At 35.0% G+C, this 144,179-nt stretch overlaps 8 protein-coding genes across 9 annotated transcripts; 5 read left to right on the top strand and 3 right to left on the bottom strand.

Annotated features, from left to right (window-relative positions):
- Positions 1 to 53,851: 53,851 nt before the first annotated feature.
- LOC141686319 (uncharacterized) lies at positions 53,852 to 54,313 on the top strand. Its single transcript, XM_074491360.1, has one exon. The coding sequence runs from the start codon at positions 53,852 to 53,854 to the stop codon at positions 54,311 to 54,313; it is 462 nt and encodes a 153-aa protein (XP_074347461.1).
- A 15,094-nt stretch (positions 54,314 to 69,407) lies between these two features.
- Positions 69,408 to 72,903, top strand: LOC141687063 (U2 small nuclear ribonucleoprotein B''). 2 transcript variants are annotated; one of them, XM_074492207.1, is made up of 5 exons: positions 69,408 to 69,589; positions 70,040 to 70,212; positions 71,035 to 71,128; positions 71,994 to 72,067; positions 72,378 to 72,903. In XM_074492207.1, the coding sequence occupies exons 1-5, from the start codon at positions 69,517 to 69,519 to the stop codon at positions 72,654 to 72,656; spliced, it is 693 nt and encodes a 230-aa protein (XP_074348308.1). In that variant the 5' UTR covers positions 69,408 to 69,516; the 3' UTR covers positions 72,657 to 72,903. The 2 variants fall into 2 exon arrangements, with proteins under 2 accessions (XP_074348308.1, XP_074348309.1); XM_074492208.1 differs by having other exon boundaries at positions 69,436 to 69,589; positions 70,075 to 70,212.
- Positions 72,904 to 76,773: 3,870 nt separating this feature from the next.
- LOC141683485 (WRKY transcription factor WRKY24-like) lies at positions 76,774 to 80,277 on the top strand. The gene is made up of 5 exons (XM_074488223.1): positions 76,774 to 77,270; positions 77,907 to 78,104; positions 78,225 to 78,841; positions 78,936 to 79,097; positions 79,640 to 80,277. Exons 1-5 carry the CDS (start codon positions 76,959 to 76,961, stop codon positions 80,085 to 80,087), a joined length of 1,737 nt encoding a protein of 578 aa, XP_074344324.1. The 5' UTR covers positions 76,774 to 76,958; the 3' UTR covers positions 80,088 to 80,277.
- A 969-nt stretch (positions 80,278 to 81,246) lies between these two features.
- Positions 81,247 to 88,317, top strand: LOC141683714 (protein ABC transporter 1, mitochondrial-like). The gene is made up of 8 exons (XM_074488466.1): positions 81,247 to 81,878; positions 82,468 to 82,693; positions 83,083 to 83,235; positions 83,388 to 83,546; positions 84,100 to 84,259; positions 85,015 to 85,124; positions 86,939 to 87,055; positions 87,468 to 88,317. Exons 1-8 carry the CDS (start codon positions 81,349 to 81,351, stop codon positions 87,861 to 87,863), a joined length of 1,851 nt encoding a protein of 616 aa, XP_074344567.1. The 5' UTR covers positions 81,247 to 81,348; the 3' UTR covers positions 87,864 to 88,317.
- Positions 88,318 to 88,399: 82 nt separating this feature from the next.
- Positions 88,400 to 90,182, bottom strand: LOC141683716 (uncharacterized). Its single transcript, XM_074488467.1, has 2 exons — positions 89,084 to 90,182; positions 88,400 to 88,997 (listed from the first exon to the last, which is right to left on the bottom strand). The coding sequence occupies exons 1-2, from the start codon at positions 89,931 to 89,933 to the stop codon at positions 88,903 to 88,905; spliced, it is 945 nt and encodes a 314-aa protein (XP_074344568.1). The 5' UTR covers positions 89,934 to 90,182; the 3' UTR covers positions 88,400 to 88,902.
- A 7,214-nt stretch (positions 90,183 to 97,396) lies between these two features.
- LOC141686318 (uncharacterized) lies at positions 97,397 to 99,482 on the bottom strand. Its single transcript, XM_074491359.1, has 3 exons — positions 98,687 to 99,482; positions 98,344 to 98,585; positions 97,397 to 98,248 (listed from the first exon to the last, which is right to left on the bottom strand). Exons 1-3 carry the CDS (start codon positions 99,480 to 99,482, stop codon positions 97,397 to 97,399), a joined length of 1,890 nt encoding a protein of 629 aa, XP_074347460.1.
- A 5,183-nt stretch (positions 99,483 to 104,665) lies between these two features.
- LOC141685492 (pentatricopeptide repeat-containing protein At3g57430, chloroplastic-like) lies at positions 104,666 to 107,463 on the top strand. Its single transcript, XM_074490587.1, has 2 exons — positions 104,666 to 105,120; positions 105,350 to 107,463. The coding sequence occupies exon 2, from the start codon at positions 105,366 to 105,368 to the stop codon at positions 106,983 to 106,985; it is 1,620 nt and encodes a 539-aa protein (XP_074346688.1). The 5' UTR covers positions 104,666 to 105,120; positions 105,350 to 105,365; the 3' UTR covers positions 106,986 to 107,463.
- Positions 107,464 to 107,546: 83 nt separating this feature from the next.
- LOC141685491 (meiosis-specific protein ASY3-like) lies at positions 107,547 to 114,407 on the bottom strand. The gene is made up of 10 exons (XM_074490586.1): positions 114,266 to 114,407; positions 111,938 to 113,442; positions 111,686 to 111,827; positions 110,674 to 110,808; positions 110,494 to 110,551; positions 110,257 to 110,406; positions 110,125 to 110,183; positions 108,946 to 109,080; positions 108,148 to 108,239; positions 107,547 to 107,874 (listed from the first exon to the last, which is right to left on the bottom strand). Exons 2-10 carry the CDS (start codon positions 113,414 to 113,416, stop codon positions 107,803 to 107,805), a joined length of 2,322 nt encoding a protein of 773 aa, XP_074346687.1. The 5' UTR covers positions 113,417 to 113,442; positions 114,266 to 114,407; the 3' UTR covers positions 107,547 to 107,802.
- Between the last annotated feature and the right edge of the window lie 29,772 nt (positions 114,408 to 144,179).

Below are 144,179 nucleotides of genomic sequence, written 5' to 3'. Positions count from 1 at the left end.
TGTTACTATAGCCAGTATTTTATAACAATCATCATCTTATTATCATTCGTAATATTCTGAAGGGTTTCGAGCACAAAAATGCAACGGAAATAGTAATTAAAAACGTGAAAAAACAGAATTTTTGAAACCCACCGTAGGATCCATGTGAAAAATAGATATTTAATCCGTAGATCAGATTGTTTACCTTCAGAAGCTTTACAAATTGGTTGACTAATGGAGATCCAAAGATTGTTCAATCACCACGCATCCCGATCTCGCGATCTACGCTTTATCGGTATCCACACGAATGTTTGAACTCAATGATTGGATGTGTACCAGCCCAAACTCGTTTCTTCCTGCTCTCTCCATCTTCTCTCTTGGTGCGCTAGGATTTTAGTAAAAGCCTTGCTTGCAAAATCAGCCACACAAGAGATATTATATAGAGAGTAGAAAAATGAATTATAACTCTTAATTAATTAGGAGTTATTATTAATTTGAAATTCCTATTTATATTATAATTAAATCTCACTTAATTATTTAACAAATAAATTTCATAATTAATATTAGTAAATTCGAATATCAATATTTATCTAATTAATTAAGTCATACTTAATTAATATTATAAATAATTCGAATTAATTTAATATAATTTAAATCCAATTTAAATTAAATAATCTTTCAAGCATTCTTAGTGTGTGACCCTATAGGTTATTATTATGTTGGCAACGAATTTTAAATCTAATTTAAAATCGTAAACAATGAGTGGCATCTAGTAATACATCATTGCTACCCAAATAATAATAATTGAATCAGTGATCGATTAAACCTTTTGTGAATAATGTACAATGTAATCCTTTAACCAAATATTATAGATTAAACTAGAGGCATGTAATGTGTCATCCTCATCATAGTTTAATCCAAGTTTCCTCGATCAATGAGTAGATTATCATATCAAATCAACATTTGAGCGTGGCCACGCATTTCATAGTCTAGCTCACATAAGAGGCCAATAATATCACTCCTAAAATAGGAGGGTTAAATCCCATCTAGATCATTCATATTTCTCATACGATTCATAATATACCCAATGTCCACTTTTATCATTACCTCGTCAAGGATAACTTTTAATGGAATCAATGTATATTAGTTCTCGTATAGAAATATAATGACTTTAGGTCTAAGGACCATTACATTATTATCACTGTGAGAATTACTTATGACACAACAGACATGTAGAATCTCACATTGGGTCTGTCCAGTACCATGTACATATACATATGCCTGTGTTTTTTACTTTAGTATCATCAATGAGATGTGATCATCAGTCAACAAACACACCAGTCTTAATGCATTATTATTGTCCCTTAATAATACTACTCAACTAGTGACCTTTAGGAATATTAATACTATTCTCAAAATCTCATTTCTAAGTCACGTACTTAGAGATATAAAATTGCATATCATATTCCAAGGAAATTTATTAATCTAACTATTATATCGCTGTAAATTAAGAATTAATAAATTATAAAGGGAATAATCAATAGAACATAAACATTAATAATCCTAATGTCTTAAACTAGAACATCATAGTGTTGTCTCTAGGGCATAAACACTAACAATCTCCCACTTGCACTAGAGCCAATCACCCATGTATCTAATACTCATGGAACTGGTATGACCATCGTGCTTCTACTGCGACAAATCCTTAGTCAGTGGGTCTGCAACATTATCATTACTATGCACTTTACGTTTATATCTCCTTAATCATTAATCTCATTAATAAAGCGATATTGCCTAAGGACATGCCTAAACAGTCTCCATGGTTGTTTCAAAAAATATCAATATATTCGGCTTCCATAAAATCATCAATGTTCTTGTTGTGAACTATTCAAGCTAACATCAATTATATTTAGACAAAACACAAAACAGACATAAACTTGTAATCATCCTTGTCTGTCCAAAAATTAGGTTCAGAAACTAGTATCAGTGTAACCCTTTACAACCAGTTCCCTATCTTCTCCATACACCAAAAATAAATCTTTAGTCCTCTTTAAGTACTTAAGAATATTCTTGATAGCTATCAAGTGACCCTCACCTGAATTAGACTGGTATCTAATCGTCATGCTCAAAGCATACGAAACATCAGGATAAATACATATCATTGTACACATTATAGATCCAATTGCTAACGCATCTGGAACTTTCTCAAACGGCCCTTATCATCTAATAATTTAGGGGGCAATTATCTTTTGAGATCACTATCCCATGAGACATCGAAATATATCATTTCTTTTTCTCATGCATCATAAAATGATGTAATACTTTATCAATGTATGTACTCCGACTAGGTCAATTAATCTTTTCAATCTATCTCTATAGATCTTGATCCCTAATATATAGGTAGCATCGCCTAAGTCTTTCACCGAGAAACTATTTCTCAACCAAGTTTTAACAGCCTGTAGAGAAGGTATGACATTCCTTATTTGTTATATGTCATCTACATATAATACTAGGAATGTCACATGGCTCCCACTAACCTTATTGCAAACACATGGTTCATCTTCATTTTGAATAAATCCAAACTCTTTGACCGTTTCATCAAAATGAATATTCATTCTCATTGAGGCTTGATTCAATCTATAAATAGATATAAGCAACTTATAAACTATCTTAGCAAACTTTGGATCGAAAAACCCTCAGGTTGTATCATATATACATCATCTTCAAAGCTCCCATATAAGAAAGCAGTTTTGACATCCATTTGCCAAATCTCATAGTCAAAGTAAACAACTATTGCTAACAAAATCCTGATGGACTTGACCATAGTAACTGATGAAAAAGTCTCATCATAGTCTATACAATGAATTTGTTTGAAACTTTTTGCCACTAGTCGCGTCTTATAAGTATGTACTTTACCATCCATGTCAGTTTTCTTCTTGGAAACCCACTTGCACCCTATAGGTTTTACCCCTTCGAGTGGATCAACTAAAGTCAGTACTTTATTTTGATACATGGATTCCATCTCAGATTTCATGGCCTCTAGCCATCTCTTGGAGTCTGAACTGTTTATAGCATCTTGGTAGGTGAGAGGCTTATCATTATCCGTAAGCATCACATCACCATCTTGAGTCAAAAGAAATTCATAACTTCTCTCGGGCTCATGGTGAATCCTACTAGATCTATGAATAACCTATGTTTCTTGGACATGATTACTTTCAACATTTTGATGTACATCCTGATCTTATTCCAACTCTGGTTCAATGTTATCATGTGGTTCTCGATCTTCATCAAGATATATTATCCTCCCACTGATTTTCTTAGAAAGTAGTTCTCCCTCAAGAAATACAGCGGCCCAAGCAATAAACACTTTCTTCCCGGAAGGATTATAAAAACTATACCCTAGTCTCACTTGGGTATCCCACAAAATAGTATCTATCTAATTTTGGTCCAAGCTTGTTAGAGGCTAAACGTTTTACAAACGCTTCACGTCCCCAAATTTTCATAAATGTTATTCCTAGTGGACTAACAATGAGATTTACAGAAGGGGGGTTGAATGTAAATCTCAAAACTTTTTCAAGTTTTGAGCAGTTTATGAAAGTTGTGTGTTCAAGAAGAACAAGTGTGTGAATTGCTTTAAGCTAATACAGACAGATATATATTCAAGCACAAATGTAAAGAACACAACAGACCTTAAAAACTTTTCTGGTGGATTTGTTGTTCCACCAGAGATGGTATATTAGAAAATCTGTGATTAAACAATGTTGATCACAGCTGCATCCTAGTACAAACTAGATGAATTTTCTCTCAATATTTTTCTAAACAGCTCTGGAAAATCTCTTATCTAATTACTAGCTTCTACTTGGTTTATATATTACCAAGTGTACAAGTGAAGAACAATATAAAATACAGTAATAAAATAAGATCTTCACTTGCTTCTTTTCCTGTTCACTCCAGTACTTTGTTGACTATTGCATCTTTGTACTAGAGAAGAACGGCTGCTTTTTCTGTTGTTCCTGAAATTCGGCTACCACATCTCAGTTGTCTCTATCAACCCATGTGCCTCTGTTTGTAGGTACAACTACCCCTTATCAACGGCTAATCATCAGAACATCCGTTGAAGCTTTCATCCGTTGATGCACTCATCCGTTGAAGGATGTTATCCGTTGAAGCTTTCATCCGTTGATGCACTCATCCGTTGAAGGATTTTATCCGTTGATGACTTTATCCGTTGAAGCTTTAGAGACATCCGTTGAAGCTTAGCTTCTCATCCGTTGAAGGTCTTTAAGTCATCCGTTGATACCACTTCACTTATACAAAATTACAAGGCATGAAGTATTTACAATTGGCCTTCCTATCTGCATATCATCTAGTAGTCAACATGACTCATAGTTTCTCTCAACTTCCAAGAATTACATTTCAAATACAGAGACTGAAATATGCTACAACACTAGACTTATTTCTAAGTAAAGCTACACCATCAACGGATAGCCAAAGTGGTCTTATCCGTTGAGGCTACAGACACTAAATTTCTACTTAAGTATTTTGTTAAACATATCATCAAACTAATGCACATACATTCCTAACAATCTCCCCCTATTTATGTCTATAAGAATTGTAGGCATAAATTCAGGGTTAACTTGATGATAACAAAACACTTAACAGATATATGAATTGAAACTAAGTAGAAATTTAAAAATGCTGCAAAAGTGTATGTACTAGGAGGTAATTGAAGATTTACAGTGTTTCCAAGGACACTCCTTTAGTCTGAGCAAATCATCTTTTTCTTCTTTGTTCCCTGGTTTTCTTTCCTAGCCTTTTGTCATTTTCCTCAATTTGGAGTTGGAGTTGTCTGAAGAATTCAGCTTCATCTTCAACACTGACATCCAACTTAGATTGCATTTCTTTGAGAGTTTCATTGCTGGCAATCTTGAGTTGGTCTTCAAGTCTGAAAAATCTTCTGACTCCTTTATCATCTCTAAATTCCATCAACCAATGAGGTGATTTGTGAATTTTCATTTCCCTTTCTTGAATGAGTAAAGTCCTGGGTAAAGCATTGGGTTCCCTCCAAGTTTTCCTTATATTGGCTATCTTGTTGAGAATTTCAGTCTTGGCAGTTCTGGTAAAGCCAGAATCCTTTTGTATAGCTGAATAGACTCTAATCAAGGTAGAGTAGCCTTCATCCAGAATCCTGTGGAGAGGCCATGTTCTTTCCCCAGCTCCTTTATATCTGAACACTAATCTCTCTGGTAGCTGTCTGTAGGCAGCTATTCCCCTTACATCCTCCAGCTCATCCAGATAGAGTTCAATGTCTGAAATTTCTTTTATGTCACTGATGTGAACATAATCATCTTTAGAAATGGGTGACTTAGGCTTAGGTTTTTGTTTTTGAGTGAATTTCTTAGAGGTTATGGGAGGTGTAGATTTTGGTTTTCTTTTCTGTTTCTTTGGTAGTGGAAGAGTGGTTAGAAAGGTAGGCAATTTGATAGTGTCCCAATCAATAGGTTCCTCTTTTGGAATGATTGGTTCACCATGGATGTTTATTGTGGGATCAGCAACAAGGGGTTCAGGTATGGAAGGTAGTGGTTTAGATATAGATTTGGTTACTTCAGTGTTATCTCCACTCCTTCTATGTGCCTTGGCCTTTCTTCTGTTTCCCTTCTGCCATTCCTCTCTTTCTTCCACACTCTCACCAAATATACTCCCTAAAACCTCATCTAGGTTTGTAGTCTTGTCTTCACCCCTGACCTCAATCCCTTTTTCTTTTTCAACTAGACTTGACTTTAGCTGTTGTTCAAGCTTTGCTTGTGCTCTTTTGTCAGCCTTTAATTGCTTGTCTTCTTCCTTCTTGGCTATTGAGAATTTGGGATGTCCTTGCATCACACATATGCTCTTTCCCTCTCTAATGATAATAGCTCTATTTCTCCTTACAGCCTCATCCATGGTCTTTTTGAGATAAGCAATACTTCTGCCTAAAATCTTGTTCTCATCAGCTTTTGGAGGAGGAAAGTCCACTTCTTTTAAAGGATTCTTTGTTGAGTCCTTATTGGATCTTTCATTGGGCTTGAGAATTATAGCTTGTAGTTCTTTGGAAGAAGCTTCTCCATCCTTATGACTCCCTACTGGCATGAGCTCCATGTTGATTGGTTCAATTTTTGTGCTGTATTTCACAGATGTTGATTTGTCTTGTGTAGAACCAAACAACAGTTGCAACCTTTCATCAATTCTCCTCCTTTGCTCTTTCACTTGAATTTCAGCTGCTGCTAGCTGAATCAAATCAATTCCATCAGGCTTGCCCTTGATTTGAATGATTGGAGAAGTAGTGATGGCAGGAACTAGCACTTTAGATATGTTGACTTTTGTAGATGGCTCTCCTTCCCCTTCCCTTTTACTCTCCCCCTTTTTGTTATCATCAAGGAGAGGGGTCAAGCCTTGTGCTTTTGCCAGCTGCATTAGGAGACTGGTTTGAGATTGTTGATTGTGAAGAATGGTGGCCACAGAATCTTCAATAACTTGAACTCTGTCTTCTAACTTGGCCAACCGTTTTTCAGTAACAGATTCTTTCTTCAATCTCAAGACCAAGTCCTGCAATGTACCATAGGGCATGACTGAATCCAATTTTTCTGAAGTATAGGTTTTCAAGTCAGCAATATCCTTCCTGAGATCATCCATACTCAGATTCTGCTTCACTTGCTGCAGCTTCATGAGATGCAGTGAGTCCAGGTGAGCTTGAAGGATAGCCTTGATACTTGCATGTGAAGTATTCTGAATGGCCTGTTGAATAGTGTTGATTTGTTTGACTAAAGAGACATTGAATTCCCCTGATCTATACTCCTTAGTCAAGGCCCATTCAGGTAGATTTGGAATTGAACTAGGGCCTTCATCTCCCCCTAAGTTCATGCTTCCATGAAAAGAAATAGAGTCATCATCATCAGAATTTGCTCCAAATTCCTCAGATGGCTCACCAGCTGTAGAAGGCATTTTGTTAATGGCAGCTTTATCCCTTTGAAGAGATTCTGTTGTGTGCACTAGATGTAGTGACCTTTCTGCCTTCTCATTGCCCTGAGCAGCCAACAGTTGATAGGCTGTCACAGGATGAGTAAAAGTGTCAGCATCCAAGGAAATGTTATCAATTACAGCTTTGTAATGTTGCTGAAATTGTCTTTCCTTTTCAGCATCATTCACAATCATTGACTCATTAGCAATGGCTGTTTCCACCCTTGTATCTACTGTACCTGCTTTTCTCTCTTTTTCTCTATGTTCTTGCATCAGGGGCTCCCCCTGACTCACACATCTCACTCCCTCACCTTCACCTACTAAGGTGGTACTCCACTCACTTACTTTTGCCATGCTGGAAGAAATAGCATGCATTTTTGAGCTCTCAATCTCTCCTTTTGCCTGGGAGCAACCCAGCCTCTCACTCAAATTGTCACTCCCTTCCCTCAATCCTAAGAGTGATTGCACAGTATTCATGTCTTCTACACTTGGGATTAATTCAGTTATTTGTGTAGAGACTGTCAACGGATGTGGAATATCCGTTGAAGGTGAAACTGATGTTATCAACGGATAACTGCTGTTAAGCTTATCCGTTGAAGAACAACCACTTGTCAACGGATGAGTGATATCCGTTGAAGAAGGAAAAGAAGTTGAAATTGAAAGTGATATAACTGTTGAATCTGTGTAGATTGATTTGAGATGTGGTGACACAGATCCTTCAATTATATCTGAAAGAATTTGCGGGTGATCCAACAAATCATCTAAGAGATGATGATCACCTGTATTTGAGTGGGGCTTCTCCCTGAGTTGTAAAGAGGGAGAATCAGGAATTGATGGGAATAACATATCCACATCCAGAGATGGTGATGAAGTATTTGGTGATTGATGTGTGATTATTGTGAGAGAATGGGGCTGTGACTCCACATTTATTGGAGTCACATCAAACTGAGTTTGAGAAGGCATAGATACAGATGGATGTATCTGTGCAGTGTGTGCACCCTGTGTTGAAGATTGGGTTCTGGCCTTCTTTCTTCTAATAAAGGCTTTTGTTGGTGAGTGTTTGGCTTTAGTGTCCCTCCCTCTTTTGTTCTGTGTTCCTGGTTTGGAACTATTTTCAATAGTAACATCCTTTTGGGAGGATGCTACTAGGGATGTGCTAGATACCTTTTCAACCACCACAGCTTTTTGAGAAACTGTGGCTTGGCTAGCTTGGGAAGCACTCAACTTTCCTTCCTTATCCTGGGGGTTTCTTTGATGTTCACCCCTCCCCTCACCACTCACACCCTGTTCACTCACCTCAGGGTTAATAGTTGGTGTTACAACTGTTGTCTTTTGAGAAACAACAGAGGTGGATTTCTTTGTCTTGGGTTTTGAAAGTTTAGTTTTGGTGACCTTGGTAGAAATCTGTTGGGGCATTACAGATTTCATGGCCACACTAGAAGATAAAGAAATAGAGAGGTTGGAAGAAGTAGGAGTTGTAGAAGCAATTACCTCACCTACCTGAGGTGCATTCATGATTGGTAAATATACCAATGGCACACTGCTGTTAAGATCCATTCTCTTCAAGTCTGCAAGAACTCTTTTCTCTTGTGCCCAGCACTTGAGTTTATTGTTCTCATTGATTATGACTAAACCTTCAGCAACATGGTTAGCCAATAACATAAAGAATCTAGCATAATAGATGTTATTAGGTCTATTAGCTTTGTTACCCAATCTAGTACCTAATTCTAGCATCACGTAGTTGCTAAAGTTAAAATACCTATCAGAAACAAGCATATAGAGCATATTAACCAGAGATGAAGTTATGGCATCAAAATTACTAATTTTCCCAGAGAAAACCTTTATAAAGGCATCCCCAAGGAAACTCCATTCTTTCCTAAGGCCTTTTCTTCTAATACTCCCTAAATTAGCAGAGTTAAGAGAATAACCTATGGAATCTAACATGCTGGATACATCACTATCAGTGTGTGGTGTCATGGCATTGTTCTCAGGCAATTTAAAACATGCTTGTAAATCATCACAGTTAATACAGTGAGTTTTACCTTTGAGAGTGAAGGAGATAGTCATATTCATGGAGTTGAACTCAGCAGTTGTCCAAATCTCCTCAACTACTTCACAGAAAATTGTTGGGGCTTCCAGCATTGCATAGCTAAGTTTACAGTTTTTGATGAAGTCCATCATTTTGTGATAGTCTGAGTGGGCTTCATTCTTTTCTACCAAAGCTATGAAATTGTTCTTTTCATAGATGAACCCAGATTGAGACATAATCTTCACGACTGGTGCCATTGTTGTGAGTAGAAATTGCAGAGAATAACTTGAAGTTTTTGCAGAGAGAAAATGGTAAATGCTTGAAATTTTAAGAAAGCGTAAAGTAAAAATGAACAATCAGAAGGACTTATATGCTTTCTCAAATTAATAAACAAAAATATAAAATAAAGATTTATCAATAAATATGCGTTAGTGAATTTCAGCCGTTTAAGAATAAACTGTAAGTATTCTAAAAACTACCTTTAAAACCAATACATACAGATGTATGTATGAGTATCAACGGTTAAGAGAATAGAATCAACGGCTGTTAAACACCTGAATCGATTGATGTGACATTTCAACGGATAAGGCAAATTGTCATCCGTTGAAAGGTACTTCAGTTTTATCCGTTGACGGATAAAAATTCCAGAAATGTATTTGTCTTTCAACGGATAATGACTATCCGTTGATAGAGCAATTTTGACTTTCAACGGATAGGGAACATCCGTTGATGGAATAAACTATGTTAAAAGTCAAATTTGTTCTTAGCAACTAATATATTTCAGGCTTCAATTCAAATTGCAATAAAGACATGAATTTTAAGAGTAATTAAGCATACCTAGCTCACTTACCAATCTTGTGAATGTTGATTCATCAAGTGGCTTGGTAAATATGTCAGCAATTTGTTGTTCACTTGGAACAAAATGTAGTTCCACTGTACCATTCATGACATGCTCCCTAATGAAGTGGTACTTGATATCAATGTGCTTGGTCCTTGAGTGCTGCACAGGATTCTCTGTTATGGCTATGGCACTTGTGTTGTCACAAAAGATAGGAATTCTATCAACATGAAGTCCATAGTCAAGGAGTTGGTTCCTCATCCATAACACTTGAGAACAGCAACTTCCAGCAGCAATGTATTCAGCCTCAGCTGTAGAAGTAGAGACTGAATTTTGCTTTTTGCTAAACCATGATACAAGCTTGTTTCCCAGGAATTGGCAGGAGCCTGTTGTACTTTTCCTATCTATTTTGCAACCTGCATAGTCTGCATCTGAATAGCCAATTAGATCAAAGCCAGATTCTCTAGGATACCAAATACCTAAATTTGGTGTACCCTTGAGATATCTGAAAATTCTTTTGATAGCAATTAAGTGAGACTCCCTAGGATCAGCTTGGAATCTAGCACATAGACATGTAGCAAACATTATATCTGGTCTGCTAGCAGTTAAATATAAAAGTGAACCAACCATGCCTCTATAACTTGTAATATCCACAGACCTTTCAGTCTTATTTAATTCAAGTTTGGTGGCAGTGGCCATGGGAGTTTTTGCAGATGAACATTCCATTAAGTCAAACTTCTTTAAAAGATCATAAATATATTTAGTTTGACTAATGAAAATTCCATCACTAACTTGTTTAACTTGTAAACCAAGAAAATAGGTTAGTTCTCCCATTAGGCTCATTTCATAATTACTTTGCATTAGCTTAGCAAACTTTTTGCAAAGTTTATCATCTATAGAGCCAAATATTATGTCATCTACATAAATTTGAACAAGTATACTAGAGCCATTAACATCCCTAAAGAAGAGAGTTTTATCAACAGTACCTCTAGTGAAGTGATTCTCTAAAAGAAATTTTGATAAGGTTTCATACCAGGCTCTAGGTGCTTGCTTCAGTCCATAGAGTGCTTTCAACAGATAATACACATAGTCTGGAAAATTTGGATTTTCAAATCCTGGAGGTTGACTTACATAGACTTCTTCCTCTAATTTCCCATTTAGAAATGCACTCTTGACATCCATTTGATAGACTTTGAAATTGGCATGGGCTGCATGGGCTAGAAATATTCTGATGGCTTCAAGTCTTGCAACAGGAGCATATGTTTCATCAAAATCTATTCCCTCTTGCTGAGAATAGCCTTTAGCAACCAGTCTGGCTTTATTCCTTATGATAATGCCATTTTCATCCATCTTGTTTCTGAATACCCACTTTATGTCAATAGGACTCTTGTTCTTTGGTTTGGGTACCAGCTTCCATACTTGGTTTCTCTCAAATTGGTTCAGCTCTTCCTGCATAGCTAATATCCAATCTGGATCCAATAGAGCTTCTTCCACTTTCTTAGGTTCCTCCTGAGACAGAAAACTACTATACAGACATTCATCTTGAGTGGCTTTTCTTGTTTGCACTTTAGATGATGCATCACCAATGATCAGTTCAAAGGGATGATTCTTGGTCCATTTCCTTTGTGGTGGAAGATGTGCTCTAGATGAGGTGGCCTCGGTATTGTCATGATGTGAGACAGAGTGTTGACTAGTTGAAACTCCCCCTGAGTTGTTGGTCCTTTGCAGGGAACTTGGAGTTCTATCAACTGATGATGTAAATCGATTATCCGTTGATGAACTATGATCAACGGATGCTTCATTTTGTACTTCAACGGATGATGCACTATGTCTTTCAACGGATACTGCATTGCCTCTATCAACGGATGCAGTATTTTGTGCATTATCCAAGGGCATGTTTTGAATCCCTTTTGAAGTGTCATCTCCATCAGTCTCCTCTTCACTATCATCACAATATATCTCAATGTTGTCAAATTTGAGTCTCTCATTATGTCCCTCATCTGTTAGTCCATCAATCTTTTTATCATCAAACACAACATGCACAGATTCCATAACAATGTTGGTTCTTAGATTGTAGACCCTATAAGATTTTCCAGCTGAGTAACCAACAAATATCCCTTCATCAGCCTTTGCATCAAACTTCCCTTTATGGTCAGATTGATTCCTCAGTATAAAGCATTTACATCCAAAGACATGAAGAAAGTTTAGAGTTGGTTTTCTTCTCTTGAACAACTGATAAGGAGTCATGCCTTTAGCTTGATTGATCAAAGAAATATTCTGAGTGAAGCAGGCACAATTAACAGCTTCAGCCCAGAAATATGTTGGTAACTTTGATTCTTCAAGCATTGTTCTGGCAGCTTCAATTAAGGATCTGTTCTTTCTTTCAACAACCCCATTTTGCTGAGGTGTTCTTGGAGCTGAGAACTCATGCATGATTCCATTTTCTTCACAGAACAGCCTTAATGTCAAATTCTTGAATTCAGTTCCATTGTCACTCCTGATATTTCTAACCTTCAAGTCAGGATGATTGTTGACTTGCCTGATGTGATTGATAATGATTTCACTTGCTTCATCCTTTGATCCAAGAAAATAGACCCATGAGAACTTTGAGAAATCATCTACAATCACTAAGCAATATCTTTTTCTTGCAATAGACAATACATTGACTGGTCCAAACAAATCCATATGTAGCAGCTGTAATGGTTCATCAATTGTTGTTTCAAGCTTCTTTTTGAATGATGCTTTCCTTTGTTTGCCTTTCTGACAAGCATCACACAAACCATCCCTTGAGAATTCAACTAGAGGAATTCCTCTAACTAAGTCCTTTTTGACTAGATCATTCATTGTCTTGAAATTCAAGTGAGATAGCTTCTTGTGCCATAGCCAACTTTCAACTGTGCTTGCTTTGCTGAAGAGACAAGTAATGGATTCTGCATCTGTAGAGTTGAAGTCAGCTATGTACACATTTCCTTTTCTAACTCCAGTTAGAACCACTTTGTTGTCTTTCTTACTAGTGACAACACAGGCTTCAGAATTGAAGGAAACTGTATTTCCTCTATCACATAGTTGACTGATGCTCAGTAAATTGTGCTTGAGACCATCAACTAATGCAACTTCATTAATGATGACATTCCTTGTTGAAATCAAGCCATATCCCATAGTAAACCCTTTGCTGTCATCTCCAAAGGTTATGCTAGGGCCAGCTCTCTCCTTGAACTCTGTGAGCAGGGAGAAATCTCCTGTCATGTGTCTTGAACAACCACTGTCCAAGTACCATAGATTTCTTCCATTCCCCTGCACACCATAAAATCAATCAATTTGATTTTGGTACCCAAGTTTCCTTGGGTCCATTCTTGTTAGCCTTTCTCCTAGACTTCATTCCTCCTGCATCTTTAGACTTAGGTAAGTTTGAGTCAACCTTGGTCTTAGATGTAGTTGGTTGAGGTGTAGGGTTAGTCAAAGAATCATTTAGCACATTTGTAAAATTATTAGGCATTGATTGTGCAAACATGTTATTCCATATGGGCATATTGTATGGCATTTGAGGCATACTAAATGCAGCAAGATAAGGATTGTTAAAATATGGCATGTTTACAAAATGTGCATAAGGATTTTGTTGAGACATAACAGGCATAGCATGCAGAGGTGATGCAGACATATTAGGCATAGAAGAGGGTACAGTTATGGGAGACTTCTTAATGGATTTACAACTAGCAGATAGATGATTAACACTACTACAATGCACACAGCTTTTTCTAGGAGCATACCTATCAGGTGTGTAATTGTTGTGTTTATTAACTCCCACCTTCCCATTTCTGTTGGATTTTCTTTTAGATTCCTTTTTATCCTCAACCATCTTGAGCCTATTATTTAACTGTTCTAAGGTCATGTGCCCTACATTCACCTTACTGACATCTTTGGATGTGCTTGCTTCTTCTTTGACAAAGTTCTTTGAAGTTGAACCAAACTTTTTGTTGAGTTTCTTTAGATTCTCTCTTTTAGAAACATCTGCCTGTTTTGATTGAGGAACCTTCAACGGATGCTCCTTTTCTTCCTTCAACGGATAACTTTCATCATCCGTTGATTCCACATCCATTGACAGCCCATCAATTAATTCCAGTTTCTTTTTATTTTTATCCCAGGCAGTTTCACAGAATGATTCAATTCCTTGGACCTTAGCAATTTGAGCACTTACATCCCTAGATGTCTTCCAGGCTTTAATCACCTCTTGCTCTTTCTCTAATTGATTGGAAAGTATTTCTACTTTCTTAACAGATTCAGCTAGTTCATTTTCAACAGATATACAATGCAACTTTGTTTTCTCTAGGTCAATCATCTTATCTTCTAACAAAGCATTTCTATTACTTAAAAACAGATTGTTCTCTCTAATCCTACTATTTTCTTTAGCAAGAGATTTAAGAGACACACGCAAATGATATAATTCGGTAGACATGTCATTAAAAGCATCATTGCACTCTTCTTTAGTAAGCTGTGTTAAGTCAGTAGTGATTACCTGATTGCTTGATGAACTAACTTCATTTTCTTCAGAATCAGCCATGAGAGCAAGGTTGACATACTCCACATCTTCATCCTCTTCATCTCCATTAGCTGCCCAGTCCCTTTCTTGAGTAATGAAAGCCCTCTCCTTTTGCTTGAGTAGATCAAAATATTTCTTTTTGTAATCTACTTGTTCAAATTTCTTCTTTTCAGAAGTTGGCTTTCTGCACTCACCTGCAAAGTGTCCACTTATACCACAATTGAAACACTTGAACTTGGATTTGTCCACAGTGTTTTTGTGAGGTTTAGTGGCTCTAGTGTTTTTCTTGAATTTCATCTTTGCAAATCTTCTGGACAGAAATGCAAGATGCTCATCAATACCATCTGAGTCATCTTGGCTGGAGTTGTCTTCATTTTCAGCAACTTGCTCTTTCCCCTTGCTTGATTCCTGATTTCTTATACCATCTTTGGAGTTTGATGTAGATCTCGCAGTTTCTTGTCTGCATTTCCTCTCATCTTCAGCTACCAATGCAACTGAACTTCCTTTCTTTCTCCCCTTCTCCAATACCTCATCCTGTTCCAGCTCTAGTTCATAAGTCTTCAAGATTCCATACAATCTTTCAAGAGTGAAGTCCTTATAATCTTGAGAGTTTCTTAAGGAGACAGTCATGGGTTTCCATTCCTTTGGCAAGGATCTTAAAAATTTAAGATTTGAATCCTTCACCTGGTACACTCTTCCATACAGCTTCAGTCCATTCAACAGCTTTTGGAACCTATTGAATGTTTCATTTAAAGATTCATTTTCTTCAAAATGAAAGTATTCATACTGTTGAATGAGAAGCTGCATTTTGTTTTCTTTCACTTGTTCTGTACCTTCACACAGTAGTTGAACTGTGTCCCAAACCTCTTTGGCAGTTGTGCAATTTATCACATTATCAAACATATCCATGTTAAGACCATTAAACAAAATGTTCATAGCCTTCTTATCCTTGTGGACTTCTTCTGTGTCTTCCATTGTCCATTATGCTCTAGGTTTTGGAATGGATTGACCAACAGCAACTGTGGCTGTAGCAACTGTTGCTACTTTGTGGGGAATGTGAGGACCATTCTCAATGCAGTTTACATAACCTTCATCTTGGGAGAGTAGATGAAGGTGCATTTTCACCTTCCAATGGTGATAACTGTCTTTGTCAAGAACTGGGATCTTTACTCCAATATCCTTCTTACTCATCTTTGTTAGATTCCAAGATCTTTAAACTCTTTGTATGTCAAGAGCCTGCTCTGATACCAATTGTTATTCCTAGTGGACTAACAATGAGATTTACAGAAGGGGGGTTGAATGTAAATCTCAAAACTTTTTCAAGTTTTGAGCAGTTTATGAAAGTTGTGTGTTCAAGAAGAACAAGTGTGTGAATTGCTTTAAGCTAATACAGACAGATATATATTCAAGCACAAATGTAAAGAACACAACAGACCTTAAAAACTTTTCTGGTGGATTTGTTGTTCCACCAGAGATGGTATATTAGAAAATCTGTGATTAAACAATGTTGATCACAGCTGCATCCTAGTACAAACTAGATGAATTTTCTCTCAATATTTTTCTAAACAGCTCTGGAAAATCTCTTATCTAATTACTAGCTTCTACTTGGTTTATATATTACCAAGTGTACAAGTGAAGAACAATATAAAATACAGTAATAAAATAAGATCTTCACTTGCTTCTTTTCCTGTTCACTCCAGTACTTTGTTGACTATTGCATCTTTGTACTAGAGAAGAACGGCTGCTTTTTCTGTTGTTCCTGAAATTCGGCTACCACATCTCAGTTGTCTCTATCAACCCATGTGCCTCTGTTTGTAGGTACAACTACCCCTTATCAACGGCTAATCATCAGAACATCCGTTGAAGCTTTCATCCGTTGATGCACTCATCCGTTGAAGGATGTTATCCGTTGAAGCTTTCATCCGTTGATGCACTCATCCGTTGAAGGATGTTATCCGTTGATGACTTTATCCGTTGAAGCTTTAGAGACATCCGTTGAAGCTTAGCTTCTCATCCGTTGAAGGTCTTTAAGTCATCCGTTGATACCACTTCACTTATACAAAATTACAAGGCATGAAGTATTTACAATTGGCCTTCCTATCTGCATATCATCTAGTAGTCAACATGACTCATAGTTTCTCTCAACTTCCAAGAATTACATTTCAAATACAGAGACTGAAATATGCTACAACACTAGACTTATTTCTAAGTAAAGCTACACCATCAACGGATAGCCAAAGTGGTCTTATCCGTTGAGGCTACAGACACTAAATTTCTACTTAAGTATTTTGTTAAACATATCATCAAACTAATGCACATACATTCCTAACAATAAATGATATGCTTTGACATTTATCACTCTATATCTCATACGGAGTATTTTGAACTGCTTTAGTCGGAACTTGGTTAAGTGTATATGCAGCCGTTTCTAGATCATAACCCTAGAAACTGAATGGAAGATCCGCTTGACTCATCATCGATCGCACTATGTCCAACAAGGTACGATTTCTCCTCTCAGAATCTCTATTCCATTGAGGTGTTCCAGAAGGAGTAAGTTATGATACACTATCACACTCCTTCAAGAAACTCTTGAAATTGAGGTTTAAGTATACTCCTCCATGATATGATCGTAAAACTTTTATACTTTTCCCTTGTTTGTTTTTCTACTTCGTCCTTATATTCTTTGAACATTTCAAAAGAATCGGATTTGTTCTTCATAAGAACCACATATCCATATCTACTGAAATCATCAGTAAATGTTATGAAGTAGTATAAGCCACCCCTTGCCATTATACGCATTCGAGCACATACATCATTATGTATAAGTCATAATCGTTCAGTGGCCCTTTCACCTGATTAGGTAAAAAAAGCTTTAGTCAATTTGCCAATGAGACAAAGTTCACATCTTCCGTATGATTCAAAATCTAACTTATCCAAGTATCCATCTATATGTAACTCAGAAATGAGTTTCTCATTAATATGGCTTAACGACAATAGTAGAGGTAATGTTTGATTTGAGTCATCTTAGAACATATAAATTGTTAACTAATTGTGCAACATTATAGGCCTTATCATTAAAATAGAATAAATAACTATTGTTTATTTAATTAAAATGAAAACCTTTCTTGTCCTGACAAGAAATTGATTTAATGTATCCCCTAAAGGCAGGCACGTAATAACAATTTATCAAGTTCTCAATCTCGCCTATATGGGCAAAATTAGGTATCGAGTTCCTTAAACTAGAGCAACAACTTTTGCTCCAATTCTAACCCGATACCTGAAGCTTGACCATTTATAGTCTTCTTCTTTAGATCTTCCAAACAAGCTCAATAATTTAACTTTCAATCATCCAGTTATTTCCACATAAATGACAATCATCTCCTTTAGCAACACCACTATCAGGCTGCAAAAGCCCTTTGGGATTGGACTTTGGTTTGATACCGAATAAGATCAAATCTTCACCTTTCCTGTCCACTTTTCTTTCCCATTTGCATTCCATGTGTACATCATCAATATGGACGTAATTCATGCCTTTACCGTGTTATTTTCAGCAGTTCTAAACATGCTTAACAACTCATTGAGTGTTCTGTCTATCTCATTCCTTTTGTTCTTAACAAACTAGGAATAAAAGTTGTTCAAAGATTGTTTGATCAAATAAATCTGAGTCTCTAGACTATTCTTAAAACACAAAATATTAAGGTACATATACCTATCATCTTTAGAACATGTGGTCCAACCGGATATCATTCTCCCATTAATGCAAAGTATGGTGCCTTATTATTGTCAAATCTTTCTGAAGAGCCTATCCTTCAAACATCCTTTGAAGGTGCTCAATCATATCATAAGCATCATTATGCTCTTGTGGCTTCTAAAGCTCGAACTCATAATTACAAGCATGAGACATGAAACATCAGTTGCATAATCAATTTACTTCTGGTAAGCACTTTGTTCAGCACATGTTTCATTCTCAGCTAGAAGAAATAAGGGAGGGGTTTGAGTGACATCCTTGAACCTGAGGACAATCCTCAAGTTCCCGTGTTAATTGAGGAAATTATTTCATGTCAGCTTGTCCTTCTCAGGGACTATTACATAGAGAAGTTATTTATGTTATTTGTCATTTGATATCTACAATATTAAAGTGCATAAAATGACTTAGTCTACAGATGAACATTGAATTATGTTCAAATGATTATTCATATATATATACATAATATATATATCTCCAACTATTTTTATCAAATCAATAGCCCTAACTATTAATTTGGAAAGAATATCTTCTATATCCTTTCTGGTGAGCTAAGATCCATATTTCACCATGCGTTAGGTCAGCTTTGGCTTTTCTCCTAAAACATGATTATTTAGGTCGACAACATTTGTCAATTATATCAACTATATAACTCTTGGATAGCTTGGTGGAACAATATTTGTTCATATTTATCTAATAAATCTCGTCAAACTCTATGCCTCTAAGTTCACAATCCTATTGTGGTAACTTAGTTAAGTCAAACCCAATAGTCAAAAAGTATCAATATACTTCAACACATCTCCCATGATAGATGTGAGTACTTCGCTTTGACCCACTCTTGGTCGATCTAGGGGTTAACGTATTGGACTCACTGGAAGACATCTGATCAACTTAATATTTACTTTGGGGTTTTGTTAATTTTAAAACGATCATGATCCCATCATAAAGAGATTCCCAATTTTTCCTTGAATAAAATACTTCAAATCAATATTCGTCAATGGTTTGATTTCCAGGTAGTGAGAGAGTCACAACGGTCTCGCTTAAAACCCACAACCTTACAAGTTCAATGAACTCGCTTTTGACAAAATCGCCCCATGTCAGAAACAAAAAAAATTTGTATTTGAAAAACCAAAACCATTAACCTAAGGTCATAAGCCATAACCATCCACCATGCTCAATTAACACAAAATAACATGTTAAAACACATAATCTGATCTTAACATATCATACCCATCATGATGTAATCATAAAACCAAATATTGAAAAAATCAGAAAATTCGAAATTAAATCTGATAACATTAAATCGCAGATTACAGGGCCTAAACGATGTCAAACGCCTTACAGATCAGTCGATAATAGCTTTAGCTATCTGTTACGTTCAGACGCTCGATTCCATATGAAATAGCGTATTTGTTCGCCAAAATCGGACACCAGACACAGATTTCAGCAAATCCGTTGCATCCGATTCAGAATCGTATCAAATACGATTCTTATAATAAGAACAAACACAAAACATGTATATATCAGTATATATACATATTATATAATCATCATATGATTATTCAACTCTCATGAATATCATATATTCAAAACATATATATACATACGCATATATAAACATAACAACGTGTAAAACATAAAAAATCGCATACATAATAGTCATTGAATATTGTATACATGTTATCATCATAAAACCAGTAAAAACATAAACGATTTAAACATTTTTCGCAAGTAGCTCTGATGCCATTGAAGGGTTTCGAGCACATAAACGCAATGGAAACAGTAATTAAAAACGTGAAAAAGCATAATTTTCGAAACTCACCGCAGGATCCATGCGAAAAATAGATATTTAATCCGTAGATCAGATTATTTACCTTAAGAAGCTTTACAAATTGGTTGACTAATGGAGATCTAAAGCTTGTTCAATCACCACGCATCCCGCTCTCGCGATCTACGCTCTATCGGTATCTACACGAATGCTTGAACTCAAGGATTGGATGTGTAGTAGCACAAACTCGTTTCTTCTTGCTCTCTCCATCTTCTCTCTTGGTGGCTAGGGTTTTAGTAAAAGTCTTGCTTGCAAAATCAGCCACACAAGAGATATTATATAGAAAGTAGAAAAATGAATTATAACTCTTAACTAATTAGGAGTTATTATTAATTCGAAATTCCTATTTGTATTATAATTAACTCTCACTTAATTATTTAACAAATAAATTTTATAATTAATATTAGTAAATTCGAATATCAATATTTATCTAATTAATTAAGTCATACTTAATTAATATTATAAATAATTCAAATTATTTTAATATAATTTAAATCTAATTTAAATTAAATAATCTTTCAAGCATTCTTAGTGTGTGACCCTATAGGTTATTATTACGTTGGCAACGAATTTTAAATCTAATTTAAAATCGTAAACAATGAGTGGCATCTAGTAATACATCATTGCTACCCAAATAATAATAATTGAATCGGTGATCTTAAACCTTTTATGAATAATGTACAATGTAATATAATCCCTTTAACCAAATATTATAGATTAAACTAGAGGCATGTAATGTGTCATCCTTATCATAGTTTAATCCAAGTTTCCTTGATCAATGAGTAGACTATCATATCAAATCAACATTTGAGCGTGGTCACACATTTCATAGTCTAGCTCACACAAGAGGCCAATAATATCAATCCTAAAATAGGAGTGTTAAATCTCATCTAGATCATTCATATTTCTCATACGATTCATAATATACCCAATGTCCACTTTTATCATTACCCGATCAAGGATAACTTTTAATGGAATCAATGTATATTAATTCTCGTATAAAAATATAATGACTTCAGGTCTAAGGACCGTTACATCATTATCACAGTGAGAATTACTTAAGACACAACAGACATGTAGAATCTCACATTAGGTCTGTCCAGCACCATGTACATATACATTTGCTTGTGTTTTTGACTTTAGTATCACTATACCTATGATCAATGAGATGTGATCATCAGTCAACAAACACACGAGTCATAATGCATTATTATTGTCCCTTAATAATAATACTCGACTATGGACCTTTAGAAATATTGATATTATTCTCATAATCTCATTTCTAAGTCACGTACTTAGAGATATAGAATTGCATATCATATTTCAAGGACATTTATTAATCTAATATTTATATCGCAGTAAATTAAGAATTAATAAATTATAAAGAGAATAATTGATCGAACATAAACATTAATAATCCTAATGTCTTAAACTAAAACATCATAGTGTTGTCTCTAGGGCACAAACACTAACATATTCTGCTAAAATTTCTAAAACATCTTCCATTTAAATTTTTGAAATCAACTTACCATAATAATATTCTCCTAAAACTTTTACTTTCTCTTTAAATATTCTCCTAAAATTTCTACAACATCTTTCATTAAGATTTTTTAAAATCAACTTATCATCATAATATTCTCCTACCATCATTATATTTTTCTAAAACTACTGCATTCTCTTTAAATTAACATATTATCTTAATATTCTCCTAATTTGTTTTAATAACATTTCTCCTCTTTCTTCTAAAATCAACTTATTATATTATATATTCCTAAAAAAATAATTTTTAACCTATGAAATATTATAAAAACAAGTATCCATATATATTTATCATCATTCGTAATATTCTCATATGGTTTCTACAACATCTTCCTAAGATTTCTAAAATCAACTTACCACCATAATATTATCCTAAAATTTATAATTTTTCTTTAAATCAACTTAACATCTTGATATTCTACTAAATTTATTTATTTTTAATATCATTTCTCCTCTTTCTACTAAAATTAACTTAATATATTATATATTTTTTTATATTTTCCTTCTAATTTTTAGCCAATGAAATATATAAAGACAAATATATATAACTTTGTTTTTTCTATATTTTTTAAAATCAATATATTATACTTATATAAAGAAGAAAACGAGGGCGGTGTGGTGGCACCTCTCGTATCATTTCAATCTGTTTTTGCAATTTTCTCAAATTTTTATATTATTAAATAAAAAAATATTGCATTAATTATTGACTAATAAATAATATAATTCTATGATATCATATTTGTGAATAATAAGAGAGCGACTCGTCAGAGTAAACATGTTTCGAACGACTTTTTAAACTTTTTGATTTACTATATTTATTAATTGTTCATAATTTCGGAATAACCAAGATCTGATAAGAAATGCAAAAATAAAAAAAAATGAAATATTATCTTTAGAAGGTCACTGCTAAACACGACTTAATAAACTAGTACTTATATAAATGAGAAGACAGTGACATTTTTTTGTGACGCCTCTCGAATCGTCTCATTCTATTTTTCTATTTTTCTCAATTTTTTGAGTTGATAAATATCAAAAGTTAAAATTACTTTATATTCTCCTAAATATATCATCATCATTCGTAATATTCTCATCGCGTTTCTACAACATCTTTCATTATAATTTTTTAAATCAACTTACCATCATAATATTCTCCAAAAATTTTATGTCTCTTTAAATAAATTCACCATCTTGATATTTTCCTAAATTTCTTTTTTAATGTCGTTTCTTTTATTTCTCCTAAAATTAACTTACTATATTATATTATCCTAAAAAAATTTGGATTTTTAGCCTATGAAATATTACAAACACAAGTATCTAAAAATATTTATCATCATTCGTAATATTCTCCTAATGTTTCTACAACATCTTCCATTAAGATTTTTGAAATCAACTTACCATCGTATTGTAATATTCTTCTATAACTTCTAGTTTCTCTTAAAATCAACTTAACATTTTAATATTATCATAAATATATTTTTTAATATCATTTCTCCTCTTTATCCTAAAATCAACTTAGTATATGATATTTTCCTAAATTTTTCTTTCAGTTTTTAGTCAATGAAATACTACAAATACAACTATGTATAAATATTTTTTCTTAAATACTTTTTTAAATCATTAAATCATTATACTATGTTGATGTAAAAGAGAAGACAGTGGTGGTGAGGTGGCGCCTCTCATACCATTTCAATTTATTTTTATAATTTTCTCAAAAATTTTATATTATTAAATAGAAAAAATATTAGATTGATTATTGAGTAATAAATAATATAATTTTACGATATTAGATTTGTGAATAATGAGAGATCGACTCATTGAAATAAAATGTTTAATGGCAACTGCTTTTTAAACTTTTTGATTTATTATATATATTTATTATCCATAATTTCATAATAACCAAGATCGTATAAGAAATTCATTTAAAAATGGAACATTATTTTAAAAGATCGCTGCAAGACGCGGCTTAGTAAACTACTATAAATATAAATTAAAATCACAATGACTTGGTTAATAACTTTTATTTATAAATAAAGCACTCTTTTAAGTGTTACTTTGATTTCATCATTTTTAGTGTCACCAATTTTTTATTTCACCCTTTTTTTAATTCCACTATAACTCTAAATGTTCAAAATAAGCATTTAAATATATAACTTAACAAATTCTTTATTCTTTGATCAGGAGACGGATTTCCTAGAATTCTAATTATGGAAATCATGTTTATACTAGAAATTTAGCTTATAAATATGGATCTATGTTTAAAAACGTTTTTAAATTGATATGGATAGAAAATATATTATGGAGACACATTAAATGTCGCATTAATTACGCTTAAAAATCTTGTCCAAAGTCCAATATAAATCAGGTTGCTCGAGGCCTGTTACAGACTAAAGACGACCCAAGTTGTCAAGGCCCCCCAGCCAAGGTCGTCAAGGTCCACGAACACAAGTTATTCACGGACTAGGCCTAATACAACTGAAAGAACAGAGAAATGGCGTCCAACATGGACACGAACTCATACAAGGAAGGATCTAAAATCCCTTGCCTTACAAGAGTCCTAATTACCATCTAAGTTGGAGACTTGTCCACCAAGTCTCCCAACACAAGTCTAACCCTAGACACATCTCTATATAAAGGGCTCTACCCCTCAACCTAGCACTACGTTTTTGCCTTGATTCTCTACAATACAGAGATTTGTAAGCATCTTGCGAGGACAGCCAGTCCACAACCGCAAGCGCAGACGTTGAAACTTGAAACTCACAAACCCTAGCATTAAATACTAACAAACCCTAATTTTTATTCCACGATATTTGGCATCGTCTGTGGGAAAACAACAACAACCATGGTACTTACATGGAGTATAAACAACAGTGGAACTGACGATCCTGTCCCATCATTAAAAATCTCATCAATAGTGGAGATACATGTTATTCCCAAATAATATACCAAGTAGAATTATAGAAGGGGGTTTGAATGTAATTATTGGTTTCTTTTCAATCTTTAAAAGTTCTTGCAAATATAAATATAACTGTGTATGAATATGTTAAGTGCGGATAAGAAATATTCAAGTATTCAAACACAAAGTAAATAAACAAGGATGTTTAAAAACTTTATGGTGGATTGTTGTTTCCATCAGAGATATATATAAATGTAGGTCATCTCTGTGATGCAAAAAGCACACAAGTGCTTACAAGAGTTTTTAAAAACTTAAACTTGAGAGTACTAAGGATATAGCTTACAAATGCTCTCTTGTTCTTTCTTGTTTTAATCGTGATTATTTCCTCTATATTAACTCTTGCTACTTTTGGCTTATATCACCAAGTTACATGTGAATAAAACAAAACAGAAGTCTATCATCTAGGCTTAATCACATGATTCTTCATTTCTCTGTCCAATGTAATCCAAATAGATATGGCATCTTTGAGCGTATCTGTTTTGCATGAAAATGGAAATGCTTCTTGATCTTCATAATCATGATTACATGTTGCCACATTCCTTTTATATACAATCAACCCATGTGACTGCCAAGTCACTACCAACTCCTATTTGAATTTGTTATCCGTCGAGACTCTGTTGGATCATCCGTCGAGACTCTATTGAATCATCCGTTGAATGAGACTTGGGTCATCCGTCGAAGCCTTGTAGAAACATCCGTTGAAAGTATTTTCATAGCAGTTGACTCAATTTCACTTATGCAAAATTACAAAGCATCTAATATATACAATTAGCCAACCTATTTTACATATCATTCTTGTAGTCAACATGACTTAGAATATCCTACAACTTCTGATCCTTCAAGACATTACAGTATACAGGAATGTGCCACAAAAACTTATTTAATCATAAGCTACTCTTTCAACGGATGACAAGTAAGATTATCCGTTGAAAGCTACAATTACACTTAATTAAAACTACTAAGGTGTTTTGGTAAAATATTATCAAGCCTACAACATATTCCTAACAATACCCCCGCACTCAACCTATGCCACCACCCAATGAGGAACCCATATAGGGGCATCTAAGACCCAACCTCAAGGTGCAACAATAAACCCTCAACCCGTTGGGTATGAGTACTAAACGATCGTGACCCTAGGGAATTCTATGGACCCTACATCCGTGGCTTGGCTCCCATCCCTGAGAATCGGGAATTCTATGGACCCTACTCTGATAGAGACTCTGACTCGTCGGATGATGAAGTTGCTCCAAGGAGTAGACGTGTTGGTAAGGAGCCAATGGCTAGTGGTTATCAATAGCCCAGGAGCACTCAGGGGATGATTCCCCAAGTTGTACAAGAGAGGATCAGGGCTCATGAAGCTGAGATCCAAAAGCTGAAGCGTGATCTGGAGATGCACCAGACGCCAAGGCCCCATCAGATAGCAAGATAAAGGGGATTTCCTCCTATTATGGACCTGGAAGGTTCAACACCAAGGCAGGGGGCTCCAACCCCAAATGTTGATCCAAGTCACTTGATGCCCCTAGGAGATCCTGATAATCTAAACCCACCATTCACCGAAGAGATAATAGATGCCCACATCTCAAAGAAGTTCAAGATGCCCACCATCAAAGTATATGATGGTAATGGCGACCCTGCAAATCATGTCAGGACGTTATCCAATGCCCTATTACTATACCCCGTGAACGACACTATAAAGTGTCGGGGCTTCCCCAAAAATCTATCTAGCATGGCCCAGAGGCGGTACAGCCGTCTACCCTCCAACTCGATTCGATCTTTCAAAGATTTGAGCCAAGTTTTCATCATGAAATTCGTTATTGGAAGAGTACACGAGAAGAGTTCGGCTTCTCTCATGATTTTATTCCAAGGAGTAAAGAAGTCCCTTGGAGACTCCCTGAACCGATTCACGAATAAGGCCCTGAAGGTCCCGGATCTCGACGATAAGGTAGCTTCGATATCACTATAACAAGGGACTAGAGATGAGTTCTTCAAGATGTCCTTGGCTAAGCGCCCTCGTGAGAGCATGTTGCACTCCAGGATAGAGCCGGAAAGTATATCAAGGTAGAGGAAAGTATAAAGAAGATAGTGGTGAATAATGAGCCCACGGGTAACAAGAAGCGAAAAACGGGCCAGGAGTATGATGCCAAGGACAAATATCCTCGAACTATCAAAAACTCTAACTCCACTTCCAAGAAGAATCAACCACCAAGGTTCACGGAATATGCAAGGTCGAACGCTCCAAGGAGCCAAATCCTTATGGAAATTGAGAAGGACAAAGAGTTCAAATGACCGAAGCCACTAAGTGGAGACCCCGAAAAAAAAGACAAAGGCCGATATTGTAGGTTTCGTAAAGATGTTGGTCATGATACTGATGATTGTAGGCAACTCAAGGATGATATTGAGTATTTGATCCGAAGAGGAAAATTCGGACGCTTTACTAAGGGTGAAGAGGCTGGAGGCCAAAAAAGAGATAATGATCAAATAGATCACGACCGAAGGGGTAACGACAGGGATCATTGTGATGCCCTCAAACTCGAGGTCAAGAATGAGGACTCAGGACATATTTATAACAACTAAAGTATAATAATATTAATATAATAAACTCCGAACAACTACAAGGATCTACACATGATAAAGTATGAGACAAGATTACAACTACCAACTAAGATAAATATTATAATTTTTTTTTTCAAAATATTCAAAACACAATTCCGACCTGGAATTGTCAGATAACCCGAATGTATCTGATCACTACTATTACATTCCTCAAAATTCAATTGACGATTCCTCATACCAATTTCTACCTGATCTGGTACATGGAATCTAACGGTATGGGAAGGACCACTAGGGACGCTCTTACGAGCAGTGCGTATAAGCCTGGACATCTTCTTGCTTAACTGCCAATGCCAGATCAAAACAAACAATATCAGCTAAAAGGCTTAGCAAGTAACTAATATAAATAGTTCTAGTTATCGAAAGAATATGTGGCAGTAACTTATTGAAGTTAGAAAGGATCTTCGAGATAAGGGTTTAAGAAATCAAGGTTAAATTCCTGGACAACTTAACTTTAGGAACAAGTAACCGGATTCTTGAGTAGGTTCTAAAAAACTTTGGAAAGCTTCAATTAACATGTTTTCAGTTTCAAATCAAAATGCATTATAGAAATAGTGCTTAGAGCATAATTAAACCTTTTACTTTCTCTTTTATCAAACTTAGAACCCTCGATTGGAATATCCATCTTTTAAACATAATACGGGTGATCAGCCCGTACTGGCCTTCATCCAATGATAGGGTACCTATGGCATTATTTCAGCCTATAATGTTGGACTAGCCCCGCTAGCCTCTTACGCGACCAGACTAGCCCCGCTAGCCTCTTATCCAATCTTTAGGAATTCATTGAAAACCTTTATATTAGAAAATCATAGTACTTTTAGAACTTATCTCTATTTAAAAATATTACCAGCCTTTGAAATCATTTGTACTCTTTCAAGTCGAAAATCATTTTTAGTTTCATTTCAAAAATCTAGGTGGAATAGACAAAAGTATACGAAAGAAAGCATAAGTTGGGGAACGATCAAGGTTAAGCATAAATATTATCAATATTACCAAGCAAGGCTATTTCAAGGAAGGAACGTCAATAAAATGTAAGTACTATGAATGTGGGGATCTAGGTTAACAAGGTATTAATTAGGAAAACAATCCATCAGGAAGTATAAAGAAAGAGGGTACTTTAGGGAACACGATATCAATATAAAACAGGGTCAACGTATTTGAAAAGAAATGAACTAATATCAGATTTTATCAACAAGATCCAATAAAAGTATTACTACGGCCATTCTCCTTATCAATTCATAGCATAAACATTATGATGCGATCATTTCACAAGAAAAAGGCAGAGTTACTTGCCTCAAGAGCTTTCCTTTTTCACACAGGTTGAGTTACTGCCACCCAGAACTTCCTTCCCTTTCCTAGTTTGAACGGCTTCTCTTTCCAAATCTATAATCAAATAGATCCTAATTAGGAATTTTGCCAACAATCGATGTTTTCTAAACGTCTAACTCCTACCCCATTCGTATTACTTAAACCAACTCATACTTTCATATATATAGCTCTAACCGCATTGAACACATAACACAAAGTCACATACTTTGATATATGCCACATATTCCTATTATGCTCATTCTGACTCATTCGATCAACTCAAACAATTACTTACATGCTCGTTTATAGGTATCATACATTACCCTTATCACTCAACTCTTAATCACGAGATAATCAACACACAATAATCGTAGCACATGTAACTAATCGCTATAATTGTAACGAAAATTTGACATGATCCATTTGTAATTCTACTAACCATTTTATCCAAATTCAACAAATCAGTTTCTAACAATCCTCGCCTAATTTACAATCAATCACCAATTAGACATCACACACAAACATTTCATTATTCTTTGATCAAGCATACACCCCTTTTATCATATCATTTATAATCCAATTTCCTTGAATCAAAACCAAGTTTTTAGGGAAATAACTATATAAATCTTAAAATTATCTAAATTCAATTATGCATCGAATATCAAGCAAATAACCAATTAATCACATCATTATAACTCCTATATATATAATTTGAATCCAGTTAATCCCAAAAACCGAATAAAAAACCGAATGGTTCGGTTTCGAAAATCAAAACTTTCAAATTCGAGACATGCATAATGGTTTAACACACAAAATCACATAATCGATTCATTTTACATCAATTTTACCAAATTCGATTCTGAAAGCTAATGTAACACCCCAAAATCCGGGGTCGGGGATCCGGGTTGTCACGAGTTCCATTTCCCTTAATAACACTTAATCTTAATAAACAACCAACTACTGCGTACTGTGACCCCACAATATACACACACACACACACCACAAGTTATAGTCTCAGAGATGAATACCAAAAATAACACAAGTCATTTTATTCCACAATTATAAGTCATTACACCTCAAAAGGGTTTCTGAATAAATTTATATATTCTTTGCCATTATTACAATTCATAAATATGCATAAGTTTGGTACATCAACAGTTTAAAATCTAACCTATTGGTAGATCCTACCTCAGCTACAGCGGCATCAACGCCTACAGGAAACTGCAGAACGTTTCCTATCCGCTTGCGAATTGGGAGCTTGGTCATGTTCATCTTGTCTATCTGTTGTTGTGTGATGAAAGAAGAAAGCAAGGGTGAGCAACAAGCCCACCGAAATAATATGTATAATAATTAACAATATATGAGCATTCTCATAGTACTCATGAAAGTCTTGGTCAAGAAGAAATGAACTAAGTTGATATCTTAACACGACCAAGTCACAAAATATTCAGTATATATGTATATATACTTTTCAAAATCTTGGAAGTCCTCTTCCATGCATAATATACACAGAGTTCCAGTTTATAACTGTATAAAAAATATCGTTGCAAGGTAATCTCATATATCTAACCTTGTCTCAACATTTTTCTGGAAATATTTGTCATGCATAAGATAATCATTTATTAGATATAAGTTGAAAAGATGATGTTACAAGATACTCCAATATACTTATATCTTTTCCGAATACTACTTGAACTATCACCATTCAAGTTATAATCAGTTTCAAATGTTCATCACATAGATGAGACTACACGATAAGACTTGAATAAATTCAATCTTTGAAATATCATTCAAAAGAAATGAAGTTACAAAATACTTCATTAAGTCCCGATATATATATACACCTATATATATCTCATTCTTTCCTTGAAAACCTCTGTTATGAAATGTATAAACAGAGTTATAATACCCAATGAATTTGGAAATAAGAGAATTTTGGCATAAACCCGATATCTTGTTGATCAGGCAAAGATACCAATAAGTAACATTTTCTACTGTAGATGGATGAATTCCTCTCCGGTCATCACCCTGGCCGCATTAGGACCTCGCGCTAGACCGTTACCCGGCCACTCACGCGTGGATGGACTGTCACCCAGCCTCTTACACCTTCACAGACCGTACCCCGGCCTGTCGCTTATGCCGATTCAATTATATGGACTTACTTCCCGAACATTGGGCAAATAATCAAAGTGTTTTCTCAAAACAGCAACCTCGTTACGAATATAAAATACACCACAGAGCCGGATCCCTTAGATTTTTAAGCGAGTATTCAAGTCCCCTTCGAAAGAAAGATCTTAAATTTGAAAACGAGTTTTGGGATCCGCTCTAACTTTTAAAATCATTTTGAAGACTCGAAAACATTTTAAAGAATGTTTAGAGTAATGATGATTTAATAAAGTAAATCAGTCCCGATATATTAGAAAATATCTTAATATTATTATTTAAATAATATTCCCATAAAGGATAAAATTTATAAAAATAATTGAAGTAGAAGTTTTAAAACTCATACTTGAAATGAATAATAAATAACAAAAGATATACTTATACGAAAGTACGATCTTTATTTGAATAATCGAAAATAAGTTTGATTATTATTCAAAACTATTGAATATACCTTATTCGATTAATAGTTATAGAAAATTATATATATATATATTATACTCGGGAACATCGACTCCCGGTTTAGAAAAATGTCACCTTTGGGTCCCCTATACTAAGGGTATACGCAACTACTGCTTATCTCTAGCATAGGTATTATGCAGCTTATAAGCATTTGAATCAACAATGAGATATCAAGATTACGAAACAGGCATGCATATATATCATATCAACGTGCTCCAATATATCGCAAGATTTGCTAATAATAATCATGCACTTATCACAAGATAATGCATATACATATATACATCACAACAACAGTATAACGGGTAGAAAACTTGTCTGAGTGTTCCGGGATAGACTTAAGCTTATAGTGGGTCCGGTAACCTATGAACAACAACATAATCCGGAATTAGACCATGGTCGCTTAAGAAACTAGTCAAAACTCACTCATTCCCTAACGGTTGCTTATACGCTTAACAATTTGTGTTAATCGCTTGCGTACCCTCGGCTCCACCAATTTTAATAAATTAACTGTGTTAGATATATTTGATAATGTCATGTCTAATATGATTTACGTTTAGTTTTCAGATCTTACTTGAACAGGACAAATCAGTACTTAACTGAAATCAGCACTTATACTGAAGTCAGAACTTAAGTTATCAGTACTTAAGGTTCAGGGGATATTTATCAGGAGATGATATCAGGACTTAAAGGAAACTTTCAGATAAGGAAGGCGGCTGATTGAAAGGAAAGAAGATCAAGACAAACGTAAGAAGAAATATGCATGAAGAAGGAATTATATGAAGAATGGAATACTTGGAAGAAAAGATAACTGATTGATATATTTTAGGAAGCAGAATTATATTCCATATCAATTAGCGATTATCTTGTAATTGTGTAGTATATAAACACAGACATAGGGTTTACACTATATATGTTATCATTATCGAGAATATTATTTATTGTAACCCTAGCAGCTCTCGTGATATTTATTCATCACTGAGAGAGGACAGTTCCATATTGTAACAGGGTTTATTATATTGAATAAAGTCGGTTTTCTGTTACTTGAGTTCTTTAATTCGATTTGATTGTGATAAACCCTGTATTCAACCCCCTTCTACAGTGTGTGTGACCTAAGAAGTGGTATCAGAGCAGATCTGTTAACACACAAACAGTTTAAGATCCAAAAACAATCATGTCTGAAGCGGAAACTCCAACCAAGCCCACCAAAACTGAAAAACCTCCAAAGACTCAAATCCATAGTCGATATGAGACCACTAGAGTTTCCATACTGAAACCATCTGAATATCCCATATGGAAGGTGAGGATGACTATGTTTCTGGAAGCTACTGATCCAGAATATCTTGACATAATCCATGAAGGACCTCACAAGCCAACCAAACTCGCAGTTGTAGTTGCAGGTGAAGCAGCAAAGTCTGTACCAAAGGAGAAAAGTGATTACACTGCTGAAGATATCGCATCAATTGCTAAGGATGCTAAGGTACGTCACTTGCTGCATCTGCATCTGCATCTGCATCTGTAGAGTTGAAGTCATTGATAATGTAATGTCAAACAGGGTAATTAACTGCAAGACTGCAAAAGAGATATGGGATGCCTTGGAGACAAGGTGCCAGGGAACTGATTCGATTAAGAAGAACAGGAAGACAATACTCACTCAAGAGTATGAACACTTTGACTCAAAGCCTAATGAGTCATTGGCTGATCTATATGACAGATTTGTCAAACTCTTGAATGATTTGTCACTGGTTGATAAGGAGTACGATCTTGAAGATTCAAACCTTAAATTCCTGTTAGCTCTTCCTGAAAGTTGGGATTTAAAGGCAACAATTATAAGAGATAACTATAATCTTGAAGAAACAATTCTTGATGAAATTTATGGGATGCTCAAGACTCATGAACTTGAGATGGAACAAAGAAGCAAGAGGAAAGGAGGAAAGTCAAGGACAGTTGCTCTTAAGGCTGAAGAAGAATCCCCCAAGGCACCTACCTCAAGGAAAGGCAAGGGAAAAGCGCTCATCACAAAGTCTGATACTGAGTCATCAAATTCTGATAGTGATGATGACTCAGAAACTGAAAGCTTGCCTGAGATGGATGTTGATGAAGAGATGATGAAGCTGTGTGCCCTTATGGTGAAAGGAATCACAAGGATTGCATATAGAAAGTTCAGGAAGGGAAAGAAGTTTTCCAGGAAAGGTGCAAGTTTTGATAAGAACAATTTAAGAAAATTTGAAGGCAAAGGAGGGAAGTCTGACAGAGGAGATTACACAAATGTCAAATGCTACAACTGTGGTGAGAAAGGCCACATATCTCCTGATTGTAAGAAAGTGAAGAGTGTCAAATGCAAGGCTCTTGTCACACAGAAGAAAAGCTGGACAGACACTTCAGATTCTGAAAGTGAAGAGAACTATGCCTTGATGGCAAATGCTGATATGGCAAATATTGATAGCAGTTCTGAAGCTGCTGAGTTAAAGGTTCCTCAAACTACTTATGCCTTTCATACTGATGATATTAATGAGTTGAGAAGATATCTTAAAACCATGTTCATTGGTTATAGAGATCAAACTTTAACATGTGAAAGATTAACTTCTCAAAATCTTGCTTGTAAAAAGAGGAATGATTATTTAGAAAAAGAGTTAGTCATGTTCCATCAAACTCAGAAAGATAGAGATGATGCTTTCTATGTTAGGGATGAAGTACTTACAATGAATGAATCTCTAAAAACTAAGTTAGAAAAGGAAAGAGAGATTATCAGGACTTGGACTAACTCTGGCAGAACAACTCAGAATTTGTTAAGTAGTGGAAACTGGAAAGAGGGCTTAGGTTATGGAGATGATAAGATTGATAAAAGAACTGTAGAAATTAAGCCTATAGTTGTTAAACAAAAGCCAAAGTTAAAACATGTTAAGTTTGTAGCTGTAAAGTCTGATACTGAGAAATTAGAAGTTAAAGAGGAATTAAGTTCTGACAAACTAAAACAGGAAAAGACAACTGAAGTTAACGTAGGCTTAATGACAAAGAAGCAGCTTAAGCATAAGCTAAAAGATGTTAAGAATGTAAACAAGGTAAAGTCACCTAGGAAAAATAGGAATGGAAAGGAAGGTGTGAATAAAAACAATGATTATAAGTCTGTTCCTAATGCTCCAAGAAAAATATGTCATAACTGTGGAAGTTCTAACCATCTGGCTTCTTTTTGCAGGAAGAATAAGAACATAAACTCCTTACCTTCAAAGTCAGGAGTTAAGAGTCAGTCTGTTAGATATAGGCCACAAAATCCTTGTTTTCATTGTGGTAGTTTATGGCATTCCATTTATACTTGTAAGGAATATCATAGTTTGTACTATGATTATTATCAAATAAAACCTTCTTTAAAGAAAGTTAGCATTGTTCCTTCTAGTGTAAGTTCTGATACAAAGTCTGATAGTGTAAATGCTGATAAGAAAAATGTTAACATAAACTCTGATGCTAAATCCGCTGTAAATATTAACAAACTTAATAAGGCCAAAGGATCCAAGCAAGTCTGGGTCCTTAAAACTAATCATTAATGGTCTTTTTGATTGCAGGGCAACTGGAAAAACATCCTAGTTCTAGACAGTGGATGCTCAGGACATATGACTGGAAATAAAGCCCTGCTATCAGACTTTGTGGAGAAAGCTAGCCCAAGTGTTTCTTATGGAGATGGCAACATTGAAAAAATACTGGGATATGGCAATATCAATCTTGGGAATGTCATCATTAAAGAAGTAACTCTGGTCTCAGGACTTAAACACAATCTGCTGAGTGTTAGTCAAATCTGTGACAGAGGTTATCATGTGGATTTCTTTGAAGAACACTGTGAAGTTGTAAGCAAATCTACAGGCAAAGTTGTTCTGAAAGGATAAAGGCATGGTAACATTTATGAAGCCAAGCTTTCAACAAGTACTGATGGTTCTGTAATCTGTCTGTTGAGTAGAGCATCAATTGAAGAAAGCTGGAATTGGCACAAGAAACTATCTCATTTAAATTTCAACAATATAAATGAACTAGTCAAGAAAGATCTTGTGAGAGGATTGCCAAAATCAATATTTGCTCCTGATGGCTTTTGTGATTCATGTCAGAAGGCTATACAAAGAGAATCTTCATTCAAGAGCAAGACTGAATCATAAATTCTTGAGCCTTATCACCTACTACATGTTGATCTATTTGGTCCAATGAATGTCATGTCTATTGCAAAGAAGAAATATGCTATGGTCATAGTGGATGAGTTCACCAGATACACATGGGTGTACTTCTTGCACACAAAAAAAGTGAAACTTCTTCTATCTTGATTGATCATGTCAAGCAACTGGATAAATTGGTCAAAGATTCTGAGAAGATAATAAGAAGTGATAATGGCTTTAAGTTCAAGAATTTGATTATGGAAGAGTTCTGCAAAGACCATGGAATCAAGAAGGAATTTTCTGCTCCTGGAACTCCACAGCAAAATGGAGTTATTGAAAGAAAGAATAGAACTCTCATTGAAGCTGCACGAACTATGCTTGATGAAGCAAAGCTACCAACCTATTTCTGGGCTGAAGCTGTGCAGACTGCTTGTTTTACTCAGAATGCAACACTCATTAACAAGCATGGAAAGACACAATATGAGATGGTGAAGAAAAAGAAGCCAAATCTGAAGTATTTTCATGTATTTGGATGCAAGTGTTTTGTTCTTAAGACTCACCCTGAACAGCTATCCAAATTTGACTTAAAAGCTGATGAAGGAATTTTTGTTGGGTATCCACTTTCCACAAAAGCCTTCAGAGTCTACATTTTAAGAACAAGGGTTGTCATGGAATCTATCAATGTCTCCTTTGATGATAAGAAGATTACTGGACTTGAAGATTTCAATGATCATGATCAACTAAGATTTGAAAATGAAGACTTAAATTACGATACTGAAAAACCTGACAGTCTAAATCCTGATACTGTAAACTCTGATGGATTAAACTCTGATGTTATTGAAACTGTGGTGACTACGCCAAAGAAAGATGCACCTGTGCAGGGGGAGCATACTGAAGATGCAACCACATCTCAAGAAGCATCAGAACATACAACTGGCTCTTCAAGTTTTGATTCATCAAGTTCTGATAAGCCAAGTTCTGATAATTCTGAAAACTCAATTTCTGAAGGATCCAACTCGGAGAGCATAGTTTCAGGGGGAGCATCAGAAAATGTTGATGAAGATAGCATGGATCATGGGGGAGCATCCAGTTCTAGAGAAGACCTTCCATCTGTAAGGAAGTGGACTAAATCACATACACCTGACTTAATTATTGGAAATCCTGATGCAGGTGTCAGAACTAGAACAGCTACTTCAAGTGAATGTCTCTATAATTCTTTTCTTTCTCAGACTGAACCAAAGAAAGTGGAAGAAGCTCTTCAAGATGCTGATTGGGTGCAAGCAATACAGGAAGAGTTAAATGAATTTGAAAGAAACAAAGTCTGGACCCTAGTGCCAAGACCAAAGAACAGATCTGTTGTTGGTACAAAGTGGTTGTTAAGAAACAAAACTGATAGTGATGGCATAATTACAAGGAATAAAGCAAGGCTGGTTGCAAAAGGATATTCTCAACGTGAGGGAATTGATTATGATGAAACATTTGCACCAGTTGCTAGATTAGAAGCCATAAGGATATTTTTGGCTTATCCTGCTCATAAAAAGTTTATTGTCTTTCAAATAGACGTGAAAAGTGCTTTTCTCAATGGAGAATTGGAAGATGAAGTATATGTTGAACAACCTCCAGGCTTTGTTGATCCCAAATATCCAAATCATGTCTACAGGCTTGATAAAGCACTTTATTGCCTTAAGCAAGCTCCAAGAGTATGGTATGAGACTTTAGCTCGGTTTCTTCTGAAAAGTGGATTTAACAGAGGAACTATTGACAAAACACTGTTCTACCTCAACCATGGAAAGGACTTACTTTTGGTTCAGATATATGTTGATGATATCATCTTTGGTTCTACAAATGACAGACTTTGCAAGAAGTTTGCCAAACTGATGCAGTCAAGATATCAAATGAGTATGTGGGGGAACTTAGCTATTTTCTGGGCCTTCAATTCAAGCAGAATGAAGAAGGCACTATTATTTGTCAAACCAAGTACACCAGAAATTTGCTGAAGAAATTTGGAATGCAAGATTGTTCAAGTGCATCCACTCCCATGGACACTGTAACAAAATTGGATAAGGATACTGGTAAATCAATAGATATTACTGGTTATAGAGGTATGATTGGTGTGGCGCCCTCCAAACCCAGGTCAGAAGTTTGGGGTCCACACACATACCTTATTTATAACCTGCTTATAATAATATAAAGGATAATAATAATATGCAATGACCCTACTTACCAACTACCACGGATCGCAACAAGTTAAAGTATGCCCACAAGCCACACACACTAATATATTACAAATCGTTCAAATCCCAACTATTTCAAACTCAAACTGAGTATTAAACATTATTACAAACTTTTACAAACTTAAATTATTCCAAAAGAAGCCTACTAGCTCAGCTTTCTTAACCTGAACCCCTAGCTCTCGCGCTGGACTGGGGATCCTCTTTACCAACTGGTTCCTTTTTAACTGAAAAGAATATACACAACATCGCACAAATGAGCTAACTAGCTCAGCAAGTCACAATGACAAAACTGAGAATAATGATCATCAGGTGAATATGATTATGATATCAAGTGAACAATGGATTATGATTTAGAATTGGATATTATACTTTTAATTTAAAAACCAAGGTTAGGCTGCTGATCAGTCACGCACTAACCCCGAGCAAGGCACACGGCATTGCTCTAACTACTGGATCCAAGGCACACATTGGCCTAACTTGACCATTATATGGTCTGACCACGAATCTTGTCCATAATTTTATAAAAACAATCCAATTCTAACATAATAACAGAATATGCAATAATAAACAATAACCGAAATCTTTAACAACAATAAATGTTTAACAATGAAAGGGTTTCAATCCTTGTAAGGATCAACAAGGTACTTTCAAAACTTGAATGCTGGGTAATGAAAGAATTGGATAACAAAGGAAACAACGTTTCAGGGTTTCAAGGATTTGGTCTTTCAAAGCATAAGATATCATGGATTGAGTATATAATAATTCAGTTCAGTGTCTGGTATTTAGTTTATATGTATTTGTGGAGTAGTATCGTAGATTTGTGGTTCGTGTTTGGGTATACAATAATCAATGGCTTAGAAAGAATATGGTTCATGGCTCAAGAACAATAACTGAAATCAGGATTTAGGTTTCCGTGCTTCAAAGCACTTGCAATGTCAACAAGACTATCAAGAATTACAATATCTCGAGAAAGTTCAGAACACTTGCCTGATATTAGCTTACTATCCTGCACTCGCTTTCAATCACAATCGTCTTACTCCTCAACTACATGTTTCCCTTTCCTACGCCTTGCCTCTTCTGCTCACATATCATAAGCATCTATCAATCATCAACTCACAGGATTCTATTCAACACATACTTCTATCTACCCTTCGTTTTACCCAAATCCGATTAACGGATTGAAATCTATGCAATAACCAAGTAAACACCGAATATATAGATCGATAGTCAAACAACAGGTCACGTATAACACATAATACATCACGTAATCAATGACATATCATTTATAAAGAAGTCTCGGGTCATAAATATGCTTTCGGGTATTTAAAATGATTTTTAAAACATTTTTTGGAATTAAAACGGGTCGTTGGATCAATTTTGGAATAATAAACAGGGTTCGGTTGGCCAATTCTGGCTCCGAAACAATTTTAGAATAATTATCGAGCCTTGGAAATAATTTAGAATAATATTTTAAAGCTCAAAACTATTTTTCGGAATTTTTAAATCATTTTTAAATAATTAAATCTAATTAAATAATTAATTAAAAATCAATTAATAATTAATTAAATCAATTAATCAATTAATTTTTGAATTAATTGACTAATTAATCAATTAAAAATTAACTAAAATTAATTAACTAATTAATTCAGATTTATTTGTGAATAAAAAATAATTTTCGGAATTAAAATAATAATTTTTAGAATTTTCAGAAATTAAAAATGAATTTTTATAATAAAAATAAATAGGAAATATGATTTTTAAACATTTTTAAAACAGAAATCCAATTTTTGCAAAGTCTGGAAACTATAGGGACTAAACTGCATCGTTTTCAAAACTGCAGGGACCAAACTGCAATTTTGCAGTCAAGTCGCCGGAAAAAGTCGGGGGTGGCCGGAGAACACGTTCCCGGCGTCCTCACCCCACCAACACCTCCAGATCACATCTACAGGTTACCAGGAACACAACCATGCAATCAAAACGACCTAACAATCCCTGAGTTGGCTGGAATTTGGCCGTGAAATTTTCCAGTTTCCGGTGAACATCGGAAAACTTCAAAACACAACTCCTTTCTCTACAGACCTCGTTGGTTCATGAAACTTATACGACTAGATTGCAAATTTCACAGAGAACACAACCCACTATAACACAACATCAATCTATCACAGAATAAGAAACCCCCAAATTTCAATTAAGAACATTCATACGGGTTATAAACCCTAATTTTAAAATTCGAAAATTAAACTCAAATTTGAACATGTTATTGAACTCCAAATCAAACGTATGACATATGAAAATCATCAGGAAAACAAGCTCTACAACATAAAATCATCAAATCATACAAACAATCATCCGAACAAAAATTCATTTTTTTAATAAAATAAATTCGAAAATAAATAAATTTTTAGAAAAATAACCTTGATTTCTGCAGTGAAACAAAGCTCAGAATCTGATAGAACACCTCAAATCCTTCGTTTTGGTTACTCAAGATTTGAAAACAGAGATCAGTAACGCCTTCGTTTTGCTGTTTGATTCTTAGAACAGTTTTAAGAAATTAGGGCTTTTCTCTGAAAATTATATAATTAACTATCTGCAAATGATTTTGATACGAAATAAAATACGGTAAAAGGCTATTTATAATTATGGAAAATTTGTATCCCGTTGGATCATTCCGGATATAAAACGGTACGTTTATTTATAAAAACTGATCCAAACGGTATCGGTTTTCGGGATAATTATCCAAATCAGTACAATTTGTACTGCGGTCTTGGTCTCAGCGCCTGGTTACACGTATTACGAAGTGATAATTGGGATAGTTTAATAAAAAACTCCCGTTTATCGAAAATACGGGTTTTATTGATTTACCGAAACGAATATTGTATCGAAAATGTTGCGCCGGGACCCGCGCAGGACAAACCGTAAGCCGGATCGAAAAAGTCGAAACATGGAATATGCTCGGAATATTACAATTAGGTTAGGAAGGAGTTCTCGAAAGAGTTTCGGGTTCCAAAAACGTAACAACGGTTGACGTCGGTTGGTTCCCATTTTTATAAAATAGATTTTAATTACCCGGAAAAAGATTTTAGAAATTTCATATGATTCTTATAAATCCATAAATCGACATAAAAATAATTAGGAAGATATGACAATTATCTATTTTTTATTTTGGACATATAAAAATTAAAATACTCAATTAATATTATTTTTGAATATTCAAGTACAGATAACACTTAACAATTAACTCACAGAATAGATACTGAGCACACATAATAATTATTTAATATCAAAAATAATTACACGATATATCCCGGATATTACAATTGGCTCTCTACTCTATCGAACTGCTAGTAGACCTGATATCATGTATGCTACCTGTCTTTGTGCAAGATTTCAAGCAGATCCAAGAGAACCTCACTTAACAGCTGTGAAAAGAATTTTCAAGTATCTTAAGGGAACAGCTGATCTAGGATTATGGTATCCTAGAGAATCAGACTTTAAACTAATAGGTTACTCAGATGCAGATTTTGCAGGTTGCAAAATTGACATGAAAAGCACAAGTGGAAGCTGCCAATTTCTTGGAGGCAGATTGGTTTCTTGGTTTAGCAAGAAATAAAAGTCAATTTCCACATCAACTGCAGAAGCAAAGTACATTGCTGCAGAAAGCCGTTGTGCACAGATTCTTTGGATGAAGAATCAGTTACTGGATTATGGGTTAACATATTTTAAAATCCCTATTTACTGTGATAATCAAAGTGCTATTGCTATGACAGGTAATCCAGTTCAACACTCAATGACAAAGCACATCATTATAAGGTACCACTTCATAAGGGAACATGTGGATGAAGGTACAGTGGAATTGCACTTTGATCCAACAGATCAACAACTAGCAGATATCTTCACACAACCACTATGTGAAGCTACTTTTACAAGATTGGTAAATGAACTTGGAATGGTTTCAGGTTCTTTCTCTAAATCTGCTTAGTTTTTGTTCTGATGCATCAGATTTTATGATCAGTATTTATAGATATTACTATCTTTGTGTATTCTGTACCTAATTGAAAATTGCTTAAGTACTGATTGTTGTCTAATGTGAATTTCTAAACTCTGATAATGATATGAATGTTTCTGTGATTATTCAATCCAATGAGGATAACTATACTAGATGCTGAACTAGTAGTCTTTAATATACTAACAAATCCCATGTTTGAAGTAATTGTTTATATGAAAATCTATTGACACAAGCAAATTCTGATATTGAGCTTAGTTAAGTTTACTTTGTCTATCTTATTACTAAGTCAAAAACTAGAATAATGCTTCTTATCTGTTAAGTTCTGATGTTAGTAAATCTGGTGAATGTACTAAGTGCTGATAAGCCTCACTTATCAAAAGAAAAGGAAAAGAGAAAGAAATAAAAATTAGGTACTCCTTTGAGATATAGAGTAAAATCTGTGAAAGGGAAGACCCAAGTGCATTGCTGGTATTAAGTAATATGCATCAGAAAAGCAAAAATAAATATTTTTCTTGGTGACATTTCACACTCTATGATTACTGGAGAAATACTCTGATATTAGCATAAATTCTGATAAGCAGTCGTGACTCACTTGCACTGAGAAGCCACTGTAAAATGGAATTTCAAAAGATGCATAAAATGAGCATAAAACAGTTGAGGTGGACTCATGCATGAACTCATTCTAAAGTAGACTTCAGAATCATGACAGATTTTGAGCAAAGTTCTTAGTTATGCCTTATTTTTAAGATGTACTGAAGTGAATCAGACTTTAATCTTTATCTGATATTTAGCTTACTGTACACACATACACTCCATATGAATGATGAAAATTACTGCGGTGATAAATGGTGTTTTAGATGAACGTTTAAGTGTCTGTTACATAAATTCTGAGGACAAGTTATGATGAAAGTTCTGATGATTAAGTTCTGAAGAAACGAAATCAGAATTTGTGTGAAGAATTACAGAAATAGGCATTCATTTTTCGAGTTAAGAAATCATGTTCTGATGACTGTTAAGTTCTGATATAAGTCTAAGTTCTGATATTACACTCTGATTCTTTACTTGACTTATTTATGGTTAAAATCTGAAACAGTCTTATTTAAAATCAGAATATGTTTGGGTGAGATATTAACAGTAAATATAATTTGGGTTAGTGGTACACGTCTATGCACATTAATTTTTACTTGTTTCATGTGCGCATTAAATCCCGTTTTTCACTTCCAATGGCTGTTATTATTCTCCTCGGTCTAGGGAGACGAGGTAGAATTATTTCTACCTATAACCATTCAATTTTCTTTGCGTCTCTTGGCATTCTATTGCCTATTTAAACCAACACTTCATTCCAGCCAGCACATCTCTCATTTTCTCACAAACTCACTCTCTTCTTACCACAAATGGATGAGTTTGGCTGGTTTTACAATTATGGCACTGAGACTGTACATATTTTCCAAAATGGAATTCCAACTCCATACCATATCAACAACATTCCTCGTAATCTCTGGATTCAATTTCCAGAGATCATTCAACATGACCTGTTGACGGTCCAAAGAGATCTACATCTCCGTCATCTCTGACAGCAGGAGCGAATCATTCGTCTCGCTGTTCTTTTTGTTGAGAGTAGGAAGAAGAAATAATTTCTGCTACCTGTTTCTCTTCACCGTCAACTTTGTCAGGCTTCTTAGCTTAGGACAAAAGCTGTTGATGTTAGGATTTGTAGCTTAGGACAATCTTGTACTTTTTAGCATGTAATTTAAATTTCAAGAAATGTATTTGCTCAATATATTAATGAAATTTTATATTTATGCAAGATTTTGTCTCTGAGTCGTTTGATATTCTGATGCATTTTTAATCCTGATATTAACCATATTCTGATGACATTTTTAGCTCTGATACAAATCAAGTTCTGATTTTGACGTGGCCGTATTTGTTTACTTGGTTTCTTTATGGTCATTCTCACATTGTTCATATTTTTACAGAATATTGGTCTCACGGTGAAAATAATTTATTAAGTGGGAACAGTTTTAAATTTTAAAATAAAACTGAACTACCTTGATTAATGGGATTACTTGGTAAGTGAAACGGTTTTTTCCTTGAAAAACTGCATGTGATAAGTAATGATTACTGAATTCCCGTGCCCATTAATTATCTTTTACTGCTACATGTTTGACAGGTGTCCCAACGGTTACTTTTTCTACCGTGTATAAGTAAAAGAGAGAAAAGATTGTAAACTCTTTTATTTAATTTCGTATTTTATCTCTCTCTCTCTCTCTCTTTACTTTTACTCTCTCTCATCTACTGACGCTTTTTCATACAGACATTTTATCAAACATCTTACATGCAACCTAATTTCTAAATTTTTCTCATGGCACCTAAGGATTTTTTATAGATGGAGCCAAGTTTGTACCCAACAACTATGCTGCAATCTTGAACAAGGCTGAAGCTCCATCTGATTTGCACTTTGTGCAAGATCTTCTAGCACACAGTGAGATTGGGTATGCGTTGACCCAACCTCAAGTCATTTCAAGCCAACAAGTTCTGACGTTCTTGCGGACTGGGCATTTTGATAATGGTGGTGCTACTGGTACTCCAAGCATTATTTTTGAAGTGAATGATGTTGAGCATGTGGTAACTCCTGGAGCAGTTCGTAAAGCTCTCCACTTACCAGAAGGCTGCACTTTTTCAACAGCGGAGGAACCTGTTCTTCAGCAGCTCATGGCCAATTTGGGTTATGAGAAGAGTTTGGCCAAGCTTGGACAGTTGAAAAGGGCACATATCAGGAAGGAATGGAGCTTTTTCTTCGACTGCATCACTAAGGCATTCGCCAATAAGTGTTCCAACTTTGATGTCATTCCAATTATGAGTCAGCACATCGGATATGCTATTATTCACCAAATTCACTTTGATTTTGCAAGTGTTGTGCTAGGTTTTATAGGGGATAGGATGACATAAGATTGGAATGTAGTGTACTTTGCTAGATTCTGCCAGCTTATATATAACTTTTATTATGCTGATGAACCCCAACCTACCACTGATTTAATTCCACCCTTTAAGCTTGCAAAACGGGCTTTTAATGACTTGGTAAATGTTGACCTTAAGAAAAAGGTGGTTAGACCCTTACAGATACCTCAGTCTATAAAACAGATCCTGGTAAATGTTGATCCTCATACCTACAGATCTGTTTACCCTGATGTTCAATCCACCAGACACCACAACAACCATCAGAACACAACACACATACACCTCAACCAACTCAACCCTCCATCAGAACATATTTCAAATCTTCAAAGATATCTCAACCTTCATCATCAGCACATATTGTGAGGCCTTCATCTTCAAAGCCCAAGAGGACAAAGACTGTACCTCAGACACAACAGAAGAAAAGGAGGATTGTTTTGGGAGATGAGTCAGACAGTGAGGAACAGGTTTCTGTGTCAGAATCTGTTGTCAAAGAAGCTGAAAAGGTCTCTTCTCAGAAGGATATTGGAATTGGGGGTTCTAAGCTTCTCAAAAGGCTTAGAAGGATGTATTTTGATGAAACTCCCAATGTATCTCCACCTTCAAAGAGATACAAGAAACATAAAGCACACAGGGATAGGGCTAAGCCAGTTTCAGAGGATGAGGAAGAAGCAGCTAAGGAAGGAGATCAGGAATCTCTGATCTCAAAGGAGCCAGAATTTGCTGAAGCTACTGCATCTACACCTCCATTGTCACCAACTCAGGAAACTGCTCAAGATACAGTATCTACACCACCCGTGTCTCCTATAAATGAACCAGTATCTACTGCAGACCCAGGCACAAGTGCTGAGATTGATATTCAAAACCTAATTATGCCTGAGGTTCTCTCCTTAGAAGCTCCCCCAGCTCCAATCAATCCATCAACAACACCAATTCCTGATGCTGATGTTACTCCAGAATTATCTACAACACCTTCTCTACATCTAGACATTGAAGATCAGACTATAGGTGAGCATCAGAATATGGCTGTTGATCAGAACTTGGAAGCAGATCAGCACTTAGAGGATGATGTTGAAGCCTCCATAGCCTCTCATATTGTTCTTTTATCAGAGGATATTGATTCTGTCAGTTTTGATGCTGCAAATACTGATGATACTGGTGATGCTGCTACAAATGCAGATGTTAATACAGCTGGTCCATCAGGACATGCACCTCAACAAACTATTCATAAAGCTGAGATAGTCAAGAAGTTTGTTACAGGGGAAGCACCAGTACCTTGGAGTGAAACTCCTAGAGGACAGGAGTGGACTAAGGAGTGGAACACAGTCACCTTTGTTCCATCTGAAAAAATTCTTGCTGAGCACTTGGCAAAAGCTGATGAGATGCTAATTAATGATGATTTCAAGACACAGCTACGAGTTACTGCATTTAGTACTAGACATCTTCAAGGTCAACACTCAACAACTCATGCCGCGGTGCATAAAATTTAAGAAGCTTTAATCAAGCAAGAAACAACCATGAAACTTGAAAAGAAAAACTTTTTCAAACCTACCTTTGACAAAGTAGCCTACACTGAGAAAACCCAAGAGAAGCAACAGTCTCAGATTGATGAAATTTTGCAAAATCAAGCTTCTCAGCAGTCTCAACTCAATGAGATCCAATCCTCAGTGGAATTGCTTCTCTCTCTTCTTTTACCTGCTGATGCCAAAAAGGGGGAGAAAGTAATTAAGTCCAAATGCAAACCTAATAAGACACTGAAGAAAAAGGATGATGGTAATGACCCGGGAAACTCTGGAATGGGTGGAGGTCATGGTCAAGGTAAAGATCATTCATCAAGTAGAGCTGGAACTACAAGTCATAGAACAAGTTCTGATACTGGGAGAAGAATAACTTCTGATACAGGTAAAAGGATAAGTTTTGATGAACTTTTGGATCTTGATGAGGAAATTTCTAGACAGTTATTTCTGAAAGAAAATCCAGGAATGGACTTTGAGAGTCTAATGGAAGAAGAAGCTAGACTTAAGTCAGAAAAAGTCAACTCCAAATCTGAAGCTTCTGTTGTTAAAAAGAAACTTCCTACAACTAAAGGCATTGTGATAAAAGAAAGGACAATCATGTGGCAACCAAGGCCAAATCACAATTGAAGATAGATCCAAGGTCCAAGGGCAAAGAAAAAGTTGGTGAACCTGTAAAGATTTATGTGCCTACTATGGATGAAGAAATTTTTGTTGAAGATGTTAATCTTACTCTGACTTCAAGGAAGATTTCTAAGACAACCTCTGACATGGCTCAAGTTGTTCAGAGTCAAGAGTTAGTTTGTTCTGATATAAGAATGAAGCAAGCAACCTCTGACATAGCTCAAGTTGACTTAATATCAGAAGATAAGTCAAAGGAAACCTCTGACATTGCTCATATTAAATCCTCAAAGTTACTCCTACCAGGATTCACTAAAGCCAAACAGACTCAACCTTTGAAGACTGCAGCAAGTGGTTTTGAAGCAAGAGTGGTTACTGGAAAGGAAGCAAGAGATAAATCTGGATTGGGTAGTGCTGATGAAAGAAGAGTACAGAACACAACCAATGATCCAACTTCCTTAAGTGAACCAGGTATTGGAGCAACTCCTGAAAGATTGAATCAACTGGAATCTGTACAGATGGTCTACCATACCTTCTTGAAAGAACACATCTTGTTATATTTCATGACAGATGGAAGGGTTTACCATATAAGGGAAAATGCTATATCACTGAAGTATTTTGAGGAACTACAACATGTTTTATTCTTACTTCAAGTGAATGACAGAATAACAGAAAGTGCTGCAAGTTATTTGAAGACTCAAATTCAGAGACAGAAAAGGCTTTATTCTGTAAAGTTTGACAGCATATATTGTCCCAAGTACAGAGATCACAAGGGTGATATTGTTGATATGAAGCCTAATACTGCACAGATCAGAACATATCTTGGTATTAAGGGACTTGAATTCAATCTAGAGTCTGACAAAGCCTATGTCATAAGACTAGATCAGGAGTTGAGAAAAGCGAAAATTAATGATCTCAGATATGCTATCTTCCAAACTGGTGAAGATACTGCAGAACTTAAAGATACTAAAAGGAGGATGATTGATGAACTCAGATATGTTGAGAGATGTTTGTTAAAGAACTATCTCAGAACAACTCCTGATATCAAAGAGATCAGAAAATGAAGCCAAGTCAAGATCTACAACTGCTCAAATTCTGATATATATACAGACTGAAGTTGTTATCTGAAGTTAAAGTTGGTAAAGCTTTAAGGACTGTAAGTTGTAGTTATCTAGTCAAATTCTCATGCATTTGTACTTAATATTTTTGACATCATCAAATATCTGTTAAACTTGTATATTATGCTAATGTATAAGTTGGGGGAGATTGTTAGATATATTTGATAATGGCATGTCTAATATGATTTATATTTAGTTTTCAGATCTTACTTGAACAGGACAAATCAGTACTTAACTGAAATCAGCACTTATACTGAAGTCAGAACTTAAGTTATCAGTACTTAAGGTTCAGGAGATATTTATCAGGAGATAAAATCAGGACTTAAAGGAAACTTTCAGATAAGGAAGGCGGCTTATTTAAAGGAAAGAAGATCAAGACAAACGTAAGAAGAAATATGCATGAAGAAGGAATTCTATGAAGAATGGAATACTTGGAAGAAAAGATAATTGATTGATATATTTTAGGAAGCAGAATTATATTCCATATCATTTAGCGATTATCTTGTAACTGTGTAGTATATAAACACAGACATAGGGTTTACACTATATGTGTTATCATTATCGAGAATATTATTTATTGTAACCCTAGCAGCTCTCGTGATATTTGTTCATCACTGAGAGAGGACAGTTCCATATTGTAATAGAGTTTCTTATATTGAATAAAGTCTATTTTCTGTTACTTGAGTTCTTTAATTCGATTTGATTGTGATAAACACTGTATTCAACCCCCTTCTACAGTGTGTGTGACCTAAGAAACTGTTACGAATTTTAAGGCGACTCTTTCACGAGTACTTTACCAACTTCCTAATCCACCTTACATAATTGTTTCGTGTTTCGATTAATTATTTATGGGTCTCGATTATGGTCTCAAAGTTACTCGAGGTTTCGGGGTTCGCTCGCGAAACACCATTACTTAAAATGGTCGTTTCTCCTAAACCGTAAATCGGATCTAAGCGAACGACATATAAAAACGAATCTTGAATCATAAACTTTTTAAACATGGTAATGGTCAGTTCATGGCAGTGAGTGTTCGGGTGCAAAAGTCATGCACAAAATAGTCTAAGGAAAATTGGGCATTACGACGACTATAACTTAGCGATTCCCAAATTTTACCAAATCAATTCAATATCAAACCACCACCAATCAACACCATTCCACCATCATTCAACCACAATACAAGATCATTCAACCATAACTCAAGATCTCAACTTATTCATCTAAACCAAGTCAAAATGTGACCAAGAACTTCAAATTTAACAAGTGTCACTCCTAACTCCAAAATCAACAAAACCACTTACTAAACAAAGCTCTAAACATGATTACACGCCCATTACACTAACCCATCATCTAAACATTAGGAAATCCAAACAAACAAAACTTAAGACTAAGGGTTTGAGAAGTTATACCTTCCTTGGAGAGTGGAGAATCACTTAGGGAGCCTTGAATAACCACTAACTATCTCTACTAAGCTTGGATCTAGAAGAAAACATAAGAAAACACAAATTTAGTTTCTTGAAAACACTAATCATCAAGAACTTTGATGAATTGATTAGCTTAGTAAACCTTGGAATCTTGGCTTTAAACTCATAACATAACTAAGTCATGAATTATGGAAGCTAAGGAAACAAACCTCTTAATTTTTGAAGGTGTGTAGCTTGAGTTTTGAAAATTTCTCCTTGCTTTTTCAAGAAGAATTCGAAGCAAAACAATGGGGGAAGAAGAGAGAGTTTGCTTGGTTGATTTTGGGAAGTGTGAAATGAAATGCTTGGTTGCTTTCCTTTTAGCTTGGCAAATTATTAGCTTTTTACCATGGTAAGTTTTACTTGGCTATAAATCAACCAACAAATCAAAACTCCTTGTCATGCTTATGTCACCATGCTTGTGTCATCTTTTAACACATGGCTTCTCCTTGTGATATGATGACATCATCATTCACTAACTTCTTTGATTAACCCTTAATTACTTGGCTAATGACCGCTTATCTGTTATGCGCTTCGCTTAACTTTCGTTTTCGTTCGTCGTTTGAGGGATCATATCCGAGATCTTATTACTTGGGTTCCCCTAAACCTTTCTCAATATTTTATATTCCTTTTATGATCCTCTCTTATAATCCTTGAATTTAAATCCTTTCAATCATGTTACCTTATACTCAATTCTTTCGGTATCTGGTGGATTTTCGGGAAAAATCAAAGTGTCCGGATTCGAATTTTAACGACCTTTACATACACTCATTTACTTTATGGAATACTAATACGATCTTAGAATTTCCATAACAGTACTCCTATATAGCGTGGTCTGATAATTTTCCTTAATCAGCATAGTCAGCAAAAGTTACTATTCATCAGGGTTTCAAAAAATTCCAAAAATTGGGATTATTACAGCTAATAAATCAATTTCAAGAAAACTCAAAATAGTTAATTATTCTAACATGCAAACACTTACACTAATGTATATTGATTTTTAGGGCTCATTTTAAACATCACCACCTACCACCGGCTCACCGGAGTTCACCGTCGATGGCGGCAAAGGGTTCGGGGCTGCTCAACCGACCTCCACCCGAAACCTCACCAATTTTATCATTGAAAACCAAAAAATCATCAAACCAGCAACAATCCAAGCTATACTTCAAATTCGAGTTTAATTTCAAATTAAACTCAAGAACCCGAAGTGGTTTATTCCCAAATTCGACACAAACACACAACAATACACGCAGGCACGCACAGTCACACAATCATGAAGCAACAAGGATCGTAAAACAGGCTTCAGATCAGAATTTGGTCAAGAAACGATAAAGAACCGAGGGGGGAGAGAGAAGGGGGGAGAAATGAGGAGGAAGGAGGGAGTTATAAGGGTGGTTTTGTCGGGGGTAATTTTGTCATTTGCAAATCCAAAATTTCTGATTTTAAAATAATGATTTTCTTTATGCATAATTGCATAAAACGAATTAAATGATAAAACTATTTTGTAAAGGTCAAAAATAATATAAATTTTATTTTTAAAATATAGAATATGAACTTATCTTTATTCACATATTTTTAAAAAAATTGAGTGTATGATTTATTTTCTATAAATTTTTTAATTAAATCATTAATAATGAAAATAATCTTTGAAAAATCATTCTAAAATATCAAGACCTTAAAATAAATCTAACTTTCATTTTTTTAAAAAAAATCTCTAGGACCATTCCAAAGATAATAAAACAATTTCTATAATTTTAACATACTCTCATAATTTTATAAAAATATTTAATATCAAATAACCCTTATTTTTACCTAATAAATCCTTTTAAAAATATTTAAAAACTCCAGAATCACAAATTCACACATGTAAATATCAAATAACATATATTCACATATTAACATCAACTACATCATGTATTTATACAATTTTCCATCTAAACTCCATTTTATAATTGTTTACGCCTATACCAGATAATCGATATTTTAAATAACGATATAACTTTACAAACTCGAATCCAAATAAACACAGGTACACAGAGGATTCCTCATCTTAAATACTTTTATATACACTATTCATTTCTCATTTCCACAATTTTCATTAAATTCACGTTTCATATAACGGGTCGCGTCCAAACTGACAGCCCGACAATCAAACCGAGTCGACCACACTTACATACCATAACTAAGTCATTTACTGACTCATCGACTGGAATAACATAACAAACGTACAATACAATTATTCCTTCCAAATATCCACATAATTCACACATAAATTATATTTAATTCTTGTAAGCTTTATCACGAAAATCCCAGCCGTTACAAACGTAACCCACAACCCCGAGGGCCAGTAATCAACATGATCTCGGGAGGCCCGACAGCAGCTCTCGAAAAGCTTATGCGAGAGAAGTAATGAGTATAGTCGAAGAGCCATCTAATCTTTATAAGACAGGGATAACGCTTGAGTTCGGTGACCCCAACCTTGAAGGTTTTAAGTTTTCTCAGGATGACCCTCTGGTTATCACTCCGATAATTGGAAATTGTCCTATTATGAGGGTCCTTGTTGACAATGGGGCTTCCGTGGATATTATGTTATATGGCACATTCCTAAGGATGGGGTATAATGATTCCCAACTAACTCTGTCTGACGCCCCCATCTACGGGTTTAACCAAGTGGAATGCCAAGTCGAAGGAGCAATACAACTTCCCATGACTATTGAGGAAGAGCTCGGAGAGGCCACACAAATGTTAAACTTTCAGGTTATTAAGGCAGCCTCTACTTACAACGCCATCATAAGAAGAACAAGGAGCCATGCGTTCAAGGTTGTGCCCTCAACCTACCACATGGTACCAAAGTTACCGAATCGAAACGGTGTCGGTAAGGCAAAAGGAGATCAGAAAATGGCCCGCAGTTGCTATGTTGCAGCACTTAGACCCAATGGAGCCAGAGCGCAGGTTCACCCCATTGAAGACATGGATGTTCGTGAGAATGAAGAACTTCGGGGTAAGCCAGCAGAGGACTTAGTCCCAATTCCCCTAGATTCCTTAGACGCGGAGAAGGTCACATACATTGGACCATCTTTGAACAAACCCCTAAAGGGCCAATTGACAACTTTCTTACAAGAGAATAGTGATGTGTTTGTTTGGACGACAGTTGATATGCCTGGGAATTGGGATTGACACCAACCTTATAACTCATAAGTTAAACATCGATCCAACTAGGAAGGCCGTGAAGCAGAAGAAAAGATTTTATGCCCCTGACAGGCTGGAAGCCATTAAACAAGAGGTCTAGAAGCTTCTAGGAGCTGGATTCATAGAGGAAGTGCAATTCCCCAAGTGGTTAGCTAACCCCTTAATTGTCAAGAAAGCTAAGGAAAAGTGGGGGATGTGCATCGACTTCATCGATCTAAACGATGCATGCCCAAAGGCTGCTATCCCCCACCTAGGATTGATACCCTGATCAATGCCACCGTTGGACATGAGATGACGAGTTTCATGATGGCTTTAGCGGTTACAATCAGATCAAAATACACAAAGATGACACCCATAAGGTATCTTTTGTAACCGATTTTGGTGTCTTTTGTTATCTTGTTATGGCTTTTGGACTTAAGAATGCAGAAGCTACCTACTAGAGATTGGTGAATAAGATATTTTCTCATCTAATTAGAAAGACCATAGAGGTCTATGTTGGTGACATGTTATTCAAAATCCTAGCCAAGGTCGATCATATTAATCACCTCAAGGAGGCATTTGAAGTGCCGATGCACCACAAGATGATGTTAAACCCTGCCAGGTGTGCCTTTGGTGTTAGGTCTGGAAAATTTTTAAGGCGCATGGTCTCGACAAGAGGAATCATGGCCAACCCCAATAAGATCAAAGTCATCCTAGATATGGAGCCACCACACTCCATCAAGGATGTTCAGAAGCTGACTGGAAGAATTGCAGCTCTGGGAAGGTTTATCTCCAAGTATAGAGACAAATGACTGCCTTTTTCAAAACCCTTAAGAAGGTGAAGAACTTTGAGTGGATAGCTGAGAGCCAAGAGGCCTTCGAGCAGCTGAAGAAGTACATGACTGAGGCCCCATTGTTGGCCAAACCTAGTCCGGAGGACGTCCTTTACTTATACCTCACGGTCTCTAAACAAGTCGTGATTGTCATCCTGGTAAGGGAAGAACGGAAACTCCAGAAGCCTCTCTACTATGTGAGTAAAGTGCTTCACGGAGCGGAGTTTAACTACTCCCCCACCGAGAAGTTTGCACTTGCCTTCATCACAACCTCGAGGAAATTAAGATCATACTTCCCGGCCCACAAGATCGAAGTCCTGACGGACCAATCTTTGAGGAACATTCTTCACAGCCCGGAGGCAAGTGGCAGATTCATAAAATGGGCAATTGAGTTAGGTGAATTTGACATCAAATACAAGCCTCGAACAACCATCAAGGCTTAGGCCTTAACAGACTTCGTGGTTGAATGCACCATTGATGACCAAAAAGTCGGGGGGGGAGGCAAGAGATAATAACCACCAGAGGAGAGAGAGAGAGACATATGAAGATTTGGCTTTGAACAAGTATTGGGTTCTCTATTTTGACAGAGTGTCAAAAATTAAATCTAGTGGTGCAGGCCTAGTCTTACAAAGCCCCGAAGGGTTCATTATTGAGTATGCTTTGAAGTTGGATTTCTCAACTACGAACAACGAAGCTGGATATGAAGTTTTGATAGCCGACTTAGGCTTGGCTAGAGATGTGAGGGCCGAGAACCTTAAAGTTTGTGGATATTCAAGACTTGTGGTTGCTCAAGTTAATGAAGAGTTTTAGGTCATGTATGATATAATGGCCAAGTACCTGGCAGTCGTGAAGGGGATACTAACTCAATTTGATGAATGGTACGCTGAACATATTTTGAGAAAGGAGAACGCTACGACCGATGACTTATCTAAGTTCGCCTCGTCTAAAATTGAGAACTATCCGAGAAGTATCTACTTACAGGTCCTGAAGACCCCTACTATACATGTTATAAACTTGATAGCACCAATTGGTGTGGTGAGTTACTGGATTGATCCAATCAAGTCTCATCTTGAGACTGGATGGCTCCTCGACGATCCCCAAGAGGCACGCAAATTGTCGGTGAGAGCATTAAGATATACGTTGATCGAAGGCCTTCTGTATAAAAGGTCTTTTGTTATTCCATACTTGAAGTTCTTGAGACCTCTCGAAGCAGAGGGGGCGCTTAAGAAAGCCCATGAAGGGATATGTGGACAACACTTGGGGGAAAGTCCCTCGCCCACAAGATAAGTCGATTGGGGTTCTACTGGACAACAATATTGGTCGATGCAAAGGCTTGTGTGAATAACTGCGATATATGCCAGAAGCATGCTCTGATAGTACGACAACCCCTAGAGAGGCTTACATCCATCAGCATACCCATCCCTTTTCCAATATGGGGAATGGATATACTAGGTTCATTTTCGGTGGCATTGGGACAGAGGAGGTTTATTGTGGTAGGTATAGACTACTTCACAAAGTGGATTGAGGCTAAGGCACTAGCCAAGATAATCACCAAGCAAATTACCTAATTCTTCTGAGAAAATGTGATATGTCGGTTCGGTATCCCACACATCCTTGTTACAGATAATGGGCGACAATTTGATAATACATAGTTCATGGAGTATTGTGACGATAACGGTATAGAATTTTGCTTCACCTTGGTTGCCCATCCATAAGCGAATGGGCAAGCAGAAGTTGCTAACCAAAATATCCTTGATGGACAAAAGAAAATAGTCGAATGCTCAAGGAACACTTGGGTGAACGAGCTGCTACCTATACAATGGGCATACCGAATCACTTGCAAAGTGACAACTGAAGCTACCCCGTTTATGCTAGCTTACAGAGTCGTGGACTAGTAGTAGTCGTGGATATATAAATAAGGTAGACGAAACCATCTTATATAAGGTTGAACCTATTTTTCAAACATATTACCTATTTATGCAAGTTTGTTTCTATCATCTTGTCTACCAATTTATTTAAGTACGAGCATCTAAAGAATGCAAGTCCCGAATGATCGAATGCTGAAAATAAAAGACAAGTATGAAATCAAACCAACGATGCATAATTAAAGATCCAGAAGGATCACAAATTGGTCCCAAGGAACAGTTAGGTTACAGACCATAAGAGTTCTCAAATAAATAAAGTTCTGAATAAAAAACCACATGTGGCATTTAAAGCCATGCAAGGCTATCACAGTCAACCATCTGAGGAATCCTCATCCTCCTCATTCCCTGCTCCATGAGCGACCGCGTCCTCTTCCTCGTCCTCTTCTTCAACACCATCTTCATCTGAGCCAACCTCGAAAGAAGAGCTACTACTCCCTGGAACCGGCTCCCGGATCTTCCCATAAAGAGCCGCCTTGGAGTTAGGGCTTCCTGAAGGAGCTTTGCCCTTAGAGCCAGAACCTCCGTGACTCGAATTGGATAAAGACTGTTGGCGAGTAGTCTTAAGTGTGGATCCGGAGGCCTGTCCATATGGATCAACCACAGGACCTGCCCAAGGGCAAGTGAAAAGGCTCGGGTCAACCATGTATGCATGCAGGCTTTGGACGTCCTTGGCACCCATTTGCCATCTAATTGTCAGGTTCACAGGGCGCATCTGATCGTCATGGTCATCCATCATCTAGAGAAACTTTTTGGATTCATGATACACATTAACGAGTTTTCTCCACTCCATTTTCCTCCTTTTCATCTCCTTGGAGTGCTTCTTCTTGAAGAGGGCGGTCTTGTCCTCCGCTTGGTGTGCCTTAGAATCCCATTCCTCTGAAGAGATCTTCATCTTATTCATGGAGACTTGGAGTGCTACAGAGTCACTCCTCATCTTGATATTTTGTGTAAAAGATGTAGCAAAGTAGGCATTGACCTGGCCAAGAAAATAAAAAGAGAGGTCATAGAAAAGGCTAACTCCATGGAAGATAGGGGTAAGATTCTAAGGCGACCAAGACTCAAGAGGGCCGAGTCCCCAACATGGAAAGTCATGGATGGCCAAGACCTTCAATAAGGTCTGATCTCGGCCGACCAAGAGTCGAATGGGCTGAGTCCTCCACATGAGGCCTCTGGCCGACTAGAACCTCCACAGAGGTTGGTCCAGAGCCTCCTGAAGGACTTCCCGTGACCCTCCATGTGAAATATTTTATTAATACACTTTATTAATAATTTGAACACTCTTACGGTGGAAAATAATAATACCATATTACCAAATTTTGGTTATAACTATGTAATTTAATTTAATTGATTTCATCGGGGTTGAACTTACAAATATTCAATTGTAAAAGACTTTATTATTTTATTTCAGTTTATTTGGTTTTCACTCCATTTAGTTCCCTATAATTTTAATATAGGTAAAGAGAAACGTTTTTGTACTTTGAGGGTTTCCGTGTATTTTTGTTGATACTTTAAGTGCCAAAATGTTATAAACCTTGTAATTTTCCTAAGAAAATGGTTTAATTACATATATTCTCAATGAAAATGTTGCAACGATTATATGCTGTATATTTAAATAAAATAGAATATTTCACTCAACAAGTAGACATGGTGAAAAATGAAAATGAATGTGATATGATATCTATTATATATATATAATACAATAACATGGGGTTTGATGAGCAATTTAATTAATATAATGATTATAATACATACATACATACATATATACATACATACAATAAATTTATACATATATATAGATTAATGCATGAACATACATACAGATACATATTCGTATATTCTTATTTGTCATCAATCTAAACTCGTCCGCCAACATAATGAAATGGCAAAATATTATATTAAATTCAATGAAATAAAAAATAAAATAAACTATTTATACATATATGTACGATTTACACTTCACTATTTATCATTCTATGACATATATCATATACTCCCACCGTACCATAGGTTGTTAACATCGTTGTTAGACACAAAGATTAAAAAATGAATTATGTTGAAGGAAAATTAAGAAAGCATGGGTAAATTTTGGAGTCATTATAAAGATAATATGCTATATTAGGAAATATTAACAATCGGTTGGAACATCTCAAAATTAAAAGTTATTGGGACGGTGAGTGTCATATGTCATTCAGTGAATAAACTTACAGTACCGACGTCAATTACCTATATCGTATGACTCATCAATCACATTTCTAACACATAAACACATTAAATAATTAAAAAAATAAATTAATAATTATTTTATATTCAGAGCGATTGATATACATCAGCACATATAATCACTTGTATTTATTTTACTTTCTAAGCATTAACATATTACAAATACCATTTAATTATGAAATGGCAAAAAATGTATACTAAAATTATTTATTACTTTTTTGCGAATGCACTATTGTAAACATATCTCAATCACCCGTGTTCATATGCATAAGAAAATAAATAATTCATCCATTAAGTAGCAATATAAATATATCGTCATTAATTATAACGAAAATAGTTTCAATTAGCACAATTTAGAGTATGTATGTGCATTGCACGAGCTATAGAGCTAGTTAATGTTATATGATGCATCATTTGTGGTCCTTCTGTTTAGCTTAATTGGATTTGGAGATATGATATTAATGTGGGTTTGATGTAGAAGTAACATCACTAGAACTACCGTACATTACAACCATTTTAACAGCTGAAAATGCATGGGGAATCACACTTGGAGTATCATCTTGGCATGATCTTGTCTTTTTACACTCAGTGATTTCTTGCTAGTCGAGAATTGATAGATTTGAGCATAAGATACAACATAGAGAGGAGTGTTTTCATCTTACTTTCAAATTTAATACTCTACAAATAGATTATTTTCGATTTTGTGTGACTACATAATTGACATCACAAATATAATCCATCCAATTAGAAGTTCTCTGAAAAATAACTTTACTTGTTTACTCCACTTCCGAGTATGGATAGATACTTTTGGTACTTAATAATATTGATTTATATTTTGTTAAACTATTCACCAATAGTATATTGCTCACTTTTTGACTAGATACTCAATGTTTTGGTTATGTCTCTTCAACTTCAATGTAAAAGATTAGTTATGTATATTTGGTCAACAGAGGCATAATTAATAACGTTGAGTTTGTTGTTCTATAAGATTTGAGTTAATGAAAATTACCTATAATTTCAAAAGAAAATCTATAATAATAAAAATTTATCTATTATATTTTTTAATCATAATTTATAATCAATTTTAATATTAATATTATTTAATATTAATATTTAGATCTTAGCTCATGCTTCGTACGGGTTATCAACTAGTTATAATAAATTATCAAAATAAACACATCTCGGATACTTTTCACAAGTGATAAACATACACAAACTTAGAAAAATAATGTGTTTCGATAAAAAATTTAGGAAAGACAAAAATGTAAAAATATATTTCTACGACTTTTGCCTAAATAGTTTTATAAAAGAAAGTTATCAGTTAGAGAACAAGTTACTTTTTTACAAATAAAATTTAAAACATTCATTAAAATACTGGAAAACAGCTGGAACAAAGCTTTGAACCGACAATACAACTTAATTGGGAACCAAATAAATGACCTAAACAAATATTTTCTTTTATTTTTAGAACGCTTAATATATAAATTAAAATTCTTTGAATTAAATAAAAATTATAATAGCTTTACATGTTGGGTATAATTCTAACTACACAACAATCAATGGGCAGTTATATATATAACAAGAACAAGGCAAATAACCATATAACCAACTAACGAAACAAAATACGAAGGCAATAACAGACTATAAAGACTGTAATTGATAAAGAAAGTAAAGAAAAACTTATCTCTTATCGCTTTCCAAATTCTGATAAGAAGAAGAACACAACAGCTGGGTCGCCAAACCCTTCAAGAGGACTTGACTGTTCTTGAAGAGATTATTGCCCCCCACTTAAGCTGTGATGGAATGCAGCAATATTGCTTCTAGGATAAAACAGTAACTGATCAATCTGGCCACTGATCCAACAATGATCAACGGCGACTCGCACCTCAATTTGCCCAAAAAACCTATGCAACTCATATATGTGTGCGAGGTAGGCACCAAGACTTGTGTCATATTTATCTCAAGTGTACCTCTCAATATATAGGCATCTCAAGTTACTCTTCTTTTGTTTTACTCCATGTGGTACACCAAGTAACAAAACAGAAAAAGTAAACAAAATGGGTTTTCCTTATTATTTATATTATATCCTGATTAATTAATATTAATATTACAAAATATATTCAGAGTATGATTAAAATAATCCTTACTCAGTATATTTTATATTAATAATTAAATAATCAATATAAATAATTAAACTTGTAATAGAAAAGAAAAATATAAGAGTTCCCACTATCACTAGGCCACACAAGCATTCCACTTATGCTAGTAGTTGTAAACAACACTAACACAAGATGCTATATAAACTCAATATCTTTCTTTTACAATATCAACGTGGGACAAAATCCCCATAACCCATTTCAAACAAGCAACTTTGTCACAATATATTCATGGATTCCACTAAGAAATTATCTTAGATCCAAATATGAAAGTTGAAGTCCTCATGTCAAGGAACAACCTCCAAGTGTTAGCTTCCAGAAATCATATCAAGAACATATATAAAATATGCCTCAAACTTTCCATTTTCTAACAATCCCCCACAAATCCATAATCAAATTGCATACCAGATTTTATACATGACATGTTTTTCAGAGTCGGTACCCTTCCGGGTTTGAACCCTCATAAGTCCTCTACTTCGATGGCTATCGGATACAGATGGAATGTTTCACTTTGAATCTTTATCTGTTGGATGTAACCACACTATATAGACGACGACAAGTCAAAGGCTATGGTGCCAATCTACGGCTTTGAGACGTTAATGGTCATGTCTCGATCCTGTTCGTCGAATGTTTCGAGGAATAACCCTTTCCTCTAATTGCGACCACATAATTATATTCGCTTAGCTGGGCATCTCCAGAGATGTACTGCTATCATCTCGTCAAACGACTTGATCCCATTTAGAGCTCAAATAAATCTTGCTAACTAGCAGTTCAAGTATCTTTTAAGGTTTATAGGGGATAGACTCAGATACATAAGTATCTAAATGTATATGGTAGAGGTACTACCAATTCATCCTTATAACTTGTTATTACCACATTGAATACACTTCGAGGGATCTCCTCTCAGGTGTATTGGGTTCCCGCTGTTGATGAATTATGACGGGTTACCAGTCCCATCCCCAACCTTGACTTAAGGACTATAGCATGCTCAAGCCCTTTAGTCAGCGGATCAGCTATATTATCCTGAGTTCCTATGAACTCTATAGCAATAATCCTATCAGAAACAAGACCCATTATAGACTTTAGTCTAACTTGGATGTGTCTCTTTATTTTAGCATTATACTTTACACTTCTGACTTTGTCGATAGTTGTACGGCTATCACAATGAACATAAATGGCAGAAAGCGGCTTGCTTACTACAGGTAACATACTCATGAGTCCATGTAACCATTCAGCCTCCGTCTCCGTGACATTAAGTGTACACAACTCAGCCTCAAAAGTAGACCGAGTAATCAAAGTCTGTCTAGAAGACTTCCAGGACACAACTCCACCCGCAAGGGTAAACACATATCCATTCACTCCATTGGAACTGGATTTCTTACCTATCATACTTGCATCACTGTACCCCTCGAGTACCCCCGAAAATCTCCGGTATGCAAGCCAAGTGAAATAATTCCCTTCAGATATCTAAGAACTCTATCCAGTGCCTCTCAATAAGTCTTGTTTGGACAACTTGTATATCTAGCCAAGTTAGACACATTATAAAAATATCTGGCCTAGTCACATTAGCAAGATATTGCAAACTCCCAATAATCTGAGAATACCTTAACTGGGACACATGAACTCCTAAACTGTTCTTGACTAAGGCAACTTTTGAATTATATGGTGTACTAGCGATTCTACAATTTGAATAACCGTACTTCTCAAGTATAGATTTCTCTATATAATGAGACTGTGACAAAGTTATTCCATCAGTTGACTGAGTCAACTTGATCCCAAAAATCACGCTAGCCTTACCCATATCCTTCATCTCAAAGTGCCTCTTCAAGAAACTCTTTGTCTTGTTAATAATCTCAATATTGGTTCCAAACAACAAGATATCATCTACATACAAGCACACGATCACACAATCATTACCTCTAACCTTATAGTAGACACACTTGTCACTTTCATTAACTAAAAACTCGAAGTCTAAAACAGTTTCATCAAACTTTTTATGCCAGTCTATAGGTGCTTGTTTAAGGCCATAGATGGACTTGACTAGTCTACATACTTTCCTCTCATTACCAGATGCAATAAACCCCTCAGGCTGATCCATATAAATCTCTTCTTCAAGGTCACCATGAAGAAAAGCTGTCTTTACATCCATTTGATGGATGATAAGACCATATACAGAAGCCAATGCAATAAGCATTCTGATTGTTGTCATTCGGGCAACTGGAGAATATGTATCAAAATAATCGATGCCTTCCATTTGCCTAAATCCCTTAGCAACTAGCCTAGCCTTGTACTTATCTATTGAGCCATCAGGGTTTAGCTTCCTCCTGAAGATCCATTTACATCCAATAGTAGAACACCCGGGAGGGAGATCAACTAACTCCCATGTTCCGTTTGAAATAATTGAGTCAATTTCACTCTTTACAGCGCCTTTCCAATGCCTTGACTCCGAAGAATCCATGGCTTGACGGAAAGTTAAAGGCTCATCCTCGACATTGTAAGTGATAAAGTCACTTCCAAAGTCCCTGACTACCTTTGCATGTTTACTCCTTCTAGGTTCTTTTACTTCGTTAGGAGTAGGGCTACTACCAGGATCCACCCCCACATTTGTCATCTTTTCCACATTATCAGGAATAGAACTCGATGTGTAAGTGGGATCATCCTCAGAACTACCCAAAGGAATACCAGTCTTCATAGGGAATACTTCCTCAAAGAAAGTTGCATCACGAAACTCAACTATCGTATTCGCCACAATACCATCTATGTCAGATTTTGATACTAAAAATCTCATAGCAGTTGTGGTTTCAAGATAGCCCAGAAAGATACAATCAACAGTTTTCGGACCCAGTTTCTTTCTCTTATGTTCAGGTACAAGCACCTTAGCAAGGCACCCCCACACACGAACATAGCTCAAACTTGTCCTACGCTTTCTCCATAATTCATATGGTGTCTTGTCCATATGTTTCAGAGGGACTCTATTCAGAATATGGCAAGCTGTATTCAGAGCCTCTTAGGCAACCCAGAATTAATTAGCATACTGTTAATCATGTCTTTAAAGGTTCCGTTCTTTCGTTCTGCCACCCCATTAGACTCAGGTGTGTATGGTGGAGTAACCTCATGAACTATACCATTGCTTGCGCAAAATTCATTAAACAAGGTACTCGTATACTCACTACCTCTATCAGACCTCAAACGTTTAAGTACTTTGCCAGTTTGTGTTTCAGCTTCATTTTTATATATAATGAATTTATCTAGTGCTTCATCCTTATGTTTAAGCAAATAAACATAACAATATCTATTACAATCATCTATAAAGTTAATGAAATATCTACAGTGATCCTTCGTCAACACACCACCAAATTCACATATGTCTGAGTGTACTAAATCTAACAAGTCTGAATCCCTAACAACATTATGAAAAGGTTTCCTTGTTTGTTTAGCAGTTACACACACTTGACACTTAGATTTCTTATCAATGGCATACTTTACAATCAACTCTAAATTCATCATATTCTTTAGAGCACCAAAATTTAAATGACCAAGTTGTAAGTGCCACAAATCAGATGATTCTACACAATTAACAGAAGGTGCAACACTATCATTACTAAAACCACCCAAAACGGGTTCAACATATATTAAAAATAAACCACTAGACAAGTAACCCTTGCCAAAGAATGTACCAGTATGAGTAATAACTACTTTATTACATTGTAAAGAAAGTTCAAAGTCGTTCTTAACTAAACAACTTCCACTTATAATATTTCTACGAATAGAGGGAACATGATGCACTCTAGTGAGAGATAGAATCTTCCCAAAAGCAAACTTCAGGTCCACGTTTCCTATTCCAAGCACTTGTGCAGCACTAGCATTCCCCATCGTCACTGTCACTCCATGACTGTTGATAAGATACAAACAAGCTAATATCAGCACAAATATGTACATTAGCTCCAGTACCAATCAACCACTCATGTGACAGATAAGTGGAAAGTAGTACATGGTTGTAAGTAACATACCTGTCTTCGGTTCTAGAGGCAACAACCTCACCAATGACCATGTTAGCTACTGGCCCACTCGTGGTTCCAAGTCCAAGCACAGTATTTGCTTGAGCTACCACCCCAGCTTTCTTAGCTTTCTTACTTGCACAATCCTTGCTCCAATGATCAACCTGTCCACAAGACCAACATGGTTTGTTCGCCTTTGGTTTCTTAGCCTTGTTCTTGTCAGGTTTAGTGTTAGCCTTCTTAGTGACTACCTTTCTTTTCTGTCCTACAGTCACTATATTCACCTTCGAGCTCCCTTGTTCCACAGGCAACACATGTCCCTGTTTGGACTTGTGCTGCTCCTGTACAGAGATGTCCAACATTAAGTTAGTCCATGTGATCTCTCCTTTCTGTCTTTTCAGGGAGAGAGCAAACTCTTCCCAAGACTTAGGGAACTTTTCAATCAAAGACATCACTCGAAACTTTTCAGGCAAGACCATATCGGACTCACCCAAAGCATGAACCAAAATCTCTAACTCATGAACTTGTTCAGTCATGGATTTCCCATCCACCAACTTGAAATCAAGAAATATAGCCACAGAATACTTCTCAAGACCTTAAGAATTAGTATTATGGGTTTTGTCCAGCTTATCCCATAAGACTTTAGCAGTATAGACATCTGATGAATAAACATCGAACAAGGTGTTCTCCAAGGCTGCCAAAATGGCTGCCCTGGCCACCCCATCCTTCTCAGCCCATAAAGCATAAACCTTAACAAATTCAGCTTTCTCTTGATCCAACCCAGGAGGATCATACTGTACCACTAACCATAGACTCTTAACTGTTAACAAGAGCTTCATCAACGAGAAAAAGAAGCTCCACCACTGAATTTATTAGGCATACCCGATAAATCAATTGGTTGGGGAAACGATACGTGGTCCAGTCAATGGTAGTAGTACCACCAGAACCAGAACCAGTCTCAACAGTTTTAGGAACATCACCAGTTTTGTTAACCATCTTGCTAATTAACTATATATAACTATAATATCTTCAAGATTGTTGGGTATAATTCTAACTACACAACAATCAATGAGCAGTTATATATATATAATAACAAGAACAAGGCAAATAACCAAATAACCAATTAACGAAACAAAATACGAAGGCAATAACAAACTATTAAGACTGTAATTGACAAAGAAAGTAAAGAAAAACTTATCTCTTATCGCTTTCTAAATTCTGATAAGAAGAAGAACACAACAGCTGAGTCGCCAAACCCTTCAAGAGGACTTGACTGTTCTTGAAGAGATTATTTCCCCCCACTTAAGCTGTGATGGAATGCAGCAATATCGCTTCCAGGATAAAATAACAACAGATCAATCTGGCCACAGAACCAACAATGATCAACGGCGACTCGCACCTCAGTTTGCCCAAAAAATCAATGCAACTCATATAAGTTTGCGAGGGAGGCACCGAGACTTGTGTCATATTTATCTCAAGTGTACCTCTCAATATATAGGCATCTCAAGTTACTCTTCTTCTATTTTACTCGATGTGGTACACCAAGTAACAAAACAGAAAAAGTAAACAAAATATGGTTTCCTTATTATTTATATTATATCCTGATTAATTAATATTAATATTACAAAATATATTCAGGATATGATTAAAATAATCCTTACTCAATATAATTTATATTAATAATTAAATAATTAATATAAATAATTAAACTTGTAATATAAAAGAAAAATATAAGAGTTCCCACTAGCACTAGGCCACACAAGCATTCCACTTATGCTAGTAGTTGTAAACAACACTAACACAAGATGCTATATAAACTCAATATCTTTCTTTTACAATATCAATGTGGGACAAAATCTCCATAACCCATTTCAAACAAGCAACTTTGTCACAATATATTCATGGATTCCATTAAGAAAATGTCTTAGATCCAAATATGAAAGTTGAAGTCCTCATGTCAAGAAACAACCTCCAAGTGTTAGCTTCCGAAAATCATATCAAGAACATATATAAACTATGCCTCAAACTTTCCATTTTCTAACATTACCAACAATCCAACCTACACCATCCCCAAAAACTAACAACATCACAATTGACCTTCACATAAATGTCATATGTAGCAAATATTCATATTTTTTAGTTGTATTAACCAAAATTGGGGGAACAGATACCCCAAAATTATGAACAATCTTTTGTTGTAAAAAATATGTTTTTGCGATATTCACCATCGTCCCAGTTTTGATATCTTTCAAAAAATCAGATAAATTCTTCCTACCGAAACAAACAACAAAACATACAATTAATTCAAATAAAATATACTAACATCAAAAAAATGGCTAACCGATTAACAACATTGTTAAGTTTTCCTTAGAAACATTTTAGAGATCAACGACTATGGAAAAGTAGCATTTTTGTATAAATTCTTATCATGTTACTGTTAATAAGACCAACAAAATGAGGTTTTTCTTGGTCAATAAGAAGGAGTAAGATGTTCAAAAATTTGGAACCCATTTCAAAGATTTGATATTTAACTTAATTTGACAATGAGAATTTCTCAAAATCATGTAAAAGATATATTTGCATGGGTGGGCGGAGTCACATCAAATACTGTGGGGGTGGTAGCCCATGTAAAAAATAAAAATAATTTCCATTATCCAGCCCAAGTATTCTGAAGTCGACCATGGACAAATTTGGTTTAACCCAATTTTTTTATTTAAAACATTCAGTCCATGGGAAGAAACAGAGTTAAGGAACAACTAAAAATAAGATTAATTCTTCTTTTATATTTATTCAATTTAGGTTTTATCATCGCAAGCTTATTCAAACTCTTTTACTCTTTTTTACAAGATATAAGAAAATGATATGCAAATTACTTTAAGTTTTTCATTTGGTTAGTATTTGATAGAATAGGAGGAGCATTAAGTAAAGAATGAGTGCAACGCCAGCCAAGCCCAGGCCCAATTTGAGGATTATGTAGGGTTTGAGAAGAAGACGGAGAAGAAGAAAAAGAAAAGAGAGGCGTGCAAACAAAGGAAAAAAAAGGTGAAAGCACGCCATCTCTGATGCACACTACTAACATTAACCCTCTGTTTAGATATTTGCTTACATTTCTACCTACTATCCTTCTCTATCTTACTAATAATATATTAATTACATGTTTTTGTTTATTTATCTGGAAATATGACCTATTACTACAAGTGTCGTCTCCTTCCCCAGAACAAAAAAAGACCCATCTCTCTCATCGTAACTGCAGCTCAACCCAGGTTTAATCAGACAAAACTAAAGCTATTTTTTTTCCAAAATAGGTGACATATAAACCCCAATTTGTCCAAGCTATGCATATTTTGACAAAAACCTATGTGCGTGTGACTTTTTTCTCTCTTTTTTCTTTTATTTTATTAGCATGTTTGATTATCAATTAATCATATGTAATTGAATCTCTTTTTAGACTCAAAATTGTAAATAAGTCACATGTGCTTTTATAATTTTTTGTTGTGAAAAGTATGCTCTTGCGATATTCACAATCGCGCCAGTTATGATTTAAGAATTTCAAATATTCCAAAAAATTAGATAAATTCTTCTTAACGAAATAAATACCAAAACATACAAGTAATTCAAATAAAATATACTAATATTAAAAAAAATAGGTAACTAATTAACAACCATGTTAAGTTTTCTTTAGAAGCATTTTAGAGATCAATGACTACGGAAAATTAGGATTTTTGTATAAATTCTTGCATGTTACTATTAATAAGACTGACAAGATCAAGGATATTTTTGTCAATAATAAAGAGTGAGATGTTTAAAAGTTTGGAATTTGTTTCAAAAATATGATGCCTAACTTAATTTGGCAATGATAATTTCTCAAAATTATGTAAAAGATATATTTGCTTGGGTGGACGGAGCCACATCAAAGACCGTGGGGGCTATAGCCCATGTAAAAAAAATAAAATATTTTCAATTTTCAAACTAAGTGCATCTACACATACTTGTGACGTACATTCTTCACATAACGCTAAGGTTAGAGAAAATATATCTAGTATTGATATTCAGGAAAATCAATGTGAAAAATCGATTTTTAGGTCTCCAAAAGGCAAACTTGATCTTAATACTTTTGCATGTGACCCTGGATTTTGAATTTATATATGAAAACATCATGTTAATCAGCGAGTATACATTAAAATGGGTGTGTATTAACCTGAGCTAGCAAAGTAACCGAAAACAAGATCTGAAAATTTTACTTGGTTTAAGTACTCTCTGAAAAAAGATGCAGTGTTTTGATTTCCTTCTTTTACATTTAAAAAAAACACTTTTGCATCCCACATTCACTATTGATGAACATAATTATTGGAAGATTGTTAATGTTGAAGATAGATGTCCACTTTTAATTCATTTGAAACTTCTTATTTCATCACATAATAGTGATGTATATTGTCTTGAAGAATTAATGAAAGTAATCAGACATATTGACAAACCGTTAAAGGTCCCAAGTTTGAAAGAAGTTCAGAAGAATCGGTTGCGACTTAAAGCAACAATTGAATTTGTTCGATATCTTAGCTTGCAGGCTTGTGCATTTAAAGGTCATGAAGAATATCCAATTTCTAACAATCGCGGTAATTTAATAGAATTGGGAAACGTACAGGTCTAACGAATAATAGTATTAGTGATATAGCCTTAGAAATGGCTCCAAAAAAGTGCATATTCAAAAAATATTTAGCATATTATCGCCAATAGAGTGAGAAAAAACATTTGTGAATAAGTTGGAGATGTGTTAGGTCCACTAAGCACATACAGGAAAATGGACGAATGTATGTTTCTGATTTTTAACAATTAAAGCAGCATAATAATAAACGAAACGAACAAACAAACAAGATTCGAGGTAAGTATTCTTTTATTTAAAAGATAAATATCTGAAAGTTTGCTTACAACATGAAATACAAAGAAGATAAAGCTTTATCAAATAATAATTAATACAACTTATAAAGTTAGATCTAATGAGTGTAATTAATATTATAAGACTTAGCTGGTATGTAGAAAATTGGGCAGCGCTTTTCTCCTTAAAATCTTAAAAAAATTAAAAAAAATCACTCCTGAAATAAATTCATTAGAGTTTCACTATGAATTATTGAAAAGACTTCTTCAATTCTTTCAATTTACTAGATAATATATGAATAGAAGTAGAAATCTGGAAAGATAAGGACACGTAATTAAATATTGTCCAAACATTTGAATCATATTATGCGATGATTTAACTTGCAGTGAATCCATAACTCGACAATACAAATATATAGCTCGATAATACAAATATAAGGCTTGATCAATATTTTTTTTACCCCAAGGCCCGACTAACATCCATACCTTTGCAAAATCTAAGAATCGGCCATATGCAAATGGATTAGATCAATTTTTTTTTCAAATGTTTAAGCCTCAACAAGATTTATTCATTATTTCGTTTAAGGCCCGACAATGATTTTCTTAAATATTGTCTTAGATTTCCGGTTTCGATTTGATTTTACTCATCACGCGAGAGGATAAGTTTTGTCGCTAAAAAAAGAGGATATTTTAGGCATAAACAATGTGTCTGTTTATGAAATCTTAAAATAAGTAATTTCTGACTTAAAATTAATAAGTGGCTTAAAAGTGAGAGTTAGATTAATACTTATAAGTTATGTAAGTGATTGGTTAATTTTAATTATAAGTTAGATTTTTTTAACTTATATGAACTAAAATAAATAATTTTTAAATATTATTATCTTAATTCATGACTTTTAAATTAACTTAACATTTAAAAACATATATTTAAAAACTAAAATTAATAAAAAAGTGAAAAATCAAAATAAATTGAGAAAAAGTACGTCGTTACTAACATTAAACTTATCAGATTATAAGTTGTCAATTTGATTTATAAGTTAGATAGACAAACAGTCTGAAATAAGTATTTAGCTACTTAGAAGTTATAAGTAATTTGGCTAGGAAAAGGAGGGGGAAGAGAAGGGCTTGTTATGCAATGAAGCCCAATAATGTTTGGGTTGGGCGGAGCCAAATTGAAGTACATGACCAAAGGGTAGAGACATGAAACAAATATAAATTAGGGCTCCTAAAGTTCATCAATCGTCTGCTGCGATTCACCTCTTTCTTCTTCCTCTTTGAAGCACACTGATTCACTTGCTCTATTAGCATTAGCAGCTATGCTTACAGGAGACATTCCCCCTAATCAAACTATTTACATCAAAAACCTCAACGAGAAAGTCAAAAAAGAAGGTGCCCCTCTCTCTCTCTCTCTCTCTCTCTCGCTCTCTCCCCCTCTCTCTCTCTCTCCCTCTCTCTCTCGCTCTCTCTCTCTGTCTCTCTCCCCCCCTCCCTCTCTCGCTCTCTCTCTCTCCCCCTCTCTCTCCCAATCCATCCCTCTCTCTCCCAATCCATCCCTCTCCCCCCCTTCATCTCTCTCTCTCTCTCTCTCCCCTACCCCTCTCTCTCTCTCTCTTCCTGGGTTTTAAAATTTTACGTTGAATCTCTAATTTGTCTTTAATAGATAATGCTATTGATTAGTTGTATCTCTATGTTTATATGTGTGTGTAAAAGCTAATAATGTTATTGATTAGTTTGTAATTGCTACTTGTTTAAAGTTTATAATTGCGTAAATAGAGGAAGTAGAGTTGGATTATATAATTAAGTTGAGCAAATTTCACAGTTATTTTACTGGTTTCACAGAGCTGAAGAGATCTCTGTATGCCTTGTTCTCGCAGTATGGGAGGATTCTGGACATTGTTGCTTTGAAGACGCCGAAGCTCAGAGGACAGGCTTGGCTTGTTTTTAGTGAAGTTACTGCTGCTAGTAATGCTGTTCGACAGATGCAGAATTTTCCTTTTTACGACAAGCCTATGGTGAGTTTTAGTGACTTGTGAGTTGCGAGTATTATTAAGTTTGACGGTAATTGACTTAATTATCGTGTTTATTGCGAGTATATGATGTAGTTCTTGGTAATATTATACTTAGCAAGTTTAGTAATAACGTGTTTTATATATGTGTGATAAGGGATCATAATGTGCATATATTAGTCCTCGTGTCTCGTGTCGGTATTCCTCGCAACTTCCGTATTTGTTCTTAGAACTTTATGACTGGTTCTAGAAAATTGTCATGGTTTAGATTAAGAAACATAAACATCAGTATTCAAAGTGGTACAATCTGTTATTACTTGCAACAATAACTTGTGCCTTGTTGGTTGGATTTGAATGGTGGTGACATAAAAGTAATGGTATATGGTCGATGGGTGTGAAGTAATATAATTAAGTTTTTTATTGGTACAAGTAGGAATGGTTGTTTATCCAATCTAGAACGAAAATTGATGTGAATGAGTGAACGAATGTACACAAAAATATTATTAATTCAATTTTTGTCTGATCCTGTTTTATCTCATCCAATTGATTGTTACATTAGTCTTAGTGGTTAAGCTTGTATGATCAGGCATGTTCCTCCCTTTTTCTACTATTAACGACAGTGCACCAAATTTGAATGTATCTTGCATTTTGAGATACGGAGGCTCTGCTTTCTGGATCTTATAATGTTATGTTAACTATCAGTTACGGTCTATATAGATTTTATTTATATTTATGCTTTATGAGAAATTTAAATGTCTTGCTAGCACACGGAGGATGTTTTTATATATATAATGCAATGTTCTAATATGACCATGTTTCAATATATAGCGTTTGCAATATGCAAAATCAAAATCGGATTGTGTTGCTAAAGCAGATGGTAGTTTTGTACCTAAAGATGCGAAAAAGAAACAAGAGGAAAAAGGTCAGTTAAATTGCTTGATTTTTATGATAGATGCATCTCTTCCGTTCTTGTGTAATTTTTACAATGTTTTCTTTTTTTTTTAATCTGGTTCTGTGCGCGAGGTTCACATGTTTCATTGTAATTATATGTTTATGTAAGTTGAATATGTAGTCGGGATAGATTTATATACATGTTCATTCTTTGAACTGGTGTGTGATATAGCAGTCAGCAGTGACAGTAGAATTAATTCAGGATGTATACATATTCTTCGTCAACATGTTACCAGTGATCGCCCTCTGTTCTGGCAAATGACTAAGTGGATAGAGTAAATTAGGGTGAATTTTGAATGCCTGGAGGTCTGCTGGAAAATGATTTGAATCATGGTCATCTTACCAAAATGTTATTGCTCTTCATACTTAGAGAGGAACCCGCCCATGAATATTAAACAAACACCTTTATAACCATCCAATGACTTTAGCCATCACGTGTACTTAAAGATAATATTGCTGACAAAACATACAAGCTTGGGTTGGTCATGTTGTCAAATGCTTTTACTGTATTTAAGTGAAATTTATTCTTGAAATTCTGAGTGAGCCCAAAAGATATCGAGCAAGTCTTGCATTGTACAATAAGGTTAGGTGATTGAAATGTTCCTTGCAAAATATTGCATGCATATTTGGCGGCTTCACCTAGTGAAATTTGCAGATCTTTTATTCATATCTATGTTGTATTAATATTGCACCAATTAACAGTGTTTAAATTACAACAATTTATTTCTGATTTAAAGACATAAAGATGGGATGTTTTAACTCTCAAGAACACTTGTTACAAATTATTAAATATATTTGTTAAATGTTAATATTGGTTGCTGTAAATGTATAAACAGCTGAAAAGAAGAAACAAGAGTCACAACCTGTTGGCACTAATGGAGTGAGAGCTGAGACCAACGGTGGCCCTACGGTACGTGTATTCTTTAACTAAAATCTAATCTGTCATTTCCCATCCTATCCCGGGCAACTTCTTAATTAGCTGGGGCCTTCTGTACTAGGCTTGTCTAAATTACTGGAAATTGTTGCTTTGTGCACGAATAAAACTTGTGACAAAGGATTAAATTCCAATTAAATAATATGGTTATGAATAGTCAACTTCAATGGTTATATGCTATAATTTTCTGTACTTGCTCAGGTTTTTGGCAACATTAGTTAATAATCATATATATTTTAAATCAGCCGGAATAACTTTAATTTAACTGTCAAATTTGTTAACGTAGGGCTCCCGCCAAGGTAGGCCTAGTGCACAAGAAGCAGCTGTCCCTCCAAACAATATACTATTCATACAGAATCTGCCACACGAGACAACAGATGACATGCTGCAAGTTCTCTTCAAACAGTACCCTGGTTTTAGGGAGGTCCGGATGATTGATGCCAAGCCAGGCATTGCTTTTGTAGAGTTTGAAGATGATAACCAGTCCTTGGTGGCCATGGAGGCGCTTCAAGGCTTTAAAATCACCCCGCAGAATCCCATGGGTATTAGTTATGCTAAGAAGTAAACTCTCCTGCTCTTTAACCTTTCATTTTCCCAGCTGGTTGGCAAGCGCCAAATGTAAACTTTGGAGAGTTCTATTACTGTAATCTTGTAGGTCTTTTGTAGCTGTAATTGCGGATGTCTCTATGATTAGTCTGGATAATGCAAGCATGGAATTGACTCACCAGAATTGTTCAATTCAGTGAGCAAGTTTATTGAAATTCTATCAATGTAGAATTTGAATGCGTATGTTTTAAAACTATATTTTTATCTACTTGGATCTTATTTTGTGGAAATTATTATTGATATTAATTTAATGATCTGAACTGCACAATAGTTTATCCCCCTAGTAATTTGGTTGATTGAGACACTGATGTGTGATGATTGATGCTAGGTGATTATATAAGATACTCTCTCCGTCACATTATACGTTTACTATTTTGATTTTTGACACTATAAGCGATTCACTATTAATTTACGTTTAATCTATAAGATTAAATATAGTATAAGTGATCTTGTTGAATTTGTATTTATGAGTATTTTATATAATTAAGTTTTTATATTTAATATTAATACAAAATTAAAGATATTAATAATTAAAAGTGTGTATTAACAAACGTGTCCAACACAAATAAGAAACGTTTTGAGGGAAAGAGATTATATAGGAGTAACATATCTGTCTCTGAATGAATTGTTGTATATTTGCACCGGCAAAAAGGTGTAGAACAGCAATAGTTGAGTCTTTGCTGCTTGCACCACATCAAAAAGGTGTCCTAGGTTTTCAAAACAAGCAAGACTGAAATCTGAATACATAATTCATAGTCAGTTGTAAGTATACAAATAGAAGTATATAATTGTCAAGGAAATGACATATAGGATGACTACTGACGAGGTTGTATTTTATCCTACAACAAAAAAAGTCAATGAATCCAGGCTGGTCCTTCATGTTAACGCGTCTCCAATCTTTTCTTGCTTTTTGGCATCTTTCTCTTCTTCTAGAATTTGCTTGTGTCATCCCCCATGTCATACGTTAATTTTTGTAAATTGTTGTCTAATTGTTCTATCCATATGAATGCAATTCTAAGCCACATTTCTTAAAAAGGAAATTATTTTGACGTATGAATAATTTACAGGTAGGAGCAATGTCTATAACATGACAGTATTGCTAGATGGATGCAATTTGTATCAAGTAGGGGCTTAATTTTATTAGGAACTACATTGTTTGTTGGGTTAGTGTTCTTGCTTAATCGCAATACTATTATTTATAAGTACCCAAACTATGAAGAATATGACATGTGGGACATAAACAGTTAAACACCACACGTGGCCCACTGTGTTATTTGTGGATAAATAAAACACTCTACCACTCTAGTTATGCATTAAAATAAACCGAGGGGGCAAACATCAAACTCATAGTCACAAACACACAAAATTTGTTTATACTATAAATAAATATGAGAATAGTAGTAGTATCTTAGTTGAGTCACATAGCCGGATTCGTCAAGTAAATTATTACCCTTCGGATGGTGTCCCAGGCAAAGCCACCTTATTTTCGGATTTCCTGTGTTTGTTCATATGCACATAATAAAAAATTATGTATCAAATTTTGATTGGTCTTTCAATCATAAATATTGATGAATTATTGTATTTATACTAAATTCATCAATAAAAATACTTCAAAATTAGTAGTTAATATGTATCTTGAAAAAATCATTTCATTTTTCTCGTGTAAATGCAGCAAACCAGAGTTTATGGGCGGACACTCCAACCAACAAAAGATATATGCGGTGGTTGAGTTTTTGGCTACTCTCGAAGAGTTTAAAAATGTGTGAGTTTGCTCAGAAAAAAATTAATTTTTGATGTGGGAGTTCACTTGGAAAAAAAAGAGCTTCAAATACTACTCACTCTAATTTTATACGAAGGCACGAGAAAGTATCCGACACGTATTTTAAGGTGCATATAAAATATAATTCTGTAATTTTTTTTTAATTTTAGCTTTCTGAATAAAAATTAAAATATTCAACTTTTATTCAGAAAAAAGAAAATTGTAAAAATAAGTTACATAACTGTTATGCACCTTAAAATGCGTGCCGAACACTTCCCTAGAAATGTAAACAATTGGAAGGAACTGAGGGAGTACTATATTATAGTGAGTGTATATATGAGTTCCCGTATATTTATTTCAAAAATGTTAAATGATACGAATATCGTTAGAAAGATTATAATATAATTTTAATATATTATATTAGGTAAATTATTCTTAAATAACGTCATTGTAATACATTAGTCACAATATTTCATTCCGGACTATCGAATGATAATTGAGTATTACTCATGGTTGTAAAAATCGGTAATCGGTACTAATCGGTTTAGGTACCGATTAGGGATTAATCGGTAAATTGGGGATTAATCGGAGGGATTAATCGGAACAAAAATCGGATATATTTAAATATTTTAATAATATTTAATATATTTACCTTATTTATGATGAAATATATAATTCAAAATTAATTTATAAATATTAATCGGATTTTAAAAAATAGATCGACCAAATATTTTTTAAGGATTAATCGGGGATTAATCAGGGATTTTTTTAAAAATCGGGAATTTTTTTAAAAATCGGGAATTTTTAGAATACCGGTATTACTACGATAAACAATAAAGTATTACGATAGACAGCCGTATAACGAAACGATATCTTAATAGACCCCGTAATACGTTAATAGACCCGAGCCTAACTTTAAAATCCTAAACCCTAGACATTGACTTAGCTAGTTAATCCCTTACGTAAGACCTACGCCACACATATTTAATTAACTCTTTAATTTCCGTGAACTACGAACTTGATAACTCCATGCGAATGTTAGGTTGGATTCAGAACTTTTTACAAGAAACATCGAGATTAAAAATTCAACTTTACTACTACTACTATTGTTTTATTGGTTTGTTTAGTGTGTCTATGACGTAGATTTTTGAACATATAGGATCCATTATTATTAATAAACTCTCCACCAATATTTTGTACACATCTTATCAACCACTAACTCTTAGCATGGATCACGAGTACATACCAGAAAAATTCTTATTTTATAGATTTAGCTTTGTTCATGCTAACAAAGTTCTACTTCCTTTTTTTAATTAAACAAATATTAAATTGTTCATTTCACATTTCCAAAAAGTAGGATCACAAATTTATAATGGTGATCAATTAAACAAAATTTTGTCATTTCCTTTAAGGTTTGACCTGAATTTTTTTATTAATACTTTCGGTTGTTCTAACATAATTAAAGATAATATTTTTGTCAGTGTTAAAGATATTATTTTTAATTAATTACCACCAATTGGATAGATCCATGCTTAGCAAAACCCAAAAGGCAAGTTTATTAAAAAGATCTTAAATGTTTAGTTAATCAAGTCCTAATCCAACTCAAACTACATTCAAATTTCCCCTCTCCCCTCTAATCTTCATCTATTTATTTAAACATTAATCACTCCGTCTCATTAGGATGTATATGTTTGATTTTAATACCGAGATTAAGAAAAATTAAACGTTATAAAAATAAGTAAGAAAAGTGATTAAAGTGATGAGTTTAATCAATATTTAATTTACAAAATTAGTGTAGTAAAAAAAAGTAGCGGACGTAGATAATTTTTGTATATTATAATTTTTTTTATCATTTTTGATAAGTTTTGATATATATAAAATTGAATGAAATATAAAAATGAATAGAAAAGAGATAGTAGTAATTAACTATCATTGTAAACAACTCTTAATTTTTCATCTTATCAAAAATTAAACCACAATCCTCGACATGTAAACTAACACATCCTATAAACTTGCATCTCAGATTTTAAGGTCCCCAATTAACTAAACAAACTCAATTTCATAAACCAAAACTGAAATTAGTGTTGTCTAATCCCAAGCCAAAAAGTAAAAAATCTCCATTAGATATGAACATAGTACAATTGTACCACCACCCCCTTGCACAAGTAGCCGCCATCACAATCTCAGTCAAACCCACGAGGTTTGACCAAAAATTTAACAACCAAGCAAACAAAAACATTAATTAGTGGGTAGCATATATTTTTTCCACAGTCAAATATCTCCTCACCTTCCCAGAAAAACATCTCTCTCTCCCTCTCTCCATAAAATATACACAAAATTCCTAGAGAGAGAATCTCTCTATCTCTGTCTCTTTCTCTCTCCCCCTCTCTCTCAACTCAAGACGTGTTCCCTAAGTCTTTCATTTCCACAATCTATCTAAACTACACTTCACATTAAACTAACAAACCTATACATACACACCCTCGTATATCTATATTTTTGATGACTTCTTCTAGCAGTTTAGACACTAGTGCAAACTCATACAACCCAACATCAAATAAACAATTCTCTTTCATGTCATCATCTTTCTCTGATCTTTTGAACTCCGGTACCGGAGATGTGAACAACAAATATGGTCTTGGTGATCGAATAGCTCAAAGAACAGGCTCTGGTGTGCCTAAATTTAAGTCTCTTCCGCCACCTTCTTTGCCTATTTCTCCTCCTTTTGTTTCACCTTCTTCTTATTTCTCTATTCCTCCTGGTTTATCCCCTGCTGAGCTCTTGGACTCTCCTGTTCTCTTGTCTTCAAACAACGTATGTATTGTACACATAAACACACACACACCCACCAAAATATGTGTTTTTTTCATTTCTTGTTATTAAAGATTGAATCTTTTTGCTTTTTTAGGATTCAAGTGTAAAATTTAAAGCCAACCCTTTTGTTTTTTTGCTGTTTGGATAGTGGGTTTTGATGATTCTTGAATTTAATTTTCAACCACACACTAGTATGTGTTTTTATAATTTCTTTTGAAGAAAGATTGAATCTTTTTTCTTTTTTAGAATTCAAATATGAAATTCAATGCATACCCTTTTGTTTTTGTGCTGTTTGATAGTGGGTTTGATGATTCTTGAATTTTATCTTGTTTGTTTTTGCTAAATATGTGTTTTCTCATTTTTTGTTGGTAAAGGTTCAATCTTTTTCATTTTTAGAAACCAAGTGTGAAATTTAATGCCAACCCTTTTTGTGTATGTGCTTGGATTCAATGATTTGAATTACCCCCCTCTGTTTTTATCATCTTTTGTAATTAAATAATTATTTTTGAGGAGACTGGGATTCAATGATATCTTAATGCATATGTGATGTTTGTTTTAATCGGTGTTGTTTGTTTGGGATTTTATATATAAAGGTGTCTGACTTTTTATGTTTATGTTTGATATGTGTGTATACAGATTCTGCCATCTCCTACTACAGGGAGTTTTCCTTATCAGGCTTTTAATTGGAAGAAAGACAATAATAGTAACAACCAGCAAGAAGATGTCAAACAAGAACAAAATCATTACTCAGATTTTTCTTTCCAGACACAAACAAGGCCTCCTACATCTTCATCTAAAACAATATATCCATCTCAAACCACTACTATGACTACTGTATGTTTAGAATTTAGATTTATTTGAGTCTAAGTTTACATATTTTAATTTTCGCAATCATATATTATTTATGTGAAATGCATTTTTTTTTTATTTTAATTATATGATGATAAAATTCAGGAAAGACAGCCATGGGGTTATCAAGGATCTGCCAAGAATAATGTGAATTCTATGGTAAAATCGGAATTTCAACAACCTTTACAGAGTTTTTCTCCTGAGATTGCAACTATTCAAAGTAATCCTCAGAGTGGATACCAGCAAGATATTAATCAGTATAATCAACCGACGCAATCAGTGAGGGAGCAGAAAAGATCAGAGGATGGGTATAATTGGAGGAAGTATGGGCAGAAACAAGTGAAAGGGAGCGAAAATCCGCGGAGTTACTACAAGTGTACGTACCCCAGTTGTCCAATGAAGAAGAAAGTTGAGAGGTCAATAGAAGGCCAAATAACTGAGATTGTTTACAAGGGTAGTCATACTCATCCTAAACCTCAGTCAACTAGGAGATCATCATCCGTGGCATCAGCTTCTTCTCAAGCAATCCAAGTTTTTAATCCTCAATCAAATGAAATTCCTGATCATTCTTATGGTTCACATGGAACTGGGCAAATGGATTCAGCTGCTACACCGGAGAATTCGTCGATATCAGTTGGGGATGATGATTTTGAGCAGACCTCTCAGAAGAGTAAATCAGGGGGTGATGACTTCCATGAAGATGAACCTGATTCCAAAAGATGGTTAGTTTTCTTGTGAATTTCATTGAATTGGTTGTTCACTTGTGAGTTTGGTATAGGAGACATAATGCTTTATACTATTTTATTTATGCTGCAGGAGAGGAGATGGTGAAAATGAAATCTTATCAGCACCTGGTAATAGGACTGTTAGAGAGCCAAGAGTTGTGGTTCAAACAACAAGCGATATAGATATTCTTGATGATGGTTATAGATGGAGAAAGTATGGTCAAAAAGTTGTGAAGGGAAATCCTAATCCAAGGTAAAAGCTTAGACCTTTATCACTTTTAGCTACTATATTCTTATAGTTCTCCTAATCTGGCAGAAAGGTGTAGTGCTTTTGTTAAAGTGTCTACTTTGCCATGAACTGCTTGTATTACATAAATATATAATATCTTATTAGGAATATAACTATACTTGAAAATTACTTTTATCTTTTCAAATTGTGTCTGTTGTTGTGGCTTCTACATTATTCTTGTCTTGTTATAGTTTCTTTTAACAGAAATTGTTTCAAAATTGTACTACCATGAGTGGAAGAAAATACATTTGCTTAATGTTGAGTTTGGACGGTCACTTTATTTTTGCAAATTAATTTCATTTTTTCAGATCATGTGTTCTCTTATATTAAAATTGTTGATGCGTATAGTCTTGCAGTTGTATGCCTTAACTGTGTCCCGTCTTTTCAATACGTTTCTGCTTTTTTTTGGGTCACGCGATGTCTGAACTCTGCATTTGTTTACTGTACATGATACTGTCTGAGATTTCTGAAGATGTGAGTTTTTCATTTTAATGCATTATGTGCAGGAGCTACTACAAATGCACTAATCCGGGATGTCCTGTGAGGAAGCATGTTGAGCGAGCAGCTCATGATCTGAGGGCCGTAATAACAACCTATGAAGGGAAACACAATCACGACGTTCCCGCAGCTCGTGGCAGTGGCAACCACTCTCTCAATAGGCCTATGCCTACCAATGCTGCAAACAATGCTCCCATGGCTATTAGGCCTTCAGCAATTTCACATCCGTCAAACAACACATCAATCAATCCAATTAGCAGTTTAAGGCAACCATCATCCAAAAGCCAGGCACCCTTCACTCTAGAGATGCTGCAGAGTCCTGGAAGTTTCGGATTCTCGGGATTCGGAAACTCCATGGTCCCTTACATGAATCAGACACAACAGCAAAACAATGATTTCTCCAGAACCAAGGAAGAACCTAGAGATGACACGTTCCTGGACTCGTTGCTTTGCTAAATGCTTTGGGCAACTCATGGTCTTAAAGATCAAAATTTCATTGGGAAAAATAGTAATAAGAAAATGAGGTCAACTTCATTTGGTTATTGGTAATATGGTGTGCTTGTTTTGGATATATCTGTGTATATCTTTTTGCAGGAATTTATTTGTATATTTACAGATTAATAATATGTTGTAGAGTTTGCTGGTTTTTTGCCCCTGTTGGCCTATTCTTGCGAGTTCTATTGTTAGTATAGGGACAGGGATAAACCTTATTGTTGCAACTTTAACAGGCAGATATTCAATTTATTTTTTCATTCTTGTAATGATAATGATCTTTGTTAACATAATTTCTTTAATGATTGGGTGATTGTGGATTTTTTTGTATGTAATAAACTTAAATTTAAAATAATTTTCTACACTGCTTTTGTCATTGTCACAAATATCATAGAAGTTTGCTGATTTAACCTTTATTTGCCGCTTTTGTCACCAATATCATATAAGTTGTTTGATTTACATGCAATGAAAACAAATATCTAATTTGATTGATTTTGACAAAATAAATCACTGTGAAGACAAGTATATTCAATCTTGAAAGGAAGGAGATGAAAGATAACGAGAATAACTATCTAGTTTGATATTTTCAAGTCTTCGAGCATGATTTTAAAATTTTCCGATTTTATCAATTAATCTCGGATTAATACTCTATAAGACACATAATCGATTTTTGAAATCAGATTAAATTCTGTGTACTTTTTTTAAAAAATCAGATTAAATTCCGTGAACTTTTTTTCTTAATCGGTATATTACAAATAAATAATTATATATATAATAGAATTTCAATTAAATTAAAATAATTAAAAATCATATAAATGACAAATGCATATTAACTTATAATTATAAATAAATAAGGATATTAAAATTAAATCCAATTTAAAATATTAAAATATAGCTGATTTTTACTTTCACTAATCATCCCTATTCATCTCCAATTAATCCTAAATCAATATTTTAACCGATTATTTTTGATTATCGATTTTTACAATATTGGTCGGGCAGGATAATAAGGGTTATAGTAGTTTCTATTTCTATTAAAATTTTCAACAAGTTACCATTCTTTTCTTTTCTTGTAAGAAATACCAAAGCTCAACGTAGCTGCTCCTTGCTTTTCGGAATAAATTTTTTAGTTTGACAATTCACACTATTTATTTTCTTAAAATCTCGATCAATTTATTTACTCGTTATATTTTACAATCTTTTTTTCGCTTTTTCAAATATTTCAATGACGTTGAAAGAACTAGACAAACTATTCACCGGAATATCTCTGGTCTGCAAAGAGATCGCTGCCAGGCACGGCGGCGTTAGAGGCGGCGCCGCCGATTTCCAAACCCTAGTTAAAACCGCCGTCCTCTCCGCCACCGATTTAACCGGTCTAACTAAAGGCAATCTCGTTCGATTCTCCCCTAAATCATCTCTTTCTCTTTCTAATTCTACTTCAAAAGATAGCGTCGTCGTTTTCGCCGATAATATCGCCGCCGCATCGCCGCCGGTGTCAAATTCCGGCGTGATTAATATAGAATCGAGTTGTACAAGTAGTGGTGGTGGTGGTGTTGCTGATCAATTAGGCGGAGAGGTTGATTCTTCGAAATCGATTGCTGACGTGGCGGAAGTAGTAGTAGAAGCTAAGGCAGTTGATTGTTTGAATGCGGTTGGTGATGTGGCAGTTAGAGAAGATAAGCCGGTTGTTCTAGTGAAGAAGAGGAAGTTGAGGGAACGGAAAGTTCCGGCCACTTCGTTTTCGAGAGCCCTAGGGTGAGTCAGTTTGTCTCGGTTCATTTTATTTTTCAATGCTCGTAAGCTCATTGATTTCGTGTATGAATTATTCGATTGGATCATACTCTAGTGATAATAGTTTTACAGCCATCCTATCTATGTTAATGTCTCTTTTTATATGTGTGATCATATTATTGTCTTAAGTTACGGATATTGAAGGTTGTTTTGATTAAAAGGAACGGAATGAAAATTTGTTGGCGGAATATTAATGTGAAAGGACAGATGTAATAGGGAAGAATGGAAAATACATGAGTGAGAGTGTTAGGAATAGAGTATTTTCTACCGTTAGTTGCGAGATTATGTTCTACAATAATGTAATGGAGTGGAGAATGAATTTGATGAATATTTAGCTGTGAAGCGGTACAAATTTACTCCGTGATGACATTAATTTATGTATTTAGTGAAATTCTAAATGATAGAGGTGAACAAATGTGGAAAAGTCCTGTATATTATCCTATTAGAGAAGTTATGGTTGTAATATCTATTGGATGATAATATTAGTTGGGGTATTATTGTTAAATATGTTGCTTTGTTCTTATAGTTTTTTCCTTCTAATAATGTGGTAAAGGTTTGCTGGTTTGGGTGCTGGACTAGCATGGGGAACGCTTCAGGAATCTACTAGAAGACTCGTTTATGGTACGCCTATCTCGAAAGATCAGAAATCTGCAGTTTCTCCATTTTTGTCAGATAAAAATGCAGAACGTTTGGCCCTTGCATTATGCAGAATGCGTGGAGCGGCACTCAAGTTGGGCCAGATGTTGAGTATTCAAGATGAATCTCTTGTACCTGCCCCGGTATGCTAGTTTTAACTGTATATGATTAAAAAATACGAATTTTGTAGTTACGATAATAGTGTTAAACACTAATAATATCCATGTCTTGAACATTTACAGTAGCCTAATAACTGTACTTGTTTTTTATTGGTAATGCTTAAGGGTTGTATAAAGTCACTTTAGCTTTGTTTGAATTGTGTAACAATATTTCTGCTGATGCGATGTAGACCAGCCATTATCCTCCTTATGCAGTATTAGGACTAGAGTTTGTTATAAAGTTAAGATTATTTAATGGGTCTAGTCTTTATACACTTTAAGATCAGGGATTTGATGTAGTCTTTCCTGAACACTGAATTATTCTTTTATGATTCTGTTCCGATGCGATCGTTCACATCTTGTGTGCCCTACAGATCCTGGCTGCCTTGGATATCGTTCGTCAAGGAGCAGATGTGATGCCTAGGAGCCAGCTCAATCAGGTGTTGGAAGCTGAATTAGGTCCTCAATGGTCATCAAAGTTAAAAAGCTTTGATTATGAACCGTTGGCTGCTGCAAGTATAGGACAGGTAATTGAGATTCTATTGTAACTCATCAAACAGTTTTATTTTGTCACTTAGATGTAGAAATCATAAGTTTATTCTGTCATATGTTTTCACTTTAAATTTGCTGCCAAGTAATATCTGTTTTGACTCCTGTTTTTAATTGTAACATCTTTAAGGTACATCCTGCAGTCACAAAGGATGGTTTGAATGTTGCCATGAAAATCCAGTATCCTGGTGTTGCGGACAGCATTGATAGTGACATTGATAATGTGAAATTGATTTTGGATTACACAAATCTGCTTCCAGAAAAAATGTATCTAGACAGAGCTATCATAGTAAGTGATGTGTATTGTGTACATTATAAATGGTTCTATCGATAAATTTGACTTATTGTGCCCCCTCCCCCCCTCACTAATTCTATGTCCTACCGTCAGTAATGCGCATTTAGAGCAAGCCTTCATTACATTCCTTGTGTCTTCTATATGATCTTCTCAATGGTAACTACAAGTTTAGTTGGTCTTATCTAGTATGCATTATAAGATGTGCTGATCAAATCTTGTTTCTTTTGGATTGCAATATGATCTCAAATGGTCAACCGTCTTATGATTTGAAGTGGGTTCAGCTCAAGGTGGCCTACGTTCACAAATTTCTATTAATTTTTTTAGGGAAAACCGGAAAAGCATGATTACATCTTCGAAACTAATTTAGTTTACCCTGATTTAATAGTTTATGTTTGCACCATAATTAATTTTAAACTTGTGAGTTTAGAAGATCGTAAGTTTGTTGCTCGAAATTTCCCAACTTTTCTAGAAAGAATAAATTTATTTCACGTATATTTGTTACATTACCGCCTCTTCAAAGTATCATACTGCTAAAAGAACTTTGCAGGTGGCAAAAGAAGAATTAGCTCGTGAATGTGACTATGAATTGGAAGCAAAGAACCAGAAAAGGTTTCGTGAATTGTTGTCTAACACAGAAGGCTTTTATGTTCCCAAGGTGGTAGATGATATATTGAGCAAAAGGGTTTTAACTACAGAACTTGTTTCAGGTGATTGCTTATCACTTTCCCCTTCCATTTTTGTTATCATGTGGATTGTGTACCATAAAAATAGTTGTTCCAATAGTAGTGCCCCTTTGATTGTCTTACTATGTGCAAGCTAGATCTTGGCATTTTATCCAAATTGAAGACCACGAATATCGTGCATGACGATGGGAAGTACACGTTTTGGTTTCCTTTAGACTATCTAGTCTAATGTAAAATATAAATGCAATTTAATGATCTATTAATTTGATGTCTTTATTGCCCTTGGGCGCTCTTCCTTTCTCTTCTTTATTCCTTGCTTCCACTGTAATAAGATTTGTATAATGCAAGCATGGAAGCTTTTTCTTGCAGTAGAATAGTGTTAGATAGTAAATGCATGTTTACTTACTTCCTTTATGTTTTGAATGTCTTAACATTTTAGCCTGAATTGAAGTCTATTAAGATTTTAATTAGAAAAAAAACGTCTATTAAGAATTTATGTAATGCAAGCATGAAAGCTTTTTCTTGCGGTAAATAGTGTTAGCTAATAAAATGCATGGTTCTTACTTCCTTTAGTACTCTTTAATAATTTTAACTTTTAAGTTAGAATTGCGTATACAGACAAATAATATATTTATATCTTTTTTCGTATTAATAACTTTGAAGGTAAAATAAACAGGAAATCTCATTTCATTTCCCTTCAGTTCCATTGTCTTTAAGCTGTGAATTTCTGTGCAGTTTGTTTGTCATATTAAACAGAATAAACTTGGTCTTCTGTACAGGAATCACTATCGATAAGGTGGCATTACTGGATCAAGTGACTCGTAATTATGTCGGAAGAAAGTTGTTATATCTAACTCTGAGGGAGCTGTTTGTCTTTCGTTTTATGCAGGCATGTTCACTATTTTTTAAAGAACCTAATTCTCCCGTGCTCCCCTGTTGCTTAATTGTTTGCTGCGGTGTTATTTACCTATGTTATCCTGTCTTTTGTATCTTTCTGACACTTTCAGTAAACAATCAGATATCTGCAATATTATTAGAATAAATTTGTCTACATGATAGAACTTCACGACTGCGTGATGTATTTAGCTTCTTCATATCATTTGAAATTTAGCATTTGCATGTTAACCGTCATTATATGTTTTGCATTCCTATTAAATAAGTAAAATAGTGAAACTGAATCTAAGTTCACCTTGTCCACATTTTACCTTTCACTACATTTTATTGTATAAGTGTGACTATCCGGCGCACTTGGTAGTTTTACCCTTGTTTATATACCGAACAAAGTGCCCCAAATGCCTCTCGATGTGAGACCGTGCGGTTGAAAAATCCCCCATCTAAATTCTTGACATCCTCATCATGTTTGAACAAATAGACTATAGGCCCAGATTGTCCCTTTCGAGCCATTGTAGGATAATACTGAATAATGTCGTGTTCCCACCTCTGTGGGACCAAGCCTTCATGTCCCCACCTCCGAAAACTTGATACAACAAGTTTTTGAGAGTCGACACTGATACCATATGTGACAACCAGAGTCTTGAGTCTTTTTTGAAAGTCGGGTCTATCGGAATTCTAAATTCGAAACAAGTCCAAGTACACTTCCCAAATGCAACAACTTGGGTAGTACACAAGCTCACCAAAGGCCACCGAAAGATCATGATTAGTTGGTGCACTTGGTAGTGATATTCTTGGTTACATACTTATGTTCCGAACAAGTATTCCACTTGCCATGAGCCTTGACGTGGGACTGGTGTTTTAAAATTAAAATTTATACAATAGAGTGCTCTTCGCCTCTATCTAAGTAACCATGTGTACACTTGGGGGCTGAGTGAATGAGACCCTTTATTAAGACAGTACATCATGAGATTCCTATGTTGGACATCCAATGAGGATTTTTTAGCAATCTCCTCTTTAATACATCGGCCTTCTGGTCAATTACCGAAAGACTCCCCCTTTTTATGTAGCGGAACTCCTCCTTAACCCTCCTTTAAGGTCACTAAAACCTATGTTAGGATTTTAGACATTGACCTTCGGTCCATTACCAAGAGACTCCCCCTTTTTATTAAGATGCAGTTGCTAGTCATAAGCTTTATTAAGATAGTAATCCAATTTCCATTCAAGCAGCCTCTCTGGAACTACCTTCCAATAAGAAGGCGCAAACCAAGATCGGCATTATGAGATTCCTGTGTTGGACATCCAACGGGGGAATTTTGACAATCTCCTCTTTAATACATCGGCCTTCTGGTCAATTACCAAAACACTCCCCCTTTTTATATAGTGGAACTCCTCCTTAACCCTCCTTTAAGGTCACTAAAACCTCTGTTAGGATTTCAGACATTGACCTTCGGTCCATTACCAAGTGACTCCCCCTTTTTATGTGGAAAGTAGAAACAACTTTCTTGGAAAAAGTCGCTGGCCCAGTCAGCATTCATTCACAAAATCCTGTAGTAAAATTGAGACTGATAAATATCAGAATCTAATTTGCGTGTAGGCAGTGTTGTATGCTTCTGTTTTGTTCTCGAGAACCGGTTGTAGTACATTTTTTCCGTTACCTGTATCACAAGTAACCTGACATGCATTGTAGATCTATTTCTGCCATCTCTCCCATTTGTTTTTTAAAATGTCTTTATTTTATTGTCTTACTAAATTTTTGCTATTGTTTAGTACTTAAGTTCTGATATTGTCTTTTTGCTTAATCCAATGCAGACGGATCCTAATTGGGGTAATTTTTTATATGATGAGAATGCAAGAGTAATCAATCTCATTGATTTCGGTGCAGCTCGGGATTACCCAAAACATTTTGTGGATGATTATTTGAGGATGGTAAATCTACTTTTATTGCTTGTTAAGCTTTTCAAATCTTTGAAGTCCCCCTCCCCCCTCTATAATTTACGACATGCTAGTTTTTGGTGTATGAGGTTTTCGTGGCCAACAGGATCATAAATTAGCTTTTTCCTATGAAAGGCTTTGTTGATGATTTACGTCTCATTGCCTGTTTCTATTTTATTAGGTTTAAGAATTCATATTAAGGAGATACTAGAAACTAAAATTCTGCTATTATTTGCCCATACTTCTACTCTATTTTCATAAAATTTAAAGGATTAGTTATGTAGTTGTATGTTTGGTGCATAAGGTAGCAAACTAAGTAATGATTCTATGCTCTTGAGAAAACCCGGTACTCCTTTAAAGCCCTTTTCTTATAATCTGAAAATTTAAGTGCACATCGTCTGGGCAGGTTGTAGCGTGTGCGAATAATGACAGAGAATCTGCGATCGAGATGTCTCAGAGGCTCGGTTTTCTCACAGGAATGGAATCAGACATAATGTTAGAGGCACATGTTCAAGCTGGATTTGTTGTTGGATTGCCATTCTCAAAGCCTGGTGGGTATGATTTCCGCTCTACCAATATTACACAAAGCATCACAAACCTTGGGGCAACAATGCTGAAGCATAGGTTGACAGCCCCTCCTGATGAAGCTTACAGCCTCCATCGAAAACTTTCTGGTGCCTTCCTTGCCTGTATCAAGCTTGGAGCTGTTGTACCGTGCAGGGACGTGCTTCTTGAAGTGTATGAAGGTTACAATTTTGGTGAAGATAACAGTAAAATCTTGAATGGTAGCTCAGTTGAGTAATATATGTCACGTTCATATAGATCATTTTTCCAATTTGACACTGTTGCTTGGGTATTAGGTTCAAGCTGCAGGTCTTTCTGTTAGCTGCCATTAAGCTAGCATCTTGTGAAAATCCGGATATGGTGTAGTGAGTTGAGTTGTTTAGCTGTGGAGGATGCCATCTGGATGGTTTATAGTTGAGGCTGATAATGTCCAAAAGGCTGAAATTCGTTGTTGTGAATTCCGCCATCACATCGCATTTATTTCTTTGTAATAGTCGTTCAACCACATGAAATTGACTGCCAAGGATAGGAGCAAATGATATTTTTCTTGGATCTAAGAAAATCTGAGGAGGTCCTGATTCAATAAATGTTAACTTAATACAGGGATAAACATGTTGTCATTACTTCCATTAAATACTGAACTTACAAGTTCTGTATGAAAATTTTCTAACAATAGGATGATGTGATCTTTCTGTTTGGTGTAGATACTTACTGGATATCTATAATGAATGGTTTGGGTGCGCTATGTTTAGAGTCTTAATCAATATGCTCTGAATTTCCCTGTGATGATTTTTATTGAGAGTAAAATTATACGTGGGAAGTTGTTATAACTTATAACTGTATGAAACAGTGACTAGCCACCAAATCGTTGTAGCTACCTCCACGGCTCCGCCACCAAAACGTTGTAGCCATCGCCGCCCCCAAATCGTTATGTGCCCAGGGCACCATTCTCCGATGCATGGATATTCAAGGTAAGCTACACCTATTCTCCAGCTGTGGAGCAACTTCTAATTTCCAAGAAGTTGCAGAATTTGTATTTACAGGCACATATATATTAGAGGAAAGTAAGCAAAAACGGAGAAGATGACAAACAAAAGCCACCAGTCTATTATAAGATTACACTATAATTTTGAACAACCATCCTCAATGTAGTAGGAAAGATGGCAATAGTTGTCCCTACTATAGTACTATGTACATCTTTAAAAATCACTGAAGAGAAATTAGTCCAGAACCCTCAAGAATGATCAAAATATATGAATTAGCCATATCCAGTAGTATTAGCTAGTTAGGTGCCTCCATGAAGAACTAGAAGCAAGTGCCACAGCTTGTGCCCATACTTTCAACCGTGCTTTTACATCCTTTGGAGCATCCCCTGTACCATCGCATTGCCACCATACATGTTAGACGAAAATTTAAAAAATAAATAAATCAGGGCATGCTCATGTATGATATATCTACCTGGACTGGAAATGTGCCAATTGGGAATGGGAGAACTGCCGCCACTGCTAGTGGTGGTTGTGTCAAGAGTAGATGCTGATAGAGTTAGCCGGCTTGGAGTCGCCGTCAAGTCAAACATTTGCTGGTGTTCTAACTCAAAACCAAGATCTCTACATGCCTTAACCTCTTCCATGTCCATACACAATGCTCTTTTTCCTCCTTTAGGCCTTGTTATTACCCTCAATCCTCCTTCACTCTCCCCACTAAAACTATTTTGACTTAACAAACACATGTTCATCTTTTGAACTGAACTTGCATCATCATCATCATCATCATCATCATCATCATCATCATCATCATCATCTTCTTCTTCTTCCTCATTTATATAAGTTTTACTTGTTTTTCTTCCTTTAACTTTCTTCTTCCTCAACACCTTTTTCTTTCTACTTAATTTCCCACAATTGTTGTCACTTAAGTACTGTTTGGATAGATCATCAGTTTGACACCTTTGTTCATGCAGTGGTGTGGCTGGCAGAGAGTGCCAAGCTGGTGTTTGTGGCTCCTTATCACCATCAGAATTCAAAAACAAACATCCCCTTGATGAGTTTTCTTGGCCATCAGGACCATAGACTCCATCAGAGAATTCATGATCACTATCACCACCAACATCAAAACTTTCAATAGATAATCTTGACAACATGGTACTAAGAGTACCATGATTATCATCATCGATGTTATCGAAATTCTCGTAATCTAGAGTTGAACTGCTGGTGCAGGTGGCTAGCCTAGAAAGACCATGAGTTTGAGATTGAGATTCTTGATGATCATCATATTGATCCTCCGCTATCTGATCATCTTCCCAACTAGCCATTTTCTAAAATTTTCTTGAAATCAATAAAAAACACAATCTTATTCAACTAACTTAAAAAGACTTGTAGGAAGAAATGCTAATCAGTTAGTTTTTGGTAGAATTTATTGAGAGAGAGAGAGAGAGATTATGAAGGGTATTTCCAAGAGAGGGTAATGTGATTGGTGGAAATGAAGCCACCAAAATGAAAAATGTGCTACATTTAATAAAAAAATTGGGTGTTTGATGTGTTTTGAAAATGCAACTAAAGAGTTAGTTGTGGTAACTGATCCAGCAAGAGTAATGTAAATGGTATATATAGTGATGGAGCATGGGGATGGATACATCTTCTCAATTATTTGATGATGATGAACATTGCAGAATGCCAAGTCAGAGCTGTGGCTACTACTATGTGACCGTGACATGTGTCGTCTACTCACTTCCCTATATTTTTGATTTCTCCCTTTTAATTATTTTAATTATGTTGTGACTCTATTTTTGGATGTTCCGCGTTAATCTAAAATCGTTTTGAATTTGGTCAGCGTAAATCAATTTAAAATTTAAAAACCATTTATTAAAATCTCGTAATATTTGTATATGGATCTACACTCGTTTTACTTATTAGTATCTGATTGCTAGAATTAAGACTACGTGTAAATCAGTTTACAATAGTAGCGTCAAAGCTATCAAATTTAAACGTGACATTGCTGATTTAACAACGTGACATTGCTGATTTAACAATTTTAATTGATATTATTGATGAAATTAATGTGAATGTAAAATTATTATTAGTTAATTATTAGATAATCAGTGCATAAATATTTAAAATTCATTTTGAGTATCGATTTGGTACATTTAACATTTTTTTTTTAAAATGACAAATATAGCCGATATTTTAATCGAATGGTACTAAAATGATCATTTTCAAAAAGCTATTCAACGTTGGTTGTTTTAACCTTCTGTACTTGAATGCGTATGGTGTTTTCTGTCACATGATCATCCCGGTGAGACGTTGATCTCATCCCTGTACATCTACATAATATATCAATACGTGTAATCGCTTAAATGCATATAATATAAATGCATATAATATAATCGCTTAATGCATATAATATATCTACTTAAATGCATATAATATATCAATACGTTGATCAAATAAAACAAACCTGCCATTTTTGTTACAATTGCTTTAAAAAGAGTTAAACTTGGTACAAACCCTTTTTAAACTATAAAAATTTGTCCCGTATGGATTTGTGAATTAGAACTTGTAATCGCTGTATTATATTTTCAATTTTTGTTATTCAGAATTTTACTAGAACTTGAAAAAAATAAGTTTAAATAAACAAATTACTTTTAGCTATATAAAAAAAGACCACCCTACTACTTGTGAGTCTGTGACCTCCTGAAGTTTATCTACCGCTAATGATGAGTATAATTATAATGAAGGGAACGGAGGAGATGATTGCAAAAAAATAAAGAAGATAAATATATGAAGTGAAGTTGCTGTGATCGTGAAGAGTCTGAAATTTGTTAAATGTCAAAAATTGGTAAATAATTAATGTGGCGGTGGTATAATAAAAAGTGAAATTTGGAATTAGTACGACGACTCCCTTCATTTAAAAAAACGCGGAAACTCACAAACAACAAATATGCCTCCGTCTCTGTGTTTATACATTTATATATATTAGCCTATAACCCGTGCGATGTACAGATTATTTTTAACATTTGATAGTTTTTAATAATATATTTTATAATATAATTTTCAATAGTTCAAAAATAAATCGAAGAATATAATAAATTATAATAATATATATTTTATAATAATTTGAGACTTTACTGAGAATAAATAATATAATATAATATATTATTTAAATAAAGAATATAAAAATTTAAATATAATAAGCTGTTGACGGGGTTCGAACCCTGAATCCATGAAAGCAGTTTAAATATTAATATAATAATATTTTATTATTGTATCCAATTGTTCTCATTTTTTTGACTTTAGATCTGATGGTTGTTATTTGTCGTACCAAACAACTATACAAAGTAACTACCAAACAACTGTACCGAGCAACTACCAAATAGAGGGTGTTGTGCTTATAATTATAATAGTATAATATAGATAGACAATGAAAAAATGAATATGTTGTTTGGTAGTAGTGCGCCCTGTTATAGACATCGGTCGATTTTTCAAAAATCACCTATAAATCACTCAAAAATCGGTCAAAAATATTTGTCCGATTTGACCTATAAATCACCGATTAATCATCTATTTTTAAAAAACGTCCAATAAATTATAAATCGGTACCTCAACCGAATAATTACGATTTCCGAAATCTATAACACTGACCGTGCGTTCCAATAATTATGTTGTGTGGTTAGTTTAGTCACAGGGAATCGATTAAAACTTTTTAATTATTGATATTCTTTTCGCCAGAGTCTGGAAGGTTCGAGTTTTTAAGGTATGATTTGTAAGTTCCCGTTTTGATTCTAAAATTCATTGATTTAAGTCGCTTAATCTTTATAAGTTATTTTTACTATCTGATTTGAAAAATTCAATTTTTCACTATATCTATACTATAATATTATAAACGAAATATAGTTTCGTTTGTTCTGTTGGTTAACTCTTAACACCATCCTAAAAAACTAAAAAAATATGTTAATACTTTTCAAAATAAAGTATAAACAAATATAATTTAATTAAAAAAATTAAATCATGTATTCAATATAACTACAAACTCTATAAATTATTATCCAACTTATTTTATAATCGTACTCAACTTCTTTCTTACCTCTTTTATAGGGAACCAAACTCTTCCAAAATTAATTTTAATAATTCAAATTATAATATAATAAAATAATTAATAAATCAAAAAATATTTAAAAAAATAATAACAAATTATCCACGTACATCACTACTATTCAAGAACATTTGCTCAACGAAGAGATAGGAGGACTTTTTAAAATTTTAATTATCTAAATTTTGAATCTTTCAATATATAATACATACAAAATAATACGTAAATATTTTAATTTCATTAATCTCAATAATATATACTTATTATCTTTTACAATTTATTTTAGTAAAATAATTAAATTATAAATATCATAATCAGTTTGTGTATTATACGGGGGTTATATGCTAATATATGTATAAATTATCTTTCAGAAGTCGACGGTGCAGTAAAAAACAAAATAGAGAATAATATTTGCAAGTGCATCACAAAACTAAGAGTGAAGTGGTGAAACTCATAGGTAAATGTCAGATGTTTCACTATTTACCCCCGGTGCACATTTTTACTGTAAGAGATGATTAGTAAGTTTTATTAAAAAACAAAACCCTTGAACAGATTGTAACCGATTGAAATTATAAAATATTTAATGATCACCGAGCTTAACAAACTATAGCTAATGTAAAACTGGTTTTTTAATATGTGCCCAAAGTGACACAATAAACATTAATTCTAATGAGTTTGATACATTTTGATTGGTCCTCTAATCATAAATATTGATGGACGCCTGTATTTATAATAACTCCACCGATAAAAATGCATCAAACTCATGAGAGTTAGTGCTTATTGTATGCTCTGGGCACACATTAGAAAGAGCGAATGTAAAATATTAGAGTATCCAAAAGTGTTCTCAAAATTATTACTACTGCTAGTGCTGAGTTATGTGATACCATTGATTGTTTTCTCATTAATGAAATTGATTACTCTTATATTAATAAATACGGGTTCCCAGATAAAATAACGCTATATTTTGAATTTTTTTGACTATGTAACATTGCTCATTGCTCATATACTCAACTATTTATTCCAAATGTAGATGCTAACTAATAAGTATATAGAATAAATATTGAGAAACAAACAGTTGGGGGGATTGCTGTTTTGGGTGTTGAAACAGAATAATAATATGAATTGACAAGACGAGTGAGATTTTGTTCTTCAACTGCAGATGATATTGCTATATTAAAAGGCTTGTAAATTATTGGCCTACATCTCCATGGCAATTCTAGTAGTTGACATATCAAAATTTACTATTTATAATAAACTGTAGTATCTTTCTGGTATTGTTGTTTGTTTATCGTCTACTGAATCACCGTGTTTGTATGATATCAGGTAGAATATATTATATGATGGCTACTTCTTTTTGTAATCAAATGGGTTGGAAAGCTGTATGGATTGCCGACCTCATAAATCAGCTTTCGACACGGTGTAATCACGCATGCACCCTGGATTATCACCATTCCCCAGGGATTTTTTATTTTAACAAAATGCAAATTTTTATTAACTCAAACGATCTTCCAAAATACAAACTTTAACTTTGTCTGGAACAGAACTCCATTCAAAGATACGATCAGGGTATATATGAGCCACATGAGCCAATTCATGTGCCGACATATTTGCGGATCGTTTAACAAAATACAACTTAACGTTGTTTAATTCCTGAAGACTCCGTCTACACTCCTCGATTATTTGCCCAATTCTAGATCGCATAGGAGTAGCACTCCTTATTAATTGAACAACCACAAGACAATCAGACTCAATGACAAAATTCGCACCTGGGAGCTCTTTAACCCAGCTCAGAGCTTCCTTCACTGCGATTGCTTCTGCCAGCGTTGGATTCATGATCTCCACAATACATCTTGTCCTAGCCAATATTAAGTTTCCTGCATGATCTCGAGCTATCAAGCCTATACCTGAAACCCCCTGGTGTTCCATGATTGCTGCGTCAACCGTGATCTTTACTACCTCATGTTGTGGCTTAACCCAGTAAACTGCACCGTCCCCTTGAACAGGAGGCTGCAGTGGTGCACTTTGATACCTTCCCTGGGCTGATTTCCACTGTGAAAGATACTCCCAAGCTTTAGCAACTATTCTCATAGAATTCCAGCTTCGTTGGTTCCAAATTAAGTCGTTCCTTGCTCGCCAAATCGACCAACACAGTGTGATAATTTTTTCGGATGTATTAACTGGCTGATTTCTTAGCATCTGGTCCAACCAATCCACAAAATCCCTGTACTCAGTAATGCATAAATCTGGTTTAAAAATTCTCCAGCAAAAAGCTGCATATCTGCACTGCACCAAGCAATGTAAAACTGATTCAGCATCTTCCTGACAAACTGGACACAAATTGTCGATTCGCACCTGTCTGGCCTGCAATATTGTTTTTGTCGGTAAACAATTTACTACTGCTCTCCAGACCAAGTTTAACGCTCTCGGGGGAGCTTCGACTTTCCAAAGTTTGTTCCAGAATTCATCACTAGGATTTGTACACCACAGGCCATTCCTTCTCTGAATGAAATTGTATGCACTTTTTACTATGTATTGACCTGTATTCTCAAACTTCCAGCACAAAGTATCTCTGTCTAAGTCTCTTTCCACCTTCGTATTCATGATACAATTAAAGTCCCTTGTATTGAAAATGTCTGCTACAAGATCCATATCTCATTCTTTTGTATCCGTACTGAATAAAGCTACCACCTTCTGGTCATTCAAAGCAGGAGATACTGTGGATATATACGGATTCTCAACATCATTCAACCATGGTTGTTTCAGAATATCGATTTCAGTACCCGTCCCTATTCGCCAGCAAGAACCTGCAGAGATAACTTCTTTCGACTCCGAAATGCTGCGCCATATGAAACTTGGGTTACTTCCCAACTTTGAGTTTAAAAAGTCAGAGTCTGCATAATACCTTGCTTTATATAAACGGGCAACAAGGCTTTCAGGATGAGTGATAAACCTCCAACATTGTTTCCCCAATAAAGACATGTTGACATCCCTTAATCTTTTGAACCCTAAGCCTCCAACCTTTTTGTGACGGGCCATCCTTTCCCAGCTCATCCATGTATTTCTCGATCCACTTTGCTTTGATGAACTCCAGTAGAACTTAGCCATTGCCTTTTCCATATCTTGAACCAGATTTAGAGGAAGTAAAAAAACATTCATGGCGTACGATGGAAGCGTTTGAGCCACTGTTCTAATAAGAATTTCCTTCGCTGATCTGGAAATATTCCTTTCATTCCAGCTATGGATGGTGGCATTAACTTTATCTCTCAGATAGCCGAAAATAGCAGATTTATTCCGGCCTATAATATTAGGAAGCCCAAGATATTTTGTCGACTGATCAGCTTCAGGAATTTGAAGTAATTGACAGATCCTCTCCTTGTTATATGGAATAATATTGGCACTGAAGAAAACTGTAGACTTACTTCTATTAATGCGTTGGCCCGATGCTTTCTCATAGACAGACAACAGCTCCAAAACTCTACCTGCTTCTTCCACGTCTGCTTTGCAATAGAGGTATGAGTCGTCTGCAAACAACATATGGCTGATGGAGGGAGCTTTCCTACATATCTTTATTCCTTGTAGCCATTGTCTAGTTACATAATTCTGAATCATGGCAGATAAACCTTCCGCACATATAATGAAGAGGTAAGGAGAGAGAGGATCTCCTTGCCTTAAACCTCGACTAGGTTTTATTGGCCCCATTTCGCTATCTCCATGAACAATTGTGTAATCTACTGTTGTGACGCACTTTAGAATTAAATGAATCCACCACACATCAAACCCCATTCGATCAAGCACCTCCTTAAGAAACCTCCACTCGATTCTGTCATAGGCTTTGGACATGTCCAATTTGATAGCCATAGATCCCTCCTTGCCCAACTTCTTGCGTTTCAAGTAATGCATTACTTCAAATGAAATCATTATGTTATCTGTGATAAGGCGGCCTGGTAAGAAAGCACTTTGAGTTTCCGAGATAACTGAGTCTAACACCTTTTTCATTCGATTGGCAATCACTTTCGTAATTATTTTCATAGCCACATTACAAAGAGCTATAGGTCTTAACTCCGTCAACACTGTAGGATTTTTCTTTTTAGGAATAAGAACAATATTTGTAGAATTAATATTGTCTATGAGATTACCTGTCTGAAAGAAATTCCTCACCATCTGCGTCATCTCTACTCCTACTACCGACCAGTTCTTTTGAAAGAAAGTCGGGGTCATACCATCTGGCCCCGGAGCTTTATCTGGATGCATATGAAAGACTGCTTCTTTAACCTCCTGACTAGTAACATCGATTAAGAGATCCCTGTTTTGTTCCATTGATACGGTTTTAGAGAGACAGTTTAGAACAGCTTCACATTGAGTATGCTCCTCGGTAAAAAGCTGTTGAAAATAGTCCTGTATCAACTCTGAAAGACCGTTGTTCCAATCTACCCAATCTCCTCCACTGTTCTTCAATTTCTGGATATGATTGAGCCTTTTCCTCTTCTTATAAGAAGCATGAAAATATTTTGTATTTTTATCTCCAGCTTGAAGCCAGAGTTGTTTGGATCTTTGCCGCCAAAATATTTCCTTTTGATCAAGTACTAAGAACAGCTGTTTTTTTTCCTCCTCATATTCTTCTACTGATTGAGCATCCCGTTTACCTTTCAACTTCTTTAAGCGAGTCTTACATTTCCTGATACGACTGTTTTAACACCCCGTGATCTCTTTTCCCCAAACCTGAAGGCTCTCTGCGCATTTAGCCAGCTTTTGCTGCACATTATCACTCCCAGACTCCTCCCAACGGTCCCTGATTATTTCAAAACATGTCGGCTCAGTAAGCCATGCATTCTCGAACCGGAACTTCCACTTTTTATTGCCTCTATTATGAGTTTCTGGACATAACAACAAAGGACTGTGATCCGAGGCAGAAATTTCAATGTTGTACACTTTAGCCATGTCAAAAATCCTCAACCAGTACGGGTTTGCCATAACCCTGTCTAATTTGATCTCCGTCCAGTGATCAGTGTTCCTCCCTTTTTCCCAGGTAAATTGATGCCCTATTATCTCTAAATCCTGTAAATCTGCTTCATATATACATTCCTTAAAGCCTTCAATCAGATTATTAGGATAGGGTGATCCTCCTCTTTTTTCTTCCTGAGATACAATATTGTTGAAATCCCCGACCAGACACCATGGTAAGTTAGCATCACGAGATAGGTTTTTTAGGAGTTCCCAAGTTTTAAATCTCTGAGCTCTTGAGGGTTCTCCGTAAATACCAGTTAAACGCCATTCACACTTTCCTTGGACACTTAGTTTCACATCAATATGAGACCTGGACTGACTCAAAAGGTTAACAGTACCTTCAAATATCCACAATAACGCAATACCCCCACTCTTTCCTTGAGGTTCCACTGCAATAAAACCCTCAAAACCCAATCTACTACAAAGCTTCTCCATCTTATCATAACTGCTGATTGTTTCACTAAGAAAAACAAATGACGGATTTTCACTTCGGGTTAACTCTTTAAGGAACTGAAATTTTCCAGGGGCACCCATTCCCTGGCAGTTCCAAGCTAGAACATTCATAATGACTGGCGGGGTTGTGTTGCAACACCCGCCATTGCTTCATTTTTTGATACTTCTGAGCTAGATACCTGTACTTCCATGTCTGTGACTTGGGTTATTTGTATGTCCGTGGCTTGATCCACTCTGCGTCTTTTTGGGTCTGCAATTCTTATTTCCAAATTTTCGGGCCCATGTGATTTTCCTTCCAAATCTTCATTTTGAATTTGCGTATTTATCTGATATACATTATCCTGAATAGCCAGCTGCTTAGTTCCTTCATTTGCTCCTACATTCTCTCCCTGAAATAACATGTTTCCATTTTGATCACTTCCTGAATTTTTGCTGTTTGTTGAACCAAAGCATAATTCACGGCATTCTATCTATCTGTATTAACTGCTCCCTTATCACCGGAATAACTCGCCTGAGAACTACCTCCTTGTCGGAGCCATTTTGAACCTATGGTATGAGTCTTTCTTCGTGGGTCAGCTCGGAGCCACGAACCATATGGTTTATCTATCATCTCCACCGGTTTGTCAAAAATTTCATCACAATACCTTTCAGCATGTCCTATGAGACCACAGATGAAACAAAAAGTTGGGATTGCTTCATACTGAAAATTAACCCAGCACCATTCTTTTTCCGACTTCCGTAGCTTCATTCTTCGTTTGATAGGTTTATCGAGTGGCAGAGTCACTCTAACTCTTAAGAATTCCCTCCAGACTCCCACAAAATTGTTGGGATCCCCTTCCACATACTTACCTATATAATTTCCAACATCCTTAATAACTCGCTGTGACATGAATCCTGCGGACATGCCATGTAGTTGGACCCAGAGATCCATTTCATTTATCACCAGTTTTCTGGGATCTTCTCCCTCCTTGAGTCTTACCATCACCAGGTGGAACCGCCCGAATGTCCAAGGACTACCTTCGATCACCCTTTTTATATCCAGTTCATGATAAAACTGGAATAAGAATCTGTTATTATCCAACTGCTTTACGTACAATCCTCTCCCAGGTCTCCACAAAGACGCCATCTTGTGCTGCATGGCTTGGAAATCGATGTGCGAATCCGTTAGGAAGCGTCCAATCAAACACCATCGTGTATCGATTTCACTTAAATCCTCTGCATTCTCAGCATAGCTTATTCCTCCGCTTTCCTCCTCTTCTATTTGTATCCTAGCAAAGGCCTCCTCCATCTCCCTTACGTTTGACTGATGTTTATCCATTGAATAGATCTCCAGTAACAAAGAGTGCCAGATAAAGAACGAGAATAACAGAAAAACTATATAACAACGAAGAGAGAAACTCTCACAGACTCAAACATGTCAATAGACAAGACTCAATTAACTTGATACTAACATGGTTTGTCTAGAAGTACATATAATTATGTTGCTAAGATTTAAAATTACAATAAATATCATATCTTTAATTAATCATGAAATTCGGATTTCTCGCACATTGTCATGTGTACCTATTAATTTGAGTGTACAATTATGGTGTTCCATCTTCATAAAATTTCGTTATTTTTAATATACATGTTATCAGAGGAATTTGGTAAAATATTCGGAAAAGTTGTTGCGGAAATAACAAAAAAATTGCGGAGATTTAGGTCAAAAATCGGGCTTATTGTGACAACTGAGCATGTCTGATCTGCCGAAACCAGGAGGTGTTTGTGATTGCATTTGGATTGAATTTGCAAAGATTCTCAGCATGATGGCAGTCTTGGCAGAATACTTCCTACTCAGTCGTGGGTGCCCGAAAATGGTCTCACAAAGACTCTACTCGAAATCTAGCGGGGAATGTAAGTGTTCAACCTATAAATGGCCTACATATCGTATATTTATAAGAATCAAGTTCATATGCAGTTCTATTGAAAATTTAAAATCTGAATATTTAACCGTCAAAAACCCATTCATCTCCTTTGGAATAATCTCAAAGATAGATTTGATCACCAAAAACTTGTTCATCTACCTCATGCCCAGTTTGACTGGCTTAACATAAGCTTACAAGATTTCAAATATGTTGTTGAGTATAATTTTGCCTTATTGAAAATAAGCTCAAAACTGACCTTGTGTGGTGAGAATATTACTGATGCTGACATGATTGAAAAGACGCTCTCAACCTTTCATCCCAACACTATGATTCTAATATAATCGAAGGTTTTGGGAAAACTAACTTTTCTCTACCAAATGAAACACAAGTTCATATACCAAATGCCCTATACTCTAGCAAGTCAACTAGGAACCTCTTAAATTTTAATGATATTCGTCTTAATAATTTTTACGTGGAAACTACTAGTGAGGATGAAAAATAATATCTCCTAATCACTTCATCTACCTCAGGATATAAGAAAATCATGGAGAAATTACCATCAGTCTCTTATGGGTTGTATACCACACAAATAAAGGTCATTGAGTCTTACAATGTCACTATCCCCAAAATCGTTGATCCAAAATCTCTTATTCCGTGGCGTGATAGACTTGGTCATCCATGAGTCTCTATGATGTATCGTATTATAGAAATTCTACGGGACATACTCTTAGATACCACAAGATCATACCACAAGATGAACTTCCTTGTTCAGCTTGTTCTCTAATAATTAATTGTTCGACCATCTCCCGTTAAACTTCAAACCGAATCCCCCAAGTTCTTAGAACGGATCCAAGGTGACATTTGTGGTCCCATTCGTCCATCTTCAGGCCCATATAGATATTTCATGATTTTAATTGATGCATCAACCAGATGGTCTCATGTATGTCTACTTTCTACCCGAAATTTAGCTTTTGCCAAACTGCTTGCCCAAATAATAAAGTTACGAGCCCAATTCCCTGACCATCCTATTAAATCAATTTGTTTAGATAATACTGCTGAATTTACATCCTCAACTTTCAATGATTATTGTATGATGGTAGGGATCTCAGTCGAACATCCAGTAGCGTACGTACATACCCAAAATGGTTTGGCAAAATCTTTGATTAAAAGACTTCAACTTATCGCTCGTCCCTTACTTTTTAGAGCCAACTTACCTACATCTGTTTGGGGTCATGTTATATTACATGCTGTGAACCTAATAAGAATTAGGCCATCCTCCTATCATAAAAAATCTCCCCATCAATTAACACTTGGTCAAATTCCTGATGTCTCTCATTTTAGGATTTTTGGTTGTGCCGTATATGTTCCCATTGTCCCACCTCAAAGGTTAAAGATGGGACAGCAAAGGAAGATGGGTATATATGTCAGTTTTGATTCACCAACTATTATAAAATATCTTGAACCACTAACTGGGGATATTTTTACTGCTCGCTATGTTGATTGTCGTTTTGATGAGTCAATATTTCCGACATTAGGGGGAGATAAATTATTGCATAAATCAAACCCTGACATGACATGGAATACATCAGGATTAAATGCTTTAGATTCGCGAACTAATCAATGCGAATCCAAAGTTCAAAGAATTATTCATATGCAAAATATTGCTAATCAAATGTCAGATTCTTTTAGTGATTCTAGGCATATTGTTAAATCACATATACCTACCATTAATGCCCCAGCAAGGGTTGAAATACCTATTCATAAATCAGTTCCCGAAGAATTGATTAATAATTCAAAACCACGCCAGAAGCGCGGTAGACCAATTGGTGCAATAGATGTTGTACCACGAAAACGGAAAACGATTGGACATGCCTCTGAAGTGGCAAATGTTCCAGACAATGCCCCAGAAGTGGTATCACCTCCTGAAGAGGTTAAAACCCCTGAAGTGGCAGTGAAAAAACCACCAGAAGTGGTATTGCCTCTAGAAGAGGATATTGCCTCTGAAGTGGCACATACTTCCGTAAAAGCAAAGGTACCTGAAAGTTATGAGATCTTATTGAGTTATGTACATAACGGAAAATTATTGGATCTGGGAGTATTGAAGTTAACGATGTATATGCTTTTTCCGTGACATGTGATATTATTATGAACTCCGATCCAGAACCACAAAATGTGAAGAATGTCGACTAAGAGATGATTGGCCAAAATGAAAAGTTGCAATCCAGGAAGAATTGCAATCCTTGCGCAAGAGAAATGTATTTGGACCTGCAGTCCGAACACCAGTTGGTGTGGTCCCCGTGGGGAACATATGGGTATTTGTACGCAAACGAAATGAAAGAAATGAAATTGTAAGATATAAATCCCGGCTCTTAGCCCACGGATTCTCACAAAAGCCTGGATTTGATTACTAGGAGACTTACTCCCTTGTGATGGATGGAGTTACTTTTCGTTTTCTTATGGGTATGGCTTGTATGAAAAAATTGGAAACACGTCTAATAGACGTTGTGACAGCCTACCTATATGGATCACTTGATAGTGATATCTATATAAAGATCCCTGAAGGATTAAAATTGGATGAGTCTAAGACTCGTCATTTATACTCCGCTAAATTACAACGATCAATATATGGACTGAAACAATCTGGTCGTATATGGTACAACAGGTTTAGTGAATACCTATTGAATGATGGGTATGTTAATGATAAAGTTTGTCCATGTGTGTTTATTAAAAGATCTCAAACTGGTTTCGTTATTATTGTTGTATATGTGGATGATTTGAATATTGTAGGTACTTCTGAAGATATTACTAATGCTGCTAATTATTTAAAAAATGAGTTTGAGATGAAAGATCTTGGAAAGACAAAGTTCTATTTAGGTTTACAGGTGGAACACTTATCTTCGGGAATATTTGTTCATCAATCAACCTACACGGAAAAAGTTCTTGATCGATTTTACATGGACAAATCTTATCCTCTAACTACACCAATGGTGGTTCGGTCACTTGAAGTTGAAAAGTATCCATTTCGTCCCATAATAGAAGATGAAGATCCACTTGGACCAGAAGTTCCATATCTCAGTGCAATTGGCGCTCTTATGTACCTCCCAAACAACACACGACCTGATATTGCTTTTGTTGTGAATCTATTAGCAAGATTCAGTTCAGATCCAACTAAAAGACATTGGGATGGAATCAAGCATATATTGAGATATCTTCGCAGGACAATTGATCTTGGATTATTCTTTCCAAATAATTCGAAATCACAGTTGGTTGGATATGCAGATGTTGGATACTTGTCAGATCCTCATGTTGGACAATCACAGACAAGTTACCTATTCACATAATGCGGTACTGCTATCTCTTGGAAATCTATAAAACAGACCATTGCTGCAACTTCATCAAATCACGCAGAATTACTAGCAATCCATGAAGCAGGTAGGGAATGTGTCTGGCTACGATCCATAATCCAACATATTCTGCATTCATGCGGATTATCAAATGTTATAGACGACCCCACTATTTTCTTTGAAGATAATTCAACTTGCATTAAACAATTAAAGGAAGGATATATCAAGGGAGATCGAACAAAATACATCTTACCAAAATTCTTTTACACTCACGAATTACAAGAGAATGGAGATATTGAGGTACAACAAGTTCGATCATGTGATAATCTAGCGGTTATACTTACAAAGTCACTACCGACATCAACATTTGAAAAGTTACGAAATAAAATCGGAATGCGAAGATTGAAAAACATATTACATCAGGATGTCAATATATGAGATATGTTATTCAGGGGGAGACTGTACTCTTTTTCCTTCATCAAGATTTTTATCCCACCGGGTTTTTCCTTGCAAGGTTTTAATGAGACAGTCAATCTTTGAGATACTCACATTTGACAATAAGGGGGTGTTATAATAATGATTGTCAAATCTTACTAAGAAAGACTCGCGATACTTACTCAGAAAGACTTGCAATACTTATTAAGAAAGACTTAATTTAATATTGGAAGCTTGTCACGAAAATCAAGATTTTGTTAACCTGACTAATAAAACTTACCTATTAAGTTTTCTCAGTATAGTTGATAAAACTCTATTATAAATAGAAGTTTTGCCTAGTCATTTGTACTTGAATAATCACAGTAGAAGTAATAATATTCTTAAGATCTCTTTTTTTCTTTTTTACTCTATAATTTATACTTTATTTATATCAAAACTCTGTTTTTTGTCAATAAAAAACTTATAAAGTTCAAAAATTTACTTTTTAAAAATCATGATTCTAGTAGCAAAGTAGGCAAGTGTATATACTGAATATATAACAAGACTACACACTAACTCAGCCCCCGATTTAACATAAGTATTGTCGTGCTATCACATATTCTGCCTTATTTCTATTTTTTTATGGAACATGTGCTAATTAGAATTGCCTTGTTTTTATTATTAAAAAATATGATCACATGTGATGTGCTAAAATGAAATAAAAATTGGGCCTGGGCCCTAAGGGTATGGGTTCGGAAATTTGTCTCCACATATCCATTATGTATCCACTACCACTAATCTATGGTTCCATTTCCTTGAAAAAACATGGTTTGCGCGAACATGCTGAATCTAATGTACAGCTTAATTTGAACATCAAGCAAACAAGGATGTCTTTTGTCTTTTTTCAGTTTCAAATATAAAATGCTCTCCAAAACCAAACACAAAATTTCACCATTTTTATTAACCTTAAATCCAAACACTTCACCTATCCTTTCAAATCCTCATTTTTCTTGTCAATTCTCCACTCAAACCAAACTCACCTCACTTATAAACTCAACACCATCCAGTCTTCTTAAAACCAAAACACTCCATTCTTATTATCTTGTCTCTGGTTTATTTCATCAAACACATAATGATCATAACAAAGTACCAATCTTTGGGCCCCACCTTGTAAATTTTTATGCTAAATTTGGAAACTTTAAGGATGCTTTTCTTGTATTTAACCATCTCCCAGCTCACCAGAAAAACAACATTGTTTCTTGGAACTCGATCCTTAAAAACTTTCTTGATTTGGGTATGTTTTGTCAAGTTATTGAATTTTTTCACTTAATGTTGAATCAAGATTTAGTAGTTCCAGATAATTACACATACCCTTTGGTTCTTAAGGCTTGTTCTGCCTTGTTTGATCTTCAAGAAGGCAAAAAGATTCAAACTTTAATACAAATTAACCAAGAATGTCACAATTTTATTCCTAGTATACATGTACATTGTGCATTGATTGATATGTTTGCTAAATGTGGTAGCGTAAATGATGCAACAATGATATTTGAAGAAATGTCTTATAGAGATTTAAAGTCGTGGACTGTTATGATATGCGGTGCTCTGCTTAATAGAGAGTATTTTGAAGCAATGTGTTTGTTTAAAAGAATGAGATTTGAGGGGTTTAGGCCTGATTCTGTGAGTGTGGTAGCTGTTCTTCCTGCTTGTAGTAGATTGGAATTTAGTAGAAATAAGAAACTTGGAATGGCATTGCACGGGTGTGCGATTAGGTGTGGATTTGAGGGTGATTTGTTTGTTTCGAATGCACTAATAGATATGTATTGTAAGTGTGGAGATACCCTTGAAGGTGAATTTGTGTTCTGCAACATGGTGCATAAGGATGCAGTTTCTTGGGGAACACTGATTGCTGGTTATTCGCAGAACTGTGAATGCCAGAAGAGTGTATATTTGTATATGGAGATGACAATGTCAGGTTTAAGGACGAGTGCAGTCACTGTAGCTAGCGTTCTTCCTGGATTTGGCAAGCTTGGATTGTTGAAGCAGGGGAAAGAGATGCACAACTATATATTGAAACAAGGGTTTGAAGATGATATTGTTGTTGGGAGTGCATTAATTGATATGTATTCTAACTGTGGCTCCAGCAGAGAAGCGGAACATGTTTTTAAAATGGCATCACAGAGAGATATTATGTTATGGAACTCGATGATTGCTGGGCATTCTAGCAATGATCAGAATGATTCAGCTTTTAGGGTGTTCCGTGGAATCTGGGATTGTATGCTAAAACCAAATTCCATCACCTTGATGAGCATCCTTCCTATATGTACTAAATTGGGAGCTCTTAAACAGGGGAAGGAAATTCATGGTCATGCAATTAGAAGCTCGTTGTCATATGCCATCTCTGTTGGAAATTCTCTCATTGATATGTACTGCAAATGTGGGTTCTTACAACTAGGAGTCGACCTTTTTAATTTCATGGAGAAAAATGTTGTCACGTATAACATAATCATCTCTTCTTTTGGGATTCATGGATACGCAGAGAAAGCATTCTCATTTTTCCACCATATGAAGGCTGCTAGAGTAAAACCTACTAAACTCACCTTTATTGCTCTCTTATCAGCATGCAGTCACGCAGGTCTTGTTGATAGAGGTTGGTCTGTATTCCATTCCATGATCAACCATTACGGAATACAGCCAGATATGGAACACTACTCTTGCATGGTGGACCTTCTAGGTAGAGCAGGTCATATTGAAGAGGCATGTGATTTTATCAGTAGGATGCCAATGGAACCAGAAAATGACATTTGGTTAGGCTTATTAGGCGCATGTAGACTTCATAACAAATTAGAGCTAGCTGAAGAAGTCGGGAAGCATATTCTGCAAACAGGTTTGACAGATTCTGGTGGTCACATTCTTATGTGCAACTTGTATGCATCTGCTGAGAGATGGGAAGATGCATCAAAGGTCAGGATTATGCTAAAAGAGAATGGATTGACAAAGAAACCAGGGCACAGCTGGATTCAGGTTGATCGCCAAATTCACGTGTTCAAAGCTAGGCACACAAATCATACAGAATTTGAAAATGTCTGCCCAGTATTGGAGAATTTGTTGCTGGAGATGAAAAAGGAAGAGTATATATCAGAACCGAACCTACTTTCTTAAAGTAATTATTGTCATTTGTGGCTGAGATTTTGAGCAGGCAATTGAACAAGCACAGTGCTAGGATACAGCATCCGGGATATCATAAATCCTATCGAGGCTTATTTATGGTTCCCTCTGAATTTACTACTATTAAACCTATCAGATAACGAGAAAGCACAGTGCACAACAACAAAAAAAAAAGTATCATGAGAAGCCTACAAGCCTTCCCAGCATCTCCAGCAGGGGTTAATTTTGAAGTCTGGCTTTGATTAGGGTCTCATTTGTATGACAGCGGTTCTGAAAAGATTGATGCATGAATTGATTCCACCAAAAGATTTGTAGGATGCTGTTGCTCTAAGAAGCCATATGTAACAATTCACATTACACATTCTTTAATAGCTTAATGATATAGAGTATATGTTAAACTGGATTGTAGTGCTAGATTCTAGACGCACCTTCTATTACATCAACTGAGAGGGTAAGATATACTATGAGATACAGTCCCTGGAAACAGAAACGTGATTCAAGGTAGTGTCAAATTTACTAAATTGTTTAATTTACGGATGTTGAGTACTATATATAGAATGTGGGAAGTCAGAACTGAATAATTATAAGAAAGAAGCCATCCTTTTGTGACAACCAGTTCCTCTGTTATCTTACCTTCCAGACATGATAGCTAGTTAGCTACTAACAAACAAGCACTCGCATGAATACATTAACCAAGTATAAAGCTACAACTTCAACTATACAATTGCTCTTAATGTTAACTAATATATTCAGGGCTCTTAACTATCTTGTGGTAACATCTCCATCATGCTCAAGACCGGTGGGCTTGACATTAGTAGAGGGCGTCCTCTTTCAGACACTCTGCTATCACATATTTCAGTTGAAGCATTTTTTGCCTTGCCGACTGCAACAAATGAACCAGTTGCAATTATGTCAGGTTGAACTTACAGTTTATCAATAAGGTATATTGTCATGAAGAATTAGATCACAGAATCGAGCAGTCAACAAAAGTTTAGACAGTTTCACACTGTCATGTCACATGTAAGTATTCAAATACCAAAACTTTCATTGACGGTTGACCTTACCCCAAAAAGTAAACCTCAACGAGATAATAATACAGGAATGCATGCGAAATTGCTCTACGACACTTATTTAGATTGTAAGAAAAGGAGGTCACCTTCTGAACGGTGTTTATTTTTCTTTGAGCATCATTGAGTCGGGTGTTTATTGCTTCTTCCACTTGAATCAGAAGTTTGCCATGTGATGCATCTGACAATACAGCAAACATGTTTGAAAGAATCAAAAGGTAATATTTTGGAGAATTAATATCGACTTGGCTGTCTTATCCTGTTTAAAACTCTCAGTCATGTAAGCAAGCTGCCTAAAACCATTATAGAAGTGCAAGGAATATAACTTAGCAGATAACATCTACCTCATAACGAAAGAAGATTGGCATGATTGTTAGCTCAGCTCTTTTAATTAGAATAACATCAAATATTATATTATCATTTAACATAGACAGTGTAAGGCCCTGCTGAGGAAGAGCTACATAATCCAATTTTTATAAATTAGAGTCTTAGAGTTGCCAGTTTCCAGTTATCACAATAGAAATGCAGAAGTGAAAAACATGCAACATACTCGAAGCACAGGCATCAACTGTGGTGTGCATCTTTTAGTTAGTGCTTACTTTTGTTACCTTATTTTAACCGTAAGACTTCATATTTAAAATCAGTGTATTAAATATATTCAACAAACAAATAAATAAAGAAATGGATCTGAAGTCGAATACATAGTTTTGTCTATACTTGGAGGAAAATACTCTAGAAAAGAGAAGCAAAAAGATAACTTGTAGCTATTTGAACAAGTCAATAGCCGGTACCATGGTAAAGCCGATGCAAGATACATAATTAAACTTATCAAGTGAAAAGAATACTAAAATCAATTTGGAATATCATATTCAAAGAGGATTTCATACTTTGCTCTTCAGCTATGTCTTTAAATTCTGTCTGCTGTAATTCCAGCCCTTCAAGAGTATTTTTGCAATCCTGAAGATGGACATTAACCTCATTTCTGAACCTTTCATATATATCCTCGAGTTTTCCTTGTTGCTCTGCATATAAATGCACCAATCATAAGCTACACTCAACAAAAAGATATCCACAGAAACACTCATATGAAAGACGGGAAGCAACATTGACATGAAATAGAGATGAATAAACAGGGATGCCAAAAGTGTGTTTCCTTCTAAATGGCTATAAAGTCCATGCTAACTACCCTACCCAAGGATTATAATTTTTGAAGCATAAATATTCATCCAAAAGTCCACAATCCATGACGAATCTGTTTAGTTTTAGCACACAGTATTCCTTTTAACAAAATATAGGATCAGGTAAAAGATTACCTTAAAATGATGATTGTACTATACATTTAATTGGATTAATATACATAGACAAAAAATATGGTAAGCAAATAGTAGCTCTATATGCCCTTTTGTCAAAAGGGACGAGAAAATTCACTTACAATCTAACTTCAAAAAATTTATAGATTACAAAGAAGTAACTACAGCTCCATTCAGCTGATCATTTTAGAAATATTCAATTAATCAAGTATGAGAATAGAGCAGTCAATACTATATAGAGTGTGTATATTTTTTCAGTTTGAGGAAGATAAACAGCATTGTCTGAGTTCAAAACTGTGGAGAACTACGGTAGAAGTTTGCAGGAAAGAAGCAAGGGGTGATAGGTCAATAGACATTAACAAACCAGGGGCATCAATAATAAAAGCCTAATACTGATTGGTAATAAAAACAACAAAATCTGAAAAGATATAAAATAACAATCAGATATAAATAGTCTGAAAAAATGTAACAAGTAGAGCAATATTTTCATTCGAAACTTCTCATGTACCCCAATTCTCTCTCCCTATACACACACATACGCACCAAATACATGGTGCTTGTTAATGCAAGTGAGTATATAAAATACAAGTATGCTGATAGATCAGAACTTAGGCAACTTGAACAATTACAAGCCATAAAAGTATGCCCTATTGCCTTCTCTATCTATATATATCGGTCGCTATCTTCACGTGGTTACGTGAAGTCAAGACGAAACATAACATTTTTATAAACTTATCATAGTTGCAAATAAATCACCTTGGAATTTAGTCTCTAGACGTCTCCTTTTAGTTTTACCAATGCCAGTCAGCTTCCCCCTGAAACAGCATCCAGGGTGAATTTAAAATTTAAAGGCATTGCAGTTGTAACATTTATATTTTGGCTACATACACATCTTTTTGAATCTGCAATTCAGCATTCTGCAGCTGTAACTGCATTTCCATGGCAACAGACGTCAAAATTTCAGCAGATTTTTTGTTAGCCGCCAACTTCATTTTGCTTTTTACTCTTTCCAAAACCATAGCAAACAAAGATACAGCTCTGGAGAAAGCAAAGCCAAACATAAAGAGGAAATCTATTTATATGATATAATGGAACTCTTATTGCTTTATTTAACTAGAAAAATACCTGGCAAGACCATCCTCTTCATTCAGTTCAGAGGGAAGCCCGTGGAATTTTCCAAACACTGTACAACACCATATAAAAAGATGAAAATGACAGCAATTGGGTATTTGGGTAAAAAAGATCCCAAAAGTACAAAACACCAGAAAATATACAGACCAATCAAAGGTCAGAAAATACTTATACCCTGTGGAGGGGTTGAGCAGGGACTAGACATGGTAGCATCAGCACCGTCACTGATACGGCACCTCTTAGTTTGACGGAATAAACATTCTGGTTCCTGAGCTTTGACAACTTCTGGTGTTTCGGCTTCACTGGGACCTGCATGTATCCATCAAATAATAAAGCTGGTTGGAATCTTACTATTTAACCCATTTCACAGCATGCTTGCAGTTGGACCATTCAGTAAAGCTAACAGAATGGCTTTTCACCGAATAATGGTACATAGGATAATTTATGCCAAGAAATACAAATTTACTAATTATTTTTTATATATATCTAAGAGTAAAAGCCCAAGCCCAGAAGTTATCTCCGCCAGAGGGGCAGGCACTACGAACCGCATGCACCAAATCTCTTAAGAGCGAGTGACAACTACAATTTTTTGGTCAAAAAAGGGAAAAAAACTCAAATCATCTAAATTACATTCGAATGAGATGAATCCGCATGGAATTAAGATATATATGTATGCAGAGGAATAAAGAGCTAAATATGACAGCAAAAAAAAAAGAGCTGAATATGACTGCCACAATCCAGCTGACAGTAAAGCAAATAATCTTGCTTGCTACATACAGATCACCGGATAATTGAGTCTTCTTGCATTTCACCAACTAGTGGAACTGAACCATATTCAAAAGGCCAGTTATTCAACTTAATGTTCATATTATCTAAATGGTTGTATAATGCAAATAGAGGACAAATGCACATGAAATGAAGCATATGTATTCAGAGGAAGAAAAAACTGGATACAATTGCCACAATCCAGCTGAAAGTATAGCATATTATCAGGCTTCCTATCAACTACATACATGTCACCTAATAATTCAGAGTCTTCCGGCATTTGATCAATTGGTGAAATTGAACCATATGATGGCAATCACAAGGTTATATCTCTTAACAAAGTTTTACATAGAGAGCATATTCAAAGTCAGCAAATACACATTAGGGATGCTAGATGTATATGGGTGTCAGCATATATAACCTTCAGTAGATGAATCTCCATCAGAGCTTTCACAGCCATCTGCCTCAGATGACGATGTAGATGGGCTGTTTACTGTATTGGTTTCTTTCAGGCTGGGAAGTGACTTCTCAACAAGGGGATCTTCATGCACTACTTCATCATCCTATAGTTTCAGTCAAGGAAAAAGCCAAAAAAATCAAGCCTAAATACAGACTACAAAGTAGAACAATTCATTGATTTACTATTGAAGTAGCATTTTGTTTGGAAGGATACAGCTAATTCTGTTTCTTTCTTCTTTTTGTCACTCTCTAGCGTTGAAGCAGAGAAACTCTTGAAGCTCCGGATATTTTCAATGCTAGATACTTCCTTGAGTCCCTTCATAGGACTATGAGCAGCCTCCTGTTTTTCCTTGTCATTTTTTGGTGAGGAGTCACAAAAATAGGTTTCTGTGGTGGGTTTTATTCCAAGTGTAGGTGTGCTGAAGTCAAACTGCGGCTCAACGGTGTTCTTTAGAGATGGGACCATGTCTTCTTCATCCACATATTCTCGGAACATAGATTCATATTTACCACCCAAGTTATCAGTGTTCTCCATGATCAGGTATTGGCAAGTACCTCTGTTTCCCTTTTGGCAAGTATCTCTGTTTCCCTTTAAAGAGAAACCACAAAGTTTACCTTTATCATTTTCCAATCCAGATGAATTCTCAATGCAATCTTCCTTATTTCTACAATCAGTTACTTTTAGAGTTTCATCAGCATTGTCGCGTTTCGAAAGATGCAATTTGCGTGGCTCAGTCCTTAAACTCTTTTTCTTCTCGCTCTTGGAAAGAGAAACGCCAATAATAGCAGGATTAATTTTCCTGGAAAGTCCTTCTTCAAAAGAGAATATGGTTTTTTCTGGCTGCTTATGTTTATTACTAGATGATGGAGCATTTTTAGCTTTCCGTTGCTGGACTGTAGTAGGTCTCTTCCGAGTCAAAGAGCGCGTCACTGGCCTCTTCATGGTGTGATTTGGACTGTCAGAATCACTTTCTATTGAATCAGAATTTTGTCTGGGCTTCACATCTGAACCTGTCTTCTTATCACTGTTCAGTTCTGGTTCTGGATTATCAGTACAAGTCTTCAGAGTCTGAGAGTTTGAAAATTGCTTGGTTGGTGTTGACACAGTTCCCAGGACTTCCCAGATCTTCGTTCGTAAAATATCACTTCCCTTGTTTTCTGTATTTTCAGCTTTCTCTTGCGCCACTTCGCTAACTGGTACTTTTAACTCCTGTGCAGTTGCAAATGGAATTTCTAAAACCCTGTTAGAGCTACCGTCTCCCTGTCCCTTCATTGCAAAAATACCAATGCTGAACTTCTTCTGCACTCCATCATCAATCTGCAGTCCACCATTAGATCTCTGACTTTGATTAAACAAAGTGATCGGAGCCTGTTGTGCATCACAAACTCCCTGTGAAATTGGTAAATTTTGCTGGAAAGATCTAGTACTAACCCAGGGGGAACTCTCCTTCTCTGCAGCCTCATTTTGTTTTTCTTTACTCGGACCCTTGACCTTTTCATACTTGCGCATATCTTCCATGGTATCCACTTTGCTAGAACCGAGATTTTGAATGACAACAGCAGTAGCAGGAGCATCTTCTCCTATGTCACTAGGCTTTGCTTTCGTAGGTTGATCAACTACAATTCCTATAGAGATCTTCTTGGGTTGACTACTCGGACGGTAATTGCTCCTAAAACTCCGGCACTGACTCATCTTATCCTGATATTTACGATCACAGTCTGTTCACAGAAATTGATTTTCTAAAACTTAGCACATACTGCAACAAGTTTACATATCAAACAACTACTAAATTCACAAAACAGTTTATTAGCTCATACCGCAACAAACTGCAAATCAAAACAATTACCAACGTGTAATTACAGTAGATCAACACAAACAGCAACAAATACACAAATCAACACAATTAATTAAATTATTATTCAATAGGCCTATGATACTCAAAGATAAACCAACACAAATCAATGCAGTTAACATATGCAATAAAACAAGGCGTGTGAGAACTAGAAACAGCAGGTCAGCTACTGACATCTCGCAAATCTAGATACCTAATTAGTTAGCCATCTCAATTAGCACAATTCAAGTTAAATCTCGGATCAATATGAGCACAAATCACTATCATAAGACACTCAAACAAACTTCAATCAGCAGATCCAACAACGACAAGCTTTCCAGAAACAACAATTCTAGTTCTAGAAACCCTAGATATTAACACTCTCTCTCTCTCACACACACACAGCCGCGATAGAAGTAAGCATACAAATCTCTCTCTCTCTCTCTCTCTCTCTCTCTCTCTCTCCCCCTCCCTCCCTCTCTCTTATAGCAACGATATAAGTAAGTATACACACAACGAAAAGTAGTGTTGAGAAGGCAGGGATCTAATTCAAAGCTAAACTCGAAAATGAAAAACAGATCGGAATTAAAATATAATACAACATGAAAGAGAGATAAACAGTAAGTTAATAAATAAATTTCAACGAAAAATTGATAATCAAACTAGTAATTGACAGAGAAACGATGTGAATTGAGTTATTGATCACGTACCGGAGAGCGAGAAACAACGATGTCGAGAGCTCCGATCGGCGCTTTCAGAACTAAAATAAATGAGGAAAATTCAAAATGAGAGGACAATGCAGGAAATAAAGAAGAAGCGGGAAAAAAAATGAAATGAGAATGAAATTTCTTGTGTCCCAGGCAAGGGTTTAATACTAATATACAACTGTAGTATTCTTTTACTGCGGAGCCGAGTTTTGTTCGAGCGGAGTCGAGTTTAATTTTTTTTTAAAATGAACCGACCCGAGTTAAGCCGAGTTTAATAACCAAGCGGAAAGTGATGTTTAGGCTCGGCTCGTTTAAAAAATCCGAACACATCCGAACACGAGTTTGTTCACGAACAACCGAGTTTAGCCGAACTCGAGCCGCGTAGAGCTTTTCACTAATAGTTTGCATATATTTTTCAACCGAATAATTTTAAACCATAATTTATAATTTTATATGTTGTATCTTGATCAACTACTAGTCTTATCATACAATTATATATGCACACTCATAATTTACACTTGTATTTATAATATTTTATTTTTCAAGAAGACTTTAAAATATATTCAATTTTATTTTTAAATATTGAGATATTCGTAACTTATAAATCATACATTACTTCTAAAAATAACGATGTCAAAATTTTATTATATTTTATTATTTTAATTAAATTTGATTTATGTAAATTACAAATTATTTAATGATATTTATGAAATATAAAGAATTGGAAATGGATGTAACATGATAACAATTTGACAATTTACTTACCAAAAAAATAAGTGTTGAATTTATACAATAAACAAAAATATACTAATAAAAATATTCAAGTGATCGGTAATAATTTATTATTTGTAATATATATAAATCTTATCCGAGCCGAGTCGATTTACCGGGTTCGAGCCGAGTCTGAGCTGAACCTGGATTAAATGAGCCGAGTCCGAATCAAACACAATTTTTTTTTGGCTCAACTTGTTTATTTATCGGAGCTTATTTTCATATTAAAGATCAGCTAGTTTAAGAAAATGAACCGAATCGAGTTCACTTAAATGAGCTGATCCCGAATTTTGTTCACAAGCAACTCTATTTATTTGCAGCTCACTCCATGTACTTTAAGGGTGTGTTCCAATGCCATCCAATTTTAAAAACTTGAAAAAACGAAAAACATATTCAGATTACGTCAATTTCCGATCTTTTTAATTTATAAATTTGAATAAATAATCATCCTATTGTGATATTTTTAAACATATTTAATTAAATCAAATCATTTAAATTTTCCTTATTTATAAACCTAAATAAATACTTTTCATTGTGAAATTTTATTTTTATGATCAGTGCTACATGTAACATATCACCAAAAAAATTCCAAATCAAGCGACAGATTTTAATCCGGGGGCTAATATTATTATTATAACACTTACCAATAATACATTGTCACATTAATATTAGGGGAGTTATTTAGAGAAATTTTTGGGAGCATTTTTTTATTTTTATTATAACAAGTATTTTATGTGTTTGTGGATAATTTTATACAATAGAATCTTGATAAATAAATATTCAATAAAAGAATATGTCATCAAATAAATATTTATTGTCGGTCCCAATATAATATAGACAATATACTTTTGATCTCGATAAATAAATAATCTCATTTAATAAATAAAATATTTGGGTCTTAAGATATTCATTTATTGAGATTTAACTATGAATATAAAATGTGATATTGCATGTGTCTGTTTACGGGCTTAAGAGCTAGGATCATGGTTGTAAAAATCGGAAATCGACACTAATCGGAAGAGGTACCGATTAGCGATTAATCGATAAATCGGGGATTAATCGGAAGGATTAATCAAAGCAATAATCGGAGGTTTATTTAATACCAATTTTTTAATATTATAAATAAACAATACATATGTTATATGTACTAAAAAAGGAAGAAAAAACAAGTTTTAAGATACTTGAAATGGGCTTCGGAGAAATAGCCCATTGCAACGACCCATAAATACATCCAAAATTGTGACTGATGTAGTTTATTGTATTATTTTTTATCTCCTTAATTGCAACCGACCACCAACTCAGCCGTCGCCGCCTCTCTCCCATTTTCTCCGGCAAGCTGATAGATCTATAAGCTTCTCGTAATCCGTGTCATCTTCTTCACCTGGATAACCAACTACTCTGCAAGCATTTAAGTTTCTTCATAACCCGATTTCTTCAACTTTGACCCGATTTTCTCCGATTTTGACTATTTTTCTCGAAAAAATGTTTTATCCGGCGATTATGCAAAATCAGATCGGTAGGAGGCCGATCAACGATTACTCGACCGATTAATCGGAGTAATCGCCGATTTTAAGAACACTGGCTAGGATATATAAAAGTAACAAACAGGTGTAGAGATGGATAAATGATGCACATACAGAAAACTGATCTCATGTTTTTAGGGGTAAATGTAGAAAAATATAAATTATGTTATAATTAGGGCTGAGCAAAACCGAACCGAAACCGAAAAACCGAACCGAACCATGCTAATTCGGTTCGGTTCAGTCCTAAAGTTTTCAGAAATTCGGTCTATTCGGTCCGAACTGAATTTGGACTGAATAGACCGAAATAAAATTCAGTTCGGTTCGGTTCTTTTCACAAATATTTCGGTCCGGACCGAATAGACCGAATCATAAATACTATAATTTTGTATTATATATATTTTACATATATCTTAAAAATTATAATCAAAATTTTTAATTTGTAATTATATTTATGAAGTATTAGAACTCTACATATCACATTACTTTAATTATATTTTAAAATTTACAATTTATGATTTAATTTTTAATGCAAATTTATTTTTGAAAAAAAAAATCGGACTATTCGGTCCTAAACCGGACCGAACCGAATTATTTCGGTTTGATTCGGTCCGGTCCATAATATAACTTCGTTCCGGTTCGGTCCAAGAAAAAATGACTATTCGGTTATTCGGTCTATTCGGTTCGGTCCGGTTTTGGACCGAACCGACCGAATGATCAACCCTAGTTATAATGATGATTGTCAAATTTTATTAAGAAAGACTCGCTATACTTACTAAGTAAAACTTACTATACTTATCAAGAAACACTTAATTTAATATTAGAAGCTTGTCACGAAGATCAAAATTTTGTTAACTTGACTAACAAAACATACCTATTAAGTTTTCTTAGAGCATTTCCAAAGCTAATAGCTAAAATGGTTAGCTAAATGATCATTATCTAAAAATTTGTTGAATCTGTAAGAGGTTTTACTGCAGTGGTACTAGGTATAATGGTTAGCTATTTTCAGTAAAATTATTTTTTTACTATATATATATGAAAATTTTATATGTTAAAATAATTTTAGTATATATTTAGTTAAATACACGTGAAAATATAAATAAGATATTCAATGAAAATATATTAAATATAATAGCAATTTAATATTATTTCAATTGAAATATAATAACATGTTTAAATATAATCAAACATAATTAATAAACATTACTTATATATCTATTATAAAATATATAATTATATTATATTATATTATTTCTATTTGTATTCATAAAAATATGCATTGTATATTAAAATAAATATAATAAAGTTTAAAATATTAAATATAAAACAAGAATTTTAATATATTTTGATTTATATATATATATATATATATGTAATATAAATATATGTATATATTAATGTGCAGAGTAGGTTAAATTTTAAATAAGGCACCAAAAACCAAAACTGACCTGGATGTTTTAGTTATTGGTTAGAGGATCAACAGATATAGAAGACGGGATGGAGGATATCTAAAATTATTGCTAACAGGTCTAATGGTTGGAGTGATATATTTTTTAATTAATATCTAATTAATGCTGCCACATAGACTTCTCTTCTATATATAATAGGAGAACAAGAGGATAAATTCATGAGATTAAAAAGTCTCAATTGAACCTAAGTCTTCAGGTTCACAAGCACATCACCTTACCACTACACCACACTGTTACTTAAGATTTTTATCATACACATAATATGTGAGTGTCGTAAATAACGACAATTTATTTAACTTTAAACATGGTTACTAATATATTTGTAGAGTTAGTTTTGAACAATTGAATTTGAAATATAAAGTTAAGTACAATATATAAACGGATCATTACCTTATTTATTAAATAATTTAGTTTGAAAAGTATGTCTCATATATTTTTAATATATATTTTTAATAAAAAAATAAATTGTACATATAGTTAATTTTTTATATGTTAAAAAGAGATACACTTATATAAATAATATATATATATATGTACTACATATTTAGATAAGTTATAATTAGCGTATTTCAATTTATTTCGAATTCAAAATTAGAATTTGACCCATTTTTCAAAAAATATTTGAAATCTGACTAAATGGTCTGCACATAAATACCATGTCACTACTTAGGTTTAATTTGAATTAAGAGTTTGACGAGAAAAACTTACCAACAAAATTAATATCTTTGGGATCTTTATAGAATCAAGTCAATTGATTTATGTATCAAAATTACTAGCTTCAAATTCAAAATTTTATCCATTTTAAAAAATACTCGAAATTTGAATACATGACCCAACCAAAATATATCATCACTATCTAGATTTAATAAATTTAAATTATGAGCTCGACGGGAATATCTTACCAATAAGGATAAATTTTATAATATCTTATATTAATAAAAATTAATATTTTTGAGCTCTTTATACGATCAATTCAATTGATATTATGTATCAAAATTACTATTTTTATACTATTTTATTTGCAGAACATATATGGACTCCCGTACTGAACTAAAAACAAGGACTCTCATATATATATATATATATATATATATATATATATATATAAGAAACTTGTAAAATTATATAATTCAATATTTTGAAAAATAAAAATTAAATTAGCAATAATAAATTTACAAAAAAAATATTTAGTGTTGGAAAATATTGTACAACTATTTTAAATTATTTAAAAAAAGTTTAAAACTATAATGTATTGTACTATTTGATTTAATCCATGTTATGCTATCTAAATAAAATAAATAATATTAGTCGATATTTTGAAAGGATTAACAAGTTCAACTAATATTTTAAAAAAATCATCAAATTGAAAATATTTAATTTTAAAAAAATAGTATACAATGTTATCAAGTTACAATAAAAAGAAATATTAGTATCATAAATGAAAGAAACTTTAAAATGATTTGAATGATTATATTAGTACAAATTTATCTTCAGATTCTTAAAAAAAAACTTCTGAATATTAGTAGTTAATCTTGACAATATATGAATTATTTTTATGTCAGATCCATGACTCATGCTCTGTTGATTAAAAATAGATATTTTTTGATTTTCAGTGCTACTACGACTACGATATATAAATAATTATAATTTATTTATTAGATAATTATAATTTTTGAATAATCATAAATACATGTTCTTTGAGTAATTTAAAGAATAACAATTAGATATATACATGCCCAAGATATCTAAAATATAAATAAACGAGACCAACATAATTTACCCAAAAATATAATAAATAATAATTTATATACATACACACACATGTGACTTTTTCATAAAAAATATTAAAAGATTCAATTTTGATGTTGTATTTTAGAGTTATTGATATATATACTAGAAGAAAATAACAAAAGTTTTTTATGTTCTGAAAATAAGAATGATCAATTAAATTTAAGTTTTTTTTTAATGTGTTAAAAACTAAATAGATTATGTCAATTTTAATTTATGAATTGACAATAACCTGACATCTTATAAAATTAACTTTGTATAATGGAGATGATTAAAAGCTAAATACATGGTCGAGATCAACTTTAGTTAATGAATTAAGACATTAGCAATTAGCAACGATATTAAATTAACATAAACGTTGAATTAAAGAAATTATATTTTCCATAAAAATAAACTTATATTAATTGAACTGTAAATTCTATTTTGTTGAATATTACGATTGCAGCTCTTGGCCACTTTAATTATGCATTACTGATCCTCTAATCCTTTTAAATTAAGCAACATAATTGTAAATTAGTAATGACTTTAGTAATAAAATACCTCATTACTCCGGGTTTATTTGACCAAAACTCAAAAAATTTACTCGACTCTGCAATACACATATATGTTAATTTTTAGTTTCTTTTTATAAACATATTGACAATATTTGATGGATTAACTACAATTTTTTTCTTTTACACATACAGTACAGTGACTACTCTGCTTGTATTCATTTAATAAATATAAATTACACGACACAAATAAGAAAATATGTATTATAGTTAATGAGATATATTTAAAAACGTTAAGAACGTTGTTAATATTTTACATGAAATCATACACATTGATAGATACTCAACTTGTATTTGATATATTTTAGACGTTATACAATATTTATCAATAAGAAAACGATTAAGAATTTTACTTATATAATTGTATGATGTACAAAAAAAATTTAGAAAATGACTCGTGCCTCGCACGAGTTATTATGCTAGTTTTACCTAACAGGTGAAATGGTTGGAGATGCTCTTAGTATAGTTGATAAAACTCTGCTGTAAATAGAAGTTTTGCCTAATAATTTGTACTTGGACAATCACAGTAATAATATTTTTGAGATCTCTCTCTTTCTTTCTTACTCTATAGATATAGTTTATTTATATCACGTTATCAGCACGAGCACGAGTATCTACCAATTGAAACTTGATTCTCGAAAGAGGTACGACTTATTCTGACCCACAAGTATCTATCAACTAAAACTATTTAGTAAAAGAGGTACGATTTCTTTTACTCATTTTTATTCTAATAATTGTTACATATTTATTAATGTTATTAATTAAAATTTATGAAGAGGGATATGCCGTCAAGTAATACTATAAAGACGGTTTTTCCGTCAAGTAATACTATAAAGATAGCTCTACCGTCAAGTAATACTACTACAAAGATGGCGCTGCCGTCAAGTAATAATCAAAAGTTTTCTGGCCGGCTATGCCGTCGTAACTTTTGTATAAAGTTATTATTTCAACTTTCCTGTTTAAATATTATGTGAAATATTATATCTTCTTTAAAATCTATTCAGAATGGCGAATCTTGCAAAATTAGAGTTTGTTGCCTTGGATGTATCTAGGGATAATTATCTATCTTGGGTAGCCGATGCTGAATTACACCTTAGTGCTAACGGGTTAAATGACACCATAGAATCGGGAAAAACTCCAAGCATTGAACAAAATGCATAGACTATCATTTTTCTTACGCATCACATTCATGAAAATTTAAAATCTGAATAATTAACCATAAAAAACCCACTCACCCTTTGGAATAATCTCAAAGATAGATTTGATCACCAAAAACTTGTTCATCTACCTCATGCCCGGTATGTATAAATGACTTAACATAAGGTTACAAGATTTCAAATTTGTTGCTGAGTATAATTCTGCCTTATTCAAAATAAGCTCAAAACTGACCTTGTGTGGTGAGAATATTACTGATGCTGACATGATTGAAAAGACGCTCTCAACCTTTCATCACAACACTATGATTCTGGCGCAATAATATCGGGAGCGCAACTTTCAAAAATATAGTGAGCTGATATCTCTCCTTCTTGTAGCTGAAAAGAACAACGAGTTGTTATTGAAAAATTATCAGATGCGTCCCACATGCTCTGCCCAATTACTTGAAGTACATAAACATCATAAACATCATTCCGGAAGAATGGATGTGGGAAAGGGCATAGAGGAGGACGAGATTACGGACGGAATCGTGGACGCGGAAATTTTTGTGGTCAGATTCGTAATTAGTATAACTCTGGTCACCTAAAGTGGTAGCATGATGGATACAACAACAACTCTGGCCACCAGAAGTGGCAGAATGAGATGCCAAATAAAAGGAAGGCACCACCAGAAGGGGATACTAGAGATATCTGCTTTAGATGTGGGGCTCATGGGCATTGGACTCGTACTTGTCGTACACCCAAACATCTTGTAGAATTTACGAGTCATCTAAAAAGTAGAATGGACAAAGGATGGAAACAAACTTGGCTAGCTATAATGATGAACTGATGATTAAGACCACAAATGAACTAGAAAATGGTGTTAATATCTACTATGGCCTAGATAACTAGTTTTCATATGCACTTCTTTTATATCATGTGCTGCATCTACTTGTTTCGACATCTACTTCCATGTACTTGTTTTATGTTCTTGTTCTGTGTTCTAGTTTTTTATACTTTGTTTATCTTAATAAAGTCATTTTTTTCACTTATATATATGTACACAGCACAAATATGTGAGACATATGTATTGCTGACTGCGCAACTACTCATACAATTCTACAAAATCAGAAGTATTTTTCTCAGTTAACTAAAACCAACTCACAAGTATGGACAATTTTGGGTACGTCTAATATAATAAAAGATTTTGGGAAGGCTAATTTTTCTCTACTGAATGAAACACGGGTTCATATACCAAAAGCCCTATACTCTAGCAAGTCAACTAGGAACCTCTTATGTTTTAAGAATATTCGTCTTAATGATTTTCACGTGGAAACTACTAGTGAGGGTGGAAAAGAATATCTCCTAATCACTTCATCTACCTCAGGCTATAAGAAAATTTTGGAGAAATTACCATCAGTCTCTTATGGGTTGTATACACACAAATAAAGGTCATTGAGTCTTACAATGTCACTATTCCCAAAATCGTTGATCCAAAATCCCTTATTCAGTGGCATGATAGACTTAGTCATCCAGGAGTCTCTATGATGGATCGTATTATAGGAAATTCTATGGGATATCCTCTTAGACACCATATGATCATACCACAAGATGAACTTTTTTGTTTAGATTGTTCTCTAGGAAAATTAATTATTCAACCATCTTATGTTAAACTTCAAACCGAATCCCCCAAGTTCTTAGAACGGACCCAAGGTGACATTTGTAGTCTCATTCATCCATCTTCAGGCCCATTTAGATATTTCATGGTTTTAATTGATGCATCAACCAGATGGTCTCATGTATGTCTACTTTCCACCCGATATTTAGCTTTTGCCAAACTGCTTGCCCAAATAATAAATTTACTAGCCCAATTCCCTGACCGTCCTATTAAATCAATTCGTTTAGATATCTTCTGAATTTACATCCTCAACTTTCAATGATTATTGTATGACGGTAGGGATCTCAGTCGAACATCTAGTAGCGTACGTACATACCCAAAATGGTTTGGCAGAATCTTTGATTAAAAGACTTCAACTTATCGCTCGTCCCTTACTTCTTAGAGCCAACTTACCTACATCTGTTTGGGGTCATGCTATATTACATGTTGCGAACCTAATAAGGATTAGGCCATCATCCTATCATAAACAATCTCCCCATCAACTAGCACTTGGTCAAATTCCTGATGTCTCTCATTTTAGGATTTTTGGTCATGCTGTATATGTTCCCACTGCCCCACCTAAAATGTTAAAGATGGGACCGCAAAGGAGGATGGGTTATATGTCGGTTGTCATTTTGATGAGTCAATATTTCCGACATTAGGGGGAGATAAATTATTGCATAAGATAAACCCTGACTTGACATGAAATACATATGGATTAAATGCTTTAGATCCGCGAACTAATCAATGTGAATCTGAAGTTCAAAGAATTATTCATATGTAAAATATTGCTAATCAAATGCTAGATGCTTTTAGTGATTCTAGGCATATTGTTAAATCACATATACCTGCCATTAATGCCCCGACAAGGGTTGAGATACCTATTCATAAATCAGTTCATGAAGAATTGATTAATAATTTAAAACCACGCCAGAAGCGCGGTAGACCAATTGGTGCAAAAGATGTTGCACCACGAAAATGGAAAATGATTGGACATGCCTCTAAAGTGGAAAATGTTCCAGACAATACCCCAGAAGTGGTATCACCTCCTGAAGAGGTTAAAACCCCTTAAGTGGCAGTGAAAAAACAACCAAAAGTGGTATTGCCTCTAGAAGAGGATATTGCCCCTGAAGTGACACATACTTCCGTAAAAGCAAAGGTACCTGAAAGTTATGAGATCTCAGTGAGTTATGTACATAACGAAAAATTATTGGATCGTGGGAGTATTGAAGTTGATGATGTATATGTTTTTTCCGTGGCATGTGATATAATTATGAACTCCTATCCAGAACCACAAAATATGGAAGAATGTCGACAAAGAGATGATTGGCCAAAATGGAAAGTTACAATCCATGAACAATTGCAATCCTTGCGCAAGAGAAATGTATTTGGACCTGCAGTCCGAACATCAGCTGGTGTGGTCCCCGTTGGGAACAGATGGGTATTTGTACGAAAACGAAATGTGAGAAATGAAATTGTAAGATATAAAGTTCGGCTCGTAGCCCAAAAAATTCTCTCAAAGGCGTGGATTTGATTATCAAGAAACTTACTCTCCTGTGATGGATGGAGTTACTTTTCATTTTCTTATGGGTATGGCTTGTATGGAAAAATTGGAAACACGTCGAATGGATGTTGTAACAGCCTACCTATATGGATCACTTGATAGTGATATCTATATGAAAATCCCTGAAGGATTAAAATTGGATGAGACTAAGACTCATCATTTATACTCAATTAAATTACAACGATCAATATATGGACTAAAATAATTTGGTCGTATGTGGTACAACAGGCTTAATGAATACATATTGAATGGTGGGTATGTTAATGATAAATTATGTTCATGTGTGTTTATTAAAAGATCTCAAACTAGTTTCATTATTATTGATGTATATGTTGATGATTTTAATATTATAGGTACTTCTGAAGATATTACTAATTATTTAAAAAATGAGTTTGAGATGAAAGATCTTGGAAAGACAAAGTTCTGTTTAGGTTTACAGGTGGAACACTTATCTTCAGGAATATTTGTTCATCAATCAACCTACACAGAAAAAGTTCTTGATCGATTTTATATGGACAAATATCATCCTCTAACTACACCAATGGTGGTTCAATCACTTGAAGTTGAAAAGGATCCATTTCGTCCCAGAAAAGAAGATGAAGATCCACTTGGACTAGTAGTTCCATGTCTCAGTGCAATTGGCGCTCTTATGTACCTCGCAAACAACACACGACCTGATATTGCTTTTGTTGTGAATCTACTAGCAAGATTCAGTTCAGATCCAACTAAAAGACATTGGGTAGAAATCAAGCATATATTGAGATATCTTCGCGGGATGATTGATTTTGGATTATTCTTTCCAAATAATTCGAAATCACAACTGGTTGGATATGCAGATGCTAGATACTTGTCAGATCCTCATGTTGGACGATCACAGACATGTTACTTATTCACATATTGCGGTACTATTATCTCTTGGAAATCTACAAAACATACCATGGCTGTAACTTCATAAAATCACGCAGAATTACTAGCAATCCATGAAGCAAGTAGGGAATGTGTTTGGCTACGATCCATAATCCAACATATTTGGCATTCATGTGGATTATCAAATGTTATAGACGGCCCCACTATTTTGTTTGAAGATAATTCAACTTGCATAAACAGTTAAAGGAATGATGTATCAAGGGAGATCGAACAAAACACATCTGACCGAAATTCTTCTACACTCACAAATTACAAGAGAATGGAGATATTGAGGTACAACAAGTTCGATCATGTGATAATCTAGCGGATATACTTATAAAGTCACTACCGACATCAACATTTGAAAAACTATGAAATAACATCAGAATGTGAAGATTGAAGAACATATTACATCAAGATGTTAATATGTGAGATATTTTATTCAGGGGGAGACTATACTCTTTTTCCTTCGTCAAGGTTTTTATCCCACCGGGTTTTTCCTTACAAGGTTTTAACGAGGCAGTCAATCTTTGAGATACTCACATTTGACAATCAAGGGGGAGTGTTATAATGATGATTGTCAAATCTTACTAAGGAAGACTCGCGATACTTACTAAGGAAGACTCGCGATACTTGTCAAGAAAGACTTAATTTAATATTGGAAACTTGTCACAAAAATCAAGTTTTGTTAACCTGACTAAGAAAACATATTAAGTTTTCTTAGTATAGTTGATAAAGCTCTACTATAAATAGAAGATTTTCCTAGTCATTTATACTTGAACAATCAGAGAAAAGTAATAATACTTTTGAGATCTCTCTCTTTCTTTCTTACTCTATAATTTATAGTTTATTTATATCAAATTATAGTTTACTATACTATTTTAATTCTTAATTATAGTTCGGAAAATGGGAGAAAACACGGTATTCCATTTTTCACATTTTCTGTTAGAAATTAATGAATGAATGTTTTTTTTTGTAAAAATATTTATGAAATAGTGAGCAAGTGAAAGGGCCCTAGGTGTCGCAATTTAGAGCTTTGATTAGACCTGACAACATTCTGTGTCGTGTACAAACGTTCGGTGTACTTTCATATTTTCGTGTATCAAATCTTAAACCCGAACCCGACCCAGATTTGCATTCGTGTACCAATTTGGTGACACTAACCCGGAACTAATATATTCGTATTTAACCACTTTAGTACATAAAGTATACAGATTATATACTGTTAGGAATATATGTGCATTAGTTTGATGATATGTTTAACAAAACACTTAAGTAGAAATTTAGTGTCTGTAGCCTCAACGGATAAGACCACTTTGGCTATCCGTTGATGGTGTAGCTTTACTTAGAAATAAGTCTAGTATTGTAGCATATTTCAGTCTCTGTATTTAAAATGTAATTCTTAGAAGTTGAGAGAAACTATGAGTCATGTTGACTACTAGATGATATGCAGATAGGAAGGCCAATTGTAAATATTTCATGCCTTGTAATTTTGTATAAATGAAGTGGTATCAACGGATGACTTAAAGACCTTCAACGGATGAGAAGCTAAGCTTCAACGGATGTCTCTAAAGCTTCAACGGATAACATCCTTCAACGGATGAGAGCATCAACGGATAAATGCATCAACGGATGAAAGCTTCAACGGATAACATCCTTCAACGGATGAAGTCATCAACGGATGAAAGCTTCAACGGATGTTCTGCTAATTAGCCGTTGATAAGTGGTAGTTGTACCTACAAACAGAGGCACATGGGTTGTCAGAGAAAACTGAGATGTGGTAGCCGAATTTCAGGATCAACAGAAAAAGCAGCCGTTCTTCTTTAGTACAAAGATGCAATAGTCAACAAAGTACTTGAGTGAACAGGAAAAGAAGCAAGTGAAGAACTTATTTTACTATTGTAATTTAATATTGTTTTTCACTTGTACACTTGGTAATATATAAACCAAGAAGAAGCTAGTAATTAGAGAGAGATTTTCCAGAGCTGTTAAGAAATATCTTGAGAGAAAATTCATCTAGTTTGTACTAGGATGCAGCTGTGATCAACATTGTTGAACACAGATTTTCTAATATACCATCTCTGGTGGAACAACAAATCCACCAGAAAAGTTTTTAAAGTTTGTTGTGTTCTTTACATTTTGTGTTTGAATATATATCTGTCTGCATTAGCTCAAAGCAATTCATACACTTGTTCATCTAGAACACACTGCTTTAATAAACTTCTCAAAACCTGAAAAAGTTTTGAGATTTACATTCAACCTCCCTTCTGTAAATCTCATTGTTAGTCCTCTAGGAATAACAATTGGTATCAGAGCAAGCTCTTGACACACAAAGAGTTTAAAGATCTTGGAATCTAACAAAGATGAGTAAGAAGGATATTGGAGTAAAGATCCCAGTTCTTGACAAAGACAGTTATCACCACTGGAAGGTGAAAATGCACCTTCATCTCAGGATGGAAACCCATGACTGTTTCCTTAAGAAACTCTCAGGATTATAAGGACTTTACTCTTGAAAGATTATATGGAATCTTGAAGACTTATGAACTAGAGTTGGAACAGGATGAGGTATTGGAGAGGGGGAGAAAGAAAGGAGGTTCAGTTGCATTGGTAGCTGAAAATGAGAAAGCATGCAGAAAAGAAACTGTGAGATCTACATCAAGCTCCAAAGATGGTGTAAGAAATCCAGAATCAGACAAGGGTAAAGAGCAAGTTGCTGAAAATGAAGACAACTCCAGTCAAGATGACTCTGATGGTATTGATGAGCATCTTGCATTTCTGTCCAGGAGATTTGCAAAGATGAAGTTCAGGAAAAACACTAGAGCCACTAAACCCTATAAGAACATGGTGGACAAATCCAAGTTCAAGTGTTTTAATTGTGGTATAAGTGGACACTTTGCAAGTGAGTGCAGAAAGCCAACCTCTGAAAAGAAGAAATTTGAACAAGTAGATTACAAAAAGAAATATTTTGATCTGCTCAAACAGAAGGAAAGGGCTTTCATTACTCAAGAAAAGGACTGGGCAGCTGATGGAGATGAAGAGGATGAAGATGTGGATTATGTCAACCTTGCTCTCATGGCTGATTCTGAAGAAAACGAAGTTAGTTCATCAAGCAATCAGGTAATCACTACTGATTTAACACAGCTTACTAAAGAAGAATGCAATGATGCTTTCAATGACATGTCTACTGAATTGTATCATTTGCGTGTGTCTCTTAAATCTCTTGCTAAAGAAAATAGTAGGATCAAAGAGAACAATCTGTTTTTAAGCAATAGAAATACTGTGTTAGAAAATAAGTTGATTGACCTAGAGAAAACCAAATTGCATTGTATATCTGTTGAGAATGAACTAGCTGAATCTGTTAAGAAAGTAGAAATACTTTCCAATCAATTAGAGAAAGAGCAAGAGGTGATTAAAGCCTGGAAAACATCTAGGGATGTAAGTGCTCAAATTGCCAAAGTCCAAGGAATTGAATCATTCTGTGAAACTGCCTGGGATAAAAATAAAAAGAAACTGGAATTAATTGATGGACTGTCAACGGATGTGGAATCAACGGATGATGAAAGTTATCCGTTGAAGGAAGAAAAGGAACATCCGTTGAAGGTTCCTCAATTAAAACAGGCAGATGTTTCTAAAAGAGAAAATCTAAAGAAACTCAACAAAAAGTTTGGTTCAACTTCAAAGAACTTTGTCAAAGAAGAAGCAAGCACATCCAAAGATGTCAGAAAGGTGAATGTAGGGCACATGACCTTAGAACAGTTAAACAATAGGCTCAAGATGGTTGAGGATAAAAAGGAATCCAAAAGGAAATCCAACAGAAATGGGAAGGTAGGAGTTAACAAACATAACAATTACACACCTGATAAGTATGCTCCTAGAAAAAGCTGTGTGCATTGTAGTAGTGTTAATCATCTATCTGCTAATTGTAAATCTATTAAGAAATCTCCCATAACTGTACCCTCTTCCATGCCTAACATGTCTGTATCACCTCTACATGCTATGCCTGTTATGTCTCAACAAAATCCTTATGCACATTTTGCAAACATGCCATATTTTAACAATCCTTATCTTGCTGCATTCAGTATGCCTCAATTGCCATACAATATGCCAATGTGGAATAACATGTATGCACAATCCATGCCTAATAATTCTATAAATGTGCTGGATAATGTTGTGACTAACCCTACACCTCAACCAACCACATCTAAGACCAAGGTTGACTCAAACTCACCTAAGTCTAAAGATGCAGGAGGAATGAAGTCTAGGAGAAAGGCTAACAAGAATGGACCCAAGGAAACTTGGGTACCAAAATCAAATTGATTGATTTTGTGGTGTGCAGGAAAATAGAAGAAATCTATGGTACTTGGACAGTGGCTGTTCAAGACACATGACTGGAGATTTCTCCCTGCTCACAGAGTTTAAAGAGAGAGCTGGCCCCAGCATAACCTTTGGAGATGACAGCAAAGGGTTTACTATAGGATATGGCTTGATTTCAACAAGGAATGTCATCATTGAAGAAGTTGCATTAGTTGATGGTCTCAAGCACAACTTACTGAGTATCAGTCAACTATGTGATAGAGGGAATACAGTTTCCTTCAATTCTGAAGCCTGTGTTGTCACTAGTAAGAAAGACAACAAAGTGGTTCTAACTGGAGTTAGAAAAGGAAATGTGTACTTAGCTGACTTCAACTCTACAGATGCAGAATCTATTACTTGTCTCTTCAGCAAAGCAAGTTCAGTTGAGAGTTGGCTATGGCACAAGAAGCTATCCCATTTGAATTTCAAGACAATGAATGATCTAGTCAAAAAGGACTTAGTAAGAGGAATTCCTCTTGTTGAATTCTCAAGGGATGGTCTGTGTGATGCTTGTCAGAAAGGCAAACAAAGGAAAGCATCATTTCAGAAGAAGCTTGAAACAACAATTGATGAACCATTACAGCTGCTACATATGGATTTGTTTGGACCAGTCAATGTATTGTCAATAGCAAGAAAAAGATATTGCTTAGTGATTGTAGATGATTTCTCAAAGTTCTCATGGGTCTGTTTTCTTGGATCAAAGGATGAAGCAAGTGAAATCATTATCAATCACATCAGGCAAGTCAATAATCATCCTGACTTGAAGGTAAGAAACATTAGGAGTGACAATGGAACTGAGTTCAAGAATTTGACATTAAGGCTGTTCTGTGAAGAAAATGGAATCATGCATGAGTTCTCAGCTCCAAGAACACCTCAGCAAAATGGGGTAGTTGAAAGAAAGAACAGATCTTTAATTGAGGCTGCCAGAACAATGCTTGAAGAATCAAAGTTACCAACATATTTTTGGGCTGAAGCTGTTAATTGTGCCTGTTTCACTCAAAATATTTCTTTGATCAATCAAGCTAAAGGCATGACTCCTTATCAGTTGTTCAAGAAAAGAAAACCAACTCTAAACTTTCTTCATGTCTTTGGATGTAAATGTTTTATACTGAGGAATCAATCTGACCATAAAGGGAAGTTTGATGCAAAGGCTGATGAAGGAATATTTGTTGGTTATTCAGCTGGAAAATCTTATAGGGTCTACAATCTAAGAACCAACATTGTTATGGAATCTGTGCATGTTGTGTTTGATGATAAAAAGATTGATGGACTAACAGATGAGGAACATTATGAGAGACTCAAATTTGACAATATTGAAATATATTGTGATGATAGTGAAGAAGAGATTGATGGAGACGACACTTCAAAAGGAATACAAAATTTGCTCCTGGATAATGCACAAAATTCAGCATCCGTTGAAAGACATTGTGCATCATCCGTTGAAGTACTTAATGAAGCATCCGTTGATCATAGCTCATCAACTGATAATCAATTTACATCATTAATTGATGGAACTCCAAGTTCCCTGCAAAGGACCAACAACTCAGGGGGAGTTTCAACTAATCAAAACTCTATCTCACATCATGACAATACTGAGATCACCTCATCTAGAGCTCATCTTCCACCTCAAAGGAAATGGACCAAGAATCATCCCTTTGAACTGATCATTGGTGATGCATCATCTAAAGTGCAAACAAGAAGAGCTACTCAAGATGAATGTCTGTATAGTAGTTTTCTATCTCAGGAGGAACCTAAGAAAGTGGAAGAAGCCTTATTGGATCCAGATTGGATATTAGCTATGCAGGAAGAGCTAAACCAATTTGAGAGAAACCAAGTTTGGAAGCTGGTACCCAAACCAAAGAACAAGAGTCCTATTGATACAAAATGGGTATTCAGAAATAATATGGATGAAAATGGCATTATCATAAGGAATAAAGCCAGATTGGTTGCTAAAGGCTATTCTCAGCAAGAGGGAATAGATTTTGATGAGACATATGCTCCTGTTGCAAGACTTGAAGCTATCAGAATCTTTCTAGCCTATGCAGCCCATGCCAATTTCAAAGTCTATCAAATGGATGTCAAGAGTGCATTTCTAAATGGGAAATTAGAGGAAGAAGTCTATGTAAGTCAACCTCCAGGATTTGAAGATCCAAATTTTCCAGACTATGTGTATTATCTGTTGAAAGCACTCTATGGACTGAAGCAAGCACCTAGAGCCTGGTATGAAACATTATCAAAATTTCTTTTGGAGAATCACTTCACTAGAGGTACTGTTGATAAAACTCTCTTCTTTAGAAATGTTAATGGCTCTAGTATACTTGTTCAAATTTATGTAGATGACATAATATTTGGTTCTAAAGATAATAAACTTTGTAAAAAGTTTGCTAAGCTAATGCAAAGTAATTATGAAATGAGCCTAATGGGAGAACTAACCTATTTTCTTGGTTTACAAATTAAACAAGTTAGTAATGGAATTTTCATTAGTCAAACTAAATATATTCATGATCTTTTAAAGAAGTTTGACTTAATGGAATGTTCATCTGCAAAAACTCCCATGGCCACTGCCACCAAACTTGAATTAAATAAGACTGAAAGGTCTGTGGACATTACAAGTTATAGAGGCATGGTTGGTTCACTTTTATATTTAACTGCTAGCAGACCAGATATAATGTTTGCTACATGTCTGTGTGCTAGATTTCAAGCTGATCCTAGGGAGTCTCACTTAATTGCTATCAAAAGAATTTTCAGATATCTCAAGGGTACACCAAATTTAGGAATTTGGTATCCTAGAGAATCTGGCTTTGATCTAATTGGTTATTCAGATGCAGACTATGCAGGTTGCAAAATAGACAGGAAAAGTACAACAGGCTCCTGCCAATTCCTGGGAAACAAGCTTGTATCATGGTTTAGCAAAAAGCAAAATTCAGTCTCTACTTCTACAGCTGAGGTTGAATACATTGCTGCTGGAAGTTGCTGTTCTCAAATGTTATGGATGAGGAATCAACTCCTTGATTATGGACTTCATGTTGATAGAATACCTATCTTTTGTGACAACACAAGTGCCATAGCCATAACAGAGAATCCTGTGCAGCACTCAAGGACCAAGCACATTGATATTAAGTACCACTTCATCAGGGAGCATGTCATGAATGGTACAGTGGAACTACATTTTGTTCCAAGTGAACAACAAATTGCTGACATATTTACCAAGTCACTTGATGAATCAACATTCACAAGATTGGTAAGTGAGCTAGGTATGCTTAATTACTCTTAAAATTCATGTCTTCTTTGCAATTTGAAGTGAAGCCTGAAATATATTAGTTGCTAGAACAAATTTGACTTTTAACAAAGTTTATTCCATCAACGGATGTTCCCTATCCGTTGAAAGTCAAAATTGCTCTATCAACGGATATTCATTATCCGTTGAAAGACAAGTATATCTCTGGAACTTTTATCCGTCAACGGAAAAAGCTGAAGTACCTTTCAACGGATGACAATTTACATTATCCGTTGAAATGTCACATCAGACGTTTGAGGTGTTTCACAGCCGTTGATTCTATTTTCTTAACCGTTGATACCATACATACATCTGTATGTATTGGTTTTAAAGGTAGTTATTAGAATACTTACAGTTTATTCTTAAACGGCTGAAATTCACTAACACCTATTTATTGATTAATCCTTTATTTATTTCTTTTTCTTTGAAAGCATATAAGCCCTTCTGATTGTTCATTATTACTTTACGCTTTCTTAGAATTTCAAGCATTTACCATTTTCTCTCTCCAAAACCTTCAAGTTATTCTCTGCAATTTCTACTCACAACAATGGCACCAGTCGTGAAGATTATGTCTCAATCTGGGTTCATCTACGAGAAGAACAATTTCATAGCTCTGGTAGAAAAGAATGAAGCCCACTCAGATTATCACAAAATGATGGACTTCATCAAAAATTGTAAACTTAGCTATGCAATGCTGGAAGCCCCAACGATTTTCTGTGAAGTAGTTGAGGAGATTTGGACAACTGCTGAGTTCAACTCCATGGATATGACTATCTCCTTCACTCTCAAAGGTAAAAATCACTGTATTAACTGTGATGACTTACAAGCATGTTTTAAATTACCTGAGAACAATGCCATGACACCACACACTGATAGTGATGTATCCAGCATGTTAGATTCCATAGGTTACTCTCTTAACTCTGCTAATTTAGGGGGTATTAGACGAAAAGGCCTTAGGAAAGAATGGTGTTTTCTTGGGGATGCCTTCATAAAGGTTTTCTCTGGGAAAATTAGTAATTTTGATGCCATAACTTCATCTCTTGTTAATATGTTCTATATGCTTGTTTCTGATAGGTACTTTAACTTTAGCAACTATGTGATGCTAGAATTAGGTACTAGATTAGGTAACAAAGCTAATAGACCTAATAACATCTATTATGCTAGATTCTTTATGTTATTGGCTAACCATGTTGCTGAAGGTTTAGTCATTATCAATGAGAATAATAAACTCAAGTGCTGGGCACAAGAGAAAAGAGTTCTTGCAGACTTATTGAGAATGGATCTCAACAGCAGTGTGCAATTGGTATATTTACCAATCATGAATGCACCCCAGGTAGGTGAGGTAATTGCTTCTACAACTCCTACTTCTTCCAACCCCTCTATTTCTTTATCTTCTAGTGTGGCCATGAAATCTGTGTCAATGCCCCAACAGATTTCTACCAAGGTCACCAAATCTAAACTTTCAAAATCCAAGACAAAGAAAACCACCTCTGTTGTTTCTCAAAAGACAACAGTTGTAACAACAACCATTAACCCTGAGGGAAGTGATCAGGGTGTGAGTGGTGAGGGGAGGGGTGAACATCAAAGAAACCCCCAGGATAAGGAAGGAGAGTTGAGTGCTTCCCAAGCTAGCCAAGCCCCAGTTTCTCAAAAAGCTGTGGTGGTTGAAAAGGTTTCTAGCACATCCCTAGTAGCATCCTCCCAAAAGGATGTTACTATTGAAAAGAGTTCCCAACCAGGAACACAGAACAAAAGAGGGAGGGACACTAAAGCCAAACACTCACCTACAAAAGCTTTTATTAGAAGAAAGAAGGCTAGAACCCAATCTTCTACACAGGGTGCACACACTGCACAGATACATCCATCTGTCTCTGTGCCTTCTCAAACTCAGTTTGATGTGACTCCAATAAATGTGGAGTCACAGCCCCATTCTCTCACAATAACTACACATCAATCACCAAATACTTCTTCACCATCTCTGGATGTGGATATGTTATTCCCATCAATTCCTGATTCTCCCTCTTTACAACTCAGGGAGGAGCCCCACTCAAATACAGGTGATCATCATCTTTTAGATGATTTGTTGGATCACCCGCAAATTCTTTCAGATATAATTGAAGAATCTGTATCAACACATATCAAATCAATCTATACAGATTCAACAGTTATATCACTTTCAATTTCATCTTCTTTTCCTTCTTCAACGGATATCACTCATCCGTTGACAAGTGGTTGCTCTTCAACGGATAAGCTTAACAGCAGTTATCCGTTGATAACAACAGTTTCACCTTCAACGGATATTCCACATCCGTTGATAGTCTCTACACAAATAACTGAAATGATTCCAAGTGTAGAAGACATGAATACTGTGCAATCACTTTTAGGATTGAGGGCAGGGAGTGAAAATTTGAGTGAGAGGCTGGGTTGCTCCCAGGCAAAAGGAGAGATTGAGAGCACAAAAATGCATGCTATTTCTTCCAGCATGGCAAAAGTCAGTGAGTGGAGTACCACCTTAGAAGGTGAAGGTGAGGGAGTGAGATGTGTGAGCCAGGGGGAGCCCCTGATGCAAGAACATAGAGAAAAAGAGAGAAAAGCAGGTACAGTTGATACAAGGGTGAAACCAGCCATTGCTCATGAGTCAATGATTGTGGATGATGCTGAAAAGGAAAGACAATTTCAGCAACATTACAAAGCTGTAATTGATAACATTTCCTTGGATGCTGACACTTTTACTCATCCTGTGACAGCCTATCAAATGTTGGCTGCTCAGGGCAATGAGGAGGCAGAAAGGACACTACATCTAGTGCACACAACAGAATCTCTTCAAAGGGATAAAGCTGCTATTAACAGGATGCCTTCTACAGCTGGTGAGCCATCTGAGGAATTTGGAGTAAATTCTGATGATGATGACTCTATTTCTTCTGATGGAAGCATGAACATAGGGGGAGATGAAGACCCTAGTTCCATTCCTAATCTACCTGAATGGGCCCTGACTAAGGAGCATAGAACAGGTGAATTCAATGTCCACTTGGTCAAACAAATCATCACTATTCAACAGGCCATTCAGAACACTTCAAATGCAAATATCAAGGCTATCCTCCAAGCTCACCTGGACTCACTGCATCTCATGAAGTTGCAGAAAGTAAAGCAAAATATGAGTCTAGATGATCTCAGGAAAGATATTGCTGACTTGAAATCCTTCACTTCAGAAAAATTGGATTCAGTCATGCCCTATGGTACTTTGCAGGACTTGGTTTCGAGATTGAAAAAGGAATCAGTTACTGAACAAAGGCTGGCCAAGTTGGAAGACAGAGTTCAAGGAATTGAAGACTCTGTTGCCACCCTTCTTCTCAACCAACAATCTCAAACCAATCTCCTAATGCAGCTGGCAAAAGCACAAGGCTTGACCCCTCTCCTTGATGATAACAAAAAGGGGGAGAATAAAAGGGAAGGGGAAGGAGAGCCCTCTACAAAGATTCAGATATCTAAAGTGCTAGTTCCTGCCATCACTACCTCTCCAATCATTCAAATCAAGGGAAAACCTGATGGAATTGATTTGATTCAGCTAGCAGCAGCTGAAATACAAATGAAAGAACAATGGAGGAAAATTGATGAAAGGTTATAATTGGTGTTTGGTTCTACACAAAATAAATCAACATCTGTGAAATTTAGCACAAAGATTGAACCAATCAACATGGAGCTCAAGCCAGTAGGGAGAAATAAGGTTGGAGAGACTTCTTTCAAGAATTTAAAACCTATGGTTCTAAAGCCTAACACTAGATCCAGTATGGACTCCACAAAGAATCCCCTAGACTTTGCTCAGATAAAGGAAGTAGACTTTCCTCTTCCAAAACCTGATGGAGACAAAGTTCTAAGTGCAAGCATCATAAAGAAGAAGGAGACCAAGGACAAGGGTGAGAGAATGAACATGGCCTTTATCTATAGAGAGGGAAAGAGTATCTGTGTGATGCAAGGACATCCCAAATTTCTAAAGGCTAAAAGGGAAGAAACCAGAAGGTTGAAGAAAGAAGCTGTAAAACTCAAGGCTGACAAAAGAGCACAAGCAAAGCTTGAAAAACAGCTAAAGTCAAGCCAAGTTGAAGAAATGAAAGGAATTGAAGTCAGGGGTGAAGAAAAGATTGCTAACTTAGATGAGGTTCTTGGGAGCATATTTGGTGAAAATATGGAGGAAAGAGAGGAATGGCAGAAGGGAAACAGAAGAAAGGCCAAGGCACACAGAAGGAGTGAAGATAACCCTGAAGATACCAAATCTATATCTAAACCACTACCTTCCATACCTGAACCTTTTGTTGCTGATCCCTCTATAAATATCCATGGTGAACCAATCATTCCAAAAGAGGAACCTATTGATTGGGACAACATCACATTGCCTACCTTTGTAACCAATATACCATTACCAAAGAAACAGAAAAGAAAATCTAAATCTACACCTCCCCTAACCTCTAAGAAATTCACTCAAAAACAAAAACCTAACCCTAAGCCACCCATTTCTAAAGATGATTATGTTCACATCTGTGACATAAAAGAAGCTTCAGACATTAATCTCTATCTGGATGAGCTGGAGGAAGTAAGGGGAATAGCTGCCTACAGACAGCTACCAGAGAGATTGGTGTTCAGATATAAGGGAGCTGGGGAAAGAACATGGCCTCTCTACAGGATTCTAAATGAAGGCTACTCTACCTTGATCAGAGTCTTTTCAGCCATCAAAAAGGATTCTGGCTTTACCAGAACAGCCAAGACTGAAATTCTCAACAAGATTGCCAACATAAGGAAGACTTGGAGGGAACCAAATGCTTTGCCCAGAACCTTACTCATACAAGAAAGGGGAACTAAAATTCACAAATCACCTCATTGGTTGATGGAATTTAGAGATGACAAAGGAGTCAGAAGATTTTTCAGACTTGAAGACCAACTCAAGATTGCCAGCAATGAAACTCTCAAGGAAATGCAATCTAAGTTGGATATCAGTGATGAAGATGAAGCTGAATTCTTCAGACAACTCCAACTCCAACTTGAGGAAAATGACAAAGGGCTAGGAAAGAAAACCAGGGAACAAAGAAGAAAATGATGATTTGCTCAGGCTAGAGGAGCACCCTTGGAAATACTGTAAATCTTCAATTACCTCCTAGTACATACACTTTTGCAGCACTTTTTATATTTCTACTTAGTTTCAATTCAAATATTTGTTAAGTGTTTTGTTATCATCAAGTTAACCCTGAATTTATGCCTACAGTTCTTATAGACATAAATAGGGGGAGATTGTTAGGAATATATGTGCATTAGTTTGATGATATGTTTAACAAAACACTTAAGTAGAAATTTAGTGTCTGTAGCCTCAACGGATAAGACCACTTTGGCTATCCGTTGATGGTGTAGCTTTACTTAGAAATAAGTCTAGTATTGTAGCATATTTCAGTCTCTGTATTTAAAATGTAATTCTTAGAAGTTGAGAGAAACTATGAGTCATGTTGACTACTAGATGATATGCAGATAGGAAGGCCAATTGTAAATATTTCATGCCTTGTAATTTTGTATAAATGAAGTGGTATCAACGGATGACTTAAAGACCTTCAACGGATGAGAAGCTAAGCTTCAACGGATGTCTCTAAAGCTTGAACGGATAACATCCTTCAACGGATGAGAGCATCAACGGATAAATGCATCAACGGATGAAAGCTTCAACGGATAACATCCTTCAACGGATGAAGTCATCAACGGATGAAAGCTTCAACGGATGTTCTGCTAATTAGCCGTTGATAAGTGGTAGTTGTACCTACAAACAGAGGCACATGGGTTGTCAGAGAAAACTGAGATGTGGTAGCCGAATTTCAGGATCAACAGAAAAAGCAGCCGTTCTTCTTTAGTACAAAGATGCAATAATCAACAAAGTACTTGAGTGAACAGGAAAAGAAGCAAGTGAAGAACTTATTTTACTATTGTAATTTAATATTGTTTTTCACTTGTACACTTGGTAATATATAAACCAAGAAGAAGCTAGTAATTAGAGAGAGATTTTCCAGAGCTGTTAAGAAATATCTTGAGAGAAAATTCATCTAGTTTGTACTAGGATGCAGCTGTGATCAACATTGTTGAACACAGATTTTCTAATACACCATCTCTGGTGGAACAACAAATCCACCAGAAAAGTTTTTAAAGTTTGTTGTGTTCTTTACATTTTGTGTTTGAATATATATCTGTCTGCATTAGCTCAAAGCAATTCATACACTTGTTCATCTAGAACACACTGCTTTAATAAACTTCTCAAAACCTGAAAAAGTTTTGAGATTTACATTCAACCCCCCTTCTGTAAATCTCATTGTTAGTCCTCTAGGAATAACATATACAAAAAATATTAATTATTAAAAAATGCAATAGATAATGAAATGGTGAAGTGCTCATTCACGTAGTTAAGGAATAATAAAATATATTTTAATTTTACAATTATATATATGTTATTTAGAATAAGTAAAATTTACATTTGGCATTTAGTATATATATATATATGTTAGGTCACACACACTGTAGAGGGGGTGAATACAGTGTATAATACAATCAAATCGAACTTTAATATCTTAAGTAACAGAAAACAAACTTTATTGAAACAATAAACTCTGTTACAGTATGGAAATGTTACCTCTCAGTGATGAACAAATATCACGAGAGCTGCTAGGGTTACAATGAATAATCTTCTCGAATATGATAACACTTATAGTGTAAACCCTATGTCTGTGTTTATATACTACACAGTTACAAGATAATCGCTAATTGATATGGAATATAATTCTGCTTCCTAAAATATATCAATCAGACATCTTTTCTTTCAAGCATTCCATTCTTCACGGAACTCCTTCTTCATGCATATCTCTTCTTATGTTTATCTCGATCTTCTTTCCTTTAATCAGCTACTTTCCTTATCTAATCGTCCTTCAGTACTTAAGTTCTGATATCCAACTTCTGATGATTATCTCCTGATAATATAAGTACTGATATCCTTAAGTCCCGACTTCCAGTATAAGTACTGATTCCCAGTTAAGTACTGATTTGTCCTGTTAAGTAAGATCTGAAAAGTAAACATAAATCATATTAGCCATGACATTATCAAATATATCTAACAATCTCCCCCAACTTGTAAATTAGCATAATATACAAGTTTAACAGATATTTGATGATGTCAAAAACATGAAGTACAAATGCATGAGAATTAGACTAAATAACTACAACTTACAGTCCTTAAAGCTTTACCAATATTTAACTTCTGACAACAACTTCAGTCTGTACAAATATCAGAATTTAAGCAGTTGTAGATTTTTAACTAGGCTTCATCTTCTGATCTCTCTGATGTCAGGAGTTGTTCTGAGATAGTTCTTCAACAAACATCTCTCAGCATATCTATGTTCATTAATCATTCTCCTTTTGGCATCTTTAAGCTCTGCAGTATCTTCACCAATTTGAAAGATTGCAGCCCTGAGATCATTAATCTTTGCTTTTCTTATATCCTGATCCAGTCTGATCAAATAAGCTTTATCAGACTCAAGGTTGAATTCCACAGCCCTGTACCCTAGAAAGGTAGTTATAATTTGAGCAGAATTGGGCTTCATTTCAACTATATCACCCTTGTGATCTCTGTACTTTGGAACATATGTGCTGTCAGACTTAACAGAATAAAGCCTTTTCTGTCTCTGAATCTGATCCTTCAAATAGTTTGCAGCAGTTCCTGTCAATCTGTCATCCACTTGAAGTAAGAATAGTACATGCTCCAATTCTTCAAAATACTTCAATGGAATGGCATTTTGCCTTATATGATAAACCCTACCATCTGTCATGAAATACAACAAGATGTATTCTTTCAAGTAGGTATGATAAACCATTTGTACAGATTCCAGTTGATTCAATCTCTCAGGAGTTGCTCCAATACCTGGTTCACTCAAGGAAGTTGGATCATTGGTAGTGTTATATATTCTTCTTTCATCAGCACTTCCCAATCTAGTTTTATCTCTTTCTTCTTTTCCAGTAACTACTCTAGCTTCAAAACCACTTGCAGTAGTCTTCAAAGGTTGAGTCTGTTTTGCTTTAGTGAATCCTGGTAGGAGTGTCTTTGGTCTATCTTCTGATATCAAGTTAACTTAAGCTATGTCAGAGGTTACTTGCTTCTTCTGAATATCAGAACTTACAGTTTCTTGACTCTGAACAACTTGAGCCATGTCAGAGGTTGTTTTAAGAACTTTTCTTGAAGTCAGAGCAAGATCATCCTTTTCATCAGTAATTTCTTCATCCTCGGGAGGCACATAAACCTTGATAGGTTCACCAACCTTTTCTTTACCCTTGGATCTATCTGCGGTCATCCTATCCCCAATAAAACCAATTATAGCAGTTGCAAAATCAAAATGAGTTTGGTTTATAACAACATACCCGATGTGCCGACTCATAATTGGGATAACATCAAAATTCGAACACTTGTTCCCAAAAACTTTAGTGATGCAGTCGAAGAAGAAGCTCCATTCTCTTCTGATATGAGCCCGTTTCAACTGCCCAAGTTTTGCCAAAATCTGTTCATACCCCAAATTGGCCATTAACTCCTGAAGAGCTGATTCCTCTGGAATTGAAAAGGTACATCCTTCTGGGAGATGTAGAGCCCTGCGTATTGTACCAGGAGTAACTGCATATGAAGAATCACCCACTTCGAAAACAATACTAGGAGTGCCATGTGTACCACCATTATCAAAGTGCCCAGTCCGCCAAAATGTTTGAACTTGTTGGCTCGAAAAGACTGAAGGCTGGGTCAATGCATACCCAATCTCACTGTGTGCAAGAAGATCTTGCACAAAATGCAATTCAGATGGAGCTTCAGCATGATCAAGAATTACATCATAGTTGTTTGGAACAAATTTAGCTCCATCAATGATTAAATCCTTAGGTGCCATGTGAAAAATTGAGATTTAAGAGTGCCTGTTAGGTGTTTGGTAAAATGTCTGTATGAAAAACCAACGTGAGAAGAAAAAAGAGAGTAAAAGCAAGTAGAGAAAAAGTATGAAAGGAAATAAAAGATAAAAAAAATTTTCTCCCTGTCTTACTTATACTCTTTTTAAAAAAAAATGTAACCGTTGGACACCTGTCAGACATGCAGTAATAACGGATAGTTACTGGGCACGAGAAAACAGTAATCATTAATATACCACTTGCCGTTTTCAAGGAAAAAACCGTTCCACTTACCCAGATATTCCATTAATCAAGGTGAAATAGTTTTAATTCAAAATTGAAACCGTTCCCACTTATTTAATTATTTTTCACTGCAACATTAATATTCTGAAAATAAATCAAGTGAAAATGACCAAGATAAATCATGTGAGTAAGTACTGATAAAGGAAAATCAGAACTTAAATTAAAACATAATTTATATGGTCATCAGAATATGAATATTTATCAGGATTTATCAATGCATTACAAAATATCTGAGAGACAAAATCTTGAAATAAAAATAAATTTCATTAATATATCAAGAGAATACATTCATGAAATTGAAATTACATCAGAATTTATACAAGATTTCCCTAAGCTGCTAAACCTAACATCAACAGCCTTAGTCCTAGCTCAAGAAGCAGGGCAAGGCCGATGATGAAGAAAAATAGGAAGAAGAAAATAAATCATTTCTTCTTCCTACTCTCGACAAACAGAATGGCGAGTCGAATGATTCGCTCTTGCTGGCGGAGAGCTTCCAGCCTTTCCTCCTCTAATCGCTCCAGATGGCGATGGTAGTCCATATAGAAGAACAGGAGGTGGGTGGGTACCTCCTGTGGGACATAGTCCCATATCTCATCAGGAATGGCAGTGACGTGTCATTCCTGCTGCCAATCGGCACAGCTTAGCTCCATATTGAAGGTTTCGTAGTTCAAAAATATGTTGTATCTGACCATGGTGTTTTTGAAAGAAAAAGTATGAAGGTAAGGTGAGTTTGTAAAAAAAAATTTGATGGGAAGGCTGATATGAAGTGGTTGCTTATATAGGCAAGAGAATGCCAGGAGACGCAAAGGAATTTAATGCTGACAGGTAGAATTAATTCTACCTTGTCTCCCCAGACCTGGAAAAAGAAGAGCATTCATTGAAAAGAGAAAACATGGTTTAATGCGCACAAGAAGCAAGTAAAAGTTGACTGTTCAAGTACGAATATCATTAACCCTAACCATAGTGACTATTAATCTTCCACTTCAACATATTCTAGTTTGAACCGAGACTGTTATCAAATTTTATCCACAGATAAGTTAAGTAAAGAATTAGACTGTAATATCAGAACTTAGACTTATATCAGAACTTAATAGTCATCAGAACATAATTGCTTAACTCGAAAAAGGAATGCCTATCTTAGTAGGTCCTCATACAAGTTCTGAGTTATATTCTTCAGAACTTAATCATCAGAACATGCAACCAGAACTTGTCCTCAAAATTCGTGCAAAGTGACACAATTACTGTTTATCTAAAACAACATAGATCACCACAGTAATTTTCATCATTCATATGGAGTGATTAGTGTGTGCATTAAGCTAAATGTCACACAAAGAGAAAAGTCTGATTCACTTCAGTACATCTTAGAAATAAGGCATAACTAAAACTTTGCTAAAGAGTTGTCATTATTCTGAAACCTACTGTTGAATGAGTTCATACTTGAGTCCACCTCAACTATTTTGGGCTAATTTTATGCATCTTTTTAAATTCCATTTCACAGTGGCATCTCAGTGTAAGTGAGTCACGACTGCTTATCAGAATTTATGCTATTATCAGAGTATTTCTCCAGTAATCATAGAGTGTGAAAAGTCACCAAGAAAGTATTTTGCTTTTCTAATGCATATTTACTTAATACCAGCAATGTACTTGGGTCGTCCCTTCCACATTTTTACTCTAGATCTCAAAGGAGT

Source organism: Apium graveolens, chromosome 9 (genome assembly GCF_009905375.1).
Source record: "Apium graveolens cultivar Ventura chromosome 9, ASM990537v1, whole genome shotgun sequence".
Lineage (NCBI taxonomy): Eukaryota > Viridiplantae > Streptophyta > Magnoliopsida > Apiales > Apiaceae > Apium > Apium graveolens.
The sequence above is the reverse complement of the archived record's forward strand: the minus strand, read 5'-3'. Positions and strand labels throughout refer to the sequence as shown.

What these genes read in the sequence shown, in the direction of transcription:
- LOC141686319 (XM_074491360.1), top strand. Translation starts at nt 53,852, where the DNA reads ATGGCCAAGTACCTGGCAGTCGTGAAGGGGATACTAACTCAATTTGAT.
- LOC141687063 (XM_074492207.1), top strand. Translation starts at nt 69,517, where the DNA reads ATGCTTACAGGAGACATTCCCCCTAATCAAACTATTTACATCAAAAAC. An exon ending in CTTTTTACGACAAGCCTATG is followed by an intron (nt 70,213 to 71,034) that starts GTGAGTTTTAGT and finishes TTCAATATATAG; the next exon opens with CGTTTGCAATATGCAAAATC. An exon ending in AAAGAAACAAGAGGAAAAAG is followed by an intron (nt 71,129 to 71,993) that starts GTCAGTTAAATT and finishes ATGTATAAACAG; the next exon opens with CTGAAAAGAAGAAACAAGAG.
- LOC141683485 (XM_074488223.1), top strand. Translation starts at nt 76,959, where the DNA reads ATGACTTCTTCTAGCAGTTTAGACACTAGTGCAAACTCATACAACCCA. An exon ending in AAACCACTACTATGACTACT is followed by an intron (nt 78,105 to 78,224) that starts GTATGTTTAGAA and finishes GATAAAATTCAG; the next exon opens with GAAAGACAGCCATGGGGTTA. An exon ending in GAACCTGATTCCAAAAGATG is followed by an intron (nt 78,842 to 78,935) that starts GTTAGTTTTCTT and finishes TTTATGCTGCAG; the next exon opens with GAGAGGAGATGGTGAAAATG.
- LOC141683714 (XM_074488466.1), top strand. Translation starts at nt 81,349, where the DNA reads ATGACGTTGAAAGAACTAGACAAACTATTCACCGGAATATCTCTGGTC. An exon ending in AATCTCTTGTACCTGCCCCG is followed by an intron (nt 82,694 to 83,082) that starts GTATGCTAGTTT and finishes TGTGCCCTACAG; the next exon opens with ATCCTGGCTGCCTTGGATAT. An exon ending in ATCTAGACAGAGCTATCATA is followed by an intron (nt 83,547 to 84,099) that starts GTAAGTGATGTG and finishes AGAACTTTGCAG; the next exon opens with GTGGCAAAAGAAGAATTAGC.
- LOC141683716 (XM_074488467.1), bottom strand. Translation starts at nt 89,933, where the DNA reads ATGGCTAGTTGGGAAGATGATCAGATAGCGGAGGATCAATATGATGAT. An exon ending in TTGGCACATTTCCAGTCCAG is followed by an intron (nt 88,998 to 89,083) that starts GTAGATATATCA and finishes GCGATGGTACAG; the next exon opens with GGGATGCTCCAAAGGATGTA.
- LOC141686318 (XM_074491359.1), bottom strand. Translation starts at nt 99,482, where the DNA reads ATGGATAAACATCAGTCAAACGTAAGGGAGATGGAGGAGGCCTTTGCT. An exon ending in AAAATGGCTCCGACAAGGAG is followed by an intron (nt 98,586 to 98,686) that starts GTAGTTCTCAGG and finishes GCAAAAATTCAG; the next exon opens with GAAGTGATCAAAATGGAAAC. An exon ending in TCACAGACATGGAAGTACAG is followed by an intron (nt 98,249 to 98,343) that starts GTATCTAGCTCA and finishes TGGAACTGCCAG; the next exon opens with GGAATGGGTGCCCCTGGAAA.
- LOC141685492 (XM_074490587.1), top strand. Translation starts at nt 105,366, where the DNA reads ATGATATTTGAAGAAATGTCTTATAGAGATTTAAAGTCGTGGACTGTT.
- LOC141685491 (XM_074490586.1), bottom strand. Translation starts at nt 113,416, where the DNA reads ATGAGTCAGTGCCGGAGTTTTAGGAGCAATTACCGTCCGAGTAGTCAA. An exon ending in TCTAGAGACTAAATTCCAAG is followed by an intron (nt 109,081 to 110,124) that starts GTGATTTATTTG and finishes ATTTATATGCAG; the next exon opens with AGCAACAAGGAAAACTCGAG. An exon ending in AAATAAACACCGTTCAGAAG is followed by an intron (nt 107,875 to 108,147) that starts GTGACCTCCTTT and finishes CATTTGTTGCAG; the next exon opens with TCGGCAAGGCAAAAAATGCT.